The sequence below is a fragment of the Colossoma macropomum genome, unplaced genomic scaffold (genome assembly GCF_904425465.1).
Source record: "Colossoma macropomum unplaced genomic scaffold, Colossoma_macropomum, whole genome shotgun sequence".
NCBI classification, from domain to species: Eukaryota; Metazoa; Chordata; class Actinopteri; order Characiformes; family Serrasalmidae; genus Colossoma; species Colossoma macropomum.
Genome location: NW_023494795.1, coordinates 14,919,957 through 15,064,135, shown reverse-complemented (window position 1 = coordinate 15,064,135; position 144,179 = coordinate 14,919,957). Strand labels below are relative to the sequence as shown.

General features: G+C 40.2%; 4 protein-coding genes across 5 annotated transcripts in view; 1 reads left to right on the top strand and 3 right to left on the bottom strand.

Moving 5' to 3' along the window:
- Positions 1–35,939: 35,939 nt before the first annotated feature.
- plpp3 (phospholipid phosphatase 3) lies at positions 35,940–87,724 on the bottom strand. Of its 2 annotated transcripts, none has more exons than XM_036581585.1 (6): positions 87,070–87,724; positions 62,900–63,054; positions 57,105–57,385; positions 56,628–56,685; positions 45,362–45,538; positions 35,940–36,276 (listed from the first exon to the last, which is right to left on the bottom strand). In XM_036581585.1, the coding sequence occupies exons 1-6, from the start codon at positions 87,203–87,205 to the stop codon at positions 36,148–36,150; spliced, it is 936 nt and encodes a 311-aa protein (XP_036437478.1). In that variant the 5' UTR covers positions 87,206–87,724; the 3' UTR covers positions 35,940–36,147. The 2 variants fall into 2 exon arrangements, with proteins under 2 accessions (XP_036437478.1, XP_036437477.1); XM_036581584.1 differs by lacking the exon at positions 62,900–63,054 and adding an exon at positions 61,622–61,779.
- Positions 87,725–89,503: 1,779 nt separating this feature from the next.
- On the top strand, positions 89,504–106,404 carry prkaa2 (protein kinase, AMP-activated, alpha 2 catalytic subunit). The gene is made up of 9 exons (XM_036581582.1): positions 89,504–89,635; positions 94,831–94,972; positions 98,819–98,912; positions 100,627–100,771; positions 101,564–101,651; positions 102,912–103,136; positions 103,708–104,209; positions 104,889–105,015; positions 106,124–106,404. The coding sequence occupies exons 1-9, from the start codon at positions 89,542–89,544 to the stop codon at positions 106,363–106,365; spliced, it is 1,659 nt and encodes a 552-aa protein (XP_036437475.1). The 5' UTR covers positions 89,504–89,541; the 3' UTR covers positions 106,366–106,404.
- A 4,696-nt stretch (positions 106,405–111,100) lies between these two features.
- LOC118815457 (FYN-binding protein 1) lies at positions 111,101–119,318 on the bottom strand. The gene is made up of 12 exons (XM_036581583.1): positions 119,273–119,318; positions 118,802–118,961; positions 118,236–118,368; positions 117,945–117,979; positions 117,041–117,107; positions 116,859–116,893; positions 116,209–116,260; positions 115,100–115,186; positions 114,944–114,963; positions 114,805–114,820; positions 114,511–114,600; positions 111,101–112,795 (listed from the first exon to the last, which is right to left on the bottom strand). Exons 1-11 carry the CDS (start codon positions 119,288–119,290, stop codon positions 114,525–114,527), a joined length of 699 nt encoding a protein of 232 aa, XP_036437476.1. The 5' UTR covers positions 119,291–119,318; the 3' UTR covers positions 111,101–112,795; positions 114,511–114,524.
- Positions 119,319–132,379: 13,061 nt separating this feature from the next.
- Positions 132,380–144,179, bottom strand: part of dab1a (DAB adaptor protein 1a) — a 198,594-nt gene continuing 186,794 nt past the window's right edge. The window contains exons 14-16 of the mRNA XM_036581581.1: positions 141,566–141,690; positions 139,475–139,578; positions 132,380–133,562 (exon numbers count right to left, since the gene is read on the bottom strand). Of these exons, the coding sequence (XP_036437474.1) occupies positions 139,492–139,578; positions 141,566–141,690 (212 nt within the window). The 3' untranslated portion in view covers positions 132,380–133,562; positions 139,475–139,491. The remainder of the gene's footprint in view (positions 133,563–139,474; positions 139,579–141,565; positions 141,691–144,179) is intronic.

Here is a 144,179-nt window from a genome sequence, read left to right as displayed (position 1 = left end):
GAAAATAACATTTAGCACGAGGGTCCACCCACAGCTTCAGTCAACATTTCAGGAATATCACCATATTAGCATCTAGTCCCAACAATGCAAGGAATAATTAGTGCAAACAAAACACTGGGAAATCAGCCCAGTTCCTTACAGGAAAGCGACATGAAGAGGCATTAAAATATCACCACTGTCTTCCTGCTCATTAAACTAAGACAGTGATTATTTACAAGCAAATCCAGGATTCTCCAGCCACAGCAGACAAACAACTAGTTGATCGCAGTAGTAAAGACTCATTTTAAGCACTTCTGTACTCTGAGGCTTGCTTTAGTTTTGCAGGTCTGACATTTCATTTATTTGCTCCACAGCCTGGAACATTTAAAAGATTTGAATAAAGTCGAGTGGCATTAACACTAGCTTACCAGCAGCTGTTAAGCCTAAATTAAATCGTTTCATTTGTGCACGTCCAGGAAATGAAACAGCCATTACTCGGAGTACTGTAGTGTATGATGGCATAGCTTTGTTTTGACTGTCCTGAACAGACAGACATCACAAGATCTAAAAACATGAACAACAATGCAGCAGCCTTTACACCTTTAACCTTACAGCTTCCATTCTTTTCAGGAGTCTTGCTTTCAGCTTTTTAGAGAGACCAAAGAGAAAACAAAGGCTCATCTTGCATTTGCCAAAAACATATAGATGACCACCAAGACTTTTGGGATAATATTCTGACGAGTTCTGATGAGAACTGACGAGTTAAAGATGGCATTTTTTGGATGACTTGGGTCCCACCATATCTGGCGTAAAGCCAACAGTGCATTCCACCATAAGATCATCATATCAACAGTCAAACATGGTGGTGGTAGTATGACGGTCTGGGGCAGCTTTGCTTCTGCAAGACCTGGACGACTTGTCATAATTGATGGTACCATGAATTCTGAGCTCCATCAGAAAATCCTGAAGGAATATCTGCCCATCAGTTCGTGATGTAAAGTTCAAGTGCTGTTGGGTTACGCAGCAGGACAATGATCCAAAGCACAAAGGCAAGTCCACCTTTGAATGGCTCAAAAGAAACAAAATAATGGTTTTGGAGTGTCAAAGCCCTGACTTTAATCCCATTTAGATGCTCTAGAAATCTACACACACATTTTTCCACACCTCCAAAGTTCAGTCTTAGAAGTTGGTTGCATTTTCTGCTCATCAGGTTCAAGTAATTAGAGTAACACATTAAAACTCATTAGTCCACAAAGCCTTACTCCACATCTCAGATGTCAAAGTTACGCTCAATTTCCTTTACTCAGTAATGGCTTTTGACAGCTCGGGTGCACAAATGTGATTATACTTAATGCTTTTGTGTAATTTCTTATTAAATATGTTTTCTTTCTTTTTCCTGAGACTGAAAAATGAACAATGTGTACTTAATTGCTGTTTTGACTGGAAATGAAATAGACAAAAGGGTGGTCTCTGATATTTGCACAGAACTGTTTATAATTCAGTATTTAGATGGGATACAATACCAGGGTAGAGGTGTGGGTGGAGTTTTCACATATTCCGGCCTGATCTCGCATTACAGATAATGGAAAAATAGGAAAAGTCAAGTCGAAGTCAAGTTAAAGTTTATTTATATTGTGCTTTTTACAACAGGTGCTGCCACAAAGCAGCTTTACAGAAAAATCCAGGTCCAAGCCCCCATGAGCATCGCCAATGGCAACAGTGGAAAGGAAAAACTCCCTAAGAGCAAGAGGAAGAAACCTTATGAGGAACCAAGACTCAGAAGGGGAACCCATCCTCCTCTGGTCAACACTAGATAGCAAACAGCGTTAGTATAAAATATTAGAATACACAACGGGGAAAAAAAACAGGTGGAGCAATGGTTAATTAGATAGTTTGAGTTTATGCTGCAGCAGCAGCAGCAGCAGCATCAGAAGGGTCAGTTCATGCAGGTGAGGTCTGCACAGCTTTGTAAAAAAAGTGAAAGTAACCACAACTGCTTTTTGGTGTGTTGCTCAAGTTGTTTAAAGTGTAATAAATCTTGATAAGAACAGCTTGACTTGACATTCTCTCTTGTCCGTCTCATCCTGAGACCTGTATTGAGTGCAGACCTGTATTTGCTGTAGTTTTGAATTTGCGTTAGTCACATACTTAGTTATGTTTATTAATGGAATTTATCAACTGTCCAATGACTTCTGCATTACTGGTACATTATATACACTCATACATTATTGTTTGTGGTACATTGTGTGTCCTACATTTATCTTTCTAAAAACTTCACGACTACATTAGTTTCATAATAGTTTAAGAGCTCATAGCTCATCATAACATTCATAACTGTTCAAAACGGAAAAACAGTCTTACAGTTTGACAGCATGATGTATGAGACTAGCCATGAGGTTAGCACTGACGTTTCTCTCACGTAATCTGCGTAATTCAGGAGAGAGTCAGAGTGGTGCTGCTGATGGCTTGATGCGAGTAAATTCTCTCTGTAGACTCATCATAAAACATTCCATAACTCACTGCCTACACATACTCAATGAAAATTCATGGAGTGGCCAAAAATGCAGCTTTTTTAAACTGATAAAGTCCCATGAAAGATTCAAAACATTTGACAGTTTTAACCAGAACTATCATCCCAGTTGTCTTCAAATGTTCAATGCAATCAAAAACATATGCTCGAAGCACGCACACGCGGAAACACACACGTTAACACACAATGGAAAGGCAGAGAAAATATTTTTAAAGGGAAGCTCCCTCTCTCATGACTCTGTAAATGCCTTATATAAGCAGGAAATTAAGGCAAGACGAAAACCAAATGCATAAACCACTGATTCTCTCGCTCTGTTACCACATGAAGGAAACAATGCTCTGTGAAGTTACTGAGCAGGCAGTATTCACAAGGCATGTTCATGTCATTTTTAATTTGATGAGAAAACAGAAGAAACCTCCATCACGGAACAGAAGGAGAAAGAGAAGAACCAGATGAGAAAAAAATGGGAGGTTTGAAGGAATGTGAGCAGCAGAACAAAAAAGCTGTGGTTTTCTCGGGCAAAAAGGGGCAAACGAAGACAGATTAGAGGCCGAACAGACCCATTCTCTTCCTTTATCCCGCTCTTCTCCTGCTCTTTCTCTCTGGACATCTCCTGCCTCTTCATCTCCTCAACATCTCAACTTCTCACATCTGCCTAAATGACAGTGAGTCATATTGACCGTCACACTGTTGGTATAAGATTGTGTCAGGGAATGAACAACTGAAAAGGCATTCTTACACTGTAAGAAGAAATGAAAATATTGGGGTTAACTAGGGGCAGAAGATATGGCAAAAAATAAATATGACGTATCGTGAAAATATATTTAAGCGTCACAATATTTATTTTTTCATATCTGATCAGTTGGACAGTGCTGCTGCATTTAAAAAAAAATTTAAAGGACTGTTAACACAGTGATTTTTACTCAATATTTCACACAGTGTTGCACTAATTCCAGCTAAACAGGGCCAATTTTGCTCTCTTCATAATGAAACAAGTCCTGACGATATCCATGATATGTTCAGAAAAGCATATTGAATTGTGACATTATTATGGTTATGATATGTAGTCATAGTGCCCAGCCCTAGATTTAACCCCATTCAGACTCCGATTTAAAGACCAAGATTTAAAGAAATAAGTTGGCAAGAAAAAAAAAATAAAAATACACAATTTCCTATATACCCCAGATGTAGTCTGTGAGGTTAATGTTGCTAACAAAACTAGAAACCAATACGTTTTTCATTAATACATGCCCAAAACCTGCTCAAACTGCATCCAGGTCTTCTTTAAGGTCATGCAAACCTGACAATGTGGTTTATGACACAGAATGACTTACATTCAACTCATTCATGCACATCACATACGCATATTGGTGCTAAAAGGTACATTCACGATTTCTTAAAAAAAAAAAAAAAACACACAACAACATGCAGTTTGCATCATGCTTCATAAGCTGGTGTAACCTTCCATTGCCTATTAGCTACAATATCCTTGCAGTTTCAGAGCAAAATTGAAAAAGCTAAAAGAAGAAGAAGAAGAAGAAGTCCTGACTGATCAAATACACGTGATGTAATGGGGAGAAGTGGGCAAATTTTATCACACTATACAAGCTCAACCCTAGACAGTAGGGATGTGTGAAGATATTAGAATCATAAAACAACTATAATACTCAGCAGATTGGTTAAAAAAAGGCACAGAATGTTTAGGTGCCTCTGGGCTACCTGTGCTAAAATGTCAGTGTGTTATTCATTTACTGCATTTGTAACCCTATAAAAATAAATGTTCTCTCCATTATGCTAATCCAGATAGATGTCATCCTAGTTTTTACATTTTATAAATGTTTATGCATCAATATTGGCTTCAGCAAACATGAAAAATGTCAGATATTGACCTTGGCATATTGGTGCATCTCTACTAGACGGAATAGATCAGGTTAGAGTGAATATAATTCCGATGGCTCCGCTGTCATTATGCTTTATAAGTAGCTGCTCCATATCTAAACATTGGTGAGACATCCATGTGTGGTCTAACTCTTGAGGCAGACTGAAGCAGACCTGGTTTGCGTAAGAGTAAATGAGAGTAAATGGTGGCTGAGGGCCATTAGGGCTAATGTTAAGAAGATCTTTCTAAATGGAGGTCAGGAGTGCTGAGCTGAGAGCGTAGAGCAAATGGACTCATTAAAGACAAACTGTGACTGCTAAGCCTCTCGGCCTTGCACACTTAAAGCCACACGCGCTCAGACAACACACATACGGGACAGTGGAATGTACCCTCACATGACTCCGTGCAAACAACTCGCTAACACAGGAATTACCAAAGCCAATTAACAAAGCCAAACTCCAAACCCAGGAATTTTGAGTTTTTGTTTGTGGGGCTGAAATATTTGGCCTGTAAACAGCGAGTTATTTTCCCAGAGAGGGGAACATTTCACACTCCATGGTACTGGCAACCCTTGGAAATGCAACCAAGCCCAAAGGAGAGAGAATAAACAATCTAACCTTACGCAGCCTGATGTCAGAGATATCAATAAGGTGGGAATTCAACTTAGAGCTGTAACGAAAATGCAGCTAACGATTGCGTGTCATGTAAATCATTGCGATTAACAATTCAACTGTCCGCTCTTGTTTATGTTTTGAAAAAGCCTGAAGTAGCCAAGTTGGCTAATTAGCCACTTTCTTAGCTAGCAAAATGTACTTAGTAGCCACTGTTTACTTAGCAGCCACCACTAGCTGTACTGTCCCATCAATACTGTGCACACAGTGACACAAATGTCTACAGTTACACAGAATTATGTATAAGTTCAATAAAGTTATATGTTTTTCACAGGAGTGAAAACATAAGCAAACTCATTCTGATAGCATAAACGCTAAACTGAATTACCTACACAGCTGACATATAAACTAAGTGCTGTCCTCTAAACATGTTAGAGCACCAAGGTTTTTCTCATGAGCCCCATGAATGCATTTACAGCTTTTTTTCTATTTACATTTATTCACCACAACCCAGCACACCTAATTCTAAATGACCCCTGAACAGGTCATACAGGGAGGCTGAGTGCATGAGGCCCGCTGCATGAGGAAAAACGTGCTCTCCGTCAAGGAGTATAACAGCACAGCTGGACTGTGGGTCTAAGGGCCTCTGAAACTTCACTTTTATTTCCCTTCAATTGTTTACATCCTAAAACTGACATTCAACAGACAACCTTGGTTTTCCAAAAACTTTGAACCATATTTAACAAATTTGTCAACAACCAAGAAGAAGAAGTGTCCCCCAAAATGAATTACATGGTTTATAACAATTCCTCATAGGAGTGTAGCGATTCTCCAAATCCACGGTTCGGTTCAGACCTCAATTATGGAGGCATGGAGGCTAAACAAGAAAAATCTGGCATAATAAAAGAGCAGAACACTACATGGCATACAGCTTGTCCTAACTTTAAACAGAATAATAATCTAAGTTGCACTGGGGTGGTCTATGGATGAGGTTGTGGGCACTTCCATCTCTGTTTCAGAATCACTACACTCCTAGTTCCACACATTAACTAGGTTGTAATTACTTACGAGAACCTAATTTAATACACCTGACTGAGTTCATTCATGTAGTGTTGCTTTGAGCCTGTAGTGCATGTTCTCCCTTCTGGGACGGCTTTGAAAAAAAAGAATATGACAAAAATTTGTAGAATTAAAAAAAAATAATAAATAAACAGTGATTTTGACAAAGAACAACAGTCCAACAATAGTTATTTGAAAGCTGTTTTAACAACTGGGGATAAATGCAGAATTAGAAACTGCTGATGTCTGATAATTCAGAGCAGTGATCATCAAATATCTTATGGCAACATAGGACTGCACTATATATCGTTGTTAATCATCATCACAACACTGGCCTTTGGAATAACCATATCACAAAAGGCTTCAATAAGAAAAAGGAGCTCTCATTCACATTCTAAGTCATTCACATGATTCGACGCATGTAGATAATGACGACAGTGAAGGCACATCAAGGATCCACTGAAGTGTTTTGATGTGTATCATAATCATATTCCTAATATGTAGCAGTAATGCTCATGGAGTTCCATCCATCTCACGCAGCCCTAATGACTTGCTGATGACACCCAACCTAAATCCAAAAGCCACAGGCCCCCCTTGCCTGTCATCCATGCCTGTTTCTCCATGATCCGTCCCCTTAGCCCCCTCACCCTCCTGCCCTTCACTGCACTAAATCACTCTTCTCGTGTCAGCCCTCCAGCGTGCTCCTTGCTTCATCTGCTCCAACTGAGCGCATGAAAGGCCAAAGTTAAAACATGGCCCCCACACAAACACGTTGGCCTTTAGAACACACCTTGAGATTTGCACAAGCCGAAAACTGGAGGGTTTGGTTCCAAAAAATCTTAATTCTTGATGTTACACAGCCTTTTATTTTACAATATCATACAGTGCCGATCATTATTATGGACGTACCTAAAATTCCTTTATTCATCCATCCATAACGCTTCCTAATTTCCAAATAATTATTTAAAATCCATGAATTACCACATGACTGGCATAACAAAATCATTAAGTATGGGTCTACAATCTTTTATCATCAATTCTAGTCTATTATCTATTAACAGTAGAACACAGGACAGCTGTAGCCAGAGCAAAGCCCCAAAGTCCAGCTGAGGACTGTTGAGCAGAGAACCAGAGTGGATCATCTCAACTCAGACTTCCTAAAGTTGATTGTAGAATTACCAGGAAGGTTTTTTAAAAAAAAATAAATAAATAAAATAAATAAATAAAGTTAAACGGTAGGTGTGACATCCAGACCCTGTGGAAAACAGTATCCCCTTACAGCATGTTTTCCCAAAAGCACACATCTTTGCTCAAATTTGCTTCATGTTTGAAAATGAACACACATATTTCATATTTTTCACTAAAACAAACCTGGAATCAGTGTTCAGAGACACGGATTACAGAGTTCCAACAGAAGCGACGTCAACAGCGCAGCAGACACGCAAAAGAACGGATTCATTACCGATATGATTCATAACTTAGAACTCCCCGATGTATCACCACATTACTCAACACTGAGCTACCAACACATCTGTTGCACACTTGTCTGAAAACTGAAACACACAAAGCAGAGACAGACAGAGACAGAGAGAGAGAGAGAGAAAAAAAGAAGGAGAAAGCAAAAGAGAAGAGGCAGCACATAAGAGTGCAAGTGAAAGCAGACAGGGAGAGGGAGGGAGGGAGGGAGGGAGAATGAGGGAGGGAGGGGAATGAGGGGGGGAGGGGGGGGGGAGAGAGAGAGAGAGAGAGAGAGAGAGACTATGAATTAGCAGATTATTGCTTATGATTATCATCATGACTACCCTTAATTCTATTATTGCTACTAGTTCTACAAAGTATGTTCAACAAGTTTATATGCTTTGTCAACTGTGTACTTGACATAATAATGCCAATAAAGCTACTTTGAATCGAAATGAACTGAATTCAGAGCGCAAAAAAAAAGAGAGAGCAACAGTGAGACAAAGAGAAAGAAAGACACAGCACAGAACAGAGGAGAGAAAGAGATACCAAAAAAAAGTAAAGACAGAAAGTGCTAGAGCGAGAAAGCACAAAAGAGAGAAAGCAAGAGAAAGAGAGAAAAAACGAGAGCAAAAGAGCGAAAGAAAGAGCGAAAGAGCGAAAGAAAGAAAGAAAGAAAGGGTGAGATTCTCGCTTCAGTTCCCTTAATGTGTAACAGCCATGGAGACAACAGCAAGCACTGTCTGTCTTTCATCTTCCATAACAATCTTCCGGAACCTGGTGGCACAGTGACCTCTGCAATGACCCTTGATCTCTAGGGGTCACACAGCAATGTCTGAACTGTGGGGACTGGCATGCCTATCATCTGTCTCGACCACAGCCTGTCTCAGAGAGAAAGTAATGAAATAAGAATGAGAGAAAGACTCTCTCGAGGCATATGCAGAACGAAATAAAAATATTTACATAAAACAAAATAAAAAGGAATATAAACAGTATGACAGAGTGTGGCTCCAACGGTCACAGCAAAGAGGCTTTTCCTGAAATGAACTGCTGAACAGCAGCAGGGAGAGATGGTCATCCATCATATGCATGTGTGATGAAACCGGAGGATACAGAGCAGATGTATGATGAGAGCTTAGAGCTGGCACTTCCCGCTCTCTCAGTGTGTGGCATGAGTGACAGGATGAGAGTGTGTATGTACACATGTGTGCATGTGTGTGTGCGCTCTCTCGCTCATTCATATATATATATATATATATATATATATATATATATATAATATATATATATATATATATATATATATATATATATACACACACACACACACACACACATATATATATGTGTGTGTATATATATATATATATATATATATATACACATATATACACACACACATACACACACACACAACCACCTCCTTGTTTCTACATGAATTGTCCATTTTATCAGCTTCACTTACTATATAGGTGCACTTTGTAGTTCTAGTAGTGTAGTCCAAGCCATAGAGAGCACAGCTCCTTCAAATCTGAAGACTAAGATGGCCGTTGCAAAACACTGTCTTGCTGAAAGGCCCACTCACGGCCAGGTTTCAGCCTTCTAGCAAAGGCAGACAGATTTTGAATCAAATGAATCATGTGGTATTCAGGGAAATTTATAATGCCATTGATTTTAACAAGACCCCCTGATTTACTAGCAGCAAAACAGTCCCAAAGCATCAATGATCTACCACCATGTTTGACAGTAAGTATTAGGAGTTCATTGTATTCCATCCCTTTTTTCCACCAAATGTGACGATGGTGTGCAAGAGCAAAAAGATTCAATTTGTCTCATCTGAATAAATCACAGTTCCATTTATAGTGCCAATGACATTTTCGAAGTTTAGGCGTTGCATTTTGTGGCTTATTCTTTGTAAAGGTTTCTGTCTCAGAACTCTTCCAAAAAGCTTCTGGTTTATGGAGAAAAAGAATCTTTGGGTTCCTCTTCGCCTCTCTAACTGTCCTCTTCCAGGCAACCTTTCAACTGTTCCATGCTTTTCAAACTATTTTTATTATTGCCCTGTTTATACTACTGCTTTTTCATCTGTGCAGCTCCACAACCTTCTGTCTCAGTTAAGGTGACTGCTCTTTTACCCATGGTGACGAAGGACAAAGGGATTTTACATGCATGCAGTCTCGTATTTACATCCCAGGGAAACAGGAAATGGTCATAGACAACAATGAAGTCCAGACACTAGGACCAATAAAAAGAAAGCCTCCAGAAGTTACAGGAACATTTAGGTGCATAAAGTAAACATACACCAACACTAACTGTAACCCAGTTCTGGATCTATCCCATTGCTGTGCCAACACTTTGTTCACTTACATGCACAAACAAGCTTCAGAGACTGGTGACTCAATGATGAGGCGCCAAGCTTCGCTTACACAAAGGTGTACTGCAAGAAACAGCTCAGATGTTGTCCATTACAGTAATGGCATCCTCCAGTATAACAAGGTCTCCTCCCCAGAGATGCGTTCTTACTGTATCTTGGGCCTGGGACGTCTCACCTCACGTGACTCTACCTTATCTTAGTTTACAGTGAGCTGGTAGAGCATAATAAACAGATGTACAGAGTGAAGTGAAGGTCAAACACACGCAGCATATATCAACAAGCTGTAATACACAGAGAAATTCAGTTACTTCAGGAGGATAACCAATGGCTGTTAATTTACTTCATGGTGTCTCTAAACTTGGTCTGAATTTGTATGTGGCATGCTGAACACCACCACCACCACCACCACCCTTTCTAAGTCACTTATCCTCCTGGATCGCAGGGGGCACTGGAGCCTATCCTAGCGCTCATTAGGCAGAAGGCAGGAAACACCCTGGACAGGTCACCAGTCCATAATTGATGATGATGATGATAATAATAATAATAATAATCACTCAAACATTAAAATCCAGCTTAAAGTGGTTCATAAAGCAAGAACAAACTTACAGGGGAATTCCACTTTTATCAATATTTCAGCATAATTAAATGGGTAAGATGCAAAGACATTCAGAGTGTGTAACAGTATGTGAAATGCTCCATTTTGGAGATGTTCCATCCACAGCGGTGGTGGTAGAAGAGTTTAATGCTCCTAAAAAGCTAACTCACTCAAAGTTATTACATGAAATGGTTATGAATATGCTTTCTGATACCTGAGGCATTTTACAAGTTTTGAGATCAGGTTAAAGACTACAGCATAGGGTTTTTTTATTCACTCATGGCAGAGAATAACATGCAGGGCGCTATGAGGTAAAACAGTTCCCAGAGGAATCTTTTTTTTTTCCAGATTTACTGCTACTTTACCATTATCAACATTACATATAAATATTAGCAGATACCTTTAGGTTCACTGGTGGTTTCGAATAGTAAATAAAATATTTGATCTGAAATATCCAAGTTGTAGCCATCTTGACCCCTGGTTCCTATCACCTCCACTGTACAGAAATCCAAGCCTGCAAGTTTCTCTAAAATAAAGCATTTCACATCAATCCTACGCTGAATGACTGAGTTTTAAACATTAAATTATGGAGAAATTTTGAAAAATCAAAACAGACAAAAAAGTAGCACTTTACTAAAGGGCAGCAGAAGTAAGGTTATGTGATACCACCACAAGTCTTTTATCACAACTGACGCAAACCTACATATTCATAAAGGCTTATTCCAACAAGCGTCAGTTGTCATAAAGGTGAGTTCTGTCAGTTTTTGAAGTCATTTCACTTCTACAAGTGTTATGACAGCAGACACTTGTTGGAATAAGGCCCTAAATGTCTATATCAGCTTGTTAGTTCATTAAAGGCTGATGTAGGTGTTGCGTACGCTGCTCTTTAGTAAACTGTTGCTGAAAATAAGAGTAAATCTTATAAGAGTAAATAAGAGTAAAGTAACTCTTTGAAGAAGCAAAGAATTAAATCAATACTAAAAACAAACAAACAAAAAAAACTTTCAATATCGCTATATTAAAATGAGGATGTCTGACATCTGCTGTGGGAGGGCGTTCTAAAGTTTTTCACAAATAGCTGCTGAGGATTTGAATAACAGAACATTTCTAAATATGAATAGCGAGAGGGAACAGCGAGAGAGTGACTCCTCACCCTTCTGAGGTGATGAGCTTGAGTGCAGCATTGCTGGGAAAAATTCAACAGGCAGAAAACGGTTTTGTTCCGGGCTGCACGAAAACAGGCGTGAAATTCAGTGTGAAGAGCCTGAGGCCCCCCAGATTCACACAGGAACCTGCCGCACAACTGCCTGAGCACCGCAGCAGCTGATTCAGCTCAGTTATTCATACTACGGTTAACTGTACACTGTATGATCAGTGAGTGCTTGTGTGACCTTTGACAGTAAGTAGGCTTTTCCTCCTCCTCCTGCAGCTGCTGGATCTGGATTACTTCACTGGCTGTGCGTGAGCCTCTGAAGCAGATGAAGTATGATTCAGCCTTTTCTACGCAGCTATGGGACCTGGTACTAAACTGCCATGGAAACAAGCATTTGCCACACTCTGGTTCTGCAGTGTGTGCCCTCTCACTCTCTCTCTCTCTCTCTCACACACACACACACACACACACACACACACACACACACACACACCAGCATCTGTCACTTATCAAAATTTTGACTAGTTGGGAATCCTTTCATTAATAAGGCACTGCTTATCCCCCCTCACTGAAATAAACTCTTATGTCCAGCACAGTATAGTTATATGCCGGATAAACAATTAATAAGTGATATTTCTTTGATTATAAAATTAAGCATTTTTTTATATCCTGTCAATTGTTTTGTTAAAAGCAGCAGACCAAAAGACTAGATTTAATGATAAATTGTGTGATAAACCCCACTTTTTGATGATTTGATTTAAAGATTGAGTTGATTTAAAAACATGTTTCAGATTTGTGCTCAGGCGAGCAAACACATGGGTTAAAACTATGGAAAAGCTTTGATTAAACCAGTATAAAAGCATCAACACCTATTATCCTAAACTACTGTGTACCGAGCATATGGAACAGCTCTCCTCAGTGATTTCCTTTTACTTTTTCACCTTGTCACTGTGAGTTATATTACACCCACTACAACTCAGTTTATAACATGAAAAAAAAGTGTGTGTAATTCATCTGCATGGATAACGCAGCCAAAACACTGACATCAGGCTTGGCCTTTTCTCTTTCTATCCAGAGAGAGAGAGAGAGAGAGAGAGAGAGAGAGAGAGAGAGAGAGAGAGAGAGAGAGAAAATATACAGATACAAAGAGAGAGAGTGCAAGACAAAGAAAAAGAATGAGAAAAAAGAATGAGAGCAAGAGAGAGCAAAAGAGTTTAAGTGAGAATGTGAGAATGAGAAAGAAAGAAAAAGAAAGCAAGAAAGCATGCAAGAAAGCGCGAGAGAGAGAGAGAGAAAGAGCGCAAGACAAAGAAAAAGAACAAGAAAAAAAAAGAATGAGAGCAAGAGAGAGCAAGAGAGAGTTTGAGTGAGAATGTGAGAAAGAAAGAGCCAGTGAGTGAAAGCAAGAGAATGAAAGAGAGAGAAAGTGAGTAAGGGAATGAGAGAGAGAAAGAGAGAGAAAGTGAGAGAAGGGAAGCAAAGAGTGAGAGGGACAAAGTGAGTGAGAGAGAGAATATGACAGACAGACAGAGTGTAAGAGAAAAAGAGAGAGAAAAAGAAAGAGGAAAAGAAAGCGAGTGAGAAAAACAGAATGAGAGAAATTGAAAGACGGAGTGGACGAGAGAAATAGACAAGAGAAAGCGAGAGAGAGAGTGAGAGAGAAAGAGAGAGGCAAAGAGCGAAAGTGAGAGTGTACGAGCCAGAGACAGAGAAAACAGGAGAGAAAAATAGGGAAAGGGAGAAATTCAGAGTGAGGAAGTATAAGAAAATGAGAGTAAAGAGCCAGAGTGAGAAAGTGAGAGAGAGAATGAGAGATAGAGAGAGAGAGAGATAGAGAGATAGAGAGAGAGAGAGATAGAGAGAGAGAGAGAGAGAGAGAGAGAGAGAAATAAAGAGCACTTAGACCTCTGAAAAGACTGAGTAAGCAAAAGCTCAACAAGGATCAATGAAGCATCGTGACTCATTCAGCCCTTAAACCGCAGCAGATCAGGATATCAGACACACAGCTGGGGGCCAACACTGACGTGCAGTTTCACAGGACTACTCAGATTGCAGAATACAGTGAAAATATGCCAGAAATACTGGAATGCACAGCCAATTTTTCTCCCATAATCCTTTAGTCAGGGTGAGACAGAAACACTTATACCATCAGTGTGTTATAAATCACACTTGATTCATCATAGATCTCCTTTCTGGATGTGAAAGTATGATCAGCTATGGATGAAATGCAACATGACACATTCCATAGAAAGCAGGATCTTAATCTGTTTTAGAGCCATGAAACTACATACACTAACAAATCAACAGTCTACAGTCAGTTACACTGGTGAACAACTGGCTTCCAGCTTTGCCTCAAAGACAACACAGCCATTTGTTCTCATTCACAGATATGAAAGGACTTAAAATTCTGATGCACTTTAGAGTTTGTCTGTGGATCTGCAACATCACAGTCAGGGATTTAAACAGTTTGTCCAAATAAATGAATGAATGAATCAGCTAAAATAGTTAACAAGTAACAGAAGCTTATTCCTCACAATCTGGTATCATGCTAACTGCATGCCTAAAGGCGATTCTAGGTTATGAAGAATATACTTTTTAGTCCCTCAACATTCACTCAACCACTGTTACTAGAACACAATTGCCTCTTCATAAGAAGAAAAGTAACTTTTTTCTGTATTTTCAATAATATTGTGATACTCACTGACAAGGTCACAGTGAAAGTACAACCCTTGTACCCAAATTACAGATGAAAGCAAATTATTCAACTAAATAAAAGTACATTTTAAGTAAATCATTAGAATGTCCTCATGCCATTAGCATGATCCTATTACTCCTATGCTAAAAAATCAATTCATTTACTTATTCAATTATTTGTCAGCAAAGAAAGAATCCTTGTAAAATTACATATATATTGTTCCTGAGACGGGCTAAATATATATTTTCTTAGATTCAAAAAATGATAAAAAAAATGACAGTTTTACAAAGCCTGAATATCACCCAAGTTGTGGAATCACCCCCAAAAGTTTATACACTTGCTTCAAACCACTTTAATTTGTTAAGTAATCTCTAACACGCTTTCTTATGCAGTTTGACACTTTACCAAAATCATGGCTGCCACTACTGTGTTTAGCTATGTGACATATTTTTATTCATTTTGTGTCACACAGAAACAACATAGCAAGTCTATTTGAATTAAACTGGTGGTGTAAAAACCTTTCATTACTTATTAGCTACATTAGCCTCGTAGCTCCAGTGTAAAACTTCAGACATGTTGACTGATTATGTTTGGGGTAAGAGAAAAAAATAAATAAAAAAGTTCAGTTTGTGGCTTTAACGAAAGCATCACTAGGATTGCAACACAGTTCCATTTGTTTGCTATTAGTCTTACGGAGATGTCGTGCTTGTTGATGAAACTGGATAATTCTTCATGCACAGACTTCGAAGCAAGGGTGGTGAAGCATGAGAGAGACGAGAAGCAGACGCGGTTTGGAATGCAGCAGCATCTCCAGGCTATCTGTGTTTATACTGGACGTAAAGGGAGGGAAAGAGCAGACTGATGGATGAGAACTACACAGTCTCTGAAATAAAGGTAAAGAAGAACTTGAATGTCAATAAGAGAGAGAGACACCTGGGCAGACAGACAGACAAGAAGTGGTGGGGTAAGAATAGAAAGGGCGTGGTGGAAGGAAAAGAAAAAGTGAAGGAGGTTGTTTTCAGATGAGGAACAGTGGGATGAGTGCGAACAGATTACACTTATATACACTATATGGCCAAAGATATGTGGACATCCCTCCTAATTATTGAGTTCAGTTGTTTCAGTCACACTCATTGCTAACAGACAGATAAAATAAAGTACACAGTCATGCAATCTCTATAGGCAAACACTGGCGGTAGAATGGGTAATGCTAAAGCGGTCAGTGACTTTAGACATGGCGCTGTCATAGGATGCCACCTTTACCACAAGTCAGTTCATGAATTCTGCTCTGCTAGATCTACACTGGCAATTATTATTAAATGAAAGCATGTATTAGCAACAACAGCTCAGCCATGAAGCAGTAGACCGTGCAAACACACACACATTGCCATGTGCTGAAGCTGAAAGTGCCTATAAATCACCCATCTTCTGTTACATCAATCACTTTAGAGCTCCAAACTGCCTCTGGAATCAACATAAGCACAAGAACAGCATGTCAGGAGCTTGGGTTTCCATGGCTGAGCAGCTGCACACAAGCCTAAGATCACTATGCACAATGCCAAGTGTCCGCTAGAGTAGTGTAAAACATGCCTCCACTGGACTCTGGAGCAGTGGAAATGTGTTCTTTGGAGTGATAAATCAGGTTTCACTATCTAGCAGGCTGATGGACGAATCTGGGTTTGGGGCACATCAGGAGAACTCTCCTTACCACAATGCATAGTGCCTTCAGCAAACTTCGGTGAGGGGGGTTAGTGGTAATTGTTTGTGGCTCTTTTTCAGGGCCTCTTATTTCCAGGGAAGAGTGAAGAATGAGGTGTGGAACACTTCTGGGATGAATTGGAACGTCAACTGCCAATCCCAAAATAATTCCAACATCACGCATTCCAACCGATTATGTAACAAAGTGCATTGCAAGTTAATAAGCAACACATTAGCCAACGTTAACGGTAGTTTCTTTACGCAGTTGGTGAATACTGACACAGGTTGATGAGCTAAATAAATTTATTGACTAAATAAACTGAACTTATTTTTAATTTCTATTTAATAAACAGAAAAATAGTAAACAGTTCATGCCTGTAAGGCACAATACTAATCAGAGAGTAAGTATTCATTTCAGTCACAGCCTAAGAATGTCAGAGTCCTGGCAGTTATCTTTACATACATACATACATACATACATACATACATACATACATCATCTAAACCGCTTATCCTTCTGGGTCGCAGTTATCTTTACTGTTTCATTATTCGTTTACTGATGAATTAAATTACACTTGAGTAAATAAGTCAGCTAGTTTGCTTGTTTATTAGCTCTGACCAGCTACAATCATTGCTGGTATTTTCCAAAAAAAAAAAAATACTACATTTGAAAAAGTGAAGTTTTTCATGCTGTTCTAAACAGGAAAACACATAAGTCTTCACATTTTTCCTATGAATAAGTGAAGAATTAGATTAATCATCAGTCTATTTGCGCATGCATATTTCCCAAAACCTTTCCATAAATAAACACACAAAGGCTTACAAACTTCACAGAGTATGTGTACAGAGACACGCAAATCATACACGCCGACAGCACCATCAGTCCTGTTATGGCAAATTTATGAGCTAGACATATATAATATCATAAACGCTCCATTAATCATTAAATACAGTGGTGAGACATGGTGTCTGATGTTGAGCGAGAGAGGCAGCATTAGAGAAAGTGAGAGAGAGAGAACCTCTTACGCAGCAGCAGCACTGATGTTTTACAGATCATCCTCATGTAATTCCGAGCGCATGACAGAGGAGACAGGTGTCCAACAGTGTGCTTATCCACATTTCCCCTCAGGCTAGCATTAGTCACAGATTCCAAACATTCTCCCCCTCATTACTGGCAAAGCAGATGAGTTCTGTCCAAGCCAGCGAATGAAACAGACATTACGTAGTGGGATTTGGACCCCCTCAAGCTTACTGGAGAAGTGTGAAAGACCACTCAGCTGAAGGTGCACCACTACTCCCAAGCGAGGAATCTCTCACTCCTGAGGAGTACACATATTTTAACTACGACCTGATTCTGCCTCACGGAAAAATTAAAAATTCCCCCTATTATTCCAAATGTAGTACATCAGCCAGGACAGGCTTGGTGTCTCTCCCTCTTTAGTTTTGCACTGCAACTATGAGGCTAACAAGTGCTGCAAGCTTATACCCCAAATGCAGCACAAACTGCAAATGCAATCTCAAATAGACTTGCTTATGTGGTTCTGACACTATATGAGATACTTTTATCCAACTTGAGTCCATTTGTATAGACAACAGTACATCAGAAACTCCATAAGTTTTAAGATTAATTCCAATTAAATTCTAATCATTTTAATGTTTATGATTACTCCACACATTTCATACGGTCATTCATTTCTTTTGGCAAGTCAGTTAGGTTGGCTACTTTGTTCACCTCAGTGGTAAACAAGTCAAGTCAAGTCAAATTTATTTATATAGTGCCTTTTACAACAGACGTTGTCACAAAGCAGCTTTACAGAGAAACTGGGTCCACGCCCCCAGTGAGCAAGCCTTGGTGACAGTGCCAAGGAAAAACTCCCTCAACAGGAGGAAGAAACCTTGAGAGGAACCAGACTCAAAAGGGGAACCCATCCTCCTCTGGTCGACACCGGATAACAGCACAGACACAAAACAGCTTAAGTGGATACAGTTTTACACCACTGTGCAGTGTGCCGGCTACAACAATCAATTAAAGACAGACCAATTTCAGCTTTAATCGACTGTATCAGATTTCCAGCATGTCAAAAGTACACCTGTCTCGAAACACTCTGGAAAATTCCAGAAAGGTATGTAATGACCAATTGTCATAATTAGATAAGAATTTATTACAAAAAAGGAAATTTACAGTGCTACAGCAGCAAAGGTACAGCACTGCACTCAAGAAAAGAAGTATCAAGAAGAGAATTAACAAACAAGGTATGGTCTTTGTTAATTACTTAAGGTTATTAGGAGTTAACAAGGAGTGCATCTGTATTTAGTGGCTGTTTGTCAGTTCCTTCTTCTATACGCACAGCCTTTTGCCCTTGATAGCTTGGAAAATCCAAGTACCTCAACCAAGACCTCTGGGGAGGAGGGGGAATCTGGTTGCTTCTCATGAACACCTTCCAAACAACTGAAGGTACAACATATCTGTACACACAATGCAAATCTGTATGCGAATACAAAAATCCTAGGACCACACAGACAATTCAGGAAGGAGGCACAAATTAACTCCCAGGGCTGAACAAACCTTGGTCCAAAAGGTTTGAGTGAACCCCTAGACAATAGCAAAGAAACCACTGAAGGAGATGGGAGCATCAGGTACCAACATCTCCATGGCTCAAAAGGCTGTTTCATAAAGAAGGAGCCCCTACATCAACACTGGCATAAAAAAGCCAGAGTAAAGTTTCCCGGTGATCACCAGGACAAAGACCTAGTCTTTTGGAGGTGTTGTTCTCTGGTCAGAACTGAACTGTTTGAGGCTATGAGCATATGGAGGCAAAAGATGAGGCTCCAAAGAACACCATCCCAACTGTGAAACATGAGGGTGGCAGCATCGTGTTGTGGGGTGTTTTGCTGGAAAAGGGACTGGTCCACTTCAGAAAATAACTGGCACCATGAATAAGGAGGTTTATCTACAAAACTCTGAAGCAACACCTCAAGATATTAGCCAGAAAGTAAAAACCATCATAAAACCCTTAGTTTAATCCCATAGAAAATTTGTAGACTGAACTGAAAGTGTCCAAGCAAGGAGACCCACAAACCTGACTGAGTTATACTTGTTCTGTAATGGACAAAAACTCCAGCAAAGCGCTGTGATAAGCTTGTGGAAGACTACCCCAAGCATTTTCTGGTCTAAATTATGTTAAGCTATTGAAAGGCAATGTCACCAAATAGTAAAAGTGCACACAAGCGTTTTACCCACCGAGAATCTGATAACAAATAAAACAAGAAATAAACATGCATCTTAGCTACAATTTTGAAATCACCTCTCATGGAAATAAATTATATAGATGAATTGACTTAACACAGGACATGTATGGTAATATGAAATGTGTGGTGGAAAATAGAAGTTTGATCGTCTTTAGCCTAAGTGTATGTCAACTTTTGGCCTGTATACTGCATATTATCCTCGAAGCTCCAGAGCAAAACCAAAATTGTAGGGTAAGAAGAGTGCAAATCTGATTTCTGCTGATTACAATAATTAACTTATTTTCCTCCCTGAAAGAACAAAGTACACATTTCATCCACAGGTAGGCCTCTGCTAATCTCTAATTATTGCTCGAAATGTCTGAGGGTACTCTAATAGCAGTACAGCCTCTGGTTAGATCAAAGCTGGTGTACTTCATACACAGGGAGGAATAGGCATATATCCAGAAACACCAACGCACTTCAAAAGACTCTGGACCTGGGGTTGTGGCTGAAGATCAAACGCATTACCTGAAGAACATCAACAGTGCATTAGCTGTTAATATAAGCTCTGACGGACTGCTTGGCTCAGGTATGTGGGACTCAAAGTGCTCCGTACATCAGATAACCTGACAGATCTCAGACGCAGACAGTCTGGAAAAGAGGCTTCAGTGGCTTCAGAAGTTTGAGGACTACAGACTCTAGAGTCAAAACTTGGTTCCCATTTTATGGCATTAAACACTACTGCTGAATTGTTCATTCTGCTCCCTCTTGTTCTGGATTAACTTTATGCAAATAAGTGATGACCAGACAGGCTGTTGATATGTGGAGTGGAAACAGATTGTTTCCCACCCATGGACAGACTACATATTGAAGACTCAACAGTGGAAAGCAAATCCAGCATGAGATATAATAGTTGGAAAAAACAAATAGTGGGAGATCATTTTTAAATTAGTTCATTTCACTAGTTTAAAAAACTAAATTTCCTTAGTTTAAAAAACAATATTGAATGGCTTTGTGTCATACAACTAGCCTACAACTAGCTTGTGTTTCAGCAACGCCTCCAGAAGTAGCTGACAGCTGTTGTTGAAGCAATCCAGCTCAATGTAATGAAAATGCAGTGTTAACTCATATAAATAAAAACAGAAATAAAAATTAAAACTCCACCCTAAAACAAGCACATATAGGTTTGTACTATACTATTATTTTAAGTATTTTTAGCAGTCGCAGTTAAACAGCCCTAAAAGTTGTGCGCCCCCAAGTTATCATTGTGGATCAACTCATAAAGTGTTAAATTATGTAAGATAAATATTGAAATCAACCAAATGATCTCTTTTGCTAACTGCACACATTAATTGATGTTTCACTTTCTGCTTTTTATTCCTAACCAGGGCTGTATTGATTGCGGCAACTGTGCTTTTTGGTGTTCCAGATAAGGGCAGAGATCAAGAGAAGCACATTTTAAACCAGAATTGGGAGCCACTACACCTCTGGAATGAACCACTGGCGCTTAGAGTTTGTACCTGTTTTAGTCAGTGTAGCCGTTTATACTGGCACCACAAGCAGCAGTAGCAGTCATAAGTGCATGATGTGCAATTTTAAGCTCTGAGTCTATTTTTTGCCACTTGCTGTGGATGCCTTTCCCTGTACTCCTGTGAGGTTCTTGATTCAAGACTGCTACATAAAAACAAATGCATGCACACAAGCAGTAGGCTAAACAAAGTTCTACCAAGACAATCAATAATGCTTAAAGTTGTTTAAAAGCTCATATCTAATAGACCAATTCACTAGTTATTAGGGGTGGGGGGGGGGAATCGACTCTTAGATGCGGACGTGAACGATTCTGAATCGATTAACAAATGTCAAAAATCAATTTTCTAAAATTTTTTTATAACGTAATGTTGGTGGAACTTGAAAGTGCAGAAGTGCAGCGCCCAGACAGTCTGTGGCAGCACATAACAAAAAACACGAGAAACCCTCTGCATTAAAAGCTAGGTTAGGTCAGGAGTCGACAACCCAAAAGTTAAGAAGAGCCATTTTGTCCTTTTCACAAAAATCAAACCACCTTGGGAGCCACAACATTTTATGTCCAATATGTCTCAGTATGTGATAATGTCCTAGTATAAGCTAAAAATTATAAACATAAACACAGACTGACTTTGTTCTGCTTTAAGTTTTTTCAGCTCAGCTACAGCCTCTTTTCTCCCATCTCCACCAGGACACTTTTCCTCAAAAGTTGAACAGTTTCTTGTTCTTGATTTATGAAGCTGAAGTCCCTTCTCATGCAGCAGCTGCTTGTTCAAATTTTCCCATTCCACTTTAAATTCTGACAGAGGCACCGAATGTAAATGCGGAACCAGTCTCTTAGTTGTTGCAGATTTAATGTACCAGGAAACCGACTGTACTGCTTATAAATGCATTCCTCTCCAAATGCTCATCTTAAATCTCTCTCTTTGCCTTTTCATTAGCTACTATCTAGCTAGACACAGATGAGTGGCAGCCAGCGTCTCGTGCTCCAAACAAGCAGTGAATTTGTTTTATTAATAAAAGATATTGGAAGTAAATTCATTATGGATTACAAATAATTTGCTTTAAAAGTACCAAGTCCTCACACAGTGAGAAAAAAAGAAATCATGTATAGAAAAAAAAAATGCATCAAGATGCATCGATAATTGTTTTATAATCACATCGCAGCCTCTGAATTGTAATTGAATCGAATTGTGAGGTGCCTAAAGATTCCCACCCCTACTAGATATCATACATTATGATTATACCACAGCACAATTATTGTCTTCATTAGCCAGAAACAATTGTTGTGGGAATCTATACTAACTACATGTCAACCAATAACTGACCAACAATTTGAATTGCAACTGTTGCACTGAAACAGCCCCACTACAGCTTTCTACTAGCAGTACTAACCAGCATCCAACTTGCTACTGAGTGAGGCCTGTGTTGTCACAGAGCCAAACACATTCACAGCAGTTTCTCAGCTGCTAAAAAGCAGTTTGCAAATGAAGAGAAAAAACAGGCATGTTGGACCTTGATTTGAATAAGCTGGAACTGTACCACAGGAAGCTTTTGAGAAAAGGAAAGTACGCCTTTTGTTAATCAAACACTTTCGAGCGATTTCCATCAAACATCAACATTTCAGCTTCCCATGAGCAGGCCGGTTGTTTACCCTTGCAGAATGGCTGCTCAGCAAACGGAGGCACTGTCGCTTGGCCTCTCTCATGCCTGGAAAAAGTTTTATAAATGAAAAGTGTTTTTCTTTAGCCAGTTGTCAGGACAAGCTTGTGGTCCTTTCTCGCAACTTGCTGATGTCAGACAACGCACTTACTCATGAACACAAGCGAATAATGCACGCGAGCTCACTTGTGCTGTGTATAACACAACGTCAGCTCCGACAGCCAGGACTAATCAAGCAGAGCCATCCTCATTGTGAAAAACCCACAAATATTTACTCTGGTGCTGTTCCCCTCCCAATTTCACTGATGAAATCTTGAATGCAAAGAGCCTAATATTTACATTTTTCTCTGTTAACCTTTCTGCTGTGACCTTATCACGCTCTCAGTATGCTTTGCACTCAGATCCCATATAGTTGTAAACCCAGCGAATGTGTTCAGAAACATAAAGCCCCCCTGGACAGTAATGTAGTAATGACCACTGCAGATGCACGCACATGCAGAGTCTGCAGATTTGTAGAGTTAGCAAGCAAGCGAGCGAGCGAGAGAGATACTGTTTCTCCACATAGTAATGGCTTGACCGTGTATTGAGAGTGGCCGGTTGGCAGGAACTGGGCAGTGAACCCGGGTCCAGAGAGAGACTGCAGGAGGGGTTGAAAACAGAGCTACTATTTACCAGCAGATGACCATCATCTACACTACATACATCTGGAAATTTTCAAGACCCAGCCTTCTCTCTCTTTCCCAAAACACTGCTAAACACAGAGAGATGGACTGCCAAAAAGCATCGCAGCCTTAAGATCATCATAACTCATTGAGAGAGCATTTAAAATGATGCACTCTTTGCCACTTAAAGAGGGGAAAAAAAAATAATCAGATTTACACAATTTTCTGCTCATTTCTTCCCAAATGTAGTCCATCAGCCAAGACATGTTAGGTGTCCAAACTTTATTTCTTTAGTTTTGCAGTGGTGCTACTAGGCTACGAAATATAAAATATGATATAACTTTTGTACAGACCACATTTTATTTTTCCAGTGAATTAAATTCAGCAAATAAACAGTAGTTGTGTGATCTCTGTAGTTAGTATGGTTAGTATGCTAGTAGGGCTAGTATGATAGCAAGTAGCTACAGCTTTTGATCTGGACACCATAAAAACACATTTTGTTTCAAATATTGTACTTTTATAATGCTGAACACTCAAATAAACCGACAGTGGAAACATTAACAAATCATAAGGCACATTTCAATCATTTCTAATCTGCTGTATCAAAAACACACTTGTATTGAATCAAATTATGAATTATGTGAATTGTTATACTGATTAGTAGTGATATAGAAATCATTTGATAAATAGAGACAAAAGTAAAAGTTTATCTCAAACAAGCTGACAATCACATAAACACACACAAGCACACACAGTGTTCGTTTACCAACTATTTGAACGCAGCACCACCGTTTTATTATTCAGTCTCCTCCTTTCTACTATGATGAACTGCCAAACTGTAACCTTGGAGAGCACAGCCTGAATACACATCAGGCAGCATGTGCAGCAAAGCCAGCTAAGCATGATGACCATTCCATATGAGCCTTTACAGGCCGACTCAACAGTTATCTAAGCAAACGTTTTCTGAGGACATGCACCATTATCAGTGAAAAATTACACTTGTCCAAGTAGTCCAGGCCATCACAACTGTCTGCAAAAATAACTGTGCAGAAGTTCAGCCATGAGTGAGAGCCTCTTCTCCACTGCTCAGTGACCCTGTCAAATTCCACTACAACTTCACTGTTCTCCCACCTAAAGCCGACATTCTAGTGTCCATAGCAAACTGTAGCTACTAACACAGGATGTTTACAATTCAACAGCCTCATCTACCTGAAGGCCTGACTTTTAGCAAAAGGTGGAAATAATACAGCAGCACAGTGACGTATTCTGAAATCTGCAGTTCAAGAAAAACTTCAGCAGAACATCAGAGCACCTCCTTCTGAAGGTCTGCTTACAAATTCATGATTTGCAGTCATAAAAAGCAGCAACAACACCAAAAACAACTGGCATCCCAGCGAAGTGCCATCTTCAGAAAATATCAGAAAAGCTCTTATAGTTGACTTACAAGCAAGAAACAGAAGCTTGCATTTCCTGGTGGTCACTGTGTTTGAGGAATCATTTGCTCCCCATTGTTCCCAGTTCACAATTCCTCCAGAAGACGACAACCATTTTGAATGGACTAAACCAAACGGTAGTGTTTACAGGGGTAGCCAAACAACTTTTTCTATATTTTTTACACTTCTATTACAAAAATCCCCAAATGATATATTCTATACGGAGACATAAAAACAAAAAGCCTTAAAAAATAAAAAATTACGCACATTTTCTTCTACTGGCGGTCACGATTTCTTAATTAGTTCCCACAGACATATGACGACAAGCTTGATTGGACTAAACCAAGCGGTAGCGGTTACATAGCGGTTTTATTTTTTATTTTAAACCCACACACTAGTTATAAAAACTGCCGAATGATACACATTATATAATATAAAATACATATTTTTTAGTGTTCTGGCTACAATTTTGTGATGTTGCTCTTAAAAGCCTGACATACCTTAACATTAGATCTTACTGTCCCAGTCTTAAAGGGCCCATATGAGTAATTCAATCGTCTCGCTTATCTTATATAAAAGAGTTGTAGTATGTATACATTGTTATATTTTCGCAACATTCCCAGTTCATACAGTCAATTTATGGGAACTAAGTTGCAAAAACAACGCTTTTTGAAATAACTGTGTTTATGATGTCAACAAAAACCAACGTATTTGCACAGATTCAGCCTACAGCAATTTAGCTCCGCCCATTCACAATGAAGTTATAAAGAGGTGTTTCAGCCTGGACTGCTTTTTGAGTAAGCCAATCAGAAGAGAGATCATTTACATATATCAGCCTTAAAGGTGCAGTAAACAAAAAATGGCATGTGTAGTCAAATAAAAATGAATTATGACTGTTGTTGGCTCATGAAACATATTACATGACCTCTGGGGTAAAAAATAAAATAAAATACTAGAAAAAATTCAGCTCAACTTTTTTGCCATGTAGTTCAATTTGTTGTGTTTATGCTCAGCCGCACAAGAGGATTAAAGTATCAGCGCTACTTATAAAGTAATTAATATTATTGAGTAAAATATTGGGAAAACATTTTAGCACTCTGTATGTATTTCCTCACTGAAAGCCAGGGAAGACCCAGCGTTACCCTGGCCAAAAAACTGGAACACCAAAAACTAGGGCAATCCTGCCTTTCACAATTAAAAGGATGTTCTTGGATTACTTCCTTATTATATATGAAGCCAACAGGAAATGCTCTGATATTGTTTTGATACACCAGTTGAGCTGCAGGATAATCCCATGGAAATAAGAACTTTTATTAATTCCAGTAAGAGCCACCTACGCTAGCACATTTATGAGAGGGAGGCAGAAATATCCAAGCAAGCAGCAGCAGTTATGAATGCAGTTATGAATGGATTAGTGTCTCAAAATGGTGTTGGCATGAAAGACGGATTTGCTCTAGGTAATGCAGTGTATTTAAATAGCATAAGACTCTCTCTTGAGCTGCAGCGTTCTCTCAGACACATCTGATTGGACTGTGACAAATAATCAAGCAGTTATTACGTCTCTCGTACAGCAAAACACAATCTGATAGGATTGAGTGTGCCATCCTCTTTATCTGTTCATTCTTCCCACGTTCTTTCTTGTTGATTGTGCTGGCTTAGCCACCCCTCCCTCACCCATCACCCCCAAGTCCATCTCCCTTTCTCTCCATCTTGCTCTCTTTTACAGGGCAGCTCTCAGGAATGTGCTCCATTTCCCTAAAGGAAGTGAGGAACGAAGCCCTGCCCAGGCCTCCCCTCCTTTCTGTGGGACGGGGCAGACTCAAAAGCCCCTCTCTGAGTCCCAGACCCCCTTCCTGCACCGGTTCCACCCTTGCTCCGGCCCGGTTCCCATCCCCACCACAGCTCCCGCTCCCAGCTGGACGGTTCCACCCCCACCACAGTGCCCCTCTTGTGCCTGGCAGTGTTTTTTTTATTTTTCTTAATATACAGTACAGTATATGTAGTCTCACTGTATGCCACAGCTGCCATTTTCCAATACCCCTATACACATATTCACTACAAGCAGACACACACTAGCGCTCATTTTCTTCACGTGTTGGGTTTATGTGTGTCAAGAAATGTCAGTGATTTTTTTTGAAAATGTGTTTGAAGCAAAAAATATAACTTACAAAATGTTCCTTCTACAGTCATCAGCCAATACATGTTGCTTCTTTAGTTGTGTACTTGAACAATGTTGATCTATAGGGAAATTCCACCATTTTTCAAAGTTTTAGTGTAAATTTTGTAAGCACTAAGTAAAGTCATTAGGAGTGATTTGATGTGAAATGGTTAATTATACAGAAACATACCCACACTCCATAATGGTGTTGGTGAGAACCAGGAGTCACAATGTCTACAATGCAAATATAGTCATTTTATTTACTATCTAAAATGACCAGTGAACCTACATGTCTTCTGGGTTTGTATATGTAATGTCAATAATGATAAAATAGTGGTATATCTGAAAAAAATATTTGGCGACTATTTTCTTTATAAGACCCAACATGTGCATCTCCACCTAGACTGGCTTTGAGATATATATACTATTGTAAATGCTTCAGATGTCCCGTCCCAATCACCACTGTTGTAGACAATTCCATCTCAGTAGAGATACCCAAGGTAAAATATTACTCCAGTAAAAGTAGAAGTCCTCCCTTTAGACCTCCACTTGAGTAAAAGTACAAAAGTATTTGCCTTCAAATGTGCTTAAGTATCAGAAGTAAAAGTACTAAAAGATTAATTATGACTTTAATGTCCTATTGCCATTTTTGTAACAAGACTCTTGCCTCATTAACTCATTTTAGGTGAAAATACTCCAGTGTCACTCTTGGTAAACCAGTCTTTTAATAGAATGTCATTAATTAGTCTGATGTCTATTAAAACTATCAAAAGCACAAAACACTGAAGGCAAACAGTTTCCATTGGGTAGAACCGAGTGGCTCTGAAATAACTTTTTGCAAACAAGCAAAGTTTCAGTTTAAAATTTATTTGCAGCTTAGTTACAAGTTTAAGTTTAATTAAAACCTGCTTTAAACACAGGTTTACAAATGAGTTTTCCTTTACTATATTGCATCTGTAGGTCTCTGTTCATAAATATAAACTAGCCAAAATAAATTTACTATAAAATGAAATAGTGTTTGTATAAATTCAGAAAAAAAGACACGTCAGTCACAACTGCATATGTGTACATATTTCTATATTGTATCTATACTATTTACACAAAGTTAGGTTAGTTCCATCGTTTATGTTGGAATAGACACTCCCAAAATTTTATGCTGCTGCACTGACGTTGAACCGTGTGCTTGCACTGGGTCAGTATGTCCAACAGGTCAAAACGAGCTCAAAACTAAGTGCGCACTGTACCCTGATTGGTGTTCTTGCTTTGCGCTTCCTTCGTTTTGACATGTTACATTTTTATGCACACATAATCCAAAAGGAAAGACAGATTTTGCATAATGTAGTGGAGTAAAAGTAAGATATTTGACTTTGAAATGTAGTGGAGTGAAAGTAAAAAGTCTCCCAAAATGGAAATACTTCAGTAAAGTACAGATACATGAAAAAACTACTTAAGTACAGTAATGAATTACATTTACTTAGTTACTGTCCACCACTGTTATTTATATAGATAAAAGTGCAGTTTTAGACTTCTACTGGCTGCTACTATAGCCAAGTGACATATTTTTACCCGGCTTTATAGATAACAGTATATCATACAGTGTCAGAAACCACGCAAGCAAGTCTATTTGAGAGTAGTCAAAAGGGGAATTCCACCAATTTCTAGAAATTTTGTGCAGAATTAAATCATAAAAACTTAAACAAAATCATAGAGAGTGGTTTGATGTAAAATATTCAGCTCTAGAGACACTTGAGGGTGCTACAAAAGAATGCCCAGAAAAAAATACTTTTGATTTATCACTATTTCTGCATTACTATCACTATTATCAGCATTGCAAATGAAAATATTAGATATAAGACAAGCATTTAATGCCTGTGGAAGCTACCTCGCAGAAAAGTATAACATGAAACAGTTACAAATACATTGTCTGATGCCCCAGACATTCTTTAACAATAGTTTTGACATAAGGTTTTCATGGCAGAAAGTTACACATAGGGCTTTAAAGTCAAAGTAGCACCCAAAGAAAGTTTATTTTTTTCAGATGTACCACTATTTTAACATAGTGACCCCTGGTTCCTATTAGCATCGCTGTAAAGAAAGTTTTGCTCCAATTCACAATTTCACTCTAAATGACTTTGTTTACATCTCAACAATTGATTTATGCAGAAATTTTGAAACATGATCATAATTCTCCTTAAACTTGACATCATTTAAGATGTGTGATATTTTTGGCATACAGTTTGCCCAACGCTAGTTGGTAAATATAAGCCATTGCTCGTTAGCTACATTGGCTAGTGCAAAACTAACAAAGCCAATTTTGGAAATCAAACATGTATTACTTTTTGCAATGAGAGCATTTATTCCATTGCATACAGACAACACGTTTGCTTATGTTCTACTTTCAATCAGATGTTTCTGACAGCTGCACCAAATGCCATCTACTGCTTGAACCCCTTGAAGTTCAGAAGATTGTAATCGAACACTCTGGCCGTGCAAGGACTGGCCGTCAAGGACAGCGTGCGAGATTTGATCCTGCAGGTCAGTGTAACTGATTCTGGCAGGAGTTTATTGTGAGACAGCAAACAGAGTGTCGTCTGCACAGCCTCAGCAGGCACCTGGACGATTAGGTGTTGTATATTTTCTAACCTCACAGATATACACACACGATGGGCCCATGGAGCGAATGAGAATGAGAGAGAGAATGTGTGTGTATGTGTGACGAGGAGATGCTGAGGTTCTATCAGTGAAACCAAAAGGAGAAGCTGTTCTACAAGGTTGCTGCTTTCTCTGGTTGCTTTCCACACTCCGCCCTTTTGGTTTGGATTATGCTGGGGTCTTCGCTGCCTGTCAGTCAGTAAATATATATAGGGTGTTAAAATGTTTTCCAAAAAAGCCTCAACTATTTTTTTTCTTCACTAATTCTAATTACTGTGTGGGTTCACCCCCATGCAGCTCAAACCAGAGAGCTGGCCTGGGAGGCCCTGAAGACTTCTGGCTCAAACTCCTTCATTTATTTATTCCTCCACCCATCCACAAATCCGTTTACACTCTTCACTCATGCGCTGCTCTGCAGTCATCATGAGACTAAATAAGCTTCTGTTCGGGTTGGGGCACTGCCATGTGGGTGGCGCTCCTCTCCAGCACCTTTAAAACAAATAACACCTCATGGTCAGCTAGGTCAGATTTCACTGTGATAATCCAAAATAATCTCCAGGCCTTTATTGGTTTTCTTCAGATGTATACACGGCAGTATAGCTGAACGATATATTGTGTGCATATTGATATCACAGTGTGAGCAAGCGCAATATTAGTCACAAGAAACTGTGATATGAGTGTTAAAAATGACCTCATTCACAGGTTCAATATCTGTTGTATGAAGCTCTCCTTTAACACAGCACACTTTAAACCCTGACTAAATGAATCAAGTAATTACTAATTAATTAGTTGGTATCACTTAATACAAATCATTTTTTATAATCTGGTTAAAAAAATCCAAGCGTACTTATTTTTTGAGAGGAACAAAGAAGTTTTATTTCACTCCTGTCAGAACAAAACCTTGTATCTCCATTTTTGTTGTTTTTCAGTTTTTGACATAATTTGAAAATTCCTGTTGCCCTTTATTTTATAATGAATGGACCGAAAGAAACGGCCCAAAATGACTTGGAAAAAAGTCTGGTTCCATTGATTTATATTAAAAGTAGAGTATGTTTTTTTTCTTCTCCTGTCAAGTTACCATTTTGAACATACAAGGTTTTGTTCAGACAACAGCGATAAGTTAGTATCCCAGCGTTCAGACATTGTTTTCATATAACATGGTGTATACAAGTTATGTGTGAAGTACATGCATCTCACACTGGTTTTTCTAGTCATGATGGTGTTTCATATTTCTGTTTATTAGTTCAGCTCGTAACAAAGCCACGTGAACAATCTAAGAGCACGGAACTCTCAAAACATTCACCCCAAGAGTCATTGTGATCATTACAGTTCTCTAAAGCAGAGTCACTTCAACATAATGGAAAAGTAACTGGTGAAAAATTCTATGAACTATATAGAAGTTGGCAAGTGAGACAAAAAGTTTATATACAGTATGGTGCAGAGGTCAGAGACCAAGATTTATTCATCTAGTTTCCAGTCAAAGCATCAAGTTATTCACTTTTCAGCTTCAACATACAGGGTGACTCAAAAAGATTCATCTGATTTCAAAACGCCAAATTTTTACAACCATGACGCGCCTAGGAACCAATCACATACCAATGGAAAGAGGGGTCATAGAGTTTCTGACTGTCAGTATGGCAGTGAACCTCCAACAGCTCAGAGCATTTGTCGTTGGTACCAACAGTTCCAAGAAAAAGGTCATCATCATCACCACATCTCACACTGTGTGACTTTTTTGTGGGAGTACATTAAGGATTCTGTTTATGTGCCACCACTTCCAAAAACACTGAATGATCTCCGAAATAGCATTGAAAGAGCTGTGAGTACGGTGACACCCGACATGCTCAATCGAGTATGGGATGAATGTGACTATCGCGTTGATGTTGTCTGTACAGCTGGAGGAGGTTCATATTGAGCACTTGTAAAATTACATAATAAACTTTATGCTCATTTAAACCATTTACAATTTACTGCATTGTTCCATAATGATTTACAATTGAAATAAATCATTTGAAATCGGATGAATCTTTTTGAATCACCCTGTATATTTAACAGGCCTCAACAACTAAATGTAATATAACTTTTTTCAGTATTTATGTGTACTCCATCTTTATTACAGCTTCCATTCTTTTCAGGATACTTGCTCTCCGTATTTCAAAGAAAACTGCAGGGATGTTTTTCCATACCTCAACTGTGAACCTTAAATAAGTTTATCCCAGGTGAAAAGTATGTTTTTGTACCTTTTCATAACCTAATGCTTCAAAACAGAACAATAAGATAAAAAGCCTGGAGATGAGACGGGGTATGTGGAGTCAATACAACTTAGAAAATATAATTTCAATGGATTGTGGAACAGTTATGTTCCCTGACTAAAGATACTTGATGGTACCACCCCAGTGACAAGAGGGGTACTGCCCCAGTGACAGTTTAGTACCTTTGTTTCTGAGAATGTATACTTCTGACAGCTGTACATTCAGACCCGTAGTGTAAATCTGTCTTCTAACAGTGGAAGGATGGACAGAAATGCTTAAGCAGAAGTGATCGGTAGTTATTTAAAAACTTACAAATTTAAGTTGCCTCAACACAATATTTGGAGTGATAATTAGCATCATGGGTCACAGCTTCATAACTTGTCTGTTGAACTCACAACCCCGTTTCCAAAAAAAGTTGGGACGCTGTGCAAAATGTAAATAAAAAACAGAATGCAATGATGTGCAAATCATTTAAACCTATATTTAACTGAAAATAGTGCAAACACAACATGTCAAATGTTGGAAATAAGAAAATATATACTTTTTTTGAAATATATATTCCCATTTTCAATGTGATGCCAGCAACACTTATGAAACAGAAAATATAATGAAGGAGACCCCGAACTGTTGAGCGGCTGAAATATTATATCAAAAAACAATGGTTAAATATTTCACTTTCAGAATTACAGAAGTTGATCTCCTCAGTTCCCAAACGCTTACAGAGTGTTTTAAAAGAAGAGGTGATGAAACACAGTGGTAAACATGACCCTGTCCTAACTTTTTCAAAATGTGCTGCAGGCATCAAATTTTAAATGGGCATATATTTTTCATAAAGCACCAAATTGTCTCAGTTTCAACATTTGATATGTTCTCATTATACTATTTTCAATTAAATATAGAGTTTAAATGATTTGCACATCATTGCATTCTGTTTTTATTTACATTTTGCACAGCGTCCCAATGTTTTCAGAAATGGGGTTTAGAAGGTTACATATATTCCACACAATATATAATTCCAAACAACTGAAAAAAATTTTTTAAACTGGTTTAAGTAAACTGAATTTCCCAGGGTTTACAGTACAGATAGGAAGGTGAAGGCAGGCCTGTGTTTGGCATTATTTGTCATTAATATAACAGTAATCTTTGGCGTTTATATTGCAGTATAAAATGTATTCAAAATTGTGCAGCCCTACACACCAGTCTCTGTAAGTAAAGGGGGTGGAGACAAACATCTGGAGCGCCCTTTCTCGAGCCTCTCCGTGGTCTCCATAACAAACACTCCTTCTTACTCTTACTAGCACCCATTCATTCCTGGCCTTCTTCCTGAATACAGGTCATGCCAGCTTTTTCTCTCTTTCTCTCGCTCTCTTTCTACAGCCAAACATGACCGCAGGACCAGCCGGCTCCCTCAGAACTCCTCCAGATGCCACTGCTATGATCTATCGGTGGGCTTCTCCTTGCCAAAGTGCTCTAGCTCAGCTCTGACTCACTTGCTGACTTGGCTGCAGTCTTAACACACGTTTACTACTCGCCGTGATTCCATGTCTCCTGTCAGAGAGCTCTTAGTTTGATCAGTTGGGTCCAGGCTTAAGGATTAGTTTGTAGAGATGTAAACAGAAAGCTGAAGTCCAGCTTTTTGGAGTCCCAGTGGCGGCGCCGAGTGCTTTTATGGATGTGAACTAAAGTTTACTGTGGAGAGAATGATACATTGGCTTTTCTGCTGCTGTAACACTGCCAGGCATGCTTGTGGCACTATGGCCCACTGCCAAGAAGGTGAAGCCTCCCACTCTCTCAGAACGTCTTATTTCAGATTACAGTAAACGTCAAGAGCCTGATGGCTTAATCATTCAAAGTTGTTCTCCATTGCTCTAAACTAAGCATTTAGTGTCATGTAGAGTTAAATTAATGACACCAGATGTTTTCTTCTTAGCAATCACGTGATGTATTTTGTAATGGAGAAATTTCCACGGATACCATTAGCTGGTTTTAGACCTCAAGTACAAGACGAGGCCCACTGACGATCGCTCTCATAGAAAACTTTGTATATTTTTTTTAAATGTGATGCACCTCGATGACCTGAATTCTAACTCACTCACTCACATTTAGCAGGCTGAGAATTCTCCTTAATGGGGCGCCTTCAGCAGTTTGATGCTTTATAGGAGCAGGGCTGTGTCCTTTATACCAAACTATCTTCATTTTGTGAGAACATTACTGATGAATGGATTAAAAGAACATTTTCTTTCCTATAGGCCAAAAACTACAATTTCAGACCACAATGTTTTCTTACAATAGCGAAATTATATTGAAATCATAACACAATACAACTTGTATATATATAAAAAAAATCATACAGCCATTTCTGTTCATAATGAGCTTTTTATTTAAAAGCACATGTATTAGAGCTAGGTACATTTAGCAGAAAAAAACATTTGCTATTATTTCTTTTGTACAAAATGAGACAATACAAAAATACTAATAGTACATTTTTGATACATTTGTAGGTGTTTTTTTTCAACGCTTATTAAAAACTTACTGTCACAAATCTACAATATTTTAGTTACCTAAATACAAAAAATCTGTCAATCAATGCTTGGTGAAGCAGCAATTTGTAAATAACACAGGTCATGACACATTTTTTTATTCATAGTGGATATATCTAAAAATGTTCAGAAATAATATTTTACATAGTTAATTTTAGTGATCTATACATTATTTATATATTTAAAAGAAAAAAAATAAAACAGCTTGCTGAAATGATAGGACGGACTATACAATGTGCGGGGATGTGCAACATGTTGAAGGCTGTGTGGCGTTTGGTTGTGTAGATGTGTAGATGTTCTGTATGCTATGGTGTACTGTAAAATAAACTGGCAGAACTGTACAGCGGTTAGTGAGGACAGTAGACATCATTTAGAGAAAAAAAAGGCCAAAGAGAGGCATTTAGAGAGAGAGAGAAAGAAAAAAATCCACAGTTTTCTTTCATTTTTTTTTTTCTTCACATGGTAATATTCATCTGCACAAGTCAAGGACCAGGTGCAGAAACACAGACACACACAAACAAACACACATACATACATACATACACACATGCATACATACACACATGTATCCATTCATACACAACACGTGGCATTGAGTGACTGTGGTGGGACCCCACACTTTGTTGGGTGAAATGCTGGGGGACACTTCAACTAGAGACACCACTGGCCAAAGGCATGAACGGCACAGCTGCTGTTGAGTGATTATGTGGTTGGGAAGAAGAAGAGTCCATACCAGCCAGCAGACGAGGCTCTTTCTCCCCATACCAAAGAAATGTGCCAAAGCCAGTGCAGTCGATGGGACTCAACCCCAAATGACCCTGCGGACAAGTCCCCCCTGTGCCCCTTCACCATCCTCCCCACCCCTCCAGGACACAATGCGGAAGCACGGCTCAGCCATGCTCTCAACACTGCTGCAGATGGTCAGCTTCTATCTCAAAATCACAATTTAGAAACTTCCGCCGTCTTTTTTTTCTTTATACCCCCTCCCCAGCCCAACCCCCACCCTCCTCCCAAAAAAAAACCCCCCCAGTGAAATGCAACATCCCTTGGAGCTAGGCTACTGTGTGGGTAGCTAAGAACAGCATCAATGGGTTTAGTGCTCAGGAGTGTCTACGTTTCATAATGGTGTATGTGAATGCCCCTGGATTCTTTGCAACCACTATACACCACAGTGTGTCGGAGTTCATATCAGTCTACCACACACTAAAAACTCTCCACTGAGCTTTTTCATAGCTACACCCCTCAGACAGCGAGTGGTGACGATTTACAATGGTCTTGGATATAGTGCTATAAGTTACTGTTCTTCATACTGTTAATATATCTGTGATAGTAACATTGCAGGTAAAAGTATCATTCCTATAACTAAGGAATTTGTTGTCCTATACTGGTGAAAGGCCTCAGAGACAAGAGAGAGAGAGAGAAAGAGAGAGAGAGAGACATACAGACAATGAGAGAAAGAGAGAGCGATACTGGTCACATGACCAGCCTCAAAAGTCACACTCATCTTCCTTTTGTTTTCTTTCATTCAAGTGTGCATCCGACCATCCATCCATCCATCCATCCATCCATCCATTCATTAGTACGTTTTACTCTCTTTTCGCCTTATTCGTTCGCTCAGCCCTTATCACTCCATTCAGGGTCCTGCAAACCAAGTCGCAGGCCCACTTTAGTCCACACTGTTTTGGGGAAAGAATCCCAGTAGTAAGTTCCTTTTTGTATGTTTTGTTTAGCTTTTGTTTGTTGTGTGTGAATTGGGCTCAAAATGAAGAATAGCGAGGATGGTAATAGTTAAAAAAAATAATAACAATAATAAAAATAATAACCATAAAAGAGTCTCAATAGTAAAAGGTCTCTGTCTCCTGCCTCTACATTCTACTGTCAGATGAGAGAGAGAGAGTAACAGCTAAAGTGCTGCTGCTCTTCAGTCACAGGTGGCTCTTCAGGTTTCTTCAGAGGAGACGGGTGGGGGAGGGGGTTAAAGGTGGTTCCTCCCGTCATCCCTCTCTCACACCATGTTGTGGTGATTGTTCCTGTCTATGATGTCGGCCGAAGGGAGCAGCTCTTTCTTGATCGGCGAGGGCGGAGGAGTGGCAGACTTCACTTTGGGCTTGAACAGGTCAGACACGTAAAAGACCTAGAGGAAAGACAGAACAGGACAAAAAGGATATTATTAGAGATGGTTCTAACCTTATTGCTTACAATGCCCGCAAAAAACGTTCAGAGTTTAATTTAAATAAATTCAAATGAATACAAGTCAGCTCAGTGTGCCAATTACAATGGAAATCAACTCGCTCAGACGTGGAGAGAATTTTCTTGGAAAAATATTTTTTTTTAATCACAGCCCTACAAAGACAACATCTGAGTATTGTTTCAGGATACTGGAGTTACTGTGGGGGAAATGATGCTAACTATTATCAAGTGTTCTGGGGATGCAAGGTTATCGCTCTCTACTGGAAGGGGATACATAGAAGCTTTGGAAATCACACTTCTTGTAAATGTGATACCTTACGCTTGGGTGAAATTCCATTCACAATGTGGAACAGTGCAGATAGGAAACTAATACTCTTAGCAGCTGGCAGAAAAGCCAATTACAAGAAAATGTCTCAATCCAGAGCCAACCACTGTTGATGAATAGATGGATATAATGCAGAATATATACATAATGGAAAAGTCTGCTTCCTCTCTTCGATCACGTTTGGGTGAAGTGGATTGAGCACATTAAACCCATAAAGTCAGATATTTGTTGGACTAATGAATGTTAAACTGTGGTAATCTAAAAGATGTTAAGATGCCTCACTATTCAAGAGAAAAACAAAGATTAAGTCTTTAAATACAAAACACATGAGTATCTATCTATGTACGACTGCGAAACTCGGATATGAGTGTGACCGTACTGAGCAAAGTCATTGGTTGGGCTATATTTTGATTGTCCGCTATAGATGTTTTGTAGATACCCTCTTTTCCCATTGCATTTAACTAAATATATATTCAATTCAGGTTAGCCTTTTCATAACCCCAAACCTAACACATACTCTCTAAGTCTAGCCATAATCTCGATGCAAATCCTAAACTCAACCCTAATCCTAACCCTAACCTTGTTTCCGTAGATAGTTTGCTAACAAACTGACCATTATGATAAGTTATAGTGCACTGTCCGAATAAAGTGTGAAGGAGTTTGGTTTCGAAGGAAGACAGGATAAAAAGGAAAGGAACTGCTTTGAACCAAAGTATCAGATCTTTAAAAACTCCCTACTGCTCACTAACTACAGTGGTCAGTAAGTAAAGTCGTCAGTGGGCATGGTGCATGATATTCTTGTCCTGAATCACCTCAGTGACCTCAGTCACTCAGCTACGTTTTTCTCTGAGCTCATTCACTGATAAGGAGCACCCACCACACTACTGGGGTCTTTCAAGCACACTGAGTCAGTGTGGAACATAAGCTTGCTAAGACAGTGAGGTCAGTACGAGCGTGGCGTGGGAGGCACTGAGGGAGGAAAAGGCACTGCCTGGCAGCCATGGTTTTACGTCCTGATGACATCACCGGCATAACAGGAAAACAATGAGGGGTGGGGAGGAAGTATGCCCGCGTCGACGGGCCAAGTTCCACCCCGAAGGATTCTCAAAAAGTTTTGGATGGTCTTACTGGTGAGCTAAACATCCACCTGGACTGGCTTATGAGGCATGCCAAATGTAGTAATGACCTCTGAAGTTTACTTGCAGAGAGAGTGGACATTTAGTGGTCCTAGAAGAGCTGATGTAGAGATGAAGCAGGTTTTTGGCCTGTTCTGTCCTTCACACCCTATTACAGTTGCTGAAGCCCGGACAACAGCTGAGCTGGATGCTCGCGGCATGGAATAACAGATTCCAGCAGACCTGCCAACACATATACACGCAGGGTGATACTGTGATGGGAAAGGTGGGCAGCTAAGTTAAGTGGCAGTGGGGCTTCCTGCCATGCTATCGCCATAGCTGGGTAATCCCCAAGGGTGATGCCATTGGAAAAAATATATGCATGGCTAAGAAAAGAAAAAAAAAAGAGATTTCCTCTTTGGGTCTACGACTGATGAGGAAACTCTATGAATATTATCAGCACTTGTTAGTCTTATATAAAGGAAATGGAAATGGTTAACTCACCCAGAGAGAAAGACATGAGTTTGCTCTCCTAGTTTGCTGAAACACTTATCTCTTAACATTTTTAAATCTTTCCCAGCCTCTCACACCCACAAAAATCCCTTTGGCAGGGCATGAAAGAACACCAAGTTTTAACACCTGCCCACTGGCTTCTATTACCCTTTTTATTCTGTTCTTTTACTGAGCACAGAGAAATGTGTCAAAATTATTGTCTATGGTAACTGACCAGATGTAGCAAATAAAGATTATGTAGAAAAAACTTTGGAGTATTTCTTTAAGGCAGTCCAGAAGAGCCTCTAGTGAGTGCTTGCATGCATGTACATGATTAGATCATTAGCCATTTTTAATATGACCTTTCCGCAGTGCCAATGACATCATAACCTAGAACATAAAGGGCCTCTCTAATGCTTCAGTCTGAATTATGAGGGCGTGTGGGTATGCAATCATTCCCCCTTTGGGCACTGGTTAGTAATGTGCTCTTGTGTCTACGACAGCTCTGAGGCAGATGACCCAGGCTTTTTCACAATGGGCTGCTTAACACCGCGACCTCTGTCCTCTGACCTTGCGCGGCTAATGAAGTCTTATCGTGGCAGGGAAGCTTCCTGTGGTGGGACCCTGCATGTGAAAGTGCTCTTCCTCCATGCGCTCAGGCTATTGTGTTAGAAATGCTTCGTCAGCAACAGGAACCCAGTATGTGCAGCGTGTGTGTATGTGCACAGAGTATGCATGTGCCTGTTTATTACAGACCCACAGGAAACATTCCAAGAGAGAGCTGAAATGCACCTTAGGGCAAAGGCTGGGGGTGTACAGGCTTAGAAGTAGTCTGTAAATGGGCTTTAAGGGCAGTTAAAGGTGGACTTGAAAGAAGCTGTATATCAGTGCATTGGCTTTAGGGCTTGTTTTTGCCTTCTAGTCAAGCAGTGCGGCACGGAGTATAAGAAAAGTCAGTTAGGAACTTTGTGGATATGGTCCATGGTCCCACACTGCTGTGAAGCAAACCGATGTCCAGAGATATAGAGACATGTTGGGGGAAAAAGGCCAACATGAAAGTGAATTGAACTGAATTTAATTCAGAGCATTTTGCAGCCATTTTTATCAAGAGAGACAGTGTAATCATGTTTCCAGTCTCCAGCATATTAGGTTGTAACCTTACATACTACACTACCTAAAGGCTTTAGCAAGTTATGTGTTTCTTATTGCTATTTGTTTGGTTGTACAGCATTATGACGTTGCGCAATGCGACTATAGATTACCAGTGAGATTTCCAGTGCTGTGGTGATGCATGCATGTGACATGCATATGAGTTATTGAGGGGAAATCTCCCTAGAAGTCCAGTACTGCAGCAGAGAGGGTGCACAAGAGCAATAAAGCTTGTGGAACCCAAGCCAAACCATTAGTTCTTTTCCCGGAGGGAGACTGAATTGAGCCTCGCAAGATCTTAAAGAATGGCCATAAAAACACAATTGTTATACACTCTGAACAGGGCAAATCAGCAGGAACTCCAATCCCAAGTCTATCTGGGGATACAATGACGAAATTGTATTGTTTTCGTGATATTTTTTGTTATCGTGATATACAATATGCATTCTGTGCATATCATCAGTACGTGATGATGATAATTAAAGATGTTTGATTAAATGAATAATAATGATGATGATTAAAGATGCATGTTTTATTACAAAGAAAGCATTATTATTATTTTTTTAATTAGATTTAGTGCAGGACAGTATGTGAAATGTTAAATAATCCTCACATTCATAGATTTGATAGCAGTTTTTAAACTATCACCTTTTAATCATTATACATCTATCATGAAAATTTCTAGTTGCCATGATTTACTATTTACTCCATATCGCCCACTCCTAGGTCTATGAATGCCCAGTAAAAATGCAGTGACAAACTATTTTATTGTAAGTATTTCTATCCACAACTGTGATCTTTGGCTCCCCATAGAGGAATTCCACATCCCAACAGTGGGAATTTCTTAAAATAAAAAAGTTTGTGCACTTTGTCTAACAGTGATCCACAGCAAAACAAATAAAGTTCACACTGATGAAACTCTGCATGGCAGTGAGATGGAACCTCTTAAATGCCTGGATTTTGCAGACTCATACATGCACAGCCAGACCAGGAAATTATGTTATTCTATGACTAATTTAACACATCTATTCATAACCAACCACTATGCCACAATGCGACCGGATGAAAATGAGCACTGGGCCTAATTTTAGAAAGTAGATCCGTCATTATTCAGCTTTTCAGTTTTTTCAGTTAATATACGAAAAAGGCTTACAGAGAGTGACAGATGGATCAATTGAGCATGAAGTTCAACTCTACTGTTAAGAGGTTAATGGTAGGCATTTCTGTGTATGTGTGTGGTCCTTTATGGGTGTGGGCTTGCCTATTCCTAAAAGTGTGAAATTGAGGGTATGTTTATGTTTGCATATGCGTATGGCGCAAGGCATAACTTGTTTCAAGGCACCACTGCATTCAGTGCTCATGTGCATAACGACTGCACAGAAAAGGCATCGACATTTGGCCCTTATCTCTCTCGCGTAACATGGGTAGACTTTAATAAGACCGTTAAAATTTCCTTAGTTTGATGGGGGAAAAAAAGCCGCCACACTACTATTTTTGGCTCCACACTGCCTCCATCATTGCCATGGCTCCGAACAGAGAGCTGTATGTAAAAAAAAATGGAGACAAGCCAAACGGACACACATATGGGAGCGGGTGATAGGCTATCGTAATGTCTATCTGGCCTAGCAGGCCAAAAAAGAAGCATTCAGTCTTGGAGTCTTATCAGAGGAACACTGACCATGACCCTGAGTGCTCCAGAGGAATGCTGGGGCATTGAAGGTCAGGAAATGCAGTGGAAGAAGAGAGGGGAGTGTGGTGACGGGGAGAGAGAGAGAGGGAGAGAAAGAGGAAAAGGCACATGGAGCGTTCCCCTCCAGCTGTTTCCCCTTTTCGTTGACCCTCATCGGTCTGCAGGAAACACCTCCGAAACTGAGGCCTGGCTGGGCCATAACATCTCTCACTCTCTCCTCTCCTCGTTAGCTGCTCAGAAACTAGGCCAGCATTGATGACTTGGTCTGGAAGGAAGAGCGGGAGGATGTGGCGGCAGTCCTGACAGGCCGAAAAAACAAGAATTTAGTCGTTCTTTGCGATCTCTGTCAGACAAAACATAAGCCAGTGATCCCACCAGAGACTACCTCCATGAATCTGGTTGCACTGATATAGCCCAGGCTTCCATCTCAGGCTTGCAGAACACACAGGCTTTAGGAGCTCCTTCTCCACAGAGGCAAGACGAGAGGCACCGTTAAGCTCAAGGACCAGCAGGCCTGGAGTTTCCTTTCATCAGACGCGAGCCAGCAGGTTGACATTTAAGGTTGGTCTGAGAGCAGTGCTCTCTGGGCGGCTCCGTCCTGTGGAGCCGCTCGAGCTGATTCGCTCTAATGAGGATCAGACCCCGAGCCTGTCAGCAGCTCTGCGCCAACTGCCAAAGCTCACCAGGACCTGCCGCTGCCAGACGGGCTCACTTCAAAGCCTGCCACTTTGACATGGACCTTCAGGCAGTGTTCAGTGTGCAGAGACCAAGCTTGAATTGCAGTGAGCGTTCAGGACAAAAAGTGCTCCAAAGGGAAGAATCAACTCCACCAGTACAGGACTGGCTTCGCCTATACGAACCAAAAGGTTTATGAAGTCCAGGTGTGGCAGCAGCATAAATGGCTAGCAATATAGGTTTGTCCATGTTTATAATCAGTCATTACACAATGGTTGTCTCTCTTAACGTAATTACCAGTATATTAATGAGTTAAGTATCCTAGCTTTATCTTAGCCCACTGTCCGAACATTAAAGTTAAAATGTTAACGTAACAACAGCATACCATCAACACTTCATCCAGCTTACCCAGCCTTCTTAGTGTGCTGTGGCAAAGCCCATAAAGTACTATACTGCAATAAAGAGTTTACTATGGCAATAATATTATTACTATGTTTACTATGGCAACAATGTTATTATGTCTCAGTCTTATGGTCTTGGCCAGAACCATTGCTGACAAGCTTTTGATGTGTCAACTGAAAATGAAGCAAAGGGTAGCATATAGCATGTATATCAGGATATATCACCTGAAAGCTCTAAGCAGCTTGCTCAGCTAGTAGCAGCAACATATTGAAAGCAGTCTGAAATTCTGGCTACCTTGAAATTGCTTCCAAACGGGAGGGCATTGCCGGGCCTGACAACACGGACAAACACGGCCGACGCAGTGGCCGGATCTGACCTCCAGCGTCCCTGGATGTCCCTCAACGCATTGCGATGCACATGACTGGAACTATAACTTTAGACCCTCGCTGTGTTTTTATTTCTTCGGCAGCCACGTGCGCTGTATGTTCTCCCCATAGGTTGCCTCTGAACTCTGGTTATTAGAGATAGTCTAATTGGGCTTCCAAAGTGTTCACAGATGTGTGCGTGTGAGCAGAGTGGGAGTTAGGTGGAGGAGAAAGGGGAGTGGGAGAGCTTCCAATGCAAGAGTAGTAAAAGAAGAAAAAAAAAAAAAAGAGAGAGAACACGGGCGCCTCAATCTGCATGGCTAAGTGCCTTGTTTCTGCTCTCTCTCTCTCTCTCTTGCCACGTTCTGCTGGTTTTCATATGCCTCACAAGATGTGCAACACTTTTTAGACAGTATACTTACAAAAAAATTCTAGTGAAAGTACTACAGGAAAAAAAAAACATGAACGAACATGATCCAGTGTCACTCTTACAAAAAATGAGACATGGGAGTTGTGAATACAGCTACTGGGAAACTGTTAAAACAAATTCATAATCTGATTTAATATCAGAACCCCAGCACTGCACAATCCAGTGGGACAGCTGGACAGATCTATGGTCATCATCAGGGTACAATCATAGACGTAGGTGAGACCTCATTCCAACCAGTCATAGTGCGGAAAAACAACAGTATCAAATTCTCAGCGCACACTGGGTAACGTTCATATGAAATGTCCCAAAGTGTGCCAGCCGCTACTCAGCAATCAACCTGGTAGAAGTGGAGCAACAGAGGCTTTGCCAGGTTTGGGCAGCCCTGCAGGAGCCTCTGTAAATGCACTTTTCATTTTAGCATGGCTAACAATTTCCACGTTTGTCTTTGGGCCCCCGTTTGAAGGCAATGCAAGAGTCGCTACAGGAGTTGTTAACCCCTTTAACGCCGAGGCCAGTAATAGCTATTTCTGTCTTTTTTTAAACTACACTCCTCCTTTAATGACATTTCACAATGTTTTTGTAGCATTTATTATACCTAACATAACGTGGGTGATACGTTCAAAGACTTTGGGTCTATCGTCTTTAACTCATGTAAAATCTGCACAAGAGTAGTTATGACGTGTATGTTCATGTTACGCATGGTAAAATGTATCAGCATGTGGATTTGGAGCTTTTTGTGTGCTACTGCATTTTCTATCGTTATGTAAAAGAAGCACAATGCTGCCTTTATTGCTGGATGCACTGATAGCCTGTGAGTGGGTGTGCGCACACATTCAGAGAGGCTTATCAGTGGTTTATTCAGATTCAACTTTGTATCACAAATTATGATTTTGAGAAAGCAAACTGGTCATTTGCCTCTAATTGTTACTCTATGAAATACATCAATAATAAGCCTTTATTGCTCTGAATTTCATTCTGAATGTGTCTGCATGCTCGCTCAGAAACAACTGCAGTGCATCCAACTAAAAAAGTTCACATTTTCTATAACTTTTACACAGTTATAGAAAATGTGGTAGAACACCTACAGCTGCAATTCCACATGCTGATACATTTTACTATGCCCAACATGGACCTACATCGAAAGTACTCAGGGCAGATTTATTGACTTCAAGGGAATAAAACCAGTCATCCCACTTTATGTTAGGCATGATAGGGTAAAAGTAGAGGAGAGTTGATTGAGAAGTGGAGAAATGGAGCTTTCATGGCCTCATACCCTTTAGTCTTCTCAAAGATGAGACAGCTGAACATCTCAGCCATGCAGAGCTGATATATATCAGCCATGAAAATGAAAAAAAAAAGTCCAAAATAATTAGCACTGTCATTTCTCTTTTATAGAGAGCTCACTTCTCCTCCCCATCCACCACCACTCACTTCTCTATCACTCTCTCTTGCCCAGAGTTAATTTTCCCTGGCACCATCCAGCTTAGTGAAGTGCTTTGGCTGCTCCAAGTGTCTGGCACCAGCTGAGGTGACATGTGTCACAACTATGGAGTGTAGAAATTCCTTTTTTCCAATTCTCTGCCTGTTTCTTCTTCTGAACTCTTCTCCCTTTCTTTTTCCCTCTCCCTTGGAAAAGGGGCCTCCTTGCTACTGCAATGTTGCCCAGCGGCTCCAGGCAAGCAATGTGCTCCTCATTAGTGAGATTTGCTGCCCTTGTAATGGCTGGACAACTTAGTGGACAGAGAGAAAAGGGGGGTGAAACAAAGACAGAGAGAGTGAGGGGTTGAAAGCGAGAGAGGGTGGGGTTTGGGAAACATCCTGGTCCGTTTCCAGTAAATTCTGTGGTTCATTTCCAAGCACAGACTCCAAATGTCCTCACTTCAACATGAGCAGAAAATATAAGCCCATGATAACTCAACTTTCGATTGCCTCTCACACAAGCTTATCTGGCCAAAAGCTCACCGCAAAGTGCTTCCGGCCTGTCAGGGGACAAAGAGAATGATAAATTCTCAGTGGGGTGAATGTGCCATAAACTCCTGGGTAAAGCAGGTAGTAACAGAACGGTATGGCACTTACATGAACACTCCCAGCATGTGTGGGGGAGAGATATCTGCTAGTTTTGATTGGCTACAACAATATAGTCTAGCTCGGCAACTAAATGGAAACTTAATGTTATGAAGCTATTTTAATTTCTCATTAGATTGAATATGATTTTTGGGAACGTTCTTCAATGCTCGTTTAACTTAACAACAGTTGCTACAAAGGAGCGCATGGATAGGCCAATTGAAGTAAGAGTCCTTAGAGCTTAAAAGGTTAGAAAAGCCTGGATAAGGAAATGAGGGTAGAGGGACAAGAGCAGAGACAGAGAGAGACATGAGATACTCACTATGCAGTAGGCCACAAGCGCTCCTTGTACAAAGCCAGCCAGCACATCAGTGGGGTGGTGCTTGTGGTCAGATACGCGGGACAGGCCAGTGTAGAAGGCCATCATCAGCAGAGTGAACTGGAGAAGGGGCCTCAGGAGACGAGCTCCACGCCACGTGAACCGAGACTGTAGGTAGAACTAGAGAGAGAGATAGAGAGAGAGAGCAAATGAGGAATTAGCTACAAAGACATGGTCAGTAATAATCGCCAGCCTACTAAACTAGACACGCTAACAGAGCTCAAACTCCTTAAGCTTTATAAGAAATGGGGGAAGTTGATCATAAATGAAAGAGTAAAAACAGTACCAAAAAAATAAATAAATAAAAATAGTGGATGTTTCAACACTGACTAACCACATGCTACACGCAACACACGGACAAACACACAAGCACAAGCACGCATACACAATGCAACTTTTTTCAAAAGACAAATCAGGCTTGCTCTTGTGACCCTGTACAAGCTGAACTCTGGTGATGTGTTTTTGACACTTTAATGCTTCAAGATTACACTACAGGACAGTCTTAAAGTAACACCGCAAGACCACAAGACAGTGTCAAAGTAACACTACAGGACGGTGTCAAAGCAATAATAAAGGTCAGTGTCAAAACACTACAGGACAGTATCAAAGTAACAGTACAGGACAAAGTCAAAGTAACACTACAAGACAAAGTCAAAGTAACACCACAGGACAAAGTCAAAGTAACACTACAAGACAAAGTCAAAGTAACTCTACAGGACAGTGACAAAGTAACATTCTGGGATGACTCTTTAGGATAAGCCATCATTTCTAGCATTCTTGACCCAAAAACAAAGAATGAGCCCTGATGAAAAATGAACTTTCTGGAAACAGGAAAGCTCATTGGGGCAAGAAAACAGTGTCAGCGTGAGAGTGAGATGCTGAGGAAGGGGCGGGCAGGGTCAGGGGTACAGGGTAATTGGGGGTCAGCGGCTCGGTGACGCAGCATGGCAAAAAGGGCCTCTCAGAGAGGTCAACGTAAAAACCTGTTAATTTCCTGCATGTCCCATCCCAACCCTGAGCATCAGTCACTAACATGAGGACAACTTCCCTTACGTAGAACACGGAGGTGGGCCATTAGCAAACTTCAGTTCCACCCACAGAAACGGACACAGAACAAAGTAACTGGAGATCAAAATGTTACACTAAACAAACAATAGCCTACAACACAGCCGTCGCCTCGAGCGTGCAGATTGCCAGCTAAGGTGTGGACGAGGTCAGCCTCGTCTTCCTGGACATTGCAGCTATTGTATGTGCCAGGAGGAAGGGATCCCTCCCTGAGGATGTTTGGGAGTTGGAATTTCCTCCCTGGATCTCAGGTGATGTTAAAATATTCTGGGTTCCTCATCAGCAGCCAGATACCCTGGACTAAAAATAAAACCCTTTTTATTGTAATCTTATGTTTTATTTTTGTTTATTTTTTTTAATGCATTCTCTTTTTCTGATAAAATAATTATTGATCTACAGTTTTACTGCATTTTTGTGCATAATAGGTGCTGTGTAACTACAGTTTTTCCTCTTCTTCTGAGTATTATTCTTACATGGAATAAAGCTGGAAAAATATTTCGCAGCTGGCTTATGAGACAGGGAATTTTGCATCCCGATAAGCACCTGCACATCCTCATCCTTCGTCATTTAGCTAATCTGATCCTGCTTATCTAGCGTTCAACAACATCTCAGAGCAGGAGGATGATGGAAAGATATGGATAAGAGAGAACGTACATGTTCTAGACAATAACCCGCACACCGAATGTCTCAGACAGACCAAATCACTGTGTGCAAGCTTATTATCCAGTCATGTTATGGCATGCAGGATGAGGCCTTACAGGAAAGAAACTCAAACAAATATTACTGTATCCTGACTCAGCAGCCTGAAAACACAGCTTTACTCATCTCTGTTTTTTTCTGTAAGTTCCCTTTAAGACTCTTAAGACTCAAAAGCTTACTAAAAGAAATTGGGTCACTCTAAAAGGTCAGTAAGAGAGAATGTTGAATATGAAATGTGTTTACCTTAGCTCCTTTAACACCTTAATGCCAAGTCATCTTTTATACAGGGACGGAAATATGGCAGCACACAGAAAGCTCCACATGCTGATGCATTTTGCTATGCCCAATGTGGACATGCATGTGACCTAACTACTCTGGTGGCTCATTTTAATGAGTTGAAGTTTGGACAAAGCCAAAGGCTCTCGATGGTATCGCCAACAAACCTTCTCTTCTTTTGGTAATTTAAAGAACAGTCAAAAACCAGGTGAACAGCACTATTTGGAAGCAATCTGACCCTGAGATTTGCCGAAAGCTTTATATGAACAATTTTTATTAGTTTCAAATACTGCACTGATGGTTTCGCCGCTCACCCCTTAAAATCTAACCGACAATCTCTCGTAAACAGCAAATATCACTAGCTTAGAAATCCGCAAGTTTTGACTGAAGCTGTATTGAATGTCTTTGCTTTTAATTTGCACATTCCGTTCGTCCTGTGCCAATCCGGGCCTGTTATTGGCAGCCAGGGAAAGCGGAGGGATTTTCTAACCCAGAACCCAGAGTCTTTTTAACCACTGACTTGTGGATATGTGCTATTTCTCTCCCTGAAAAAGAGACAAACAAATCCACAGAAGAATTAAAAACAAACATGTAAATAAAAGTATTTTAGGCGGAATTTTTCCCACGAAAAGCTCTCTGACCAAAGAGTTGTGGTCTGTGGGGAAACAGATTAGTGCAATTTGTCTCAAAAGTGCCACTCGTAAAACTTTGACAACAAAGACAACAACAATTCTTTATAAGAACATCCAGAGAATGATTCATGCTGGCAGCACAAAGAGAGCTTTTACTTGTGGTGGATTCAAAAGACTAAGAATGCCCTTTGTTTGTCATTAGCTTTGAATTGCTGGTTCTCTTTCTAGTATTAAGAGTCGAATTGTTAAAAAAATGTTAATGTTCATTAAAAATTACTTTTTTTTCCATTTATACATTTTTAGCACACAAAAAATGATCTCAGTTTTTGCCTAGACAGCAATAACCAGACCTTTGCTAATGTCCCATTTTGGGTGAAAGTCTATTAATTAAGCTAACTGTGTACTGCACTGCTCTTTACTGTGCAACTTCACAGTTCTGTTTTTCTTGGATAAAAGTACTGTTTAATTTCTTTGTCAAACTGGCACAAACATACACGGACAGAAACTTAGCTACTGACTTTGTGCTTTTTTTTAAAGGACATTGTCTTTTTTTGTTGACTTTGGTACATTTTGGACATGAATGGCAACTTGAAGAGTAAAGCTCAACTATGGAAAGAATAAAAATTTCAATAATAGTCCTTTAAGCTAATATAACAACAGTAAACAGTAAGTGAAAGGAGATAGAAAGACTGTCTTTTATTTGATCGAAGAGATGACATCCCCTTACAAATGAAGTATTAGATGTCAAAGCAGACCCTATTCATAGAACACACTGTGTATATATTGTGATTATGTTGTGATATTTATGGAGCACAGTGTTCAGATTCTCCTCCCACTCATGCATAGTGATAATGATCATTAACCTTTCAACTCCTTGGGACCACCAGTGGTTCCAAAACGCACTTTGTCATATTCTTCATAACTTTCATATTTCATAAGCTACATCCAAAAGGTGGGTGTCATATGAGAGCTGTAACTGTCTTCTTTCCAGTCAAATAGATGGGTAATGTAATATTAAACCCTTATAATAAAAGAAGCTGAACTCACAATTTTCTACTGAAAGTCGACCCATTTTGGTCTATAAACTATAAACAGATTGTGATATACAGGTACAGTGATACACTCTGTAAAAATTATTTATATAAAAAAATACAAAGAGCGTCTAAGATTTTTGACTTTCAGCAGTAAATTGCAACATGTGTATGATCATAAAACACGTTCTGTTCATTTGAGGGGAGCTTTTACAAAAAAAAATATAACATTTAAAATGTACATTCATTTCATGCAGTTACTGAATAATTTGCATTACGGTTTGGTCATGGAAATTCAGATGGAAAAACCAAAATATACCCTGGAAAATAAGAATCCGCAGATGTAAACATGGAGACTTGATCGTAGTAAACTTAATCTTCTGAAAATCTGTCACAGTGATACAGAGACATAACCGCTGCAGTCATGCCACTGAAGTGAAATGAAATGGAAAATTGAGGGAGAGTTAATAGCGCTCTCTCTCTCTCTCTTTTTTTTTCTTCTCTCTCTCTCTCTCTCTCTCTCTCTCTCTCTCTCTCTCTCCCTCCTGGCTATCGTTACACAATGCTGCGCAATGCCTGGAATGCTGTTGCCTTTCACTCAGTACATAAACAACTGACCACAAAACAAACAAGTCAACCAGAGCCTCAGGACAGTGTACATTAAGCACTCATTAACACACACACACAAAGACACACACACACACACACACACACACACACACACACACACACACACACAAAGACACACACACACACACACACAGGAGAGGAATGTGGCACATTCAATTACCATAAACCACTGCTAATGCTAAATCTGAACTTATGGCAACTATCTGCTAAAGGATCAAAAAGGGGCAATTAGTGTTAATCTTCTCATCTCAGACTGGGACACGAGCAGAAAGGGAAAACGCAAGTGTCTAGACAGGGCTGCTGGGAGTACGCAGGGTTATGAGGAGGTGTGATGCTCAATAACTACACAGCTGCTGAGTGCAATTTCAGGCATAGTAAGGTGACACCTGGGCCTGGAGACAAACAGTACTAGGAGGTTACCTCTTAGAAGCTGCAGTTATTGACAGCCATAACAAAAGCACAAAGTAATTTAAACTAAGTGGACCATGACCTACATTTATTGTGTATTTACTTTTCCCCATACACTATTTATATGGGTCTGTGTAGCAAAAACAGACATAATTCACTTTACATGACCATATTACAACCTTTCTTCACCCCTTTAGAATTAACCAGGGTGTGCTTTAAGACTACTATATGTAAACGATCTCTCTTTTAACTGGCTGCCCTGTATTGTTCCTCTAAAAGCAGTCCAGGCCTGAAACACTCCTTATAGCTTCAACAGGAATGGGTGGGCTTAAGTGCTGTAGGCTGAATAGATGTATACATGTTAATGTGTTCAATTCAATCAATTCAAAACAGGCTGTTTCTGCAGCTGTTTCCAGATTATACAGACTGAGGAGTGAATGGTATGTTTAGAATTCATGATGTCACAAAAAGTATCAGGCTGTTTCTGCAGCTTAATTTCCATATCATGATCGTGTAGGTTGTGGGGTGAATGGTAAAGTCTGAAACTTTAACCAACCAACTGGTTACTTAACCAACCAATTCTGTTATACAGATTCTAAGCCTTTTTTTATCATTTGTAATATCTGTTTTGATATTACAACAAATGGAAAAAGTGCAGACTGCAGCAGAATACATGATGTACATGTGATTAATGTATATGACTAAGCAGTTTATTTGGTAATTATATATAAATAGTATAGAAAAATGACAGTAATAACTGTTCAGCTGGTGTATTGGTTCTTGCAGAACACACACACACACACACAGCTCTCCACACAGACGTTCAGATAACAGATAGAGCCTGAAGACTCTCTACTCAACTCAGAGACAGCCCTCAGCTATCAGAGCTTAGATAAGCTCAACGTGGCGTGGACACTTCACACACACAGACGCGCACGTACACTCAAACACACTGCTGTTCAGATGCCTTGATCTTTTAAGATCCCGTCCAGAGTTTGGTGTGGATGTCTGACAAAGTGTGTCCCTGATACTCTTATCCCGGAGCCCCCTCATAAGCCACAACACCCTCATACAGCAGATAACATGCACTGTCCTACTGAGATTCTCCTCCATGCCTTCCCTGCAGGCAAGTGGATGCTACCATCTGATAGACAGGGCAGGAGGGTGGGGGTAGGGGGTTAATGCCTTGGCTGGGACAATGGAAAAGCTCCTGAAGGGGGTATTTTTAAACCTTGTGGCTGTTTCAAAAGCCTCCATGCATGGCCATGGGCAAGCACTGAAGCGGTGTGCAGTAAATATTTGGAGCGACTGTTAAGATCTCCTGTCCAAGTTTGGTGGACAGCGCCAGAGAGTACTGCGGTGGAAAATGAATGAAAAGAGAAAAGAGGAGGAAGACAGTCAGTAATCTTTGATGTTCTGTTAGTTCTCAATTAAGTAAAACAAATACCTGCAACTAATTTACTACTACAACACTCAGCTTCATGTACATTGAAGTGTCTTTCTTGGTATGAAGAGCAGTTTTTGCCTAAATAATGATTTGACGGTTTGTTAAAAGCAAATATTGAAACTCTTTTGGCCCAAAGGCGGCTGACGAGAGCCAATGTCACAACAAGAGGGTAGAACGTATGGATTTTTTCCCAAGCTGGTACTTTTATTAGATGTTTCTTCAGTTTTGTAGTTTGTGACAATGACAATATCTAAGCAGTTTCCTAATGTAATTGTAAAGTTTGTGCAAATCGACAAAGAAAATATGCTCAGTTATTAATGATAATAATAACAATAACAATAATTGACCTTTTTTAAACAGCACCTTTCATGCATTTAAATGCAGCTCAAAGTGCTTCACACTGATGAAGGCAAATAAAAGCCAGCAGAAGAGAAGAAACCAAACCGAAGAAAACGTTAAAAACAGTTTGAAAAGCTAGCTCTCCTCAGGCTTTTGATAGACAGCGTAAAAAAACTGACCACATCCTCTTCACCGCAGAGAGAGAGGGAGAGAAAGAAAGAGCGAGCGAGAGAAGAGGGAGGGAGTGTGCGTGTTTTCGTTGCAGTGGTTTGACCAGACTGTTTGTTTTCATGGTGTTGTGCAGTATTGTTGTGTTGAGCATCAGTCTCTACTTGCAGAGTCGGTCTGCTGCTCCAAAATGAAGCTTTTCTCGCCAGTTCTGGCTTTTCCCCTGGGGCTTTCCACACCCTGACCTTAGGTCAGGCATAAAGAAGCCAACACAGTGAACTGGGCTTTCTTTCAGCGTGACCGCAACACTGGAAATGATGAGCGTAGTCCACAACATTGTGAGTTCTCCAAGTAAAATCAACCACTGTCACCAACTACCTCAGACATCATTCCAGCGTGGATTCATCACTCAGACCTTCTCTAAAACCTTTGTTCAGCTCTCCTCTCCGGTGCCCTGTCATTTCCTCTCTCAGCCGTCTAACTGCTGGCCGGTTGCCGTGCTCGTGTGTCGCCGTGTGGTTTGGGCGCAGTGGTGACGCCTCCTCACGCCTCAGGCCAAACCAGAACACATGGGCTGAGAGGCTGGAGGTTAGAGAGAGGCTAGAAAATACCCAAATCCCAAACCCACTAAAAACCCCACAGACACAGTCACGCCAGCACACACACATCTACTGCCCCGAGTCAGCCATCAATCAGCATGCTATTTAATGTCACTTAGCCTATGGTTAACGTTCCCAGTAAAGTGCAATGGGATGTGTCACCAACGAGCTAAGCTGGCCGTACACAGGAAAGAAGCAGCAGTATGGGAACTTGCATGACCACTCTGTTGGAGGAATACTCGATCGGCCAAGATATGCTTGGTTCTAAGTTCTGCACTGGAGCTATGAAGCTATTCCCACACACTAGCTAGGCCTACTTCTATCACAAGATGCTACCAAGCTGGAAAGGTAAAGGCTGGCATGTGCTCCCTCACAGATACATGAAGCACCACTGCTTTTTTCAAACTGCCACAAACATAACAGCATTGGGCAGCTGAACACGCTTGGAGGGGAACACTAATGCTACATCAGCTCACAGACTCCTGTATAGCCTGGCATCATGCTGACTGATTAGAAGAAAGAGGGGGCAATCCTGCCCACCCAGACAGCGTGAGGCCAGTTACGTTTAGTGGGATTTCCAGCCACTGATGGCTGTGACAACATCAGGGTTAAAATTATTTGAACACATTCTGTGTCATATTACAAATGGAAACAATAGACATGTTACAGATAGTGCTAAAAATAGCACAAATGACCTCTAGGTTGTCCTTACCTGGACACACAGATGTGCATTTTTGATGTGTCTACTTTAAGAGGGAAGCTTCCACTACTTGTTATCGACATTAGGCTTATCAACATTCGGGATGAGGGTTAAACAATTTTGTACATTCGACTTTTCACAGAATTATTCCTAGCGAGGAGTTGTTTACATGAGATTATGCTGCCTGCTACTCAATAACACTCTCTCACTACCATGCAAGACTGTTTATGGATTAACTGTAATGGAATACTGATGAAATCTAACACAATATACTATAATGAGGGTCTCAATCACATGCAATTGTCCAGCTCTCTCTCCAGTGATCTCACTACATACACAACAGGCTGAAATGCAATCACACCAACCATCAACAGTAATTGAGAGCAAGATGTAATGCGGTACAACTCAAACCAATGGATCAAATTCAAAAACAACACAAAGTAAGTTAAGGGGAAACCCCGATGTCTAAACAGAAGCTTTGCATTTACTGTTCACTGACTTCAATACACTCTAATCTCCTCCATTCACGCTACCCTTTAATCTTCCTCCATTCTATCTCTGATACAAATACAATCAGTGTAGACATAAAAACATGCCGGTAAGTGACTCTGGGATTGACGGAACGTCTTGCAAAGTAAAGAAAGTATACCATCTATAAATGAATGGAAATTTCTCGTTTAATGCTGGCAGACATTAGTTGATGGGGGTCTGTCAGACGTCTGTCTGCATTGCGGCTGAGTTGAGGCTAAAGTAAACAGAAGGGAAAGAGTGACAGCGAGAGCTGGAGTCTACCCTCATCATGACATCACTGTCTCTCCCACGGTAGCGTACGCAGATAATGACAGGAGGAGAGGAGGAAGAAAGAGAGGGGAGAGAAAAATATAGAGCTCTTGGTGTTGAACTCAGCATAAGAGCCAAGAATATTTATAACCCCATTCCTATTTATGTCATTGCTGTTCTTCTTGTCTTTCATTCTTTTTTTTCTTCCTTTTCTTCTTTCTTTCACCCTTCTTTTCTTTCATTCCTTCTTCCTCTCTTTAAGTCTGTACTTCTTTCTCTCTTTACTTCTTTCTTTCTTCCTTTCATTCTCTCTCTCTCTCTCAATAACTTACTCCATATGGGGGTCATCTTTAGGTCCTTGAATTGTCTCAGCACCTCAAACTGCAAGGGTCTTTCTATAAGCCAACACTACTCCAAACTCCTCACTCTTACAACTGCAAAACGTGCATATTAGTTTGATAGTAGTTATTGTATAATAACAGAAGTTACCGAGATATAAGGCGTAATGCAAATAATGTTAAGCTTGCAGTTTAGGTGGAGTTAATGAGCTGATTAGTTGGATCAGGTGTGTGGTAGGCAGGGGAACTCCTGCATTAGGGAACCACTGCATGAGTGTATCAGGCATTCTGTATCACTATTTCTTGACTCAGAAACCCAGAATGAGAAGCTTTACCACATTAGTTAACACCTGACAGTAAACATTAAGGAAAGCTTCGGAAGCAGTGAGATGTTCTTCATGTGTTTTCTTGGACAGTAAATAGTGGTAGTGACAGCGCTTTGTGTTTCGTATGTGTTAAATCACAGTGGTTAAAGTGGAGTAGGTGTATATAGAAAAGCCCATCGCTTTTGTCGTTAAATGCTCCGCAGCTCTATCGTGACTTCTGCTTCTCCACACCCTGTTTCCTCTCGTCTGCACAAGGCGCAGCCAGAGACCCAGCTGGCGCTTCAAGGCTAGCAAAGCTGTCAAAGTCGCACATTAATTTAATGGCTGTTCGGAGTGTATTAAGGGGAACACAGGCTGAGTTAAAACAGCTTACCCCCTATTGGCCCTCTGCGGCCACATGCACACACACACGAACCTGGGTCTCACACTGTGTTGGCAGCGCTCCTACCCCACTCTGCCCTCTCTCACACTCCTACTTAATCCCTCCAAACACTGGGAATGCACAGCTGGCCGCATCTATTACCACACCGGACCCTCAGCTAGTACCCCTCAACCTCAGTGCTCTCTATAGCTACTACAGTGGAACAATATATGGTCTGCGTGATGATATCATAGTTTAAGCAGGGGCAATATTGATTTCAGCACTATGGGTGTTAAAAATGTTTGTGCATTAAATAATTTTTGTGTTTATTTCCTGCTCAGATTAGAGACCACTAATTCATATTTGCTGTTTAAATCTAGCATATGGCAGATACTAGCGTGAAACAAGACACGCTGAAAAAGCAGTGCACATTTTATTATATGTGTAAACGATACACATTTCAAGCAGGTATGATGCATCACTTTTTCAGTGCATATGTGGCAATTATCTGAGATTAATATAACCAGTATATCACTCTGTTGGAACAAAACCTCGTATCTCAATTTTTTACATTTTTCAGTTTTTTGGCCTGATTTGAAAATTCCTGCTGCCCTTTACATTGTTTGTAAAGTTACCATTTTTGGAGATAAAAGGTTTTGTTCCGACAGCAGCGATGTGGTATTAAAATGTCCATTTAGTGCTACCATACTGGCTATGACTAAAGAGATGGTGGTTTGGCATTCATAAGAAAGTGCGTGAGTAAAAAGAAAGGGAAATAGAGAAAGAGGGGAAACTTGAGGTGAGACCAACTGAAAAATCTTTGATGTGGGCAAATAGGTTTGCTCTACAGTGTGGGAACAGAAAAAGCCCTAAGGTAGTGTGCATGAATGCGTGTGCTTGCGTGTATGAGTGTGTGCTCATGTGTGTGAAGTAGGTTTTGGACTGGCAGGACGTCTAATTAATGGACGTTTGAAGCGAGAGACCCTTAAGCAAAGAGAACAGCCTCGACATGGCCTCCCAACAGGTGGCAGAGAGAGATGGGGTTGGTGGAGTGAGGAGGAAATAATCAAAAAGAGAGAGAGAGAGAGAGAGAGAGAGAAAGAGAGAGAGAGAGAGAGGGAGAGAGTAAAAGGGAGAGAAAAGAGAGAATGGGGAGAAGGATAGAGAAGTAGAGGAAGTCTAGGCAGCTGCATAAATAAAAAACAGCTGGTCTGTGTCCAGCCAGGAGATGAGAGTGAATCACATTTCACACTGAGTAGCCAGAAGGGTTGCACAGCCGAAAAGAAATAAAAAACATACTGAATACACTTCACAGTATCAGCTGTGCAACAGGAGAGAAGCTGTGTGTGTGTGTGTGTGTGTGTGTGTGTGTGTGTGTGTGTGTGTGTATTTGCAGTAACAGGTACTTACCGCTAGGTACAGCATGGTGAACATTGAAAATGAGGCATGTCCAGAAAAGAAGGATTTCCTGAAAGGACAGAAATTCAATATGTAATCCCAAAATTACAGGCTATTGAGGGCTATTATGTGTCTTTTACTGCTTTACAGCAATATTAAACCACAATAAAACGTAGCACATTCTATGACAGGGTGGGTGTGCGGCTTTGTGAGTGAAAAAGAAAAGATTTGTATCATTACTTGATACAGCAAATGGAATAAAGTGCAGACTAGAACCTCTTTGTACACAATATTAATTGAACTTAAATGTAATTCATTACATAACTACATACTTAATTATGAACTTAAGTCATTACATTTGGGCAGTATAGTAAAACAACAGTGATTACTGTAGACCTCTAAGGGTTACCGAGCGTACGTGTGCAGAAGAGTCTGTGCATGATGATAAGAGTATACATGAGTGAGCTAACAGGCATGTGGGTGCCTCACCTGGCCTCCTGCACTTTGCTCGGGTCACCCAGGCAGACGTATTCGGTGATGTAGCCCAGAGAGCAGTTGATCCTGGAGTAGTCCGGCTTGCACACGTCCAGAAAGTGTGGCCTCATGCGGCCCACCGACACCTTAGCAATGTCCGTGAAGGACTGACTGACCGCACAGCCGAAGATGAACACGCCCACCTGTCTGTAGAGGGCGGAGACATAGGGGTTCCCCACGAAGGATTGGGTGCCCTGCTTCAGGTAATGGATCCTATAGCACTCACCGATCACAATCTGGAGGTGTGGAGCACAGGAGGAACATCAGACACGCACTACAGTTTACAAGTCTGGAATCACTGATCAAAAGTTTGGAATCAACGTTTTCCATAATATAAAAATCAGTTTAGCGGCAGATAAACGTATCAATATGCAACATCAATCAAAAGAAAGAAGTTATGAGAAAATATCCAGAATGTCTCATACATACAAAATTAATCTCAAGGCTGATGACCTGATTATTATATTATTCATATGCTATTCTTAAACTTATATTTTTCTAAATTGCTATAAATAGATGATTACAGCATATTTTCAGCATTAATCATTAACTGTATGTGGAACTACTGAATACAACTTTTAAAATATTTTTAAGTGTCTAGTTAATAATATTTAAATCTACAACTTGGGGCTGGGCAATATGTCAATATATTTTTTATGATAAATTATGTTACAATACAATACAGTATGCTTTTCAATACATATCATGCATCTCGTCAGAATGTATAACACTGTCCAACTGCATTGATCGTGATATAGAGAACAAAATTAGTTCTGCTTATTGCAACACAATAATAGTATTTCTTAAAATGTAGCAGTACTGACTTTTTTTTCTCTGTTCCAGCTGATTAGATGTCTGAACAAATAAATATCCTAACATATCAAATATTGTGGAAATTTCCTGATGTATCGTGATATACTTTTTGCCACATCACCCACCTCTACTACATGGTATGAGCTATTATTGTATGTAAAATAACCAAAATGATTGCATATGATGATTCCATACTTTTGAATCGTGGCGTACACTGAAAACACAGAACCAGGTTAGACTGTCTCAGAACACGGCAAAAAAATGCAACCAGTATGTGTTAACATGTAAAAACAATACAAAAATTCATAATGGTCAGGTCTCAGACATGCAGGATGAGTGTGAGATCTACATGCAGATGAAATTAGTTGGGAAAGCACACTTATGACACCGAAACAGGAGGGGGGGAGAGAGGAAGAGTGAGTGGTATGAGTGAACGGAACAGGAGATCAGGTTTATGAGAACGAGCATGGCCTGCCTCTCCAGTCAATGGTGACATTTAGTGATGGCATTTATATGGAATGGAATATATATATATATATATAAATAACTTCTAATAAAAGTGAACAGCTGTGCTTTATGAGTTTGAGGATGTGTGTGGCTGAATGAATAAGTGTACGGGGGGCCTAAGGAAGAGCACACACCCACATATTAACACACACACACTCCCCAGGGCTAATTAACACCATGAGCCTTGTAACACATTCAATGTTCAATATAAAATGGATAGGTCTGGGTCTGAAATCTGATTGGCTGAGCCACAACTGAAGCTACTGTAAAATATTCAATATAAAACATGATGATGCACATTAACTAAGTATTAATGCAGCACGTTATTAACAACCATTATTCATGGAATAATCGCTGACTGTTACAACAGTAATTGTTGATGAACTATATTACTTAGCAATCGTCTGTTTATTGTAACAAATGACATTATGTTCCAAACATTGCTGTAATGCTGTCTTTTATTCTTTTATATTTTATAATTCATACTGTATTTTGTCACCATGTTATAAAAGCGTTATGATTTTATAATGATATAATGATATTGTAAGTGAAGGAAACTATAGCTATATGGGGAAGACAAGTTGCATTTATACTGTTCACAGTAAATCATACTGTGTCTTAAATCACATCTGCACAACTTTGTGTGAGGTTTGAGAAAAGTTTTAGGGGTGTATTTATGGAAAATATTTGGGTGACTATTGACTTCTAGTGTTTGTTAGCAACGGTAGCCTCGAAGCCCCAGTTTGAAACTAACCAAGCAAAATCTGGACGTCTTGTCTGATCAACTACATCTGGGGTAAGTGGTTAATTGTGTAAATTGGATTTTTTTGCTGAACTATTCCTTTAAATGCAGCTGGACATTAATGGACACTGCAAGAGTTAATTCAACACTGACGATTCCGCTGTGCAAACACACTGAACCATTTAAAACTACAATATGATTAACCATCACTATGAGATTAACTGTACTTTCTCTCTCTCTGTTATTGAGCCTTTTTCACACTCTAGTGGAAAGCTGTTGTGGTGGCAGTGAAGACATGCTCTCCCAGAGGCCTTAACCAAACTGGGACTGGAGACACTACTAATTATGTACAGCTGTGTGTGTAGTGCAACACACACACACACACACATTTTAATCCCCGCTTTTGGAGCATTTTCTTCTTTAAACACTAGGTAGGCATGTCTCTGGTTAGGTGCGATGCCAAGTACTGTTCCTGGCACTGATGTGATTCATTTTCCAATACACACGAGAGCTCTGACATCAGAGCTGTGCCACAGTTTTTCGTGGGAGCCCATCTTTATTTTAGCATTCTATTATTTTGGCTTCTTTCCTCTTTTCTTTCTCTCACACACGACTTCCTCACACGCTCCAAAGTGTCCCTGAAAGTCTGTGTCCTGTCCGACTACTTTTGTTTCCTAAGTCTTTGCCAGAAATGTGCTGGCGTGCATTTTGCTGTATTTCAGGAAGCTGCTGCCGGCTGTCACTGACGCTATTAAAGTCCTGTGTGTTCTAATAGAGAGCAGTCAGCGGCCAGCAGCTGCAGGTCTATGTTTATCAGCAGAGTCTGACCTGCCAGCCGCCCTCCACTTGTGATGCTTACACTATCACAAGACTTTTGATAGAAGTGGTAGATAAACGAATGTTAACCTCATTGTGTTTAGGCTACAGCTAGTCTGAATTGCTGCACATCAAATTGAGCAATGCATTTTATTCCGAGGCTCAAACCATTGCTTGAAATATCCAATGATTTAAAAGGGGAATTCCACCAAATTTTCAAAATTTCTGCAGAATTATATAAGTTAAGAAATCCTTCAGAGTTTGATGTGAAATGTGCCGTTCTAGAATTGTTGGAACCACAGCTTTTAATGCCTCTTATAGCTCCCTCAATGGAAAGTTATTATATGAAATGGTAATGAATACACTGCCTAATGTCTCAGATATCGTTTCACAAAGGTTTTGAGATGAAGTTTTAGCATAAATAATATATTTTTTTTAACTATTTACGTCAGACAGGTAGATGCACAGCATTATAAGGCAAAATAGTCTCTGAAGAAAATGTTCTTTTTTTTATTTACCACTATTTTACCATAATTCAGAAGACAAGTGCAAGTTCGCTGGTCATTTTAGATAGTAAATAATAGGGCTATATTTGCACTGAAGACATTTAACCCCTGGATCCTATCACTACTACTTTAAAGAAAGCCAAGGTAAAAAGGTACATACATCTATAATACACCATTTCATATAAAACACTCTGTATGTATTGTTTTTACATCTCAATAGTTGATTTATACAGAAATTTAAAAGAAATACTAAAATCAGGGGAAATCATCTTTAAGTCAATATGCAACTGATTTATATAAGACCTAAGTTTGCTGCCTTAATTTTACACTGGGGCAATGAGGCTATTATAGCTATCAAGTAATAGAGGTTTATAGCCACCCTGCATGCCTAAATTATCGCAAACCTCAAAATGAAATTTTGTAAAATGGACAAAAGTACAGATACGACTCAGGCTTTAGGATGGCTACTACAATTCTTTTAACTGTACCATGTACTTTTGTCCGTGTTTATAGATTTCATGATTTTGCTATGCAGCTGCAAAATGCAAATTGGCGGTTATAAGTGCCCATTAGTCTTGTAGCTCTGTCGCAAAGCTAAAGAAGCGAACCTTGGACTATAAATATGTCTTGGCTGTTCGACTGCATTTGGAGTGAACGGAAAACTGTTTCATCTCTTCAAGCTGAAGTTTCATTGACTCCGCTCTGGAAAACCACTGAATTATCTTTTGAGGCATTAATTTTGTCACTCACAATAAATTCTACTGCAACACAAACCAAACACAAGTCAAAACAACAGCAAAAGTCAGAGAGCGATGGAAAGATCACATGCAGACAGAACAAGAAGCCCAAAAGCACCACTGACTCCTGACCATGATGAACTTTCATCTCTTCCGGTTCTCTTTGAAAGATGGACATGAATGGTTTATGGATGTATTTCTAAATGATCTATATGAAATTCTACTTTTCTGCATTTTATATTTTTATTTAAACTCTTATTTATGGTTTATTTTGGGAATGAAAATGTGTATGGAGGGAGGTTAAGGATGATATATTTGACAGATATATATATATATAAGAGAAGGACTTACAGAGAAGATGGCAATAAGAATGCCAGCAAGACAGAGCACGGCATCGCTTATGGTGTCTCCGTTTTTACATGGGTACTGGATGGACTGGTCACTGCAGTAAAACCCGCGACGGTATGGCTCGATCATGCTAGTTTCAATTAACAGGAAAGGCAGGCCGGCTATAGCGAGAGAGATAGAGAGAGAGAGAGAGGACAGAGAAAGACAGACACAGAGAGAGAGAGAGAGAGAAAGAGAGAGAGAGAGAGAGGCTTCAGGTCAGTCACAGAGACAAACAGAAAGACACACGCGCAGGGGCAGGTTGGCACGGCACAGCACAGCACACAGCAGCCAAGGATCATGGGATACACCGGGGAGGTGGGGAGCTCCTGGCGTGGGAGACTGGACTCTAAAAGAGTGACTATACACTACACTGCACTGCACTAAACCCTCTCTGGACCTGATTTCTTCCAGTAAGTTCAGAGTCGATACATGATTTCTATACTAAGAGTCTTATAATTTGGACCCAATTCAGCAATCTTTTCTATTATGATCTACCCTGCAGGCCAAAAGGTTGGAAGCAATCAGTGATTTCTTTAATGTTTCATAACAAGTTATACAGGAAAGACTTCAGAGTGAATTTAGTTATTGTACCTGTATTATTACCTCTGTTCTGATGGACTGCACTGCACTGAGCCTTGTTAAAAAAGCAGTCCAGGCTGAAACACTTCTTATAACATCAACATGGATGGGCTGGGCTAAACTGCTGTAGGCTGAATAGGCAGATATATGTCTTTTGTGACATATCTTCAACATGACAACTTTACAGGAGAAGGAAAAAACATGCTTCACTTCTAATGTAAGTCAATGGAACCAGACTTTTTTCCACGTAATTCTGGACCATTTGTTTTGGTCCATTCATCATGAAATTTACAATGTAAAAGCCAATGCTCTTTAAGTTATGTAAAAAAATGAAAAATGGAGATACAAGGTTTTCATCCGCATTATTATACAGCTTACTTTCCATATTTGTACTGGAGAGGCAGATGTATAGTTTGAAACTTTAGCAATGTATATGAAGTGTCATATACACTTTTATTAAACAAAAAAAAATCATTTATGCAGTCAAACTTATTTGTCAGTGTTGCTTCCACAACTTTGGCCTGTATATGCAGATGAATTCTAGATATATTCGCTATGTACTCTCCTAACTCTTTTAGAGTCTTGAGCCTCCCACGCCTTTTCCCCCCAGCTCTCCTGGTCCCATGCCCCCAGTCAGATGCCCCGGTTTGGGGCACTTACGCTGGTGAGGGGCAGGAGCAGGCCCACGGCCATCAGCACAGACGAGGGCACCGTGCTTCTCTTATAGGCGTAGCGGATGCTGTCGTCAGCGCAGTAGAAGCCGCGCTGGTACGGCTGTACTGTAGACTTGTGCAGCACCATGGAGGGCAGCATGACTGTGCAGGACACACACACACCCAAACACACCGCGCCCGGCGCGTCAACACACATACGTACTCACACGTACACTTACCTGACAGAATGTAGTGCCCATAGCTGTGCACATCTGATGCGTTTACATTCAAAAAGGCCTAAACATACTTTAATGCATCAACCTCATTGATTCAGACTGAACTTGTTTCAGGAAAGTGAGTCTGCCTACCTCCTCTCTGTTAACTAAATACATGTACTTTGTGGCTGAAACATTCAAAGAATACAGAATCTCACTGTTAGCTGGCAATTGCATATAAAAAGAGCATGACTCAGAGCAGCACAATAGAAGCGGCGACTTCGCTTTCAAAAGGCTTAGACTGTCAAAGCCTACTGTCAGCGCTAAAGCATCCGAAAGCTTAAGACAATGCAGGCTAATGGCATTAGATGAAAGCCTTTAGGTAAACTGAACTTGAGAGAGGGCTTCGGCAAACTTCAATGGACTTCTTACCTGCTTAATCCCATTTGATTCAAGTTAAACTGATTCCACTTGAGTCAGGTTAACACGTCACAGTGGTCCATTATGGAGCCTCAACACTGTGTTTCAAGCCCTAATCTGACTTTTTCATCGCCTGGTGATGAACTTTGGTGGAGCTCTGGTTGGGTGAATGTTGGCACAGATGGCATCACATCATTTTTTGTTATAATGATTGCAAAGATTTCATAAATAAGACCAGGATAGACCCATCCAGACCATTTTGACTCATTGGTGATAACATCAGCCACTCTAGCCAATGTTATTATTGTGAAATGAGTTCATGTAGTGCGGTGCACTGCATCAGTAATTAAATTATGGCTTCTACACCAAAACAATAAAGAGACATACAGCCAATGTCTGAATCCCAAACAGCTTGCTAATTGACGTGTAATGTGCTGCCTAGGTGTAGAAGTCATTATTTCATGACCTACACAGTGCACAACATAGGGAGCAGGGAGAAAATTCAGACTGATATTTAAGATTCAGCCTTATCAGCAGGGATGCTCTGATATGGAAACTCTGGACCAATGCCGAAATCCGATATTTTTTAGGTATATATCTGCCGATGCTGATACCGAGGCTGATACATAAACACTTATAAAACATAGAAATTGGGATTACCTGGATTAGCAATACAGAGAAATATAACACATTTATGAGTGCAGTAAATTGAATAAACTGTAGATATTATAGCATCATAATCCCACATAATCTAAACCTTATGATCTTCTGGAGGACAATATATGCGTCATCAAATGTTGGTTTGAAATATCAGTCAACACTGAACGTTTTTAACCAATTATCTGCCAGTCCCGATATAATTCCAGTATCACTGTGCATCCCTAGTAATCAGGCCTATTGACTCACTCCGTGCCTGTAGCAAAGGCTCCTGTGAAGACTGGGAAGAGACACACTCTGTTCAGAATGGGAGAAAAGAAAAAAACAAAAACAAAACAGAAGCCAAGACATACTTATACAGATAAATAAAAAGCCGGCCAACGCCACCACAACAACATACAAACAGTGTGGAGGTTTACCATAGCAGCCTATTGAATAACCCAGATCCAGAGCGAGGCTTCTCAGACATGGCGCAGCACTCTCGGCTCTCCGTACTATTTGAAGGAAGCCGAGAGATGCCAGTCTGGGAGCGGAGCCCAAAATGGCCGACTCATTAAAATGTCACACCTCCTGCAAAACACACGTCAGCTGTCACCAAGCAGCTGCCGGCTTGGAAAATAAATCCATATTTCCAAATCAAAGCAAAGTAAACGCGAAATGGCTCAAAACTGTGGTGAGAGCTTTTTGAAAAGGCTGCCTTGAAGGGCCGTAAAACGTGTGAATAGCAAGAAAAACAAAGCTAAGCTTACGCTGGCCACCCAAACTTCTCTGGACGTTTTTAGGAGGGCGAGGAAGGCAGGGACTGTAGGAGTGTTCTGGCTGTGTGTGGTTAGAGAGAGGGGCAACACCACACACACACACACACACACACACACACACACACACACACACTCACACACAAATATACATACATACACACATCAAGGAGTACAATCCAAGTTTCATTTGGAAGCGACATGCTAGAAAAAAACTGCCTACGCTGAACTTCAATAAGCTTTTGCTTTTCTAATGGCAGAAAAATCCATGTACTTTTGGGTTCATCAAAAAGACATGCAGCACCATTCCCAAACCCCGGGGTAGAACAACACCCGAGCTTTCTCAAAGCACCATTCTGGAGTAATTCCTATGCAGAAGGCAGAACTGAATATTTTTATCAGGAATTCCACCCCAACCGTTCCTGCTTTTCTTCTCTTCTTATTCTTTTTCATTCTCTTTAGGCAGCTGAAGCATCAGAGCAATGCCACTTTTTCAACTGACCTGTATACTGTGTGAATATTTATGATGAATGGACCAATAGAAACTGTCCAAACTTACTCAATTTACATTAAAAGTGAACAATGCTATTTATTTCTCCTGTAAAAAGTTAGGAGGTTTTGTTCTGACAGCAACGCTATTCTGTATCTCAGTAAAAGTACTCATAAAGCAAGGGTTCGTTAACTTTATTCATGCAAATTTCTACATCATCTGATACTGTGATCTTTCTGGAAAACACGATATTGAATTTGATCAAAACCGCATAGCAGTACAACAACGTAAGGGCTGAATTTTCGCACCACCTGCACAAACAAAGCCTGTCAGACTTTGGGGTTTTGTGCTTTGCGTGTGCGAGTGGTGGGCGCTCAACAGCAGCTGGAGTGATGAAGCACATTCACAGGCAAGGTGAAGCGCGGGTGAAGGTTAGCCGGTTCAGATTGGACAGGAGACCAGGAAGAAGTCTATGGAAATGGGTTGTGGGCTGTGGAAACACACACATATGGCTGCGCACACACACATCCAGAAGCCTGTTTGGATTCTTCCCACAGCCATGTCAAACACACTTACAGAGACGATGAAAAAAACGCAACCTGAGACCTGTAATCATACTGGGGCTCTTGTGCACACTCAGGTTGCAACGCAGACGCACAGATACACATATACAGATAGGTGTGCGTGTGTCCATAATCCACAAACCCAAAGAGCACAAATTGGTGGGCAGGGAAATTCCAGCATGAATCAAACCATCAGAAATTTCCATCACACTGCTGAGATCTGACATAATGCTAAATTATGATGCAAATGAACGAGGAGAAACAGAGTGGGCGAGCAAACTGAAGAAGGAGAGTGGGTGAGTGAGCAAGAACGAGAGGAAGAGGGAAAGTGAGAGAGAGCTAGAGAGAGAGTGGGTGAGTTAGCTAGAGAAAGAGAGAAAGAGGGAAAGTGAGAGAATATGGTGAGAAAGTGGGCGAGAGAAAGAGAGAGTGAGAGAGAGAGAGAGAAAGTGGGGGGATGGAGAGTGAGAGGAGAGAAAGAGAAAGAAAGGAGAGAAGAGAGAAAGGAGAGAGAAACAATGAGAAAGGGAGAAAGAGAGAAAATGAAAAGGGAGAGAGAAATAGAGAGAAATGAGAAGAAAACAAAGCAAGAGAAATAGAGAGCAAAAGTATGAGAAGAAAAAAGGAGAGAGAAAGACTGACAGAAAGAAGCAGGTGAGAAAGAGAGAGCGGGAAATGGGAGAGTGAGAGTGAGAGAACAGAGAGGAAGAAGGGAGAAAAGAAAGGAGAGACAATGAGAAAAAGAGAATGAGAAAGGGAAAAGGGAGAAAGAAATAGAGAGAAACAAGAAAAGAAAAACAAAATGGGAGAAAGAAAGAGAGAAAAAGAAAACAGTGATGAGAAAGAATGAGAAAGAGAGAGACTGACAGAGAGAAAAGGAGGCGAGAGAGAGAGAGAGAGAGCAAGAGAGAGAGAAGAGAGAGAGAGAGAGATAGACAGTGAGAGAGAGAGAGAGAGAGAGAGTGAGAGAGAGAGAGAGAGAGAGAGAGAGAGAGCGAGAGAGAGCGAGAGAGAGGAAGAGAGAGAGAATCATAGCTCCAGTGTATGTGGGAACTCCAGTGGAAGAGCACTGACCCCTCACTGAGCCTTACAAACAGGCACAAGAGCAGCATGGGAGAGCGCAGAGAACTGACCAGTCACAAAAACTGAAACAGCCCTGAAAAGAGTGTGTGTGTATGTGCCTCTCCACTAAGTGTTGATGAAAGACCCTCTGTGTGTGCCCGCTCTGCCGGCCTCGCTATGCCAGCCTGGCATTGTTCTGCTGGCCATGCCATCACCATGAGAGCAGCGTGGTATGTGGAGATTCTCTCCATACCTTCCCCTCCTTCTCTCTCTCTCTTTCTCTCTCTCTCCCTGTTCCAAGCCCCTTTTTGCGTCACAGAACACAAGCCAAAGAACAAAACAGTTCGGCCCCTGTCAGAGTCTCACACTGGCACTGTTGACTCGTTCACCATCAGACTTAATCTATCCCTCCCTCTCTCTCTCTCTCTCTCTCTCCCTCTCCCTCTCTCATAGCGCAGGTACAGGACAGCTGACGGCCGTGCACGGTAAATTAAAGACGAATAAATTAGGACTGTTGCAGAATGCCGCATTCACAGGACGAGATGCTAAATGGAGAGACACGCACTGGAACGCTGTGCTCTCCTAGTCCAGCAATGAGTTTGTGTTAGCCATGGAAAACTACAGCACAAGCAAAGACATTACATCTTAAACAGTATATCTGATACTAACACTTTATCAGGGCTTGTTTCAATTTTATATTGATTTTATATTGATTATTGTCAAAAGCGAGGACTCTAAACCTTTAACCGATACCATATCGTGTTTGTAAATAGAGAAAGAGACACTTGTGCACAGACTTATTTTGCAAAAAAAGGACATAACCATTGTTTAACATTGAAATAAATGGAAAAAATGTACACCAACATCTGTCGATATAGAATGTAAATAGAATGTAAACATACAGCAATGCACCATGATATCAGAATCAGTGGTGTTGGTGGATAACTGCTTTAGATGCGTTAGGTGTTTAGATTTGACTGATATTTCAAACCAATATTTGATGATATTTATTTATTATGATGGCGTACTCTGGAAGAACTATGCTGTGCAATGCTAAGCCTGCTGTGCTAAAATATCCTCATTTTCCTGCATTTGTGAGCATCAAATAAATGTTATGTTACTATCTAATGCTAATACATATAGTTGCAGTCTCAATTTCTTTATTTTAGAAACGTTTGTGTATCAGCATCGGCACATATGTACGTGAAAAATAAGGTAAATCAGCATTGGCCCACAATTCCTATATCAGTGCATCCCTAGTAAGCATGTAATGAATTACTTATGTAATGACATTTATATAATGACTGCAATGTAAACTGATTGTACAGAAAAATGACTCAACTTCTAAAGATTAAACAAATAACTTCACATGGAAAGTAATACCAGCTTGCTAGACACGCATGGAGCCATCACGTTGAGTCACAGAATGAGTGTCATGAGAAAATAAGTTTGAGAAGAGAACGAGTGCAAATTTCCCAGGAGCCCCCGGATTTGCTTGGCATAAACAGTCGGTTTAACCAAAAGGCAGCCCCCCAAAACAGACAGCTCAGCTAGAGGGTAATGAAAAACAACTGAAGGCAATAGGTACTGAAGCTTCATGCCGGGGTGGTCAGCCTACATATACACATACCACACACACATATACAACAACAATCAGAAGTGGGTGGCGAAGTGCAGCTGAGTGAGGGGTGAGGGGGGTTTTTGGGAGTTATCAGATGTGGGCACGTAGCTCCATTTGGTTTAAAACAGAGGACGGGAGCGAGGCAGTCAGTCGTTACGGCCAGCTTAAAGCTTCATATAGCCCGACACAGATGGCGAGACAGCATAGTGGAATTTCAAGGCAGTGTGAAAAGGGCTGTTTACATGAGAAATGAGAGGATTGGAGTGATTTGCTGGCACAGCCTTATCAGAGATGATGCTCTAGTGGAAATGAGGAAGTTCCAGTCTAAACATGTAATATGAGGGCAAGCATTTGTGTGTGTGGTGTTGATCCTCTGACAGGCATCAGGGGGAGGAAGAGGACTCGGCGGTTTGGCACTAGCACAGAGCTGCACCTCCGGCGAGTGTGTGTGTGCTTAATGTGCAGCATTATTTTGATTGGCTTAGGGTTAATTTTGGCCGCGTCAGTGTTTGGCCAGATTAAGGCAGCGGTAATGATGCTGTGTGACAGAACTAGATGCTACAAGAGGACATGACCACCTTCAGCTCATTAAATCCACCTGGAACTGTGCACAGTTAAAAAAATAACAGCACATTTTGTCCCAGAATCTCATGTTTCTTGTTTCATGGGGAATAATTATGGCAGGACATTAACAATTAGGAATGAACCAAAATGAAATTCTTGGCTGACATCAAAATCAAAATAAAGTACTTTGTAATAAAGTTCATTAAGTAAGTTTTGTTGCCTTATTTTGAATTAACATACCAAACGTATATATTATTGATAAAATCTGATTTTAACAGGTTATATCTCAGCTGACAATAAATAAAGAGTTAAATAAACAGTTAAACCTAGTTAAATAAACATAAAATAAGCTTATCAAAGTGATTAAAGTATGTAGGCTACAATACATACCTACAAAATCCAAGACCCTCAATAACAGACAACCACAGGTCATCCAAGGAGATATAATTCTTTATTATTTTTTGTTTATAGTTTATAGCACATTTGGTGTATTCTGTTTTCACGGATGTTGTCAGGGTGCTGGCAGGAACTTTCCTTCCTGCTTCTGTTGTTTTGCCGTATGCTGCATATTGAGTGGGATGTTGTGTTTCTAAATGGTAGCAAAGCTGTGCTGAAGTTCTTTGGTGTCATAGCTCTTGACACTCGGCATGAACAGTGATCATAAATTGCTTGTCTAATGCCTCTTTGTGGAAACCTTGAAACTCAATAAGATTTTTTTGCACTGAGCAGCCGTCATTCAAACTGAGATCTTCATCACCATTGAAAGTGTTGGATTTTTGACTCTTTGTTTTAGACCTATTTAATCCTTTGGCCTAAATTTTCTTCTTTTTTCCCTTTCGGCTGAAATTTCGATGCATCGCTACTAACAATCTATTTATAAACTGATTCTTTTTCTAGAAGTCCAATTCACGCCAAATGAACCTGAACATATTTACTGCATGTCAAGCTGATGAAACATTAATCTTTGGCAAAATGTCAAAGTTATCCTTTAAAAGTCACCTGACTAATTACTAACATGAGATGCTGTCTGAGTGCCTGTCCAATTTAGGTCACCGTCCATCACATTCCCGCTGCCGAGAATTTTGTGCTCTAACTCTGCTTGACAAGATTAATAGAACTGTCTAGTTCAGGATGCTTATTTCAAATCTCTTTAGCACCGAACACAAATGAGTATGAAGCTGAATGGTGGAATTAGCATTAAACGCAGATCAGTCATTATTAGGTGAGAGGTGCATATTGGGAATGGGAGTGGAGTCGGAAGAGTATATTGTGAGAAGATGTGCTGAGGAAATCCTTTATGTGTGCGGTGACATGCTCTTTCTGCGAGGACTCAAAACACAGAAAAACACACACACATAGGCGAATGCATGCGCACACTCACACACATTTGGGTCAGAGGTTCTGCTAAACCCACAAAGCCATCACTGACACCATTAAGACTGATCAGGACAGGGGCAGAGGTCAGGCCTCATGTGAGAAGACCAGTGTTTACGTGTGCCAGACGTGAAGCAAGATGACACTAAGTGAGAAATAACAACCTCTGAATGCTAAAAACGCTAGAAGGACAGAGTGAAAGAAGTTTAATTTCTACAATAAACTCACTCACAAATGCAGAGACATGCAAAAACACATAAATGCTCACGTCACAAGACAGAGTCATGCAAGTAGTGACAGATTCTGGAAGAATCCAAGAAATTCCATCACAATATCCCACAATATACTCTTCTGAGCATGTTGTGGAAACAGTGAGTAAAAACACTTAAAAACTCTTCCCCATGGGATGTTGGATCAGAGCATAATCAGTTTTGTTTTACTGTATTTAGTGCAGTGCAATATGTGAAATGTTGAACATAAATTAATGTGTTCATATTTTTTTTTACATGACCATGACATTTACCAAGTTGTCTTTTCCAATTTATCAGATGTCAGAAAACAACATATATTGTGACATTGTGTCTCATTAAAACTTATGGTGTATCCTGATATTACATTTTTTGCCACACTGTCCATCACCAATACCAGCATTGGTGTCCAAATACTTATTTTCAGTTTTAGCAATATTGATAAATAAAAAGCATTACACCCATAATAACATTTTATTGCATAACTGATATGTCGTCTGGCTGCTGGGTCCTTCAGATTGGCATGAAAGATCAAAAATACAAAACCAAAATAAATGTAAATCTTCCTTTCTAGAAATATGGTTTCTGTCTGATTTACGTTTACAACACTATGTGAGGTTCTCTTTGGTGTAATGTTAGAAGAACCAGAACAGACAAAACAATCTCATCAGGTTTCTATTAGCTCCAAGTCCTAGTACTCAGGAACAAAGGGTACATCTGAGACTTTACTGATGCAAACTTAAATATCATGATATCATGACATATTTGAAAAAATACTACAATTCTGAATTTCATCAATACCACTTGAGCCAATCAGTGTGGCAGCCTGTCTGTGATCTAACTAGCATGCAAAAGAAATCTCATTTAGTTAAACCGGCAGCAAAGAGCACAGCTTAGCCATGTGAACGGGAGATAAGCAGGTGTCTTTTTAAAGCTCCTGCCTTCTAGCAAACCGCCTTGGATCTATCCAACAGCCACTCTCTCATTCTTGAATCTTGGCTGAATCTATCCAGTAGCTCACCTTTCTTTCCTGGGACTCATTCTGTACCAAACTGTTTTTAATATTTTTCCAAAGAGTCATAAACTGTCAACAGCAAACTCACTACTGATTCAGATATATGAGGCAACATTTATAACAAAGGATGCTGACTCACTTAGCATATGTGAGATGAGCTACCTGTTCAGTATGAGAGCCTTGTTGAGAAGACATATGACACAGTAGTGCATAATCAGTGATGCTCCCTCGATTTAACAAGCATTCACAGTGCAACTTGATCAGCAGCCAACCACAATAAAAGCCAGCAATGCTTGTCTGAGCGAGCAGAAAAGGAAGAGCTATTGGCTAACAGTCGCTTACACCCCACTCTCACATACCACTTCTGACTTTGCCTGAGGGAGAAATTTTACTTGCGCACAACCTGGTACAGAGAAATTTGTTCCAGACAGTTGTTCTGACGCCGATAGCTGCCATAACTACCGCCCAAGCAACGCCCCATCAGAGGCTTGACGCTGTCTGAAGAAAAGGAAATGTGTCAAACCCCTAAGTCGGCCCGCTCTGGTAGTGGCCCATATTAGTCATCACTGATAGTCTGGATTTTTTCTGGTGCCTTTAACTCTTTGAACTGCAAAGGCCTGCATGTGGGCCCACATTTCAATTCCTCACTCTTTTAACGTCTTAGTTTCATAGTACTGACTAAAATGTAGCGACACAAACACCAGTTAACCTATAGGTTAGGAAGTTAACTGCTAGAAGTTGAGAGTTACTACTGTTGATTTGCTAATGTTATAATACAATGTAATTATATAATAATTAACATAGTTAGTTACATAATTAATTACATTTATGCCTAATTCTGTATGCCCATTCTGTATCAACAGGTTTGAGTGCACATCTGACTTTCAAGGTCAACAAATGACAAAAACATAGGATGGGGTCAAGGATGGGCTTTTCTTTCTGAAAAGCAAGATTACACATTTCATCCAATTCAAACCATAAAATCACATCTTTTCTACTTACGAACACAAATGTGATATTGACTGAAAGTGTTGAATCCACACTTCTGACAGAATTTCTCTGCTTCTTTTAATGAGCTAAGAGTGAAAATAATACAGAATCACACAACGCTTTTGTTATCGTCAACAATAACTGTGACAAAGACCATTTAGCTTAGCATTTTGACCTGCTGGTGGCACGAATCTGAGCACACTGAGGAGCAGTTTGTGTCGAATTTGGTTTCAGCTCTACTGATCGCTTTATCAGTTCATGAGAGGAGAGGCCTGGGGGGGGCAGGGACCGACCCCCACTCCGAAAGACCAGCTAGTGAAGGCGCTGGGGGAGGCACAAACAAGGGCATACAGCCTCTGTGGGAATGGCTCTGTGGAGAATGAGTGGCGCTCTGCCAGACCTAATCAGCCTATGCCAGAGAGGCAGGGCTAAACACAATGAGAGAGGGACACCGCTGCTGGGAACAAGGGAAACTCTAGAGGAAGAGTTCATTAATTACTGAGGGAGGGGGGCAGAGAGAGAGAGAGAGAGAGAGAGAGAGAGAGAGAATGAGTGAGAGTGGGAGAGAGAATGAGAGAGAACACTTTGCACCCAATTTAATGCTGGGCTGTAAATTCAATATTGGCAAATTGACTAAATATACAGAATATCAATTTATAAAATATATATTTAAATATACAGAACAGGAACTGCTAACAGGAAAGCTAACAAATCTGAGTTTGTTTTCTTCTTGTAAAATGCCAAAAGAAAACGTACACAGTGCTGTAAACATGTAAACATTAACCAGACAAGAACTAGAAAGAAAAATATGCATTTATTTACATTTTATGTACTGTATACTGTTCCTCAAAACAACCTGACACATCCATCAAATCACATTTATTTATCTGTCAGTGCCATTAAAACAGAAAATCAATAATGCCCAGCACGAATACTCTCTAATGCAGTGCAAGGGCTTGGACTATTAGGCTTAAATATTTAGAGCAACATATATATATATATATATATATATATATATATATATATATATAAATATGTGTGTGTGTGTGTGTGTGTGTGTGTGTCTTTATGACTGTGTACATTATATATATGGTGCTGCACTTGTTCACTGGTATTAGGCTGCATTGTGTGGCATTCCTCAGGAGTCAAGAGGTGCATTTCAAACTGGCCTGGCATTTCAAAAACACACACACACGGTGTGTGGTGCGCCATCACTTCAAACTCAAATTAATGTTCCGACTGACCTCTGTCCAGTGAACTGTGAACTCTAAAATGCGTAGACGCTGCATGCAGCCTCTCTTTCCTGCCTTCCTGGTGGCACAGGGGGCACTGACCCTTACATAAACACACACATTCACGCACATGTGTGCACATACTCTATGCTCAAAAGAGCAGAGCGGAAGCAACATTTGACCGGAAGCATATGGTGCAATCCATACTTCAAAAGCTCCAGCATATCATGGGAATACAATGTGTGTCCAGTTTATTAGATTTATCTGCCGTGTATCTGCTCACTGAGACATTTAGCAGGTAAAATGATACACATGATTTCAGGTTCAATACAACTTTCGATTCTTGGGTCAAAGTCTAAATAAGCTCCAAAACCGCACATTATTATAAGATTCTAATATTACATTGTAAGCAACTGCAGAAAAAAGCCCAGCTATTTGAGTGTGGGTGTGTGCATGTGTAGCATAAGCCCCTCCCACTCCACTCTGATAGGATGCACCCAGATGCATAATTTTGATCATGGACAGTGGTTTCTACAAAAGACAACAAATAAGATACTCCCAGGAGAGGCCGAGGGGCACGCTCAGTTTAAATATACAGATTAAAATTTGGATATATGTCGATGTTTTCATTTTCCACATCTACTGGAAACTACCACACAGGTACACTTTCTAGGTTTATAATTACTGAGAGTAGCCCACCTATTGCTGCACAATTTATTAGCTTCCCTCTACCCCATCCATCAATGGAAAGGGACCACTGTAGGACCACCACTAACCAGATATTACTTGGGTGATAGACCATTCTCAACATAGCAGATAAATCAACATGGTAGGGGCGCTTCTGTACGCTGCACTGTGAATGAATCAGGAGCGCCTCAATGTCACTGCTAGGTTAAAAGCCATAAATATCCAACCAGCAGTGGTCCTGCGGTTGGAAAGTGACCACCAATGAAGGGCTACAGGATGACTAACATAAATTCTAAACTGTCCCAGCAAGGTATGTGCATCTAAAAGTATGTCCAGTGATTACATTTCCCTCCAGTATTGCTTGGCTAAAAGCTAATGAGGTCAGAATGGGGGCTGTGTACACAAAATTACAGTACAACATACTGACCCTGACATTAAGTAGCTCAATCCAATACAAACAGAAAAAGGGGTCACTGGAATGGAATATCAACAACCATCATGGTGTAATATGACGTCCCTCAATACAGAACAAACTACTCAATACCATTTCAATGCCACTGAAGTTAGAACACTACTGTGCTACCTTTGCTGTGGGGGTTTTTCCTTGTCTGTCAGTGTTAGTAGCTCAGTGATGATTGATTTGTGCCTGCCTGTGTGTGAGTACAAGTGAGCGAGCCCCACTGCTGCCATCTCTCTCTCTCTCTCTCTCTCTCACTCAAACACACACACCGAGAGCTGTTTAGTATTGTCTGTGCAAGCTGCTGAGGTCAGCGTAACTGACAGCAGTGCCAATCCTTCCTTTCTGAGCCCCTCAATGCACTGGACGGCCCGTGGGGCCGCGGACCGGCTGAAAACATGTGCTTATGCACAGCAATTTCCACTCACAGAAATCAGCGCCAGGACGCGGCCTTTTCACACTTGCGCAGGCTTCTGAGCGGGCAGCATCATTACGGGCCCGCCGCACCTGCACCGCGCACCGGGAATATGTGGACACACAATACTGCGCAACAGAAATGGGCCAGCCTAGAAAGTCTTTAACCCTTAGAAATCTAGAGTTACTACTGTGATTTTAGTATGCTATATAGTTATTATTACACAACTATGTGATTAGTTACATGAGGGAATATATTTGTATTTAGTTTGGAATCAGAATTGACAGGCTCAAGTCTGGACTTGGGACTTTTATTTTGTTTGTTTCAATATCAACAACTGACAAAAACATGGCAAAAAAAAAAACAACTTTTCTTCAAGTTATGAAGATATCCTCTCTTATAGTTGAAAACACAAAAGTTATTGTTCTCATAAGTGTTTTGTTTTTGCCTTTTTGCCAGTGATATTTTCCATTTCCAGGAGTTAAAAGTGTTTATTTGGGCTTTGTCAAATGTAAAATTGTGATTTACCACTAGAACAAATATAAATAAACATTAATGCAATCACAAGGAACATTTTTTGTTTTTTTTAATTATTCAAGGTCGTGAGCCAAACCAGGTATTCAACGATAACTACAAATCCTGGAGAGCTTTGGAAATGGTTAACATGCTAACAGCTGTGTTTTTCCAAATAAATAAACTCTACTAACTCATTTTCTCAGGTGGTCTTCTGTACTGTACAGCCCAAGTGCATCTCCATTAACACCCAGCAGAACTTTAACAGCATACTTGATCAAACTGTCTGTACTTACCAGACAATCCCCAGTGGAGTGGCAGAAATTGCCCACTCGGGGGAAAAATCACGAAGGAGTGTCTTCCTGAGACGCATTGACGCTGCTCTGTTATTTTACCTTTTTGATCCCTTTTCCGCCCACTACATACAGTGCTTATGGCAGGGCAGTGAAGGATGTGTTTACCTAAGAGGGGACGTGGGTGTGCATAAATATCATTTACTGTGGTTTCCTTAAAGAAAATAAAGAGGCTCGCAGTTTACTTAAGTCTCAGAGCGCAGGGCCCTAACATGTCAAAATAAAAGTCATGAGGCTCTTATATCGTGCCACTAAAAGCCCTAATATGTTTCATCATGCAGTTCTACTGTACATGTACATGTTCTGTTTCCGCTGCTGGTTATACTGTGGAGTCTTTGTTTACATGAGGCATGATCGTTTTTGTTCACAGGGAGAAATAGATGAAAAGGAACATAGCTTTCCAACTCTCTCTCACCATGATTCCATCTGCTTTTCATTTTTTTCCCTCTTTTTTCTCTTTGTATTTTCAGCAAAATTCAGATTTTGATAAAATATCTCCTTTTACTTATAAAAACATACATGGTATTTATAAAAATGTCACATTCTCTACAAAGTTTCGCCACTTGTTTCAATGAATTACAAGCAAAAAACTGATATCACTCAATATCACTCACAGTAACTGCAGAATTTTAGATTTATAAACATAAACAGCTAATAAGAAAGACGTTTAGTATAATTTATAACATCATACAGTAGTCCGTGGACAATTCATCGCATTTGCTGAAAAGGTCTTAATATTAATAGCTAAATAATAGGCCTAGAGTTTAAGGGATTCATCCAGGCTTGTGCACTCCACCATCAGAGCCTGCTTACTACACTACATATCAGCCTCTGGTCCTTTTACCACCCAGCCCTGCAGCTACAGAAACACTGTCTGCTGTGGACACGATTTTGTAACCATGCCTATACATAGCAGTCTTCATTCATGTTCGCCAGACAGCTCCAGCTACATTTAGACCTGTTTTTGTGTGGCATGAGCAGAGATGTATATGCACGTCTGGGTTAGAGTGAGTGTGGCTTTGGGAATGTGTGGTAGAGTGTGTTGCGTGTGTGCCCTATATCAGAACACATCAATTTCTGAGATATTGTGCATTCTTGAGAAATGACTGGCGTGTTTGGTTAGGGGTTACATATAATACATTGTGCAACACTTCCACGCTCGCTGTCTCCAACCAGAGCTTATAGCTGAATGCCAGTTACTTGTCCACACCCTCCTTCAATGGAGCTCAGTGTCTGGGTAATGGCTTAACAAAATCAGACTCAAATTTAGTAGAGAGAGGCCAATAAAGATGCTAACAGGATTAACAGGATGGTTTTAACAGCCGTCTTCTACATTTTCTCGCTGATTCTGAACAGGCATCTGCTGTGCAGAGTAAATGGAATTAAATGTAGAATGGCAGATTTCAGAAGAGGAAAACAGCAGATTGAACACATTACACATCCAATTGGGGACTGCTGACAAGGCCTTGAATGCTCTTATCAGATTGGAATTAACACCACATCAGAAACATGTGGTTTTTGCTCACAGTGGCTACATTACGAGCAGTTAACTTTAATGAATCATTTGGGAATTTGGGAATTCTGGGCTTATGCCAATACTCAATGTCAAGAATATATCTGTCGACATGATACATAAACACTAATGTGTAAATCTGTAGAAACTGCATCAAATGAAACTGCATTGTTTGGGCACTGAAACAAGCAGCACCACTCGAAAAACCCACAGCAGCATGTTCTTTATAAAGCTGTGGATACTGTCATCATTTAACGTCATTCAACTTTTTTTCAGAATATGATATTATATTATGTATTTATATACAGTAATCGAGCATATACATCACTCAGTCACTTCTGTTTATAGATGCCAAGGTGTCTCTATTTTGTTTCCCTCCTTTATGCCGTCATGGCCAGAAAACCACAGCTTTGCATAGCACAAATGGACTGTGGACTGTTTGTGAATGCAAAGTAAGAAAAATATGTATGGGAGGGTGGTGTTTGGGGGGGGTGTTGGGTGATCTGGTGGGTTTTGGACAGGGAGGGGGGACTTACATACACAAGTCTCTCACTTAAGACTAAAACTCACAAATACGAGACTACAATAAAGACCTGGAGAACCACACCTAAAGAAATAATCGTGCCATAACACACACATACATACATACATACACACATATAGATAGATAGACAGATATATGCCTGTACATATATGTTTATTCAAATGCATATGTGTGTGTGAACAGAGGCTCAGGGGACTGTGGCATCAGTTCAATTCAGCGGTGTGAAAAATAAAGACCATTAGCACCCGTTAACAAAAACACTGACCCACACGTTTAACGAGGTCACTGTTCCCTGATAATTACCCCCCGCCTCTCACTCACTTATTCATTCCTCCTCTCTTGCGCACTCTCTCTAAACATTTGCATACTGAAGTGGCACTGCGTTTTCCAATAGAATAAACAGCCTTTATCAGTATGCTCCTCACTAAATGGCATTCACAGTTTTCTGTGAAAACATAGCAGCTAGCCAAAGCACTAAAATCTGTTAATCGGTCACGTTACAACTTCGTATAAAAGCAAGTGTGTGTGTATATATATATATATATATATATATATATATTATATATATTTATACGATAAGGCCGGCTGCTCTTTCCAAGGTGTGCATTTCACGATGAACTCACCAACAGAAACTGCCCCAATTAATAATTATGTTGATATAAACTGAAGCTTAAAATTGTTTTCCTTCTTATAATATCGCCAAGTTTTTTTGCCACTAACTCTGAAGAAGGGAGTTAGTGGCCGCAAGTGACCCAGAGGTGACTGGCCTTTAGGGAGAGCAGCTAGGCACAAACACAGGAATGTAGAACACCCAGGCCTTAATCCATGTGACCCAGAGAGAGAGAGAGAGAGAGAGCGAGAGAGGGAGAGAGCGAGCGAGAGACAGAGAAAGAGTGGGGGGCTGTTGAGGTCGTCCTTGGCCTTTTGGACATAGATGCGGTTTGTTTAACAGATGCCCACACAAGATTCCTGAAATCTCATTCCAAAGGATGCACTTGTGCGCACACACACAAGATTCCACAAAATCACATTCCTAAAAACACTCTGGAATTATAACCCAGCTCAGTAAACTGAGAGAGACTGTTCCATTCAGGCTTAAGCAGGTTAAGCATGGTTGCGACTGTATTATAGCTACTATTACTGACCAACATTTTATCCCTACACACACACACACCAGGCATGCACAGATAGACTTAGTGGGGGACTTGAACCGCTCTTTTGTCCTCAGGCTGTAGAAGTGTCCTTTAGGTCAGCGTGTGTAATAATTGTGTTTGTATGTCCGTTTTAAAAAATCTACAAGAACAGAGGTCATGGGCCGGTTTGATTTTCATTGGTCTTAAGCACTCTCTCTGGTGCAGTACCACTCACCTGGGGAGATTTTACCTTGGGGACTCTGACTTGACCTATCGTTAATGAAATCTATTGCTACGAAATAAATATGACCGTTTTCAGAAATACGGAAACTAAATCAAAGGCAACGAAACAAAAACTAGAGACTGCTCAGCTAAGGTGCTCGAAGACAGTACCTGGGTATTTAACCCCCTTCTGCAGGCCTCCTAGTGGCCATTCTGCAGGCAGAATAGAAATCAATGTGTCAAATATTATTAATAAGTAAATAAAGTCGTTTTAATTGAAAATATTATTAAAATTTTATTTAAATGTTTTTTTTTCTGATTTAATTACATCCAAAGCTGAAGAGAGGGACCTCCAACACAGGCTGAAACTGGACTGTATGATTAAGTTTTTTTTTCTTGTAATACTACACACCATGGAGATTTGAAATCCCTGCTCTTTTAGTACTTTTGGCAGCTTTGAGAAAAACAACACTACGTCTGATACTGAAACATGTTTACATTGTTTCTCTTGATAAAAGAGGTTGCAATATGCTTTAAATTAGATTTAATTCATGTTCAGGTTCGAATGGGCCTTACACACACACACACACACACACACACACAAGCATGCACACAAACACACACATGCACACACACACACACACACACACACACAAACAAACACAAGCATGCACAAAAGCACACACACAAACACAAACACACAAACACACACATGTACACACACACAAACACACATCCTCATTCTCTGAAACAATGGTTTATGGGATGCAATAGAGGCCTACAAGAGGAAATAAACTATGATTAAGATCAGTGTAAATAAGCTAAATGAATTCTGTCTCCAAGGAAAAGAGGCCCACTAAAGCAGCAGGAGGTGCTTGTGGAAAGGCAGGGGGGGGTGAAGGTGGTACAGTGAGTCCTGCATGCTCTAAGTAATTAAGCAAATTTGTTATTGTTCAAGAATACAGTTCAATGGCAATAAAGGAGGAAAACGCATGTGGGCTTGGTTAGCTTGCCGGCTGATAACGCAGGAGAAGAGACAATTTGAGGTATTTAACAAAAAGCAGAGGTATGTTATCAGTGCACTGCTCCACTGAAGTCTCCTGTAGTGTTTGATAACACTGCCCCACGCACGCACACACACACAGCTGGAAGACACCCATGTGCGTCCGTCTAATTGCTACTTCAGGCAGGCTGCTCCATCCCATAAATCCTGAGGCCATGTAATTAAACCACATGGCTAGCAGCCTCGGAAATCAGCCACACACACAGAGACACACTCTCCTGCAGTCACAAACTGAAAACATGCACAAAAAAACACATCTGTCCACACACAGAGGCACAAACTGAAACACACATGGACAGAAACTGTAACATATAGGCCGAGTAAACAGGGGGTGTTTTAACAGGCCTGTTAGTGGGCTGTGGGGTAGCGCCAGCTAGACAGTGTGGCTTGTAGAATGCGGCTGTGCTGGTAACAGAATCCTCTTATTTGGGTAACTGTGTAAACAATAAAATGCTAGAAAGATGCCAAATATTAAATATTAACATTAGTGGTGCAGTTAGCAAATCCTGCATTGCATTTACATTGCAGTCATGGCATTTGGCAGAAGATCTTTTCCAGAATGCCTTACAGTTTCAATCACATTACAGAGGTGGGTAAATGTAGGGTTGAGTGCCTCGTCCAAGGATTCTTATTGGGACAGCATGGTGTGTTTGCCTAGGCAGGAAGCTGAACACTAGTGTGCATGGAGAGAAGCAGTGTTACCCACTACCCTATACCAACTTAATGGTTCATATCGCAAAGCGCTCAATAAAAATAATTCCGATTTTGCAATTGGGAAATGGCACTACCTAACAAGCAGGTCAAGCCAGCACAACTCCACAAATACACCACCGCATTCAGAGATGGCAACTGAGGTTTAGGAGACTACTGGATTACACAAGACTGTTCATTTCTCTCCCTGATACACAGTCAGTGTAGTCAGTCATGATGCTAACAAGAACTACCACCAGCTTATACTGCGCATTACTATAACATGGATGAGATGTTATGGCCAGCAGGAGTTTTGCTATGTTTAAGGAAACTCCCCTGCACCGCTCACGGTGGGTTCTCTAAACACAACCAGTCTCTCTCACTCTGAAATTATGGCCCTCTCAGTTCCAGGGTGCACTCCGCTGACCACAATCACAGTCTCTTGTCCCCTCCAGGTGGAAAGTTAAGTGGCTTCAAGTTAAACGCTCTGACGTATACAAATGAGAGTCGCCCAGGGTTCAGCACTGGTCATCGTCCTGGCGCCTGCCTGATGCCATATCTGTGTATGTTAAGCAGGGCTTGTTTACAAACATACAGCTTAGCCTGTAAACACTCCAAACATCCTGGCAACAAGTGCTGAAAATATATTGCATGTATTTGAGTGTACAGTATGGCAGAGAGGAATTCACGGCTGTGACGGACAAAGATACATATCACTACAGTAGGAATACCTTCAAAACGGTGGCTTTATAGGGGAGAGAATAATGTAATTACCTTCACATTTGTTGGCGAAACTTTTTGCTTTTCAAAATTCCTAACGATCTATGCATCATGAAACTTTCATATGATGTAAAAGACAGCTGGAATAATTAGAAAATAGTAATAATAATAATAAATCAGCGTTGCCTTAATGTTTGTAAAGGTTGAGTCTGTAACAAGTGCAAATCTGGAGAAATATTAGTGTGATTGGTGTTGTTATGGAAGACGTTAAGGGAGCATTAGAGCAGGGGGACCTCATCAGGCTGCGTGCATGACAGCCCAAGCCAGGCAGGTTTTCCTGAATACCCCGTGGCAGCTTCATAGGGTCTCCTGCAATTACAAGCAGGTCAATGAGAAAGAAAGGGAGAGAGAGGGAGAGAGAAAGAGAGAGAAAGAGAGAGAGCTAGACAGGTTTTGCGCTCGAGGAAATGGTCCGGAAAAAGAGAAGGATTACGTTTCACAGCACAGCTGGCCACACCTAGGGCAACGAGTGGAAGAAAGGGAGGGAGAGAGACAGAGAGACAGAGAGAGAGAGAGAGAGAGAGAGAGAGAGAGAGAGAGAGAGAGAGCGAGCTAGAGAGAGAGCAAGAGCGCAATTCTACCTTTTCCTCTTCCCACCCTTTCCTGAGTTCAGCCCTGCATACACCCCGGCCCCAAAAATTATACCAGATGTCACATCAAGAGCAGAAGCCGTGCTGACCTAGGATGAAGAATTCGAGAAATTTTGGAAAATATTTATAGATGTGGCCGAGTCTGGAGCTGGAGGTTAATACGGCCGGCCCTAAATGAGCCACTCTCCCACGGGTTCCCCAACACGCTATAACTCTGCCCGCCTACCCCTTCTGGAACGCCACAGATGAGAGAGAAGTTATAAATGGCTAGAATCAAGACAGCCAAACCCTTTTCCTTCACTTTGATCATGCACCAGCCCAGGTAGGCCCTGAGAGAAAAAAACCTGAGTGCCAAGTGGTTCTGGTGTTGTTTTAACTCCGTGCACTCTTAAACACACCAGTGACCGCAGAAAGAGACACGTATCGCTTCCCTTTTCTACACATAAACAAGCAAACAGTTTTTCCATTTAGTGTTTTTGCATTTCCTCGCAGCCAACTGGGCTAAAAGTCGTCTCAGTGCAGGCGCAATGCATGCTGTTCTGACAGACTGTGTTAAAATGCACAGAGCGTGCTCAGGCTCTGACCAGCCTTGAATGGCAGCCCAGCTCCATTGTGTGCTTAAAGAAAGACATGGAGCACAATGGTGCTTAGGTGAGGGCCTGTTTTTAGAACATGGTTTCCTGCCATCGAGCATGTCTCTCCATTACAAACATCCCAGAGGAAGGTACGGCGGCACACAGTGGAACATAGAGCTTAACCTGGTCTGAAATCTTGAACCAGACCCGAATACACCCTGAAAACACCCTGAAAACATCCTGCACCCAACTTGGCCCAGATCACCAAGTACAATCTAAACCCAACTGCAGCTTTACTAGAAGTTCAATCCCAACTCGACAGCAGCCCGACCAAATTCTGAACCTAACTGCAGCTCCGACAAAATTCTGTGCTAACTCCACATGAAGCAGGTCAACCATCCAAAGACCAACTAAAACTCTACATTACTAATAAAAGCACATGATAGGCACAATTTCAACCTTAATCACTGACAAACAAAACTGAAATGCAATATTATCCTACCTAAAAGTGGCTAAATGCAGGTCAATTAAAAGTGGGAGAAAAAATGGGATGAGCGCTTTAAACCCAACCATGCCCAAATATTTCTGAAATGACATCCAAATTGACCAAATCTTGACATGAATATTTGAGTGCCTACATTTCAAGCTCTAGGGGACTGTAGGCCATTAAGTGCCTTGGGCTGTTAATAGCTTGACTCACCACATGGCCTTCATCTAATGTTGCTTGAACAACTGCACTGCCGACAAGTTTGCCATGTAAGTCTTGGAGCAAAATAAAATTAACCAGCATCATCAATTGAAGAATGACCGAGTGGTTTGGGATGGGATGGGATGGGGGTTGTAAAAGCTTGCCTGGTGGCTCTAGCTGATGCTGTGGCATGGGCAAGAATGTATGTCATCGCTGACCCCTCCTCTCCTGCATGGCCCCCCTGGGGGAAGGGGTGGGGAGAGTGAGTTCCAGGGACGTCCCTCCTTTGCTTTAGTGCACTACTGTATGCTAATGGGTCGGGCTGTGCTGCTCTCTCTCTGGAGGATCTCCATGGGAGGCAAGTCTCCTCAGACAGCGATCTGCCTGACTGCTCACAATCATTCGGCTGATAGAAGACAGCGCCATTCTCCAGTCATCCACAGTGATAACAGAGGAGTTTGCTGGCCGATGTTTTAAGGAGAGTGAATGGGCATTAAAGTGAAACTTTGCACATTTTTGTGTTACCTTAAATGCTTTTTCAGTCAAGACACGCTTGGCTTCTTTATGAAAAATGTACAGACAAAATTGGCTTTTATGTATGAGGCATAAGATTTCTAGAGATGAGATATAAGCTTAGGGCTTAAAGAAAAACAGTTTGAACTCAATTTTTGTGGAATTTATGCTTTAAAATACCAGTGATATTCTGGAAGACAGAATAATGAGGCACTTAATCAACTTAAACCAGACTGAAGAGAGAGAGTAAGAGCGAGCTAGCGAGAGAGAGACAGACAGAGAGAGAGAGAGAGAGAGAGAGAGAGAGAGAGAGAGAGAGAGAGAGAACGATAGCAGGACATCCACACAACAGATGGAACCCCAAGCATCCAGCCCTTGCATGGGCTATTCCCACAGCGTGCGCATGAACAAAGCCCTTTCAATCAGACATTCTTCAAGTGGCCCGCAACCTTGCAGGCCCCCTCCCCAAATCCCCATCTAAAAGAGTCTCCTCTCTTTCACAGCACCCCCCACAACATAAAGCAGGGCAACCACCCTTTCTTTAACATCACAAAGAACATGTTTGTTTGTGCCCTGCTTTTGATGCGCGCAATCATCGGCAGCGCCATCTCTTAAACTGAGAAGGAAGTCAGTTTAAACAGGAGATTCGCTCCATATGCAGTTTATGCAATTCTGTGTCTACATGAACCACATGTGAAAGCAAATCTCGTTCTGGTTTCTTTGAAAGTGCCTGTAAAGCAAGCACTGTAAAATTGCGCGTCTACATTTTCACCTTTTTTTTCCCACTAAGAAGAAGCATGAAAGTGGTTAAGTGGGAGGAGTGGAAGGAGTAAGTGCATGAGGTTTTGGAAAATTTGGAACCTTCTGTCCACATTTTTCTATCCACAGCCTGGATTCATAGCAACAGCAATATCATCTCAAAGTATCTGGATCTCACACTGCTGCTGAAGCTCTTCCTTCTACCACCTGCTGACCAGTTCTTCTTCAACTCCCAGAGCTGTTGCCTGTTGAAAGATCAGCAGTGCTTTCAAGGGCGATTCCCCCCAGTTCTCCTAAACAGCTCAGCCCTGCTACTCTAAACCACAATTCTTCTCTGCATTCCCACGAACAAAAGGACGGAGGGGCACTCGACCTGCCTCTCCGCTCAGAGAGAAAGTTGATATGATGCCGTGGCATGCTCTGAAAAGAGATGAGCCATCTGGTGAAAGGGGGATTTGAGGAGAGGGGCTCCTAGAAGAATGCCAAACGCTGGGCTGAGGCTCACTAATCCGAGGCCTTGAGCACTCGCTAGCTCTGGGAAAGCTCGCTCTGATGGCTTCCAGACACTCCAACAATATGAGGGAAGTCGAGTCGTCGACACCCTGGGACTTCACACATCTTCAGCGTGGTGAAGCCCACATTTCGCCTGTTATACGCGCCATAGAGCAGAATGTGACCATCATGTGCTTGTCTGATAACAAAGCTGACCATTCAAACTCCAAACTCTGGAAGATCATTAAGGGTCAGTTGAAGAGCATCCGGACATAACCCTAAACCTTATGGGTGAAGATGGTACAGCTAAACAATGAAGGCAAGCCTTCAAAACCTAAACCAAAAACCTCCACAACATCTGTAAAAACAGCTGAGAACATGAATAATGTTTCCTCCACTTGTTTTTGTAGCTGCTCATTATTTTACTCAAAAGGTCCCTTGTAATATAATGGGAGGCTGCCTAAAGTTGTAAACACAGACTGATAGCCAAGCCACCAGTAGGAATGTAAATGTGTGATGGTTTTACAAGCCAATGCCGTTTAACACTCCCTTTAATAAGTCAACGAGTAAAACAGTGGTGCCATCTGTGCCCACCCCTATCATCTGAGATAAGGGCTTTCTAACGGTACTTACTTCTGTTTAAAGAGATAACAATGCAAAACACATTTAAACAAGGCTGACAACTGGGATAGTTCTGAGCAGGATTATTTTGCAGAAGGATATCATGCATCATATTTGAATAACAAAAGCCAGTAACAGTTTGACCCTTATTGCTTTGTTTACAGTCGCTTCTTGGCAGTAGGATAATGCAATAGCATGAAAGCTGGGTCTAAACTAAAGCTGGTGAACAGCAACACTGTTTATCTACATTTGACTCCATCCCAGATGTTGCACTGCTGTACTGGAACCAAACAGTGGAAGTGTCATGCACGAATCTGGCAACGACTCTACTCATTTTCCTGAACGGCTGATGTGAACACTCACCTAAGATAAGACAGAGGATGTCGAGAGCTATCAAAAGTTTCCTCTTGCTCTTGTTGATGCTGCTGCTGTTTAACGTCGCTGTTCCACCGTTTCTTGTTTCGAGTGCCATTGCTTTCTCATATATGTACTTTGGCATGTGAGAGATCCGTCCTCCTTGCTTTGCTTTCAGAAAAATCTCAGTCCACACACGTTGAGGGACACGATGAAAACTCGGAAAAGAGCGCTTCTGTTAGGATGGTGGGGAGGCGAGGTCCAGACTGTTTGAAGAGAAAAGTCCTTAAAAGTTGGTGGTGAGCGCTGAAGTGAAGTCCTGCTGACTCCGTCCGGAACGCGAAGAGCAGTTTTTAAACGAATGAAGTGAATCACCTCACTGTGTGGCGAGTCGTCTTGGGCTATCAAATGAAGACAATGGCCCCTCGTTTAATGTCCTTTCAGTGAGTGAAAACTTGAGTCCAGTTCGCTTCTGTTGGAGGGCTGTTTTGGGGGGACGAGAGCGGCGTTTTAAAAGCGCTCGAGCTCCGGCTCCAGTTTTAAGACTCCCTTCCTACGTCTCCTCCTCCTCCTCCCCTTCGACTCTTTCGTGTGGAGAGCTTGAACAGGCTCAGCCCCCTTCCTCTAGACCCACGCTCTTCGCTACCTGCATGCTTGTGTTACACATACGGCCTCTATTCTAAACGGGCCGGAGGAGTTTTTCCCACCCGTATTCCGAGATGCCCCGCCCGCCCCCACGCGTCGATTGGATGGTGCCGATTGGCTTGTTCGTTCTCAAAGTATCCCGCCTGAGCAATTAGCCAATCATATTGTGAAAGGGCGGGGTTTGTCTGAATACGGGTGGAAACTTTGGAAATCGGCAACACAAACGCGCCAAGATCTCTGAAGTGAAATGCTGAATGATACGTGCAGAAGATTGACGTCCATTCTCAATAAAATCACTGTGTAATAAAAATACGAAGACTTTTACCTTCGACCTTAATGTTAAAAAAATCCGACACAACCGATTAGAACAACAATTTGTCTCATGCGGTTTAGTTTAGTAGATTACGTGTCAAACAAAAAATAAAAAGTTACGAGCCTCTTAGAACAGTGGTGCCCAGTCCTGGTCCTGGAGATCTACCACCCTGCAGAGTTCTGCTCCATACCTAGTCAGTCACACCTGATCCGTGTTATGAAGGCCTTCAGGGGCATCTGAATAATAGAGCCAGGTGTGTTGGATCTGAACTGTCCAGGGTGGTAGATCTCCAGGACCAGGACTGGGCACTCCTGTCTTAGAATATAATCATAATCTACAAAGAAAAAACACACCACCAACAACATTATTACTATACATACATACATACATCATCTAAACCGCTTATCCTTCTGGGTCGCGGTGGAGTGCTGGAGCCTATCCCAGCTGTCACTGGGCGGAAGGCAGGATACACCCTGGACAGGTCGCCAGTCCATCACAGGGCAACATTATTATTATTATTATTATTATTAGTAGTAGTAGTAGTAGTAGTAGTAGTACTAGTAGTAGTAGTAGTAGTAGTAGTAATGTTGTTGTCGATGATGATGATGATAAATAACAACAAAACAACAACAACAGCAACAACAACAATAATAATTATAAATAAAAATAATAATAATAATGTACCGACAATACTGTTATATTAATGCAAGTAAAAGAGTTTGGCGATGGTTTGTGGTGTCTATAAAACAGAGCTCGGTAATGATTTTTGTGTGTGTATATAATTATTTTCCCGCTCTCAGCGCTGATCCGGTCCTGCCATCTAGTGGTCAAAGTGATGTAAGACAGCAACGTAATCGACACCTTTACTTTGGCCGGCCGTTATTTATTCCACATTATTTAGGATCCGCTGTTTGCTCGATTCTTAAAGGGATAGGTCAATATATATATATATATATATATATATATATATATATATATATATATATATATATATATATCTCCCCCATTCAGTTAATGAGAGGGACTCGAATTATCAGGTCTGCTGAGGAAAAACGCCAGGACTTGGATTAGGAATTTCATGTAATCTAAATCCGTAGATTTAAGAAAAGTATTAAACAGACCGGTGATAATTTCCCAGCACAACTCAGCATTGTCCGGTAGCGGTCATTGGGGTCGCGTTATCACGCTTTAAATCACACTCCTTCTGAACGCACTCGTGCGCAGGTGTGTCTTCGTGTTAAGTGTAATGTTTTGGTCGCCCCGCCCCTCTTCTCTCCTCTCTTCTCCGCTGTTCTCCATCAGTCAGCACTCTCTCTCTCTCTCTCTCTCTCTGTCTCTCTCTCACTGTGTGAGTCTGCTCTGCCCGCACCGGCCGAGGGTCTGATTTTAGAAGCGGATATTCTCCAGTCACGCTGATCTAAGGTCAGCCGCGAGCAACCTGAAGCCGCTCGTGCCCGGCGGAGCCCCGCCCTCTCCGCTCTCCGGCCGAGGCGAGCAGTGAGCGAGCGGCCCCGCAGAGTAAAATGGCCGAGAAGCAGAAGCACGAAGGCAGGGTGAAGATAGGACACTACATCCTGGGAGACACGCTCGGAGTGGGCACCTTCGGCAAAGTGAAGAGTTAAGTCGCCTCGGTTTGCTCTGGGCTTTCTCTGATATGGCGGGTTTTGGGTCTGTGAACGCGTGTTTATGTTTTTTCCGTGACCGTTAGCGTTGAACTTGCCGGCGGAGAGTTTACGCAGTTTACGCAGCACTGAGTTGCGCAGCTGCATTCAGAGTAAACGGCTCTTGTGCACAGAACCGGCGTAGTGCTGTTGCGGAATACGAGGCCACAGAGCTGGGCTTTCTCAGAATGTAGACGCTGCGTTACTCTGGGGCTAAGTTTAGGGGGCTGGGGAATATTTACTGAGCTGAACAGCACGCCTGCGGGCGTAATTACTTTACGAGCATGCCATCATTTACGACCGTGTCAGCTGTTATATAAGCATAACATGTAATTTAATTGCATGAGAGTCTATGTAGTAGCCTGTTTTTGTCAGATCTATTTCTGCAATATTAACAAAGGTAGACAGCACATTATTATTATTATTATTATTATTATTATTATAAAAACTTATTATGGCAACCTCGTAACATTCAGTCTAGACTATCATTATCTATTCTACCTGCATTTTTAAATACACCCACCTCTAAGACTATAATAGCAAATCAATAAGGCTGTGCACACTGTAGCTTATTACATCAACACCGCTGCAACCCTCAGTGTGACGGTTTTCCGTTCAGCTGCTAACACTTCTTTAATGCTTGTGTTATCATGCCTACTGATTAGCTGGGAGTGCGGGCTAATAACACAGTAATAATTAACTGCTGTAATAAGACAGTAATAAACGCTCTCAGGTAGGTGATGAGATCGGAATCAGATAAGATCACAAGTGCTGCTCGCAGTGAAATGGTGACGAAGCCGTTTATTACGCCCAGCCGGACATCATATTATGTGCTTTCAGTGACCTTGAGGAGCAGTAAAGGAATTTGGGGTCAGCACGAGCCTCAGTGGCCACCGAGAGCTAAAGCAGCTCGCTGCGCTCGCCTGCTCTGTTGACGTCTGAGTGACGTCACACGAAAACGGCGAGGCCCAGGGTTTACGCTTCTTGCGCCCGAGGGCAGTTTAATGTGAAGTCAGACGTACGCAAACGTTGTCAAGTTAAACGTCTTATTAATTTTGTAAGTGAAAATAAGTTAACACGTCTTATACGGGAGGAATTTAAATATGTAATTCTCTGCAGATTTTTAGCGCACAATTTTCATTCATTTGGGAAAAATTAAAATATAATGTATACAATGTGCTATCACGTCAGCACAGGCCACATTTTGTTTTATTTTTTTCTAACATCTTCAGCAAATAAACAGTAATTATACATTAAAATGTGCTGAGTGTGTTCTCTGTAGAGGATGTTAACTTATTTTCACTTAGAAAATCAACAAAACTAATGTTTTCGAAAAGACAGTGTTATACTGGTCTTAACAATGCAATTTTAATTTGATTTTTAATTTTAATTTTTAAGCATGTTCATGCTGCTACAAGCCTTTTTTTATTCTGATGGGCTTTTATTGTGGAAAACTGAAAACCTGCTTTTTTTTTAAATAAAACACTTGTAAAGTCTCAAAACATGTCATTCACTCTTTACTCCATATGGTCGATACAGGGAAACGTGACAAACTTATCTGCATATACACATATATCATATTCAGCCTACAGCAGTTTAGCCTCATCCATTGATGTTGAAGTTATAAGGAGTGTTTTGGCTCAGACAGAGTTTTTTTATTAATTTTGGGCCCTTTAAAGCATGGTTTTAAGATTTAATATTTAGGAAACATTCTCTGTAGGATCACAAGCCAGAACAATAGAATGGTGACAGCTCTGCTTTGAGGTAGAAAAGTGCCATACATTCATGCACAGTAAAGAAATAAATGTAATAGAACTGAAGGTTTTGGTGTTCTTGCATTTTGTGCATTAAATAAGACATGTAATCTCAATACAGAGCATACAGAATCCATTCATTCCATGTAGAACTGTTACATACTGGCTTTTATGCAACCTTTATAAAAGCGTTCAAATATATGCCCTTCAGGGGGAATCAAAGATGATAAACATGGTTTATTACATGGGACATTCAAGAACTCAGCTGATTTTGAATCCAAACATCCACACATCTGGTTGCATTAAACTACTTTGGAAGCCTGAGTGCATTGCTTCTTGCTTTTCTCTCTGTCACATTATTTTTACCCACTCTATCACACTGACGTCCCTCAGGCATACTGTAAAGCTCAAGATACGCAAAGCAGTCAAACTCATCATGCCAAAATGTGCTTCCATTTCTGCGCTGCTTTTGTGTGTCTTCATTTAATAAGTTTGGGAATGAATATGTGGGTGATTTGAAGCTCTGTGCTGGTGTAGGCAAAGCCCATGGGCTAGACTCGGTCAATCCTGCATGCCTGGGGTGTCAGCGGAGTTAAATGTCCAACCAGGGACACATTTGTTCACATGTTGGGGGGCGTGTTTTGTAAAGGACAAGCTTACGGGAACATGCACCGCTTTGTCTGGACTGCAGCCTAACCTGCTGCGGTTTTGTCTTTGGTTTGGACTGTAACAATATTTCAGAATCGTTTTTTTTTAATGTCTGTGGTTGAACTAATTTGCAGATGACTGTTCAGCAGATTTTGCCAGTCTGTGTAAAACCATTTGGAGTTAACTTTCCCTGCAGGCCAGGCCAACTCGTACTCATGAGAGCCTGAAGTAGAGATGGCATAATATTTTTTGTTGTTTTCAGATACCGCCACCAATATTGAGTATCAGCTGGTACTGATACAAATCTGATATTCTTTCCTTTTAAAAACTATTAAGCTTTATAATGAGCTTTTTTAACTTAAGATGAATGAATGCTCATCCTTCTCAATCACTGCCTCACAGGACGAAATACCTAGCCTACACATGACGTTGTGACAGTGTGGACCCTTTCATAGAGGTTGAATGGAAAGCTAGGAAAAAAATGCATATGTCATATTGCTACAACTTGGAGGTATTTGCCTTATTCAGTGATGTCAATAGGAACATCATTATACAGCAAAAAAGAAGAGATACTAAAACCATCTGTTCTCTGGCACTGATTTATTTAATGCTCCCAATGAAATCTGATGGGTTGTGTGAAATATTTTTTGCTGCATCTGTCCACCTTAAGGTAGAGCTACCATCATTCTGTTGCATAAGAGTTACTTTTGCTCATCTCTTAGCATGCTGTGTTTAAAAAAAACTTTTCATTCAGAATCTCACTACAACTAGAATGAGCTATGATACTTTGCAATGATCTGTCAAAGTACAAGTTACTCATGTTCAGGGGATATTTCTGTAGAGTAACCATAAGATAATCCACTTCAATAAGGAGGGCAAAATAAACAACTGTGCATGACCTGACAGACCACCAAAACGGTCACCATTAGATAAACAGTACTTAAAGCTTTCATTTTTTGAGAGAGAGGAAAAAAAGCTCTGTTCTTGCTTCAGATATATATAAAAAAATACACAGATGTTTCTGTCCATCCTTCCTGAGAAGACAACTCAATGGTTCTCAAAGGATGTGTAGCTGTCAAGAAGCTGTTACTGAGAAAAGGAAACAGACAAAAGTGAGGAAAAGTTGTACTAGACATCTGAAATGTGGGGGAAGGTTTTATGGACTGATGTGTCTAAATATGTAGTTGGGATTACTTGGATCATAAAAAGCAGAAAGTGCAACCAACTTCTAAGACTGAACTGGGGAAGAATATTCCTGCAGATTTCTTTGAAAAGCTGAAAGCATGGGCTCCCAAGTGGTGTAACCAACTCAGCATTGGCTCTATCAGTAGGAGTTTGCGAGTTGGATCCCTGGTGATGTTACAGCCATCCATGGTCAGGAGTCCAAGAGAGCACAATTGGCCTCACTCTCTCCGGGTGGGTAGGATGGCCCCCTGTCTCCCCAGCACAGTGCTAACCAGTGCAGATATTAGCCAGCATAACAGACCTGGCAGTTAGCATCCTCCTCCGAGTGCGTTCAGCTGTCCAATTATGTTGTGTTAGCGGCAGTTTGAAGAGATGTCGTGGTGCTTCATTGGTCATGGAGGAAGCCTGTGCTAGCTTTCATCCTCCTAGCGCTGATGATATCGCGTGATTGGGTGATTTGTTAAACATCGTCAGAAGCACATTTGATTTAACATTACAAAGCATTCATTAGCGAAACCAGGTGTCTGATGATAACGACAAATAATGCTGTTTGAAATGGTTAAAAAACACTGGCATACATAAAATCACTACTTACTGTATTAACTGTATTTGTATATATTGTAATTTTAGTGTATTGGTGTCAAATTCTTAATGGCCAAATGAATTGCTTTTAAAATCTAATTTACTAAAATGTCTAAAGTTTTGTCAGTGCAGTACGTTATGTTTTCAGCTTTTTTCCTGATGCTGAAAAATCATAATAATAATGTATACTTAATGGTCATTTTGCCTGAAAATTAAATAAATGAAAGGTGATCTCTGACTTTTATATGATGCTGTTTAAAGAGCCCATTTTAACCCTTAAAATGTATAGTTATTATTGCTGTTTGCCCTCAAGTTATACTATATAATTATATTTTTATTACATAATGAGTTACATAATTACATTTAATTTACATTTTGTATGTATCTGATTTATTGGTTTCAACATAAAATAAATGAAAAAAGAATGTCACAAATGCAATGATAGTTTTGATCTCCACAAAGACTGGACACACAGCAATAACTCCATTAAATTCAATTGATTAATAATAATAATAACAATAATAATACATTTCTTAACAAAACATCTGTTGTGTTGGTTTTTAAGGAACGTTTATAATACACACTTTTCCACTTGTAACAGTATTGAGGCCGTGGAAAACGATAAAACACACTACCGCTGCAGTTTCATGGCACTTGACATTGTTTTCAAGTAGTGAAAACAGCACAGTCACTTGAGTAACATCTTGCCAAGTACTGATAGTATCAAGACTTGCACATCCTTGATCAGGTTCAGAGCATGTCATGTTTGTCTTTAGGGATGAGAAGCTGAACACTAAAACAATGAGTTCCTCTTTTCCTCTGTTTTGTTATGGCTTAAAGCGGGGTGTCGCTGCCCTGTGGTGCAGCAGTCTGATTTCTTTGGATTCATACTGATCTTTCATCAGCTGTGTTTAAAAAAGCTGTTGGTGGTCTTGTTACAGCTGAGTTTTCATTGAGTGTGTGTGTTCGTTTTGCTTAACAGTTGGAGAGCACCAGCTAACAGGACATAAGGTTGCTGTTAAGATCCTGAACAGGCAGAAGATCCGCAGTCTCGATGTGGTTGGCAAAATCAAACGAGAGATCCAGAACCTCAAGCTGTTCCGGCATCCGCACATCATCAAGCTGTGAGTAGAAGAGAGTGCGCGCACACACACATACACACATATACACACACACTTTTAATATATGGTGAAACCTCAGCCTTCAGAGCACAGAAAGTTGGACCTGTGCTCTCTAGCTGTTTTCTATAATGGGAGATTAGATTAAATAGGTCCATGTTTCATTTGCAATAACAGTCATTTACTTGTCCCACTGTACCAGTGTGAGAAGCTTAAACTCTTTATTGGAACCTCTTTAACTCAGAGAGATGGTCAGTAGCTTGAAACTTTAAAAAGTGTTTCAGCCAGAACACCTACATATTTCTTAATACTCAAAATGGGATAAATATTAGAGATGTAAGTTTTGGGGATTTGGAGACCTCTCTGGTGGAAATATGTAATTGCATGCAATGTGTGGACGAACATTTTGTAACATCGGTTGTGCTTTGGGCCCCCACAAGCGGATGAATCTGATGACTGACTGCGCTATAAAAGTGTTCAGAGAGAACTCAGTCAAAACTTGGTGAAGGACGTGCCTTCCAAGGATGTAAGCGAATGATCTACTATCGTCATCATATCATCAATATAATTTTGATTTTGCATTTGAGACCTAAACATCGAGCAGGACCTTCTCTTTGAGTCTGTCTGTGTGATGGCAGTGTGTCAAGATGCATGATGTGGCCCTAAAAACTATACGAAATCTGGCCCGACACCTCTGACTTCTACATGACTATTTCAGGTGATACAGGGTGACTTACAGCAGTGCAGGAGCACCATATCGCTGCTGGGAGAAAACCTTGTATCTCCATTTTTGTCGTTTTTCAGTTTTTGACAATTTGAAAATGCCTGTTGTCCTTTACATTATGTGTAAATTTCATAAAAAATGGACCAAAAGAAATGGCCCAATATGACTTACATTAAAAGTGAAGTAGGTTTTTTTCCTTTTCCTGTAACGTTATGAATTTTAACAAAAAAGGCTTATATTGTGCAGCTTTAGATAATCTCTCAATTTAACACAATAGTTCCTTTGATATAAAATGTCAGTATTAGAGATAGGAATTGTTTTATCTCCATGATGTTCCATTTTTTAATGAATAAAATGCAATTTAAATATGTTTACTTTAAAGATATCGACATGGCACTTTGCAGCTGAAATGTAGTATAAATTAAATGTATAAATTAATGTAGCTACATATAGTGATATATAGGCTATATATAGTAATAATACATAAAACTAATATAAACCCTTTATGCCACCCCCTATTGGTAGAGATTGATCAGTAGAGATTGAGGTCTTACATTTTAAAGTGGAAAAAAATGGAGAATGCTAAAAACACCACCACCATCTAAACCCACATGTCAATATATAGGAAACTGTATATACATGCGATTTATGAACTGGTTTTATGTTGTCTGCCACTACATAAAAGGAATAGCATGCTGTGGTGTGATCCAGTATCTGGTTACAGTAACACGTTCAGACATATTCAACATCAAATTGTAATCAGCATATTTTTGATGTCTGAAAGTTTTGTATCACTGTAAGAAAAAACTTTAAAAAGTGATTTTTTTTTGTTTTAGCCAAATTATACTCTTTTCATGTCATAACAGGCAGGTTGACAGTGTTCTTTGTGCTGACATATTGTTAAACTAATGTATAATATGTGGAGAATGACTGCTGTCTGAAGATGACTCCACTGACTCCCGCACGGGCCGATCCAGGTTACAGGCCAAGGAGATAAAAAGGCTACGTAATCTCTTTAGACTACCTTTTATGTCTGCTGCCTGCTCTCTCTCTCTCTTTGTTTGTCTCTCTCTTTCTGTGCAGTCAGAGCAGATGAGAGGTCTGGGCTGTAAAGAAGCCCTTTATCCCTCGCCTTTATCCCAACAGATTCCACACTTCTTCCCCTATTTGTCGCAGCAGCTCTTCAGTCGCTCTCGGCCTCTTTCCCGCTCCTCAGCACACTCGTGCAGATCAGTGCGAGGCTTCCCTACACGTCCACCCTGCTGGGAATAGCTGTCTCCTGCCATCAGGACAGCGGAAAGCTGGCGATGAATAAGAGGGGACAGAAGCGCGGGTGCCCAAGAGGAGGGTTTTTCCCCTAGGAAATAAGGATGCACCCGTCAAGCTTTACCATGACTATGCATATTGCAAACTTGCAGCAGGGACCCTCTGTCACATGCAGTCCCTCCAGGGGAAATGACATCAAACAGGCAACAGCCAGAGGAAAGAGCACGCCACGGCTAGGCCTGCGCCTGACTGAACATGGGGGTGCTACAAGAGCTAAAGGACAGGCAATGTTGCGAAAAGGCTCCTGTCAGATCACACTGGCAGTAACGTTCATTAAATACATGATTTGACCTTTTACTCCGCATGACCTCTCAGTGTGCATACAGCAAGCAGCCATCAATGCCATTTACTCCAGCAGTGCCAAAAGATGACAGCAGCTGCTGTCAAGGCAATTCACCATTAAAGGCCAGAAGTATTACTGCCATGTTGCTATACAGTTGTATGCAAATGTCTGGTCAAATTACATGTTTTTTTTTTTGATTTTCTAAGTGAAAATAAGTGAACACATCATCTACAGAGAACATACTTCTGCACAGTTTAGTGCACAACTACTGTGAATTTGCTGAATTTAACCAAAAAAATATGGCAAGTGATGGCACATTTTATATTTTATATTTTGCTTTTTATGTTATAACATGTTAAAAATATAAGTTTAAAATTAGCAGAAAAACGGTGAATTTAAGTTTGCTCTCCCTGTAGAGAATGTGTTAATTTTTCATTGAGAAAATCAACAAAACATAATTTTACCAGGAATGTTTAAACATTTACATATGACAACAGTCATTACATAATACATAGTTACATTATCAGTTACATTTACATATGATTTACATTCTGTATCGACACTTTTGAGTCTGCACTTTTTCTGTTTGTTTCAGTGTCACAAAAGACAAAAACATACACCATGCAGAATAACTTTTTCAGTTTCATATCATAATAGATCTTCTACTTCAAACAGAAATATAGTATTGACTGATAGAATCTGCACTTTAAACACTTTAAAGCCAGAAATAATGAAACAAAATAAGAATAAATAAGAAGACATGTTTCTGAAATATTCAAATTCATCATCAAGTACCTAGAATGGTTAAGAAAGTTGGTTCACTGTGAGATGGTCTTTGGTAGTCTTTTACCGGTCAAGTGGAGGTGGGTGCAGATACTATGTTGAGTATATGGAATTAACCACATTTGGATCCATATCGCTGCTGTCAAAAGAAAACCTCATATCTCATTTTTCAGTTTTTAATTTGAAAGTACCTGTTGCCCTTTACATTGTGTGTAAATTTCATGAAGAATGAAGAATGAAAATGACTTGGAAAAAGTCTGGTTCCATTGACTTACATTAAAAGTAAAGTAGGTTTTTTCCTTTTCCTGTAAAGTTACCATTTTAGAGATACGAGGCTTTCTTTTGACAACAGCGATATGCTTTGTATTTCATTCAAATGTGCCAAACCTAAACTGTGTTGGACCCAAACTAAGACTTTATGGACTATATGGTCCAAAACTAAAGACTGCCTATACTATGACGTATGTATCGTCATTCGGACCGGTTTTTGAATGCAGATGTATATTTATTACAACTTTCCAATCATGCATTAAGACATTATAATTGTAATATGAATGCCCATAAATATAATGCAATAAAGCACTGTATTTTTTTCAGTCCAATATTGCAAATAACTCTTCCTTACACCATCTGTAAAATATATTACTGCGTTAAAACAACAGTTGCAGATATATGACAGTTTCTTATCATTTCATGCATTGTGACTGATGTACCTCCATCTGTGTGTGTGTTGCAGGTACCAGGTGATCAGTACCCCTACAGACTTCTTCATGGTGATGGAGTATGTGTCTGGAGGAGAACTCTTTGACTATATCTGTAAACATGGGAGGGTAAGAATCACTTTTCTGTACTATTCACTGTATGTTCAAGGCCTCTGAATGGCAATATGTGTTGCTCTATATCAATTTCTGCCTACTTTATTAAGCACACCTGCACTGTTTGTCCATTTTATCAGGTCCACTTACTATATAGGTGCACTTCACAGTTCTACAATTATAGACTGCAGTCCATCTGTTTCTCTGCATAATCTGTTAGTCCCATTTACCCTGTTTATCAGTGGACAGGCCCCTCACAGGACCACCACAGAGCAGGTATTATTTGGATGGTGGATCATTCTCAGAACTGCAGTGATACTGACATGACAGAGGTATGTTAGTGTGTGTTGCCCTAGTACAAGTGGATCAGACACAGCAGTGTTACTGGAGTTTTTAAACACGGTGTCCTCTCACTGTCCACTCTATTAGACACTCCTACCTTGTTGGTCTACCTTGCAGATGTAAAGTCAGAATCAATAGGTCATCTGTAGCTGCACAGTTTGTGTTAGTCATCCTCTTGTCTTTCATCAGTGGTCAGTTTATAGCATCAGGACATTGCTGGATATTTTAAGACTATTCTCAGTCCAGCAGTGACACTGAGCTGTTTAAAAACTCAAGTAACACTGCTGTGTGTGATCCACTCTGTGCAGCGCACACACACACACACACACACCCCAACATGTCACTGCCATGCCAGTGTCACTGCAGTGCCGAGAATGACTCACTACGTAAATAATACCTCTTACAGTCTGTTATTGTCGGAGTGCATCTATATGATAAGTGGACCTGATAAAATGGACAATGAGTGTAAATCAGGAGTGTCAAACTGGGTGCCTTCCAGGCCACAGCTCTGCAGAGATCAGCATTTCCTTCCTCTGAGACTCCCTATTCAATTTATAACGGGTTTGCTAATTGGCCGATGAGTTGAATGGTATATTTATTCAGGAGGAACACTGAATTCTGTGGCCTGAAAGGAACCCAGTTTGACACACCTGGTTTATTTACAAGGTAGGTGTACATAATAAAGTGGCCAGTGAGTGTATATATTTTATACAATTTAAATTATAGGGATAATTTAATATTAGTGAAGTACAGTTTCTTTATTCTACAACATGAACAAATAAAAGAATGTCATGACTTGGAACCTGCTTTGATACGCTTAACTATGTAGTCCAGATTAGCCTTGTACCCTGGCTAACCCAAGACAGCCGTTGGGTCATGCACGTCCAATGACAGGCTGACTATGTAAACTAATTATGGACTGGGTCAGTGGATTCAAGGTTAGCTTGTGTATGTATATATATATATATTTAGTTACAGTAGTATGCAAACAGTTGGGCACCCCTGGTCAAATTACATGTTTTGTTGATTTTCTAAGTGAAAAAAAGAACACAACCTCTAGACTTCTGCACATTTCAATGTTAAGGGAAAAAAGAAGAAGTGCTGATTGATGGTTAAGCAAAATTGTAGAGGTTGGATGGTAAAATGTTATTCATTCTGCTCATAGCTATGATCTCCATTTTGGTAAATGTTTTGTTCCATAAAAATGTTATGTTAACAAGCAGCCTTATTTATTTTTCATCATCACTGGCAAGAAAGACATTATGGCACTGGAATTGAATGTGATTGATATTTCTGCAGTAATTAGGGTGTGAGAGATGTGTTTATTAATTTATCTGCCTCTACAGGGCATATAATTGTCTTTCTCAAACGCTCTCTCTCACTGCAGGTGGAGGACAACGAGGCACGGCGTCTGTTCCAACAGATCATATCAGCAGTGGACTACTGCCACAGACACATGGTGGTACACAGAGACCTGAAGCCAGAGAATGTGCTATTGGACGGCAGCATGAATGCCAAGATTGCTGACTTTGGTACGTAGAGAGAGAGTGTAAGTTGCTAAGCAGCTTGCAGTTTTGATGTCCACTCTGGAACTCTGTTAACCCTGAAAAGTTGAGGGTGATATTTTGCTATCGCAAGTGATAAAAGCATGGTGCAACTGGGCACTCTTAGTTGTAGCTCACTGAAACAAATGGAGAAATTCTGCCAAAAAGGTCAAACTTTAAACTTTCATAAGTAGTAAAGGAGATACTTTATTAGGGTTTGAATTAGATGAAATGTAATAATAGTCATATAAAAGTAATATAAGTAGTAAAAAAGTAATACATGTAATAAAAGTCTCAATGTCTTTGCCCTTTACCTTTATGGAAATAGCAATAAAGACAGCTATTATAAAAAAGAGATACTTAGGTGAGCTCAGAGTCTGTCTTATAACAACATCTAACAACATTCTGATGCAGACATGAGGGATGTTACTCACCTCTGTCCTTCATTATTATTATTTTATTCTTATCCTAAGAACAACCTCTTATTTTACTAAAATAGGGTTTCTGGTACAATGGCATTTTTTGCAGTGGACACCTGTCTGCGTATAGACATACAAATCCTTCCGAAATGATGGGCCTTCCCTTTGTTATTTTAGAAAACACAATTTGCATTACAATTAAAACACTTGGAATGTCCCTGAACCATACAATATCATTGCATTCTGAAGGCACAGCACTTCAAGAAAGAGCTTTTTTTGTTGACCTTTTTGTTGACTTTATTTAGGGACAAAAGCATGGTCCATTTGATGTTGAGCGCAGTTGTCTTGTGTTTTCTTTTAGGCTTGTCAAACATGATGTCAGATGGGGAGTTCCTGAGAACAAGCTGTGGATCTCCTAACTATGCTGCTCCAGAGGTCATCTCTGGAAGGTAAGAGTCCATGACCTCTTGACCCTATCGCGTTCTTAATCTGTAAGCAAGACTGACAGATTACACAGGGCTGCTAGTTTACTTGGTTGCTTAGTGGTCTGTCCTGCAAAAGAAATAGACATTCAGTCCATCATATTTAATTATTGTGCGTTATTATGTGATCTGTTTTGACGATTATTTTCGTCATACTACTGATGTCATGCTCATGTTTCCAAAAGTGAAGCTGGACCTCCTCTCATACCACGATCATAAAATTCTTTAAATCATCAAAGTGTGATGAATGTGGTCAGGCTTATTTTTACAAATGCCACAACTGTACTGACTAAAGAGGATGAGAGTGACCAAACAGGCTTGACCGCTTGCTGGCAAGAGGCAAAAGCCTCAGTAATCATTCAACCAGTATAAGTAGTTTTGCTGTACTATTTAAATGCAATTACATAATTTATTACATAGTTAAATAAACAATTACATTAGGTCTGTACTCACCCCCCCCCTTTGTTTTGATGTCAAACAATGACATGACAAAACTCGTCTAAAGGATGTTTTTTTCTTTCTGCAAAGCAAAAACTGTTCCTGAGAACAAGCGGTGTACATATAACAATAATATTTGTACCACAAATGTGGTACTGATGTTAAAGTACCAATTCATTTTGTGAAAGGAAAAATAAAAAGGTTTGGTTTGGTGAAGCGCATCATTCACTCACCAGTCCAAAGAGTCCGTATATAGAAAATAAGCCGCAAAAACAGCCTATTTTGATCTATTGTTCTTGTGATGTCACAAAACCCAGCACATTTGCATTTATCCACCTATTCAGCCTACAACAGTTTAGCTCTGCCCATTCACATTGAAGTTATAAGGAATGTTTCAGTCTGTTTTCAGACTTTTTTTTAATAAAGGCAGCAAATTAGAATAGAACTCACTTACATATGTCTGTGTAGGGATAACGGATAAAGAGAGGTTGGAAAATGATCATTTATAAATTAATTACAGCGGTTCTGGTACATAAACCAAAACATCATAAGTGGACCTGGGGGGGGGATACAAGAAGAATGTAGGATGTGGGCCTTTTAAAGTTCAGAATCTTCACTTTTGATGGTGTTTCTCTGCTTGTTTCAGCTACGACTGAGAAATAATACAAATATATGTATTTTAAATTTGACTTCTAAGGGTTAATTTGGTAAAATGGTTCCTTTAAACACACATATCCTTAGTCATATGCACACACATTCCTCACCTGTGTACTGTATGGTCTTCTGCAGACTGTATGCAGGTCCAGAGGTGGATATCTGGAGCTGTGGGGTGATCCTGTACGCTCTGCTGTGTGGCACGCTGCCCTTCGATGATGAGCATGTCCCCACGCTCTTCAAGAAGATCCGTGGAGGAGTCTTCTACATCCCCGAGTACCTCAACCGCTCTGTGGCCAGCCTGCTGATGCTTATGCTTCAGGTGGACCCTCTGAAGAGAGCCACAATCAAAGACATAAGGTTAGAGGCTCACTGCAGCAACACTGCCACTCATACACTGAAATACTATAATCATTTGCAGATTTCCAAAGAGGAATTTTGGCGCAAAATTTCCCCAACAAAATGTAAAGACAACAGCAGTCAAAAGTGGCCACACCTGGTTGAATGTATGTGTTCATCAGGACACTTGAAAATTGTTTCTAAGAAAAATATAATAAATAAATAAATAATTTTTTAAATGCTCCCCCCAGAATAGCATAGCTCCTCACGAAGCTGTATGTGAGAATATGCAAATACAGTTAGTGAGCAGAAATAGTTTTGCTTCATTTAACACCTTTTTGGTCACTGCATAATTCCATATGTGCTAGTTTAGGATTTAATATCTCCACTATTGTTCTAAAAAATTAAAAATATTTGTAGGTTTTTTGTATTTTTTATATTTTATGAGTTGGTGTGTCCAAACCATTGACTGCTGCTGTATATCATTGCTTCAGATTTGAATGGTCTGCATTCACCCACAGCTTTTATAAATACACTCCCTAATAGGAAACAGTAGGAGTTCTTAAGGATGTTTTAACTGTGTTCAATTTAGAGAGCATGAGTGGTTTAAGCAGGACCTGCCTGGCTACCTGTTTCCTGAGGACCCCTCCTATGACAGCACGGTGGTGGACGAGGAGGCCGTGCGGGAGGTGTGTGAGAAGTTCGAGAGCACAGAGGCGGAGGTTCTCAGCAGCCTGTACAGTGGAGACCCCCAGGACCAGCTGGCAGTAGCCTACCATCTCATCATTGACAACCGCCGCATTATGAACCAGGCCAGCGAGTTCTACTTAGCCTCCAGCCCCCCTACAGGCTCCTTCATCGAGGAGGGCATGCCCCTACCCCCGGGGGTAAAGCCCCACCCCGAGAGGATGCCCCCACTCCTGGCTGATAGCCCAAAGGCCAGGTGCCCTCTGGATGCCCTCAACACCACTAGGCCCAAACCTCTGGCTGTGAAAAAGGCCAAGTGGCACCTCGGGATTCGCAGTCAGAGCAAGCCCTACGACATCATGGCTGAGGTGTACCGCGCCATGAAGCAGCTGGAGTACGACTGGAAGGTGAGTGGACATTAAGCACATATTGTATGGACAGACACCTTATCACCTTAAATTGCTTGCACACACTTCTATAACTTAAAATAGTTCAGTCTGCTTGGATTGCCTTCAAAGTGTATTTACAGAATAATACACCATAGGAGGTAATAAGACTTTAAGGGACTCAAGGAGTAGTTTGGCCAAGGCTCTAGCCAATAAGCCAACGTGTTTGGTTTCTGAAGTTTGCTTCTTTAGTTCTATGAAGCTGAAAAAGTATCAAGAAGCCAATTTAGCTTGAAATGGAAGCTTATAGCTATAAGTGTTCATTGTACAGTCTGCAAGCCTGAATCATCACACTTACCCCAAATTGTGTCAGTTATATACTTGCTTATGTGGTTTCTGGCATTGTATGACAAACTGTCTATAAAATTGACAATAATACAGCCTTCAAGGTGTCTGGTATTAGATATGCAGCATACTTTTGTTGACAACTCAGATGATATTCGCTTAGTTTTCAAGATAAAACTTGAAGCAAGAATTGACATTGAAATATATTGGTATGACTGTCTATAATGCCTCAAGCTTTCAAGGCATTATTTTTGCCTAGTTGATGCAAAGAATACACAGTTCACCCCTTGCAAGATTGTAGGTGGCTATGCATGTTCAATAAGAGCAGTTGCTGAAGGTTTTGTCTCCACTCTAGGTGGTGAACCCCTATCACTTGAGGGTTCGCCGGAAGAACCCAGTAACTGGTAACTTTGTGAAGATGAGCCTGCAGCTCTATCAGGTGGACAACCGAAGCTACCTACTGGACTTCAAGAGCATTGATGGTAACTGCTCATTCTTTATGAGATCAGGATACATAGCAAACAACACGGAGGGTAAAATGATGGAAATAGGACCATAACCTAACAAGTTTAACTGTTAAAAGAGCCCATATCATGGACACTAACCTTTCTAAACAGGCTGTTTGGGCTTCATCATGGTTGTGACATCACAAAGTCCTGTGTATTTACATAGGTTTGCCTATTATTATAGGTTGTTATGGGTTTTTCTGATGCCTCTGAGGATTGCTCTGTGAAGTTACCAGTTTGTACCGTACATTACTGCTTTTAGGAGAAGGCACAATGCAGGGCAGCCAATCAGAGCAGAGGTCTTTTACATAAAATGTGTTTTAAATGCAGAGGTTCTAAGCGATAAAGACTGAAAGTTGAACATTGTCATGTAAAAATGAATTGTTTTTGGTGTATAAACCATAAAAAAGTTTTAAGTGGGAAAAAATAATGTAAAAGACAAATGTAGAATAACAGCTTATTTAAAGCATAGAATTCAATCAATTCATCTTTATTTATACTCTGAGAACTTTGAGGTTGACCCTTATATAATGTAGCCAAGCACTAGAATAAAGAACAAGAGATGGAAAAGAGTAATAAGCAAGATAATTAAAAGAGGAACCATAAAAACTTATTAAAATCAGTAAAAAGGGCAAAATATAATTGAAGCAAGTAAACTAGTAAACGTATCAAATCAAAATAAACAGCTAAAACTGAGTAAATAATAAAATAAACAATTTAATAAAACAGGTAGATTAATGAAACAAAAATAATAATGATAAGAAAATAAATCAATAAAAGAATGGATTCAATAGCAAAGAATTTATACCAAAATAAGAACTAATCAAGTTAAACTGGAACAGTTTCAGGCTGAGTAGAGATAGTTAGAGGTAAATACTTTAAAATAGTTGAGTGGCGAGAGGTGCTTTATAATATCCTGCAGCTAGAAGCTTTTCCCAGTTCAGTAAAAGCTCTCAGCACCTGAAGGGCAGTGCAGTCACTGGAACACTGATAATCACTGTTACTTACAGTGAGCACTGACGTGATGTACAGTTATCAGAGTTCCAAAGTGTTCATCACATCCTCTCCCTTCTGTCTCCTCCAGATGACATCATTGAGCAGAAATCCGGCTCGTCCACTCCCCAGCGCTCTGGCTCGGCCGCTGGCCTCCACCGGCCCCGCCTCAGCATCGACTCTGCGACTGTTGCCGTGGAGATGCCGCAGCTGAGCAGCTCTCTGCCGGGCTCTCTGCATGGCAGCACGCCAATGCTGGCACCGCGCCAGGGCAGCCACACCATGGACTTCTTTGAGATGTGCGCCAGCCTCATCACCACACTGGCACGCTAAACCACACACACACACACACACACACACACACACACACACACACACACTCACACACACACACACTCACACACTCACACACACACACACTCACACAGTAACTGAAAGCTCTGAGGAAAATAGGACTTAAGGATCGTGGCCTTTCGAGCAGGGGTCACACGTAAGTCACACCTTCTGTAGCATCAGCCACCATTACATTTCACTCACATGCAGTCAGCCATGATAACGTCTCTCCAGCATAGCAGCACAGCATCCTGAAGCCTTTTCAGGCCGCAGAGTCCTTCATCTGTAGTTTTTTTATATGTAATGTTTTGATAATACTGATTATGTTATACATGTATTATACAGCCTATTTATATGCTCATATTGATCACATTAGTCGAACTGCTGTTGATTGCGATAACATACCAAAAAATTTAAGTTTATATGCATACAAAGAGAGGATGATTATAATTTTATTAGATATCAGATTATTTATTTTTCCGAGATTCTTTCACGGTATTTAGTTGCATTATTTAAGCACTAACTTGTTGAGTGAGGAATTTAATTGCAAGTGTTCTGAACAATGGCTTTTAGCGATAAGGCAATACAAGCATGGAGAGCACTATTAGCAAACATGCAAATGCTGAATCCCACCAAATACGCTCCACTAGCTTAAAGCACAAAACCTGCAACCTCTACTGCTTTGCTCGCACTGGCAAAGACAGAACTGCGGACGCTAGTCTGCATGTGCACGTATTCCAATGATTTTACAGTTACAACTAAGTTTGATTTGTTCTCCATGATATTCAGTTTGTGCTGAGGAAGGGCATTTTCACTATTAAGTGCTGTGCCTCGCACCAGCCTTTTCTCTCCGCCTATTAGTCATGTCACCGACTCTTTGGGGTAGGTGTGGTATTGCGTAATTAAGCCTTAAATCGTGTTCATTTCCCGCTATGAAAGGATGTGCTAGGCAGGGAAAGGCTAGCCAGAGCCTAAACATGGTGCCTTGTTATAGCTAAAGGTGGCAGAAAAGAACGAGGGTGGGGGAGATTGATTGAACGCTTTGTTCAGCTGAGTCTCAGACTCCACACTGCACCACACATTGGCCTTGGCCTCAAGGAGGAAGCGCAGTATAAGCAGCCACAAAGCCTGATAGTCTGAACCCAGGCCAGAAAGAGACAGATTTAGAGTGTGAGAGATGAGGGAGGGAGGCGGAAAAAGAGAGAGAGAGAGAGAGAGAGAGAGAGAGAGAGAGAGAGAGAGAGAGAGAGAGAAAGAGAAAGAAAGAGAGAGAGAGAGAGAGAGAGCGATAGAGAGAGGTGCAGTACTGTGCAAAAGTCAGAGACCACCCTTAATTTATTTAACTGAAATAAATACATAAAGTACAAGTTTTTCACTTTTCAGGAGATATATCGTATATCTAATCTCAGATAATTCACTTGCATAAGAAGTGGAGTTTAAAAAATTAAAGTTAAGAGATAAAAGATGCAGGGAAAATGGGACACCCTAACAACCATGCAACGCCGGGTAGACCACCAAAACTCAAAACTTTCACCATCAGACAGTAATTAAAGCTTTCATTTTCAAGAAACAGGACAAAATCAAGCTCTATGCTTGGGTCAGATCTGAAAAAAAATCCACAGGTGTTTCTGTCCATCCTTTCACTGTGAGAAGACAAGTCAGCAGCATGAACACACTCAATATTGTGGGTATGAAAGGATGTGTAACTGTCAAGAAGCCATTACTGAGAAAAGTAAATAGACAAAGAAGAAAATTTGCTAATCAAACAAGGAAGATGCTGGTGTTCTCAGAACAATGGACTGACCACCCCAGAGTCTAGACCTTAACATCACTGAATTAATGTGGATCGTGGTCTGAGATTGAACTTTTGTGTGGAACAATATTTCTAGTTTCTTAGAAAAACTGAAAGCGAGTCTCCCAAAATGAATGGGAGCTGTAATGAGGGCTAGGAGTGGTCACACTAAATACTCACATTTTTTTAATATCATATTTAGTTGTTGAGGCCTTTGTCTAATTTTGTGTAAAATGTTTTCCAGCTAAAAACTTTTACTGGATGGCTGTTTTAAATACACATGAAATAAATGTAGGGTGGTCTTAAACCTTTGCACAGTACTGTATCCAGAGAGAAAAGAAAGAGAGAGAAAGTGAGCAAACCAGCAAGAGAGAGAGAGAGAGAGAGAGAGAGAAAGTCAGAGATGAAATCTGCTTATATGTAAACCATATCAGAATAGTTATACTTTGGCAGTTTATTTAAGCAACTATATTGTTTTGATGGTTTTTATGTTCCCCCTATAAATATATTACATTGAACATGTAATTGGGGTGTATTTGGTGACACCTGGCAACGAAACTAAAGCCACAAGCATTGAATAGTTAAAACCATGCACACCTTCCTCTAATGCCTTAAACGGAACACGTACCCTTTTGTCTCTGATGGATTATACTTCAAGATGTTTTGTGCGTGTGTGAACGTGTATGTGTGTGTGCGTACATTAAGTAGACCTATTTATTAGATGTATATTTATTTAACCTCACTTCTGGAATGTTACAGGCCCCTTGGTGATTTGCTAACCAGGGCTCTGGCTACTGTTAAACGAATGATATCTTGAAGAGGTACAACAGGAGTTCAGGAAGGTGATGTGTTGTAGTTTCCTTGTGCCAACGCCTCATGTGATTAGACCACAATGTAGCCAGGAGGGAAAAAGAACACGGTATGAACTTAGAGTCGCATTTCTTAAACAGCTGAATACCATGACTTTTTCCTCATGCGCAGTAACTTTGTCCTGAAGGAAAATTTGGTTATAAACCAGTGAACATGCAGAAATTCTATCAGTCATCTGATCTGTTCCTTAATGGAAAATAACAAACGGAGTATCCAAATGTAACGTCTCTGCCTAAACGCAGGCCTGTTACTAGGGTAGTCACTCCATTACTCTCTTGGACAAACAAACAACTTATTAACAACTTGTAACTGTAGTATTCTTAATGGAGGTGTCTTTGTGGATGAGGTGGTCTTCCTGAACTTTCCTGGTCCTCTTGTCTTTGTACTGTAACCGAGAAGGGAATGGCTTCTGGTGAATGCATGGCGTTTTTTTTTTTGTTACTGTGTTACGTGTGCTCTTGCTGTTACACAATGCAGCTGCAGTAAATCAAAGCACCATTCATAACTGAATGTAATAAGCAAGTCACAAACAATGAAGTGCTGAAACTCGAAGCAAGCGAGGAAAAGTCGAGCCGAGCAGCGATGACAGGAGTTTTGATGTCTGCAGAAAGATGAGAAAATGACTTTGTTTAGGAACGAGGTGCAGACATGGTTTTCTTTTCAAACTTTGTTTAAACGGAGGGGTCACAGTGTGCTCAGGGCTGTTGCCTTTTATTGGCGTGCCACTAGAAATGTCTCTGGATTCCGTTGAGCCTTGCTGGGCCATGGGCCGAGAACCTGGTAGAGCACATTCTTCACATATACTCTCTAATAAGTAAGTGGGGGGTGGCGTTACCATAGAGATCTGTGCACCTTCTTAGAAAACTGTTCTGGCAAAAATAATAGGGATATATGCTGCCCCCTACTGCTGAATAGATAACATTACACTATATATCATAGATAAAATGAACAGTTATAAGAGAAATGAATGGGAGTATTTCTGGGTTAACCAAACAACTTAAACCCAAAGACAAGCTAATGGGCTAATGTTCTGCATTCTTTTGGCTTAAGTTATCCAGCTTACTGAGAAATCCTGCATAATCCTGTGAAATTCCACCAGAGGATATTTTCAAAAGCTCAGCTAGACAATTTAAACCCCAGCTCGAGCCTGATCAATAGCAGAAGTCATAAGACAGAAGGGGGTGGGGGCTTCTCAGTTAACCAGATAATTTGAGCCAAAAGTCAAACTAATAGGAGAAGCCAGTGACATTCTGTTGGCCAGTCCTCACTTTTGGCTCAAGTTGACCAGCTCACTGGGAAATCTTGCAAAGTTATGATACTAGCAGCTTTGTTTAAGAGAGCAAAAAGTAAGTATAGGTTATTTTCCAAGACAGTTGTTTCACTACCAACAGTTTTTTTCCCTCTATTATGGGCATTTTAGTAATGTTTGCTGTTTCCTACACAACATGCAATCAAAACTCAATGACAATAATACTCTCAGCGTGGCAACCAAATTCCAATCTGAAATGCAGTGTCAGTCAATGCAACCAAAGTGTCTGCAGTTGTCACTTTAGTTCAGTTTGCTGTCTGTCTAAAGAGTTTTTGCTGCCTATTATGGTGTTGTGTAAGTGTATGTAATGTTTCTGCTGTGAGACAGTGTTCTCAGTAACTCTGTCTATCTGTCTATACATGTGAGTGTATCTCTTGGTCTGTGCGCGTGGTTTGTTTTTTTTTTTCACAAATTATGCACTGCATGGTGTTCCTGTTCTGATTTGCACTTTATTATTTATTGTACAAAAAGAGAAGTAAATAGAGAAAGTATATGCATACTGTGTTGTGTTATTATCAGTACATAAATATGGTCATGCTATGCTATTACGAGTCATCACAACTAGAGGAGGAAAAGGTAAATTCATATCAATGCATCAATCTTTTTTTTTCTATTTTTTATTCTTAAAAATGTTTTATAAGTACTGAAAAAAACAAATAAACAAATCTGGCTGCTGCATTATTCACATAGCTGTAGTAGCCTGTGGTTTCAGAGCCATTTTGCTGGTACTCTTGCAATATTATGGTAAAAAGGCACCGGTAGGACTGTAATATATCAAAGAATTTATGAATTTAGGGTTCTAATGATCAACAAATTTCACTATGTGATAGGTAGTGTGGTTTTTGCACCATAATACAATATATATTATAGAAAAAAATAAAAAGAAATGACAGTCATGTTGCTTAGATAGTGGTATGTAAGTTCAAGAACCCCTGGTCAAATGACTTGTTTTGTATTTTTTTTTTGTGGAAATACATCTGTACAGGGAATATCACACGCTTTTCTGCAAATTTCATGATAAATAGACCAAAAGAAATGGCCAAAAATGACTTGGAAAAAAATCTGGTTCTATGGACTTACATTAAAAGTAGTTTTTTTTCCTTTTCCTGTAAAGTTCTCATTTTGGAGATGAGGTTTTGTCCCAACAACAGTGAGATTGGACGTGTTGGCTTACTTTTACTTAGAACGTCAACAAAACATGTAATTGAACCAGGAGTGTCCAAACCTTTGCATATGACTCTATTCTTGTTCAAAGTCCAACTGCCAAAACATGACTGCAGCATGTGGTGACAGTATTAATTAATACATTTTCTTAGAAGACAAATAAATTTGGTTTAAAAGGTTTTGAGTGCAGCACAAGGGAGTTCTTTTCTTACTTGCATGGCTATTTCACAAATATCATGGAGTGTTTTTAATAGAACAGTGGAAACTATTCAATTTCCATATGTGATTCACAGCGTGTATTGTCTTGCAACCTCCATATCAGAAAGAATAATATCAATTTGCATATCATAACACATGCTAATAAAAATAAAATTTTTCCTTCATATATTGATATGACATCAAAATATAAACCCAAGCTGTTCAGCCCTAGTCTCAACTCTTGGTAACATTTAGAAAAAAACACTTTCCAGTCCTGGGGTCCCTCTGAAATGCGCTTTTTAGATTGAACCCATCAGCTAGTTACCAAATCTATTCGTCCACCAACTGTGCACTGGAGGGATGTTCCACAGAAAAATAGTACTTTTGGGAATCCACCTACATTCTTCATAACAGACATCCAAAATTCATTCAAACGGGACCATTAAAGCACTTCAGACATTTAACATAACACCACATGGATTTAATAACGTAATACATAAATGGAGATTTGAAAATGATTGTAATACTATCAAAGCTCAATCAACTCAGCTTTCCCCCAGCAGTGAGTATCCTCTGTAAGAACTGTGTGCTGGGAATACTTCAATCGAGTCTTGCGCTCGCAAAGTAGCTAACAAAATAAACCAAGAAAATAAACTGAAAATGGTTCAGGATAATAAGTCTTAGAAACAAGAACGGATAATATACTTCAGCTGAAATAACCATATCCAAATTAAATCCACTCAGGACAGCGTGACACAAGTGAAAACGCCCAAGTGAAGGAAAGGAAGTGATAACGTCATGCCACCAGCAATTTATACTTCAGCACACAAAGCTCTTCTTACATAAAACAGCAATTAAAGGAAGTCCTGCCTTTAACCACGCGTACACCAGGCGCATATCCACATATCATGTTTCTACACACCTCGCAACATTCTTTCAGAGCAGTTGGGGGCAAGAGTTCCAGTGGAGTTTTTTCACAATGCTCCTTCAGACACTGCAAACCATACATGAGTAATTTGTTGACGAAGTCATTAATGGCTGGTCCTGATGGGTGCAAACTCTTGGTGCACCCTCGCAAAACATCCACTGTGGATCAACTGTTGAAGAAAGAGGACAAAATATTGTAAATATCAAGCAGAATATTTTTGCATAATAGTATTTAGACCGTATTTAGGTTTATGACTGCCAATCACTACATGAACCCTTAATCTGTTCTGGATATTGTACACCGGTATTACACTATACTGAATTCCTCACCTGCTATGTTGTCACATTTAAGGCTGAATTCACCTTACAAGCCTTATTCCTTAATTATGATTTTTCGCTCAGATCTGATCTTTCTGCCTTCATGTTTCACATTCTTAAGTTTTTAGTGTCTACCACAAATAAAGAACTAGCAGTGTTTTGCCTTCATTGCAAAGATTCTTAGTTCTAAACAGCTCTCAGCCATTCATGATTAGGGAAGAGGGTGTAAAAGGTCAGACACTGTAATGTTTCTAAAAGAACAGTTGTAGTTTTGTGCACTTTTCAGAAAGTGTCCATGTGTGTCCTATTTCTCAAAAATGCAAAAGCCCAATGCACAACACCACACCAAATGGACACTAAATGTACACAATACACACCCACTATACATACACTATAGGTTTCCCAAAACAAGTTTTGAAGTGGTACTGGGCTAAGTATGCACTAAATCCCACGGATGATCGTACTGTTGACAGTCTAATACCCTCTTTTGGAAATTTTCAAGGAAGCACGTAACTTCGGAAACTGCTTGTCCCACAAACATTCATATATATATATATATGTATGTATCCCCATGCTTGTGGTTTTAATGAGTACTTGCTCACTTTTGATCAATTTGTAAATATGTCACATTAGTGTACACTTAAGCAAAAACACAAACTTCAAATGTGGACTTTGGACAGCCGATAGCTTCTGCTGCCATGCTGTGAACAAAGAAAGATGATAGTGCTATGTGCATGTACAGAGGCAAAACAAACAAAAACCCACTAAAAATTCCTATCTAATTATTCTTCTTATTATGTGGGATGGCCACAAATTGGACATGTAGACAACCCCAAAAAAAAACAAAAAACACTGTCAGTTCAACTTAAAAATAAAAAAACACATAATTTAAATGAAAATAATATTTAATATCAGTTCAAAAATGTAAAAAAAATAATTTCAAAAACACTTCAAATAATCTAAATATGATGTATGTCCAAACAGTTCTAAAAACATCAGATCTGTGTCACCTTAAGGCAAAAATGGATTTTGTCACTTCAACTTGACAACACACTGTATATTTAACAGAATTATTAAATATCATGATCTGGTCATGATAAAGTAACATGAGCACATCTACTTCTGAAAATCTGTTTCTGATGGCTAGAACAGACTAGACTAGACTAGACTACACTAGATGGGTGGATAAACTTTTAACAGAGTTTTTGGTTTATCTCACCCTCTGTCTGATCTGAACACTTCTGTTTAATGTTCTTTGATCATAATTATCATAACTCATTTGTTTTGTATATTTCTGTGTTAATCAGTGTTAACCAGAAGAGGATGGGCCCTCCTCCTGGCAGATTGATTTTTATTTGTGACAACATCGGCAATAAAAAGAATGATACTAATAAACTTCATGAATATTTGCTCTATAGCAGTAGTTCCAACTCGGGTTGCCATGTAACCAGAACTCTACAGAGTGAAGACATTATTACATCTCCACTGCTGTAGCTACAGGCCGCACTGTCAAAGCTTTGGTCTGGTTAGATAAGTTTGGTTAAATTATACAATCTTATCTACATACTTGCAGTAGATGACCTAAGATTCCCCAACGACGATGTCTGCGTACAGGTCCGGGGGAGGAAGTATCTGCAGATCTACATCCTGTTTATCTCTTTATAAGATTAAAGGAAAATAGAGAAGAGAGCCATGTAGATGCAGAGCCAGTGCATGACACAACCAGCAGGAGCATTTACACATTCTACATGCTGAACCAGTCTGACTGCATACCACAGCAGAAGAATTACACAACACATGGATGGAGAGTTTGTACGTGTACAAATGCGCATGTGAATGTCAACATTCCGAGAAAACTTACTCGCTTACTGCTTCCTCTGTATAGATAAGAGAAAGGGTAAAACAAGAAAAGTAATGTTAGTTAAAATCCTAAAACAGAGAACTTTTATTTTTTTAAATTATTTTAATTATTTCAGCTTCATGACTTGTGAAAGTCTCACCTGGCTCTGCTTCTTCAATTCTTCATGCACAAACATAAGAGAAAAGAGAAGAAAACATACTTTCAGATTTTGCCATGCATTTTACATTAAAGTGACTGTTTGACTACTTTCACAGCAATTGTGATTCTCTAGCAAGGCAGGAGAACCAAGTCTTACATTGTGTTCCTTTTCAGTGTAGCATGATCAGGCGTTTTAGGCTGAGCAAAGAAGCTAGCCAGTTTCTGAAGTGCTTCCTGTCTTGTTCTGCAATGCGCACAAATGCAAGATAATTAAGATAACATACACAGATACACGACAAGTCCAGACATGGGCATGCTGCAGTGTTTGAGTTTGTTTTGAATTTGGTAGACAGCAGAAGTGAAATTTAACCCCAAATGCCCCAAAATAAACTGTTAATAAAGAGAACATGCAAAATTGGTACTATTTATACTACTACTACTAATAATAATAATTGTCATTTATAGTCCTGTGAAAACATCTTAGGCAGGCAAAAAAACAGTTTAGAACTATTTATCTTGGCAGCAAATGTGATTTGGCCATAACATAAATAAAAACAGAAAAACTTCATGAGAATATTTTGTTTTAAACATAACTGATTAATGTCTTGGTTTAGATTATAGTTAGAAGAACAAAGGTTTGGTTCCTGACTCGATGAACTCCAAACGCTGCATGGATTTGTGAAATTTTATTAGCAGCACTCCTTATTTAATTTAATGAAGAATTCATCAGCTGAAGCAGGTACTGGAAGAGCTCTAACACAATGACACAATGTATTGTTTACTTGTTTATTTGAATTTATTATTTAGTATTGTTTACTTGTTTATTTGAATTTATTTTAAGGCTATTGTTTCTAACAAATAAACAGCTACTGCCCAGATAAATGGCATTGTATATCATTTTTTAAGACTTTGTACAATGCTGTGCACAGCCTTTCTCAAAACCAATTTCACTCGACGGGAGGATCGTACACAAAAACATGCTTCAGTAACATCAACAATGAAGTCTTTTGTGTTTGCGATGTGTTTGCGATATCCATTTTTTCCCTGACGTAAAAAAAATATCTGTGCCATTTTGACAGGAAATTATATAAATAAAAGAGTGGACTTTTTCTGGATTTTTGCACAGAACTGTAGTTAAACATATAAGCAGATGTTCATGCACACAGTACAATCAGACATACATGAGATAATTCAGAGCAAATGAGCAGATGACAGACAGTGTGAAGGCTTTAGTGAGTGTAGTAAATCAGTCAGCGTGCCACTTACTGAACATTATCATTTGCGTCAATCTGTCCTTGCAGAACTGGCTCTTGTCTCACTGAAGCATAGAAAATGGTTTCAAAAAGAGCAGTTAAAAACAGAAAACAACAGAAGAAGTCAAGATCTGTTGCGTTAAAAGACAGCCCATGTTTTGGGGTCAGTGTGCAGGAAATTGAATAGAACACTTGCATAAATGTTCTAGAAGGAACTATCAACGGATGGTTCTGGTTCTACCTACCTAGCACTCAAGGTTTTTGTAACCAAGACCTCTACCGGTCTTATTTAGTTATACACAGAGCTTACAGTTGATGAGCAAGCACATTACAAGTCTGCAGGTCTAATTTACAGAGCATTTAATCTTATTCTTTATTGTGTCTTGCACGGATCTGAATCTGCCGTTGTGTGTCAATGAATGTATGAATTAACTGTTTCAGGGGAACAAGTAACCACAGCTTCTAGACGTCTTTATACAAATGATGCAATTAGAACAATAATCCTTTAAAGTTCTTTTAAAATCCCTTTAAAGTTGCACAATATGTCTTTTCAGTATGCATCATATCATGCTATGATCTTTCTGATTACTTCCCTCATGTCAGCATGACTCATGAAGATAGCTACAACAGAATTGACAAGAATTTGCTTCCTAACTGACTCACCCACATCCAGAGAAGACACTCTGTGATTCAGTTGTCTGAAAGATTGACAGTGATGATATTTTATCAGTGCAGGAGCATTGAAACACAAGATAAAGTACTTCTATGTTACTTAAGCAGACGAGATATTTTTAGGGCCAAACAACAAAGAAACACACACAAACACATTTTGTCTCAATACTTACAGATCTATGTCGTCAGTTGGAGTAAATACTGTATCATCATCATCATCACACCATTCCTCACTGTCATCTGTGACTAACACATAAACTATGGTCATTTTCATTTACACTCCAATCCCAAATCTTACATATCCATACAAGAAAGCAGCAAGAATTTATTTAAGAATCAAGAGCACCTAAATTATCAATTCAAATGATTTAAAAGCAAGTGGATTACTTTGGATTGCCCCTAGAAAAAGGCTGGACTGTATTTTCTCTCTTAGTTGTGAGCATGTCTTTAAATGAGAGATTCCATAATTCAATAGTTGAGATGTAACAGCCATTCAGAGTATTTTAATTTTATTTAATTTAATTTTAATGTAAATGGTTAATGAAATGTAAATGAAATGGTTCACTGCAGAAAAACCCTCCAACTCTGATTTCTCTACACTGGTGGTATAACCAGGGGTCATGATGTGCCCAAATATAGACTTTCTGTGAACTATTAAAAAAAAAACCATTAAATGTAAAGTTCATGAAACAAAAAAATATATATGTTTTTGGGGACGACTTTGCCTTACAATGCCCTGCACATACTCCACCACCATAAATACATTTTTAAAATAGGTGTCAGGCCAAAACCTCATCTCAGAACTATCATAACACAATGTTTGAGGCATCAGGCAGCATATTTGTTTATACAGCATACTTTTTTATGATAGCTTTAGAGTCATTAAATTCTCTAGATGTCTGATTCTTAGTACACAAAGCAGATTTCTCTAGAATGGAGCATTTTCACAACCACTCTGAATGAACTAAACAAAATTTGAACAAATTTTTGAAAAATCGGTGGAATTCCCCTTTAAGGACACACAATATTACACTTCCATGTGTTGTCGCATAAGAGAATTCAGTAAAATGAACTTACAGCTCTCTTGGTGCATAGCGTAAGGGTGTGAGGATCTGCACGCACAACAAATAGACAATAACAGGGTGGTTTTAACTTATGTGCAGCATTATAATAATATTATTATTACTACTATTAAATGAAGAAATAGACTAGATAATGTCGAGGAACAGGTTAGATAAAGATTAATAGACATTAATGTAACACATTTTACACACTACTTGCTATAATGGATTTAAGTCACTCTGGATAAGAGTGTCTGCTATATTAATAAATTAAAATGGAAATATGATCTGATCATGGTATGGTAACCTGCTGCCTGTGCTGGTGACCTCAGGGTCTATGAACCCATTGCTGTTAGGCGTGCTGGATGTTTTAGATCTCTTTCCCAGCTCCATCATCTCCTGAATATCCAGGTCCACACTCTTCACTAAGATATACCCGTCTGAAAGCAGTTACAAACACAGATAGATGACGCTAACTTCCGTTTCACAACTGTGGATCAACTCTGCAACTCTGTGTAAAGCCTTCACAGAAGATTAGTGTCGGTTGCAGCAAAGGGGAGACAAATGCCCCATTAATACTCTTGACATTGAAACAAACACTGGATGAGCGGGTGCTTACAAACTTTGGGACATGTAGTCCTTTCAGTAATTATTTAAACATCTTATTCAGTGCTGATTTCTGAAATGCTGAATGCATAAATGTAATTCATAAATGTAAACTGCCTGATTTACCTTATATTTGTACATATTAGTGGACATGATATTGGAGACAGCTGGACCCAACTGTGTATAGAGTAGATGATGTGCCATTTTCTGTTATCATTTCATGATGTTTTGAATTAGCTCTACATTTGATGTTTTGGGCTGACTCACATTTGTTGTTGCTATCCCTGGCCAGCCATTTTCCTTTAGGGCAGTCCGTGGTGCGGATAACGCTGACAGTCTCTCCAGCTTTTACGGCCAGGTCATCCTTGCGGCCTTTAAAGGTCTCCCTCACCTTAGCTTGATACAGCGCCTCTTCCTCTCCTGTGATCTAAAGATAGAGGAGGGGGAGAACAAGAGACAGAAAGTGGGGGCAAACAGAGAAACATTCTCAAGACGGATGTGTTAAATAGAAATACAACACATTTAGTGTTATGGTTTACAAATGTGCAGGTCCAGTCAAGAAGAACATATTCTAGTATATAGTAATGTAGTATACATTTGATATTGCTTATAACACAATCATTTCTGTGTTAAAGATATGATGTGTTCTTGTGGTCTGAAAAAAAATAATGGGAGGAAAAAAAAACATGAAGTCAAGAAAAGTGCAGTGTCCATAGTTCCACCACTGCATTCTCTTACCTTGAATTTTTTCTTCATTTCATTTTCCTTCTTCTCCTTCTCCTTCTGTTCCCTCTTCTCTCTTTCCTTCTCTTTCTGCTCCTTCTTTTCTCTCTCCTTCTCTTTCTGCTCCTTCTTTTCTTTTTCCTTGTCTTTGAGCTCCTTCTTTTCTTTTTCCTTCTCCTTGTGCTCCTTTTCTTTTTCCTTGTCTTTGAGCTCCTTCTTTTCTTTTTCCTTCTCTTTGTACTCCTTTTCTTTTTCCTTGTCTTTGTGCTCCTTCTTTTCCTTCTCTTTGTGCTCCTTCTTCTCTTTTTCCTTCTCTTTGTGGTCCTTTTCCTTCTCTTTGTGCTCTCTCTTTTCTTTTTCCTTCTCCTTCTGCTCCTGCTTTTCTTTTTCTTTCTCCTTCTCCTTCTGTTTCTCCTTTTTCTTCAGTTCCTTGTCATCCAGGCTTGCAGTCTTTCTGTAAATGCAGAAATTGGATATAACATCACTATGACTTAAGCTTACAGCCCCAACACAGCAATAGAAATGACAAGAAGACTGATACATACTTGGAAAACAAGGTTTTTCTGGAAATCTCCTCATTCTGAAGACAAAGACATTTGATGACGTGAAAAAAATCCATTACACCAGTAAACATGTTACTTGTGAGGCCAGGAAAAGTCTAGAATATGACTTTATAAGTATGTTTATACAACTAAAGACAATCATAGACTAAAGTAAATAAAATTTATAACCTTTCCTTGAGCTTCTACTCAAATATTATAGCAGTAACTTAGATTAATATAACAGAAAATATCACATGAAACAATAAATAAACCTTTACACCAGATAATACATACTTTATAAAGACTCTATATATGGATAAAGACAAGGATGAAAAAAGCACTCACCGCAGCAGGTGAATCATCATAGGGATCTACAAATAAAGAGAAAGAGATAAGTCCAACATCATGGCAAGCAAAACAGAAACACCCCAAACAATCCGCTTTCTGTGAAACTGACATAAGTGCAGACAGACATCTAACATCTTTTAGCTGTTTCAGTGGGTCAGCGGACCATCAGAGAAGAGATCTCTATACGGTAAGTTGTGTGGCAAAACTAGAGCCAGATAAAGGACAGAAGAGATATCTGTAGGCTGCATAATAAAACTATAGCCTGACACATTACACCAAAACTACTGTAGTTACTCTGATATGCTGAAAGTCTTGAGGAAAACAATGTGTTTCATACTCATAAGAACTCCTTTGCGTTGTTTCTTTAGGGTTTTACTTTTCTTGTTGGCTGCAGGGTCTTCATAGACATTGTCACTGCCGTTGTAGTTTATCTCCGGTGTCCTATGGAGGGATCAAAATACTTGTTTAGAAGCACATGTGAATAGTTCTGGCTGGTAAAAAAAACATCTTATAAATCTTGTCCACAAAGATGAATATACAATTTAGATACAGTTTCTTAACAAATGATATGAATCACCCTAATGAATTACCCTGATGGAGACAGGATAACAGGAGAGTCTGGTGCTGAATCTGGAGGTCCTTCTGCCTTCTCAAGCTTAAAATCTGTGCCTGTGGTTTCTACATTTGGAACAAACTCCTTTGAACTCTGATGTTCTGGACTTAACTGTTCCAAAAATGCTTGTTCATGAACTGACAATGTGGGATTTCCATATTCGGAAACTGATGCTTGTGGAGGATCAACAGCAACAGCTTCAGATGAACCGTCTACCTCCGAATCATCAAACGTCAAATTCTGTGAGACAAAATCCACTGGAGCTGGGATAATGATCCCTGTAACAAATTCAGATAAACCATGTCAACACAGATTTATTTCCTATAATATCTGTACCAAAGCCTAGAGCTATGGAGTCAAGCTCAGAGAGTTGATAAAAGATTCTCAAGTCAATAACAATATCAGATACTTGAACTATTTTTCTTTAATCTCTATAAACAAAACACACAAAACATCTTCAGGACAGTAGTGGAGAGATTAAAGACCAGAAAAAAAAAAAAGTGATCATAAGAAAGGATTTTATGATTTAAGGCAGTTCTACCATTGGCCTCTACTGGTTGAGCTGGTAAAATGGTCTGCAAATCTGCACTTATGGCACGGGGTGGTTTCTCCGGTGCAACACTTAAGCTGGACGCAGGCGGAAGGGTCATTCTACGAGGAGGTGGAGGAGGCGCAGTCTTCATCTTAGGACGGCTCTGCTCAGTCCGCACTTTCGGGACAGGTGAAGCATCCCCTGAAGAGAGGAGAGGCAGAAAAGGTTAATAAAATGGATGTTAGAGATTGTATACACAGAACCCAAAACCACTCAGCTAGGTGTGGATTAACTTTCAACCACATGGTATATCAAAATATCTGCTAGGTTTTAGAGATCCAAGACTCCAGGCAAAATGGTGGAATAGCTGTTAGCCGAAGGTAATGATACACAAAGTCGAGCCAACCTGCTCAATTAGGCTAATCATCCAATTTGTGGACAAAAATGAATCAGTATGTTTATCATGGAACTGAGCCATTGGGGAGTCCTATAGAGGAATGCTTCAATGCTTGTTGTAGACATCTGAGTATTAGTTAAGGCATTGTGCTTAAAAATGTTATTGACAAAAGCAGCTCTTGCAGGTGACTCATAAATTTCCTTGAGATGCAACATTGCTCTACCTCTCAGTCATTCGGACTATGAGAGACATGCTGCACTGCACAACCACAATAGGGTTTGTTACATGCCTCACATACCGACCCTCCCCAAAGCATGAAGAGTTTTCACTGCAACTCAAAAGTGTAAGCACTGCAGCTACCACCTACAGTCTGTTTATGAACCATTTTTATGGGTCATCCACAGTTCTTAAAATATTAGGAGGCATACACAGTTGTATGAACACAAGCACATCACCATATTTCTAATAAACTTGGGCACAGTAATAAATAACTGTTTGTCCTTATGAGGCTCATCTGGAATTATAAACTGACAAGATGAACCACAAAGGTATAGTCAGTTTATGCACTTACTTTGATCTAGGCCATTGGTCAGGGCTGTTTTAGATGTAGGGGGCTTTGACTCTACTGTGGCTACCTCTCCTGCTCGGTCCTCATAGTCAACTGGGGGGATATCAAGAAGGGACACGACAGGAGTTTCAGGGCCAAGTGAGGCTTCCACAGGCAGAACCGGCTCAGCTTGGGCTTCCTCAGCTTGTGGTTTCTCAGGTACTGAAGACTCAGGTGGAGCAACTGCAGGTGGGGCTGTCTCCACTGAGGTCATAATTTCAGGTGTGGCAGGTGTGGGCATCTGATGGTTCACCATATGCTTTCTCCTAGCCTTTTCCAGAAGGTTAAGCAGTCGCTGATCACAATGGTTATGCCTGACGGGGGCCATCTCCTCAGCTCTTGCTAGAGCAGACAAGGCTGAAATGTTTTTGGATGAAGTGGATGGAACCTCAGGTGTATCCTCTGTTTGGCCAACCACCTCATGAAATTCAGCCATTCCATTTTCTTGCAGTGGCTTTACATCTGGAGCTGGAGATGGCAATCTTGGAGGAGTACTGGAGACAGGGGCAGCATCTGAATTTGGGATTACTGTTCCTGGAACCAAGGTACCTGGAGGCTCAGGAGTGACTGAGGCAGAAGCAGCTGGGACAGGGGAGGCTGAGTGGGACAGATCTGGACTGCTGGAAGCTGGATCAGAAGCAACCGAAGGAATAGAATCGGGAGTACCTGGGGGAGGGATATTTAGGGCAGGAATGTCTGCATCAGGAATGTCTCCATCAGGAATGTCTGCATCAGGAATGTCTTCAGGAATAAGTGGAGGAGGAATATCTATATCAAGGATATCAGGGATTTCTGGAGAGTGGGCTACTTCCTCTGGCAAATAAACATCTGGCTGTGGATTCCTATTTGTAACAGGAATTTCTGGCTTTGAGGTTTCGAGGTGAGGACTAATCTGGGAGACGATGTCAGGTTCTGGAACTGTCAGCACAGGAACTTTTGACGCAGGAACTACACGAGGAGAAATAACTGGATCAGGAATAACAGCAGCTGGACTAATGGATGCTGGAGCAGCTTCTGCTTGAACTGGGGGAGCGAGAGATTTTGGAGCCACAGGTTCACTAACTGCAGGAGATGCACTGACAGGAGTGGAACTGCTGGGACCAAGACTTTGAAACACAGGGGTAGCTGGTAAAGCGCTTTCTGAGGTGTCTGTCTTCTCTTCCTCAGCTTTGACCGGTTTTTTAAAGTTGAATACACTCTTCTTCTTAGGTGTGGAGATTTTGACTGGAGATGCCAAAGCTGGAGAAGCTGGGACAGGATCAGGTTTGGGGGTCTCCTGAATGACCGGAGTAACAGGACTCACGGGCAGAACAAGGGGAAGCTTCTTGTCCTTCAGGGCTTGTTTGATGAGATCACCTTCCTTTTTCTGTTTCTTATCCAGCAACTCAGGATGTATATGGGGGTCTTTCTTAAACTCTACAGTGTCAGACTGGGAAAACTGGCGCTTGACAGGGCTCTTTTTCTCATCTTTAAAGACCACACGAGGGGCAAGTGGCATGCGATTCTCCATGATGGTGGCAATCAGGGGATTGCTAATTTTTGTGGTGGGGGAGGTAAGAGATTTGGGTTTTTCTGGGATGGCGGGTTTGGTTCGGATCTTCAAAGCCTCAGGATTCTGGAACTTAGACCTCAAGGTCTTAAAGTCCACCCCTTCACCCTGCAGAGTGATAGAATCAAGTGGGCAGATCAGGAAAATGATTTCTTACAAAGTAAAAGTAAAAAACAACTGTCACTGAGTGAGTAATTAATGCAGTAACTTGTTGTTTAGACATAGACAGGAAGTTTCCCTTCTAAAATTCATTTTAGTAAACAACCTCAGAGACATTCTCATAATCAGTAGATTTCACAACTGACATTCCAAATAACTAGAGGGCACAAAATATAACCATTTTTCATATCAGTCTCACTCAGTTATTTAGTCATTGTATAACTAAGAAATACATAGCACTACATGGCACATAGTCATAATGCATATTACAGGAAACATGGCATGATTAAAGAAACATTATGTCCATCACAAACATATTCTTACACTTATAACCTGTTGATCAGTAGAAAAACAACAGTACTTCAGAAGATACCATTAAAGTCAAATCAGGCATGTTTTCTGAACACTTTTGAGCCCCTCCTCCTAAAACAATCATATTCTTTTGAGTGGAAGAATAGCAAAAGATTTAGTCAATCATTTTAATCAGGTAAAAACAAGAAAATCTCTATACTCACTAAAATTTTTCTACAAATTTTAAAAGGTATATGCTCTGAGGCTCCTGTTGGTTTAGGGGCCCTACTGGTAACAGCAAGAAACTGCCTTGAAGGAAATGTCAACTAGCCAAAAAACGAGTTAATCTAAGAAAAAACGAATTAAATAGATAAAAAAAAAATATCTGTTGGCTATTAGAACCAAGTGTGATTCATTTTAATATACTCCTCCATGTCACAAATAGAGAGGCCACACTGTTTTCTTAGTAGAAATCTATGAAGAAGAGCACTGAATTCTCCAACAGTGTTTATTCATTATTACATCAACTTTCATGCTTGAAACAAATGTATTCAGACTGAGACAATGACAAAACGCCAAAACTCACCGGGTCCATTGTGTTATGCTACCAGTTTCCACCAACTCTTCAAAGATGACACTTCCCTTCTCAACTCCGCATCGTCGTTAATCCGACGAAAAGCCTCACAATAAAATAGTAAAATAATCCACTGGTCAAACGGACGCCTTCCTCTTCAGTCGACAGTGATCCACAGACAATCTCTGAGCTCTCTCACTGACGGAGCGGGAAAACAGGCCACGCGCGTCAAGCACGCGCCCATCAGTTCCTTGCGTGCTGCGAGGCGCTGCTTGTGGTGTGGGTGGCGGAATGAAGACTGAGGAGAAACTTCACGAACCAAAACGGTGTGGCTCGTCAGACGAGTCCGGCCTGAGGAATGACGGAGCGAGATCAGCTCTCTGCTCCTGACTGTTTTCATTCACCAGGAATGCGGTCCGTCAGGCCTGGCGTGAATCCTGGAGGAGCTACACGGGCCTCCGCTTCATTCAACAGCCTAAATCCCGCCCGTTGTCTCTTCAAACATGGGATGATGACCCCATTATCGACCAGATACGGTATTTGTAGTCATTTGTATCCATTTTACTTTGGGATAAGAGTTACAACCTCTCTAGCACTACAGGCTAGAAACTGGCTCGCCAAGTTTCAGTCTGTCCTTAGATAAACACCGTAGCCTACACGTTTTTAGCCAACACTAGATAGAAGCATTTTTCAGTTTTTGACTTAATTTGAAAGTACCTGTGGCCCTATATATTGTGTGTGAATTTAATGATGAATGGACCAAAAGAAACGACCCGAAATGACTTGGAAAAAGTCTGGTTCCATTGACTTACATTAAAAGTGAAGTAGGTTTTTTCCTTCTTCTGTAAAGTTAACGTTTTGGAGATACGAGGTTTTGATCAAACAGCGATTTGTAGCATATAACCTATATAACCTCTTCATGTCCAGCAACCAAACTTAAACGGCCTAAAACCGGTTCTGATTGGCCTAAAGTGATGAGTTGTTTTATACTTTGTAAAAAAAATGCTTTTAAATTTAAAAAGTAAGTAACCATGTTAACGTATTATTTTAAGTTCAGTGAAATTAACATTTAAGGTTAACCCAGTTTTTCAATTTAAAAGCTGCATAATATTTACAGTGTAGTTATACCTTGGATGAACATCTTACAGTATCCATTTATGTTTTAATTACATGTAAACTTCATACTTGTCTTATATTTACTTCCATTTCTTTTCTGTTGTTTTGTTTAAAAATCACTAGATGTAGCAGAAGATCAAATTTTATGGTAAGTGATAAAAACTTGCCGTTTGGTTTAATCAGTTAAGGTTTGTGCTCAGGGAAGCTCAGAGAACATGTGGACCAAAAGTATGAAACACTTCAGATATTGGCTTAATGGGACAAACTAGTGTTGTAGTACTGAACACTGTAAATACCCATTAACTAGTGGTCTCAGTCTCAACATCATTTGGACTCTAGGGTCTGGGGTTAAGGTGGGCTTGGAAATTGTTCTTGAGACCAGATAAGGACACTGGACTTTTTCCCAAGAGTTCCCAAACTTTTGCTACGCGGCCCACACAAACGACCACAAAAGCTTCCACACTTCACAAGACTTAACAGCTCATCTTTTTCGGAATCACCTAATGAAATAGCTGGTGTTGTTTGGCAGCTACTAAGTGCAGGATGTCAGGCTAAAGAGAAGAAAGTTGCAAACAGATTCTGGCTCAATTCGACAGGTTTTGATATGTATTCTCTATGTTCAGTCTCGGAGTGACAGTGTAAATTGTTGGGTTTTAGAGATTTGCTGGAAAGACCCCTGAGCAAACAACACAGTTGGTAGTTACTCCTTCTCAGTTCCCATGCAGGTGAAGCCCAGCGCTACTTATTCAGTGCTGTATTTTCCTCGTTTCGGTTATGCTTGCACTGAACATATAAACATAACTACCTAGAATTTTGCCGAAACAATCAATGAGCTCGATATTAAATGTTCTGTTGTTTGCAAAAAATCAACAATGTGTCGTATTTAAAATTATGTTTGATTAAATGTCTATATTGTAACAAATTTTTGCAGTAAAAATAATCCCCTAGCAGTACCACCGCAGCCCAAAACACTACTGTGCATGTGCAGATCAGAATGTTATTACAGTGTTTTCATTTAATAATAAGTGATGTATGTAGTTTGGTTTAGATTCAGTTGACAGCATGTGGAGATTCTGAATAAGCTTTAGAGAAGAAGGGACAGATAATAATCCTACCATTGCTTCCAGTTGCAGTGCAAAGTTAAACTGAAACAATAAGGCTATGCCTTATTATCTGGTCTTGGTCTTCTCTTGGCAACAACTCTGACTTGACTGCTAAAAGTCTTGGTCTTGACTTGGACTCAGTGTGTCCTGGTCTCGGTCTTAACTATAACACTAGGATGCAAAATCAGTCTAGTTTTGTAGAAAACTGCTCAGTGAGAATGTTTTGAGCTTACAGACTGATGTGTTGTTTTCCAGGGTCGAACCCTTAGTAAGTAGTACAATGTTTGGTACTGTAGTTAGGGGAGGGGGAGATGGTATGAAAATATCAGGTTACTTTGAGTAACATGTCACTCAAGTATGAAAAGGAAAAAAAATGTTTTTATGAGAAAACACTGTCACCTGTACAGCACAGAGAGAGTATCAGATTTATTATTGCCCAGAGGGAGATACCATACTCAGAAACAGGGGGTGAGTGTTGGATATATTGCTGCCCAGAGGGAGATACCGTACCCAGAAACAGGGGGTCATGTCGTGTCTCTAATGTCCCTGCAAGGATAGCCTTCCAACAGTGAAATGCATTGTGGATACTCACAAGTTTGCAGCGTGTACTACTGCAACTAAAAAGGGAGCTCAAGGTGTGTGGTGTGTATTTAATGGATTTAAGCTTTGTGCAACTAATTCATATTTTGACCTGCCTACCACTTTTCACACTTAGCATGATGGTGCACGAAAGACAGCAATGTCCGTGAGGTGACATTTTGATGTATTGAAACATTGTTGTGATGGATTAAACTGCAGCAAGATGTAATGACTCATTACTTATGATTTTATACTTTAATATTAGTGAAAAAACAAATTTAAGAACAGTTCATGTATTACTGCAGGCTGTATCCTATAATCCTTAATTGTTTTCTCCATGAGGGAGTTGGGTGGATGAATGGGAGGATTTTGAATGCAATTACATCTGACCAAATCTGTTTGTTTTGCTTGACAAGGGTCCCACATTTAACATTTACAATTTTGATGAATCATATTTAAACTTTTGTTAAACTACTCATCTAGAAAATTAGTTGATATACTAAACTTTTTGTCCCATATATATGTGCAATTGTTATTATAACACTTATTATTATGATTCATTGTACTAGTAGTAGTAGTAACATCAGTAGTAGAAGTAGGAGTGGTTATGCTACTAAGTAATTGAGCTTCTGATGGAAGTACTACTTATTTTTGCACCCATATTGCTGGCAGCAGGATTAAAATGTAGGTAATGAGTAAAGTATTATGTTGATTATTTTTTTAACCCATTCATATCCAACAACCAAAATGTGGTGTTAGATTGGTATGATGTTTGTATAATGATGAAAAATTTAATGTGATGACATTTTGCATAGTTTTAACTTGGATCAATGTCTAACAGTATCCATCTGAATTTGTTCATAAAATGTAATTTTCATGCGTTCATTCACAATCAAATATAGATTTTTGATAGTATTGTTAAAAACCAGTAGTCCTATGTAACCAATAGACTCAATTTAATACAATTAATTAAGTGATAAAACCAGATTTGTGCTCAAGCTCTGGGAACATGTGGATCAAAGGAAGTTTAAAATTTAATATATGGACATGAATGGGTTATTGGACAGACTGGTCCCAGCTATAAAAGTAAAGAGATCCATTAATTGAAGTTTAATTTCATTGTGTCAAGACTTCATCTCAAAGCAACATGAACAAACAAGCAGCAACCTTTTAGCCTCTTTTCTGATCAGTGTCATCTGTAGAACGTAACCATATCAGATAAGTATGAAGCATGTAAAAAGAATATGACCCTGCATATTCATAATAGATTCATAATAGAATGCCTTCTGGTGATCATGGCTGCAGCATGTCAATATGCAGTGGTGGGTATGTCAAATTACACTGCTATGTCGTCATAGTGTCTGTGTCAGCATTTTTAAACTTTTCTTGTGAAGAGTTTTTGTTTAACTGTTTTAAACTGTTCTTGTGGTCCACCTTTATCACACATTGAAAGTGGGGCCCATAGGTCTAAGACCACTTTGAAATCTAGGATTTTTTTCATTTATACCTGGAAATAAACGTGAAAAGTAGAACAAAAAACTTACGTAAAATGAAGAAGAAATCCTCAAGATTCTGTTATTTCTAGGTCACTGTTAGTGACAATCATATTAAAGAGGAAGTCCACTAATTTTTCAAAATTTCGACATAACTAAGATTGGGATGAGATTTCTCAGAATGGTGTTGATAGGAACCAAACATCCAAAGCATTTAGCGCATCTGAAAGGTACATAACAAGGTCACTACATGAAATGGTTGCGAATGTGCTGCAAGTCCCGAGACGCTGTGTTACTGTAGTTTTGCTGTAATGATTTGGCCAAAAACACACACACATTTTCTAAACCGCTCATCCTTCTGGGTCACAGGTTGGTGTTGGAGCCTATCCCAGCAGTCATAGAGCAGATTCTTAAAATTCATTTATGGCAGAGGGGTACATGCAGGGTGTTGTAAGGCAAAACAGTCCCCAAAGAAAACCTTATTTTTTGGATTTACCACTATTTTATCATTATCAACATATAAAAACTCAGAAGACTCATGTAGCTTCACTAATCATTCTGGATAGTAAATACAAGTGTTATATTTGCGTTGTAGACAATGTGACCCCTGGTTTCTAGTAGCACCACTGTAAAGAAATGTGTGCTGGTATGTTCCTCTTTAACAGGGCATTTCACATCAAACCACTGTGAATGACTGTTTACATCTCAACCACTGACTTAGGCAGACATTTTGAAAAATTGGTGGAGCTCTCCTTTAAGGCCTTTGTACTAAAAGGCCAGTCTTGTCCCTTGCTTTGAAGCACGTTCAAACGACTATTGGATGGATCTGATCTACTTATCATAGACTTTCGCACAAACTTTTGAAGTGCATGCAGTCATTAAAGGAAATGGAAATACTAAGAAATAAAGAAATTCTGAAATTCATGAACATATTTCAAAGATTCAACCTCTCACTCAAATTGTTATGCTGATAATGTAATTTGTAGTGAAAGATGAAACATTTTGTATAAAATTAGGGTGACACTATTTTGAGTGGTCCTTTTTAGATGAAACACTCAATGGACTCTTAATAACATCAAAAACATATGAGGGTTAGGGTTAGGCTTTGTGTTAAGGTTAGGGTTAGGATTAGGGCCAGGGTTAGGGTTTGGGTAATTGGAGTAACATATTAACAACACATCTACTTAATGTAAGTAATGTATCAACAGAACATCTACAAGATATTTACTTCAGTGTATTCAGATGCCTCACTAATGCTGCTTCACTGATATGTTGTTGATATGTTACTGATAATCCGTTAAGAGTTTATTAGTCATCTGCAAAGGACCACTCCAAATAAAGTGTTATTAAAATTAGAAAAGAATGCAAAATAGAAGCATTTCCACTGGTGGTCTCAGACTTTTGGACCTCACCGTATGTGTTTTCCTACTCCAACACACTTGATTCAGCTCCAGAAGGGCCCAATCATTAGCTAACGATGTGCCTCAGGTGCAGGGAAAATAAGAAATTACGGTGCAGATGGACCACAAGTCTGGAAACACTGACCTTATTATTATAGTCCCTAAGCTGATATTGCATACTTATTACTGTTGATATCATTATAAATGGGTTAAAGAACATTGTGCACAAACATGTATTTGCTCTGCTTATTAAAATACAGGAATGACACAAAGTAAAACTGAGTCTATTTTGCGATGTGTTTATTGATAACAGTATTACATGGTGGGATACGCAAAATCAAGAGAAAAATAAAACAAAAAAAAATCCTCTAAAAATCCACTGTAGAACGTCATCTTCATTGAGATAAAAATAATGTGTCCTTTTACATTAACAAACCGTTAGCTGAGGTAAAGTTAAAATAGGTCTAGAAACATACTCAAACTGTTATGATTCCCTCCTTTTCCGGCTTCACAATCGTCTTTTCATATCTCAAATTTAGTGTATGAGCTTTCTTTAAAGGGCCAAAATGGCTCTCAAATTAAAATGGGACTCTGGCCATAAAATAGGAAGTATTAAGTCATCGCAGGTAATGGAATGATGGCAGATGTCACTGAAACATAGGCATTGTAGCGAGACTCTAGTTTGATTTTAAATAACAGAATAACAGGCGGCCCATTTACAAATTGTTGTGGAGGTTTGTTTGGAGTGGATTTGCAATAAATTTGTGCATGGATCAGCGTTGATGGCTCAGGGGCAGAATAGTTCTGAATTAGGGAAACAAGGTTAACCGAAGTGCTCTAAGGTGCTGTCATGTATTTGAAAGTGTGTGTAAACATCTTGTTGTGTTTGTGTGAGTGAGCATGGGAGCGCATATGTAAATATATGGGGCATGCATATTTTGTGGCTGCTGCATTATGAATAGTGATGCACAGGTCACAATTAGCAGCTTCCACAGTACAAAACTGGAGAGACTGGGAATAAAACTGGACAGCGCTAAAATACCACATCATTAAATTTTTACTTAACGCAACTAGGTTTTATAATAAGTTTCACAAAAATGTAGGTTTTATTTGAAATATATTTGAAATATGCACTGACTTAGAAAAACCCAAGGGCACTTTACAAATGTATTTTAAGTGCACTGTGATTTTTCCATACTTTAGCTACCTTACCTTTGCAATGACTTAATGAATTTTAAGGTTTGGGATGCATAATCACTGGCACCCCATTTTCCGAAGGCATTGTAATGTATTTGTAATGTAATCTATTAGAAAGAGTGGTCCAACTGATACCCACTCAACCATCGTACAGCGAGCATTGTGCCACGGCGGTTTGGAGGCAGTTCCTCAGTCTCTAATGAATGACAGCCACATTGCTGAGAAAACAAAACATCAACAGATTTTGACTTGGACAGCAACATAAAAGAATTGGAGGGGGTGCAGGGGGATTTTGGACACATGTTGATATTGCTTGGGTTCCATTTCAAGCTTGCATCACTGAAGCCTGCCTATTTTATGGCACAGATGTCCGGCGGACAGAATGAACACTATTATCGTCGTTATCATTATTGTTATCATTATTATTATTTACAAAATGAGTTTGGCAAACCAATGATCTGATGCCTTAAAGCCATGTTTACCCCTAAAACACGTCTCAGGTCAAGGGCTCCACTGACTTATAAAATAAAAATCCCATTTTCAATGTCATGGTTTTGATTTTTTTTCTCATTAGTATTGTACAAAAGCTATAGAGAAGGAACAGTTCAGTCACAGATTCAGCTTTTTTTTTTTTGCAACGTCCATGCCTTTGCAAAGTCCTCTCCGTCTGAATGAGCTGCTCGGAAGTCTTTCCCACAAAAGAGAGATTTTGGCAAAGTCACTCCTTGAGTCTGGTCTCTTTCTGAAGGGTCCACAGAGAGAGACGAAGTCTCTTTTTTATTTCTGCATAGCTCTCTAGCAGCAGAATCTCAAATAGATGGGGGAAGAAAACCAAACAAACCCAAATGGATGAATCACATAATCCCGTAAATGGATCCGAATGGATTACTTTGTAATCGATTGCTCTGGCTTGGACTACACAAAGGGGATGACAGTGCGGAGCCTGGGATTCTGCTGGATCATGAAGCAGTGATTTCTTGAACTCTCACTTGGGTGGGTGGGTGTGTGTGCGTGCGTGTGTGTGTGTACGTACACTGGAATGAGGCACCTCTCCAAGATTCCACTCATACTACACAGTCTCACTGGAGAGACGGTATGAAAGGGAAAGTGAGTAAGAAGGTCAGACAGAAAGAGAGAGCAGAAGAGAGATGCACAAAGGCGAGAAAAAAGAGAAAGGCTGCAGAACAGGGCTAGTAAGGCTGTGAGGGGTGAAGAGTTGAATCATCATCGTCATCATTATCATTACATCAACTGTGTCTTATTATCCCACTGCCAGTCCATGAGTGCAGGAAACACAGTGTGGCTGAGACAGAGAAGAGTCAGTTCCTCCTGAGGAGGAGAGAAATGGAAGGAGAGAAGGAGATAAAAGCGTCTGGTCGGTGGTTCCTCCAGAGAGAGAGAGAGTGCAGTCCAGAAGGGGGCGGGGATACTGAAGGCTGGGTTAAGCCTCTCCAGGTTTGGCCGCAGCTGGAGAAGATGGCTGCTTGGAGAGAAGGACCATGGAGGCTGGGGTGACCTTCACAGCTGAGCTCCAAAGACCATCCACACACACATGCACACAAAGCTCACACACGTACACACTCCATCATCAACTTTCAATCTTCTTACATTCTGTTTTTTTCCCCTCTCTCTCACTTTCTTTCTCATGCTCACACACACACACACACACACACACACGCACACCAGGGCGCTCAACCCTTGTGTTTGGTCTTCTGATCCCCCCAGCACTGTTCAGTTGTGTGCAGAATTCCCATAATCCTTCACTTCTTCCCTTTGTTGATCTGGGCATAGAGAGGGTCCTTCCCCTGGACAAAGACATAAAACTGGATCACTTTAACTTTCAGCAACTTTAACAAAAAGACACATTTAAGAGATTCTTAATTTGAGTGCAGTGTTGACATCCTATAGTCTATTAATAGTCTATTAATGTGAACAAGGGATCATCCAGTTTCTAGAATGTCCTGATTATACACAAAATTGCCAGCTTAATAGGTGCACCTGCCTTGTACCTACACTCACTGGCCATTTTATCACACATATTTGGCTGATCAGCTACCTCTGGGTAAGTGGAAAATTGTATACATTTGATTGGTCGCTTAACCATTCCTGTAAATTGACATATTTAAATGTGTCAAATGGGGTTGCATATTAAATGATACATCAACATAAATATTACCAAAAGTGGTAAACTAAACTACAGCAGTTTTTTTTAGAAATTTTATCCCTGTGCAACCATTTGACACATTTGAATCATGAGCCATTTTCAGTGTAGGAGTACTTTGCATATATACAGTTTATGACTATAGTCCATCTGTTATGCATTTTTCATCCTTTACTCCATCTGTTAGTTGGATATTTTTGGTTGCCAAACCCAAGCAACACTGTGCTGAGGAAGGCCCGCCACCCAAATAATACCTGGTCAGTGGTGGTCCTGGCATGGTTCCTTTCCATTGATAAATGCAGTATAGGGTGACCGACAAATTGTGCAGCAAAAGATGGGCTACATATAGTCATTGTAAACCCATAAAGTGCTCCTATATGGAAGGTGTATCTGATAAAATGGGCAGTAAGTGTTGGAATAAGATAACAGCAGCAACTGGCATACTAGTGTTAAATATTATCCAGGCACATGCAGTTCATCCAGACTGACAGCAGATGTCAGTAAAGCTCTTTCAGCGGACTGTCAGTAATACACTGGAGATGATGAGGTATCTCCACCTGCCTCAGCCGGGAGCAAAGCCATGGCTCAGGGAAAAAATAACCTGCTACAAGTGTAACCGCTCCAGGCGGTAAAGCTGCTCTAGATCTCATTGGGATAGGCTATTGCCCTTCTTCATAGTTCACACCATTCCAGTCATTATAGAATCGAGAGCAGGACAGAAGCAGAAGGCCCAGGAGGAAGCTGTGTGAAAAAATCTCAGCGGACGGGTATAAAGAAAGAGAGAAAGCTCAGAAACAGCAGTAGAACTGGCAGGCAGTTGAAGCTTTGAGTCTTGCCTATAGCCTGGACAAGCCCATGGCCACAAATCAGTTTGACACGACAGAATCTTCCAGCACGCTATAATTATGACTCACGTATACACTAGTACTTTCACCAAGAGAGAAATGGAAGAGTGAGAAGACAGGAAAGGATGGTGCTCAGTCTAAGCCTGACAGATCCAGGCAAGTACTGACAACTCAGAGAGTAATAGAGGGAAGGAACTGATAAAAAGAAAAAAGACAGGGACAAGAGGAGAAAAGAAAGGGGAGGAGAACCGGCAATTCCTGTCGGAGACAGAAAAAGTATGAACGGAGCGTACAGGCCTTCACGCTGAACAGAGAAACCGCCGCTATAGGGAGTGCCAGCCTTGAACAGAGACATGAATGAGACAGCTTGAAACGCCGTACCAGCTTCAACCTCAGACATTCCACTTTATCCTCCACAACTGCTGATGACATGTTGGCTCTAAGCCAATACATCCGCCTCAGTCGTCTGGCAGTGTTCCGCCATACTGCCTCATGCACAACACACAGAGACTAGGAGGAACACAGTCATCATCTGTACTGCTACAGATGTCCTGCAGGGACAGTGTCCTCCAAAAGAGACAGTCTGGTAGAAACATAAAATACTCTGCTTTGTTGCTTCAGACATGCATCTGTCTAAGGTTTGGAGACACTTAGCTTTTCATGCTGTTTTAATGAAATGATCGTGTTTTCTTTGTTGGTTTGCAATAACATTAAATAGGAAGCTGTATAGATCTTTGCAACAGCAAAACTGAAGAAACAGCTGACACCAGCGCTAGCCTATAAAATAATTGCATACTCTGTCTTGATACCAGGCACCTTGATTTTTGAGAACACAGTGGTATCTGATTGGGCGCGATGGCCCCTATTGCTTGTCTGTTAATAGAAAGCCCCATCTCGTAAGCAACATTAGCTTTAACTATGACATATTTTGCTTTAAAAGAATATTAAAGAGAATAAATTTGATGATGTTCTCTCAGAAGTATGCCAGGTTCATTTGACTTTATGAAAGAGATTCAATGCTTTGAACATACAACCTCGTTTCCATTGTGATGCTGTGCAAAGTGTAAATAAAAACAATGCAATGATGGGCAAATAATTTAAATGTTATATTTAATTGAAAATAGTACAAAGACCACATATCAAACGTTTGAAGAGATTTTGTTGTATTTTTGAAAAATATATGCCCATTTTTGAATTTGTTGCCAGCAACACTTTTATAAAAGTTGGGACGGGGGCATGTTTACCACTGGGTTGCATCACCTCTTTTTTTTTTTTTTAACTACACTACAAGTTTTTGGGAACTGATGAGATCAATTGTAGTTTTTAAAGTGAAGTGTTTTCCCATTCTTGCTTGATATAGGGTAGCTGATCCAAAAGTTTGGGGTCTCCCCTGAAAACGACATTGTCTGTATGGCAGCATATGTTGCTCCAAAACCTGCATATATCGTTCAGCAGTAATGGTGCCTTCACAGATGTGGAAGTCACCCATGCTATGTGCATTAATGCCCCCTCATACCATCAGGGATGCTGGCTTTTTAACTGTGCGCTGATAACAAGCTGGATGGTCCCTCTCCTCTTTAGACCGGAGGACACAGTGTCTATGATTTCCAAAAGGAATTTCAAATGTTCAGGTTTTTGGAAGTGTTCCTGAACCCATGCACTGATTTCCACTACAGAATCATGTCTGTTTTTAATGCAGTGCCGTCTGTGGGTGCGAAGATCACAGCCAGCCACTACTGGTTTTCGGCCTTGTCCCTTACATGCCGAGATTTCTCTGGATCCTTTTCCCTTACATGCAGAGATTTCTTTTGATATTATGTCCCATAGATAAGTAAATTTTTGCTATTTTACGTTGCAAAACGTTACTTTTGAAATGTTGCACTATTTGCCCATGCAGTCTTTCACAGAGTGGTGAATCCCTCATCTTATGAAAAGAAAGGCATGCTTTTCTTATACTCAACCATGTTACCGACCAGTTGCCAGTTAACCTAATTAGCTGTGAGATGTTCCACCAGGTGTTTTTTTTATTTTTTTGCATCACATCACAACTTTACCAGGTCTTTTCTTGCCCCATCCCAATGTTTTGGAACATGTTGCTGGCATCAAATTCAAAATGGGCATATAAACAATAAAATTTCTCAGTTTCAACATTTAACATGTTGCCTTTGTAGTATTTTAAATTAAATGTAGGGTTTAATTGATTTGCACATCATTGCATTCTGTTTTTACGACATTTAGCACATCATCCCAACTTTCTTTGTAAACAGTGTTGTACTTGCATGTTTACTTTTTTTTTCCATGACTGTTTTTTTTAACATGCCCTGTGATTTGCTAGCAGAATTGATTCTACAGCAGTGGCTATATGCATTTTATGATTGTCTGGATTTCAAGACTGTGACATACTCCACACATTTTCTTGTTGTGATGTCAGCACTTATCACTCAAACCTTTCAGGTTCCACCTCCTATGGGATGCATTTAGTAATTGGTTGAAAAAGAAAACCGTCAAATCATTGTTTAGGCAAAACTGCTCTTCGTTCCAAGGAAGACACTTGTACATTAAAAATAGCTATTTTATGTTAAAACAATTACTTTAAACCATTTGAACCTTAGGCCTATATTACAGTGATTAACATTACAATTTTTTCTTTAGAAACTTACATGAATTATTTATTATGACGCTAATATGTAAGCTTTATAGTTGGAAGAGTGAGGAACTGAAGACTGGGCCAACATTTATAAAATCTCCCTGTCCACACTGGCCAAAAAGCCTGTCGCTAAGCCCAGCAAGACCAAAGAGGAGACAGCTCCATTGAGCCTTTAGCCCCAATGGGGGCAGTCCCCTTTTCTGCCCCATAGCATTTTTAAGACATTTTATATGCATAAACCCTGCTCTTCCCTGAGGGGCTGTCTCTGTGCATGTCTCATTGGTCGTCCAACTTTATTAAGCCTCAGACTGCCCTAATGAGGCCAGCAGATCAGTCTGCATGCAGACACTGCCGCACAGCACTGCTTCTGATTCACTTTATTAAAGTTTTATACAGCAAAGCCAGGGAGTGGCCTTCTCTCAGGCAGACAAGGAGCCCATTTGAGCTTCCAGCTGTACACTGCAGTAGTTAACGGAGGCACACTTCAGTAAAGAATGTAAAATTGCACAGTACCCGTACCTAGGACTGAGTTACGGAACAGCATAATGCTGCCACAATACTGTACACCAGGGCCCCCGAGTGGCACAACCATCTACACGTGTTGGCCCTATCATCAGGAGATCGCGAGTTCGATCCCTGGTGATGCTACAGCCATCTGTGGTCAGGAGTCCAAGAGAGCACAGTTGGACTTGCTCTCTCTGGGTGGGTAGGATGGCTCCCCTTCTCCCTCCAGCGCGGTGCTAGTCAGTTAAGGCGTCTGTTAGCTGACGCAGCAGAACTGGCGGTTGGCGCTTTCCTCCAAGCACGTTCGGCTGGCCAATGACGTTGCATTAGCAGCAGTTCAAAAAAGCGGCGGCTGGCTTCACAGGTCTTGGAGGAAGCCTGTGTTAGCCTTCGCCCTCCTAGTGTTGGTGGTATCGTGTGACTGGGGGAGTCCTGACTAGTGGGTGGAACTGGATACAACTAAATTGGGGAGAAAATTGGGGAAAATATACAAAAAAAAGGAAAAAAAATACTGTACAGCGGGTGTTCGAATTGAGTCGGTAATGTAGTGTCGTTTGGCACTTGAATAAACCTTTAAGTCTGGCTGTTACTACACAGTCATGCCAAACTAAAGTTAAATTCACTGTAATAATCTATAAAATCTGAACATGACTTTCTCCCCATGGTGTTACACACAGAACTTAACTTGAATCTCTAAACACAGTGACAAACTTTATATTGAGTCTTTATATTGAGTTCCTGTGCAGTGACAGGTGCGATGCACATTTTCACAACTTCATTTGAAATACTCAAAGGCACAGCACAAGACAGATGCTTAGATGCGGAGTGTTTGTGATGTTCATGGATATGCCATGCCACAATGCTGTTCCAAAACAATGCCACTCAACAGCTCTGATACTCACACACCTCAGATAACTTTAGGGGAATAAAGGTAACAATCAATCGCGCACAGGCACCCACACGCATACACACTCACACACAAGAGACAAAGCAAAATCTTCACAAGAAATTTAAATGAAGTTTCCACAAGGCACATACCATCATATGTAGCAGCAGACAAGGGTGGAGAAATGAGAGAGAGAAGGAAAGAAAGAAAGAGAGAGAAAGTAGAGAAGAAGAAAGAAAGGCAGGGGCGAGACAAGGAGAGGGAAAAGAAGGGTGAAGAGAGGGGGGAAAAAAGGCAGGGAGAAGGAAGAAGGATAGAGAAGGAGAAACAAAGACAAGGGAGCCGGGGAGAGAGAAAATATAAAGACGGAAAGAAAGAGAGAAAGGGGTACAAGGAGAAACAGAGAAGGAGAGAGATAGAGGGAGAAAAGTAGAGACCGGAACAGAAAAGGAAAGCAAAGAGAGAGAGAGAGAGAGAGAGAAAGCAAAAGGATAACAAAATAGAATAAAACAGAGAGAGAGAGCACCAGAACACACGACCAGGATGTTGCAGGTGTGTATGCGATGGTGGACGGAGGTGGACAGGTGAAGGCGTGCTGATGGACATCACGGTTGAAGCAGGCCACCGACACGCAGAAGAGGAGGAGGAGGAGGGAAAAGAGGACAGATACCTACCCCTGACCTGCTGCTATCTAGCTACCGACCTGAGGACTGTCCGGCTCAGAGCCACCACACTCTGCCTGAGGCTCACTCACACACGGAGACTGAGCGTCTCCAGCCTGCAGAGAGAAAAAAGAGAGAGCAGAGAAAGAGAGAGATGATAGGGGGTGATAGAGATAATAGAGAAATGATTGAAAATAACGTGACAGAAAGCAAAATGGACAGAAAGAGAGAAGAGAGAAAAGGAAAGAGTGAAAGGGATGATAAAAACACATGGCAAAAAAAAAAAGACAGAGGACAGAAGGTATGACAGACAGGGTGTTTGGCAGCATGCCAAAGAAGAACAGAGAAGAGAGATTGAATAATGGAGAAATGCAGAAACAGGTGGTGTGAGAGATTGGAATGCAACAGAATGATGGAGAAGAAAAGGAACGGAGAACGGAGGTGGTGAAAGAGTGAGACAGAAAGGGAGAGAAATTAAGCAAAGGAGAAAAAACAGCACAGGAAAAAGCTGCAAGCAGAGGGCATCATAGCAGTTAGAAATCAACAAGCAGTCTGTCATCCAATCATTCATCTTTCCTTCCATCCATCCATCCATCCATCCACCCACCCACGCTGCCATCTATTCATCCAAACTCCCTTCCACCCCTCTGTCTGTCAGTGTTCATGCAAAATCCCTTTCTTTTTTTCATTCAGCACATTATTATGTTGTACTATAAAAGGTTCTGGACTGCATTATGTAAGCACTTTTGAGCTTGCTGAATTGATGCCCTCCTGGTGTTTTGCTCTTAACACCTCGACTGAGTGCGCGTGGGTGTATTTTTTGTATGGTGTGTGTGTGTGTGTGTGTGTGTGTGGCGTCTAATGACATTTCAGTGAGTGAGGGGTGGGCACACTCTTTTACTTACAGAATAATTTGAACAGAGTAATTGAACTTTTTTGTTCGTATGAAAGATGAAAGAAGGGATAAAGAGAAAGCAAGTGGGGGTTCTCTTATGACTCACAGACACAGACAGCAAGAGAGGCACAGAGTGTGTTTTAAAACCATCAGCACAGTTTGGAACTAACATTAAAAGACTTATTCCTGAATTAAAGGTCAGAGGTGATTGCTGTGAGGCTCCACCCTTTCTCTTTCTCATTCTGCATGAAAATATACGTACTAATCTTATAGGACAGAATATAGCCATTTTTTATTTCCTAATTCATCAGGCCTCATAACGCACACTCATATAGGGAGATTACTCATAAAGAAGAGTGATACGTGATATATGAAAGGTATCAAAGTGCGATTAATAATGTCTTAATGGTCTTTCTGACACCTCCAAGGGCTAATTTAACATATTATTGGCCCCAAATGTTGGTCATCCATGGAAGGGAATGCATAAAAGGAATGAGCCAATCAGGAGAGAGTGATTGCCTTGCCATGTTTGGCTCAGTTCCATGGCGATTCATCAACGTATCTCAATAAAGCAGAGGACACATTTATTGCAAGGGTTATTTTTTTTTTTCCTCATAACCTCTATGAGGAACTGGATAAAGGAGTTATCGAAAAGCTTGGAAGCTATTGAGCTTTGCATGGTCAAGGGCAACGTGTTATACATTAACAATAAATGTGCTTGTTGGGTTATACTGAAGATTGACCTTCAGTACTATAAAAAGTGTGACTGATAACAGCTGGACCTCAATGAGTGACGTGCAAGTATTTATCTTTATGGTTATGTAGATCTCTGTACATGAAATGGTTCTTTTTTTCAACCCCTTAAATTTCCAAGCTCATATCATCCCAAAACTCATTAAATAGTGGGTCCTGGCCATTACAGGGGTTAAATAACTCTCCATGGTTTGGGAAACCGGTTGCTTTGCTGTATGCATATTATTCTTTAGTCCTTAGATATCAGCTATTGCTGATGATGACAAAAGTATGGTGTACTTTTATATAAGGGAAAAATGTTGTGTAGACTTGAACCTGTTGATACAGAATTTAAATTGAATGTAAATTGAATTCTTTGTTACAAACTATGCAAATAATCGTGTACTTATGTTATGCAGTTAACATCATCACGAACAGTGACTATGCATGCGTGACCTCAACTAAGAGCTACTCACAGCGTCCTCCTCTCCGCTCCGGCTGGGACTGCCCTCCGCCTCCCCGAACGAGTCGTCGGTTGGGGGGTCACTGGCCTGGGACGAGGACTTTGAGGGGGAGCTCTGCCGAGGAGCCGGGGTGGGCGCTGCAGAAAACACACAGGATAAAAATACAGTCAATTAAACCAAACATACAACAGCATTTACTAACTGTACACTTGCAACATGCATACAGAGGGGATAGTTCAAAGACTCCCATTGCTGTGGTAATGGTGGGTCAGAGCCTGGCTGATGGATGGTAATGGTTTAAGTGGATGCAGATCACAACTCTTTAATTACATTAGCAGATTTACACTGTCTGAGCTGTTGTTCATCCACTCTAAAAAGCTGCAAACACATTTGCAGCTAATGTGAGACGAGTGGCGTTGGAGTCCTGTTTTTCAGAAAAAGCACTGAAATTTTAAGCACTTACAACTGGAAAAGATGTGGCTCATTTGCAGTCAGTTAATTAATCCATCGTTTGGAACATTTTTGGAGCCAGGCAACCAGCCACTGCTGAAGAAATGCACTCACATTAGGACTAAGAGTTAAAGATAGAGTTTGGCCAAAAAAAAAAAAGGTAAACCTTTACTCCTGCCCAAATGTGCTTGATGTTTCATGTCTGTTTGGTGTCTGTTTGCTTCTTTAGTTTTGTACATGACCTACTAGGCTAATATAGCTAATAGCATTGTACAAACTGCATACCTAAACCATGCCTAGACATGCTGGTTTCTGGTTTGACACTGAGATATTGTATTGTCTTCAAAGTAGACAAACTTGTGTCATATGGCTAAAAACAGTAGTAGCAGTCATCTTCTATCCTGAATTCATCCTTATTTTTTGTTTTATTTTTACCCAACTTTCTCCCCAGTTTAGTCATGGCCAGACTTTTCTACACTAATAATGCTACCAAGCTGGAAGGTTGAATAAATTCAGTGGACAGATAGTTTTGCTCACAGTGCAGTCTAAGATAGACAGTCATCAGTTCAGCTATGAAACCTAATCTTCTCAGTGCTTGTTGAATAAACATGTCACCAGCAGTGCACCTTTACCAAACAGTTATACCAATGTTGAGGTTGAAAATGCTTGGATTATGTCCAGATGTCCAGGAATGGAATTTTTTCCTGTACAGGCAACTAAAAACCTGGACAATAGCAGGTGGTAATCCTTAATGGAACATTAATGAGCGGCTCAACACGCTTGTAGGAGAATGCTAACTGCCAGTTCTGTTATGTCAGCTAACAGATGCCGGCATTTTCTAGCATCACGCTGAGAAAGAAGGTAATTTTGCTCTGTTGGACTCCTAGCCAACTGATTAAAAAGGTAGAGTCAGGTGTGATTCTGCTTGTTTGGAATGAAAACCTGCAGCCACATTAGCCCTTCATGGATAACACTGGACACCACTGACTTGTTGTGCTACTTGAGACTATTATGACATGTACTTTGAATGATGCTAAACAGCTATAAGCTTTGAATACTTGTTGGCTACATTAGCATCATAGCTCCAGTGCACAGCCAAAGAAGCAAACTTTGGCTGTCAGCAGCTGATGGACTCTATTTTGAGCAAAGGGAAAATTGTGTAAACTTGATTTTTGGCCAAACAACTGCTTTAACCAATATTTATTTGGAAGTAAAGATTAGGTCAAAGAAACATTGTTTTTCATCCAAACATAACAGAGCACTACAGCAGAGCTGTTTAACCTCCCAAAGCACACATTCTCTCTCATCCCTGAGGCTCTCGGTGCAATGATGGGTCCGCAATGTATTAGCCTGCCCACTCCATGCACCCCAAAAGGCCCGGTGGTTCATGCTCCCTCATTGTCACTTCATAAATGAGTCTGACCTCACACGGTGTGTGAATGCGTATGTGTGTGTGTGTCTGCAGTGCTGGTGCAACAGTGTAGCACTCCTCCACAACAGTAATTAGCACAACAGGACTGTGAGGATCCAAACAGGCTGAACACACAATGCATAGCTCTCCAGAGACTGGTGATAATTACCCTACTCTGCTGCAGCGTGCAGCTGGGAATGGCTCATGCGCTCGCTTTCCTCACTCTCTCTGCCTGTCTCTCGCCCCTCTTCACCGCATTATTAATTGTCATTTTCATGCTGACTAAAGACAATGCCCCATGAGCAACAGCAGCATCAAAGGCCACCTCTCAACCTTTCACTGGGAGGGGGGAAAAGACTGAGTGTGCAGCTCAGGGAAAATCAAAGTGCAAGTGGAAGTTACAAGCTAATTCTGGATGTCAGAAAGGGATAAGATTTGTCAGCTGGAGAAAAGGATGGGGAGGGTGGCTAATCTGGGGGTATTATGCATTATAGAGTATGTGGGAAAGTTTGTCAATAACCACTGTCACATCAAAATGTCCTGAAGAGGAATTCCAATTTTTAAAATTTCTGCATAATTTTATGGTTAAGATGTTAAGAAGTCATTCAGAGTGGTTTGATTTGAAATGCTCTGTTGTAGAGAACTGCTAACAGTGGTGATGATAGGAACCAGACATTTACCACTAAAAGCCTCCTTACAGAAAGTTATTACATGAAATGGTTATGAATACACTGCCTGACACCTGAGACAATGTTTTAAGATGGT

What these genes read in the sequence shown, in the direction of transcription:
- plpp3 (XM_036581584.1), bottom strand. Translation starts at nt 87,205, where the DNA reads ATGCCAAAGTACATATATGAGAAAGCAATGGCACTCGAAACAAGAAAC. An exon ending in CATCCTCTGTCTTATCTTAG is followed by an intron (nt 61,780 to 87,069) that starts GTGAGTGTTCAC and finishes CTCTCGCTATAG; the next exon opens with CCGGCCTGCCTTTCCTGTTA. An exon ending in CGCTTGTGGCCTACTGCATA is followed by an intron (nt 36,277 to 45,361) that starts GTGAGTATCTCA and finishes TCTTTCCTCTAG; the next exon opens with GTCTTTTACGTGTCTGACCT.
- prkaa2 (XM_036581582.1), top strand. Translation starts at nt 89,542, where the DNA reads ATGGCCGAGAAGCAGAAGCACGAAGGCAGGGTGAAGATAGGACACTAC. An exon ending in CCAGAGGTCATCTCTGGAAG is followed by an intron (nt 101,652 to 102,911) that starts GTAAGAGTCCAT and finishes GGTCTTCTGCAG; the next exon opens with ACTGTATGCAGGTCCAGAGG. An exon ending in GGACTTCAAGAGCATTGATG is followed by an intron (nt 105,016 to 106,123) that starts GTAACTGCTCAT and finishes TGTCTCCTCCAG; the next exon opens with ATGACATCATTGAGCAGAAA.
- LOC118815457 (XM_036581583.1), bottom strand. An exon ending in CAGGGATAGCAACAACAAAT is followed by an intron (nt 118,369 to 118,801) that starts GTGAGTCAGCCC and finishes AACTGCTTTCAG; the next exon opens with ACGGGTATATCTTAGTGAAG. An exon ending in ACACTGAAAAGGAACACAAT is followed by an intron (nt 114,964 to 115,099) that starts GTAAGACTTGGT and finishes TTGTGCATGAAG; the next exon opens with AATTGAAGAAGCAGAGCCAG.